The sequence below is a fragment of the Oncorhynchus masou genome, chromosome 12, assembly GCF_036934945.1.
Source record: "Oncorhynchus masou masou isolate Uvic2021 chromosome 12, UVic_Omas_1.1, whole genome shotgun sequence".
NCBI classification, from domain to species: domain Eukaryota; kingdom Metazoa; phylum Chordata; class Actinopteri; order Salmoniformes; family Salmonidae; genus Oncorhynchus; species Oncorhynchus masou.
Window position 1 is genome coordinate 85,026,349 of NC_088223.1, and position 144,179 is coordinate 85,170,527.

General features: G+C 42.7%; 1 protein-coding gene across 3 annotated transcripts; it reads left to right on the forward strand.

The window, feature by feature from the left end:
- Nucleotides 1–21,342: 21,342 nt before the first annotated feature.
- LOC135550970 (gamma-aminobutyric acid receptor subunit gamma-2) lies at nt 21,343–96,886 on the forward strand. Of its 3 annotated transcripts, none has more exons than XM_064982285.1 (10): nt 21,343–21,768; nt 30,155–30,294; nt 32,256–32,323; nt 45,388–45,608; nt 46,239–46,321; nt 51,111–51,248; nt 74,694–74,846; nt 80,076–80,281; nt 89,318–89,341; nt 95,970–96,886. In XM_064982285.1, the coding sequence occupies exons 1-10, from the start codon at nt 21,653–21,655 to the stop codon at nt 96,249–96,251; spliced, it is 1,431 nt and encodes a 476-aa protein (XP_064838357.1). In that variant the 5' UTR covers nt 21,343–21,652; the 3' UTR covers nt 96,252–96,886. The 3 variants fall into 3 exon arrangements, with proteins under 3 accessions (XP_064838357.1, XP_064838358.1, XP_064838359.1); XM_064982286.1 differs by having other exon boundaries at nt 95,973–96,886; XM_064982287.1 differs by lacking the exon at nt 89,318–89,341 and having other exon boundaries at nt 95,973–96,886.
- The last annotated feature ends 47,293 nt before the right edge of the window (nt 96,887–144,179 follow it).

The following is a 144,179-nucleotide window of genomic DNA, read 5'->3' on the forward strand; positions in this document are numbered from 1 at the left end:
GACAGGAGTGGGAGGAGGGGGACAGGAGTGGGAGAGTGTGACAGGAGGGGGACAGGAGTGGGACAGGAGTGGGACAGGAGTGGGACAGGAGGGGGACAGGAGTGGGACAGGAGTGGGACAGGAGTGGGACAGGAGGGGGACAGGAGTGGGACAGGAGTGGGACAGGAGGGGGAGGAGGGGGGACAGGAGTGGGACAGGAGTGGGCAAATAACAGGAGTAGGAAGGAAAAAAGGAGTGCAAGTGAACAGGAGGGGGAAATGGGAAGGAGAGGAGGAGAGTGGGAAGAGTGGGAGAATGGGAAAGACAGGAGGGGGACAGGAGTTAAAAGTGTGAATGCGAAAAGTAACAAATAAATAGGAAGAAAAAAATGCAAGTGAATGTAGCAAAATGAAGAGAGAGGAGAAAGAGAGAATGAAAGAGAGCGAGTTAAAAGTGTGAATGCGAGCGAGTGAGAAAAAGAGAGGAAAGAGAGAGAGAGAGCGAGAGAGAGGGGAGAGAAAGAGAGAGAGAGAGAGAGAGAGAGAGAGAGAGAGAGAGTGAGAGAGAGAGAGAGAGAGAGTGAGAGAGAGAGAGAATATCAGCATACTCTCCATAATTCATCAGCTCATCTCACTGCAGCATTTCCAGCAGGGGGAGTTGTTGCAGTATTTGGTGGTGTGAGCAGCGCGGCGTCAGGCAGGCAGATATCTATAACCAGAGACAGCATAACTCTATCACTCCAGTTAATCTCACCAAGTGCAGTGAGGGACAGCCAACTCAGAAGAGTCCCGTGACAATAACTGAAACAGGCCTCTGTCACCGACTGTCAAAGATCACTGTAGGTGTGCAGCCCGACCAGCACAGACAGTCCCTGCACTTAGGAGGCACTGACATTTTGCCTGCTATAGTTCTCTGGTCTCACGCGGACCGGCTGAGACAGTCTGAGCTGAACTGTCTTTTATTCAGAGCTGTGGTATGCGATAGCATGGGTAGTATGGATATCTGTTTGTTTGGGTTGCAGGGACAAGTTTGCCTCTGAGCGCTTAGGATGTGTAATTTCTTTCTGTGTACTATACCTGAATTTAGAAAACACGAAAAGGAAGTCTCCCATGGTTTTAGAGGAAATTGATGACATATTAATAATGCATAACGTAATGAATAACAGATTTTTTTGTTGAGTCTTAAAAATAGATTTTGCCCTGTGGTGGTGACTGTGAGGTGATATGAAGTCTTATTTTGTCGCAACGCTTCCAGGGACTCCGCTGCTACAGTACTACTCAATGTTTCCACTAGATTCTATATCCACAAAGTCCGATTCCACAGCAAGTCCAAATTGGCTACAAAAATGAGTTTCTTGATCTTAATTTAAGGTTAGGACTAAGCATAATATTATCAGTGTGGTTAGGGTTAATGTTAGGGTATAGAAGTTAGTGATGACCATTACTCACTGAGACTGCAGTGGGAGAAGTTGATTTTTCAGCACTAAATAAATCATGCCATGTCCCAAAGCCATGGTGAGCACTGACGTTACTGCTTTCAGCTGGACTCCAGCTAAATTCAAATTCTTCTTCATTTGTATATTTTATATAACTTTCTTTTCTTAATTGAGAACCATCCTTCTTGCACAGCACATCCAGACTAATTAGACTAATTAGTGCCAGGTCATAGGGTTTATATTGGTAACATTTTAGCTATAAATATTTCATTATCACTATTAAACTTGCGAGCAGGAGACACATACTGTATATCAGTATGGTGTGACGGTGAGATAACGATTTGTAAAATGCATGCGTCAGAGCTGAAGTGGAGCACCAGGCAAAGCCTTCCCAACACAGGCTAGGCAGCAGAGTATATGCTCGGACTATGGGTCTGCTGGGGCCGGGCTGTGGGTCTGCTGGGGCCGGGCTGTGGGTCTGCTGGGGCCGGGCTGTGGGTCTGCTGGGGCCGGGCTGTGGGTCTGCTGGGGCCGGGCTGTGGGTCTGCTGGGGCCGGGCTGTGGGTCTGCTGGGGCCGGGCTGTGGGTCTGGGGCCGGGCTGGCTCTGGGTCTGCTGGGGCCGGGCTGTGGGTCTGCTGGGGCCGGGCTGTGGGTCTGAAGGGGCCGGGCTGTGGGTCTGCTGGGGCCGGGCTGTGGGTCTGGGGCCGGGCTGTGGGTCTGCTGGGGCCGGGCTGTGGGTCTGCTGGGGCCGGGCTGTGGGTCTGCTGGGGCGGGCTGGGCTGTGGGTCTGCTGGGCTGTGGCCTGGCTGTGGGTCTGCTGGGGCCGGGCTCTGGGTCTGCTGGGGCCGGGCTCTGGGTTTGCTGGGGCCGGGCTGTGGCTCTGAAGGGGCCGGGCTGTGGGTCTGTGGGTCTGCTGGGGCCGGGCTGTGGGTCCGCTGGGGCCGGGCTGTGGGTCCGCTGGGGCCGGGCTGTGGGTCCGCTGGGGCCGGGCTGTGGGTCCGCTGGGGCCGGGCTGTGGGTCCGCTGGGGCCGGGCTGTGGGTCCGCTGGGGCCGGGCTGTGGGTCTGCTGGGGCCGGGCTGTGGCGCTGTAGACGTTCCACACTGCACTCATTGTGTGAGGAAGAGGTGGAGGTAAAGGAGGGCAGGCACAAAAAAATTGAAATCCAGATTTGAACGCTCCACAGAAAATACATTAAAAGTTCTAACCTAAATCTATTATACTCAAGTAAGAGGGTTAGCCGACTTAGCCTTCCACTTAATTGAATCATAGGGCCGAGTAATTGTTATCATGTTAGAAAAACAGGCCCCTGACCTAGACAGTAGACGGCTGAGAGGTAGGATAAGGTGTGGATCAATTCACAGAAGTGGATCTAATGCAGAGGGAAAAGCTGCATTTCTCAGCCAGAGCACTTCTCAGCCCGACAGAGATATTGTAAATTAGACTTAATGCATATTTGATCAACTCATAAATAACCCAATAAGGCACAAATCAGAAGTTAATACACATTGCAGCCAGGGTGCATTATTTTTCATTTGTTCTGGCCAAGTATGAAAAATGAGTGTGTATCTCCAGATGTGTAGCTCAAACCTTCACCATGTGAAGCTGAAATTGGCCTTTACATGTGGGTGTAAAAGGGGTTGTGCGTAAATGAAAATCTTTCAAATATAAATATAGGCCTTCACAAATTGTTATCTGTAAGCATCGTGCAAATTTCAGAAAAGACGCTGACAAATGGAGTCTGCCATTTATTTCTGATAAAGGGGCACTTATTCTGTATAATGAATTGAAGATTATTAATAGAACAGTGTTCCGTCACATTGTAAAACATTAAACACATGTAACACCAATGTCCTATGCCTCTAAATCCTTAACATGGGCTATGCTGTTACTCTGGCATCCTCACCTGTTAGGTGGATACAGTCTAAATCCTTAACATGGACTATGCTGTTACTCTGGCATCCTCACCTGTTAGGTGGATAGAGTCTAAATCCTATGGGCTATGCTGTTAACACTATGCTGTTACTCTGGCATCCTCACCTGTTAGGTGGATACAGTCTAAATCCTTAACATGGGCTATGCTGTTACTCTGGCATCCTCACCTGTTAGGTGGATACAGTCTAAATCCTTAACATGGGCTATGCTGTTACTCTGGCATCCTCACCTGTTAGGTGGATACAGTCTAAATCCTTAACATGGGCTATGCTGTTACTCTGGCATCCTCACCTGTTAGGTGGATACAGTCTAAATCCTTAACATGGGCTATGCTGTTACTCTGGCATCCTCACCTGTTAGGTGGATACAGTCTAAATCCGAACAGATACATCATATGCCGCCCAAGGCACTTCTCCCAAATTAGATCCAAAATTTGCTCGGCTTGCCAGGCGATACATGATGGCCTGAGGTAAGGCGGCAGGCCTAAAGACACTTCTAGTAACAAAAATATATATACAGTGCCTTCGGAAAGTATTCAAACCCCTTGCCTTTTTCCACATTTTGTTACATTACAGCCTTATTCTAAAATTGATCAAATATGTACAGTTGAGGTCGGAAGTTAACATACTGTACACTTAAGTTGGAGTCATTAAAACTCATTTTTCAACCACTCCACACATTTCTTGTTAACAAACTGTAGTTTTGGCAAGTCGGTTAGGATATCTACTTTGTGCATGACACAAGTCATTTTTTCAACAATTGTTTACAGACAGATTATTTCACTTATAATTCAATGTATCACAATTCCAGTGGGTCAGAAGTTAGCATACACTAAGTTGACTGCCTTTAAACAGCTTTGAAAATTCCAGAAAATTATGTCATGGCTTTAGAAGCTTCTGATAGGCTAATTGACATAATTTGAGTCAATTGGAGGTGTACCTGTGGATGTATTTCAAGGCCCACCTTCACACTCAGTGCCTCTTTGCTTGACATCATGGGAAAATCAAAAGAAATCAGCCAAAACTTCAGAAAAATAATTGTAGACCTCCACGAGTCTGAAATTGCTCATCCTTGGGAGCAATTTCCAAACACCTGAACGTACCACATTTATCTGTACAAACAATAGTATGCAAGTATAAACACCATGGGACCACGCAGCTGTCATACCGCTCAGGAAGGAGAAGCACTCTGTCTCCTAGAAATGAACGTACTTTGGTATGAAAAGTGCAAATCAATCCCAGAACAACAGCAAAGGACCTTGTGAAGATGCTGGAGGAAACAGGTACAAAAGTATCTATATCCACAGTAAAACGAGTCCTATATCGACATAACCTGAAAGGCAGCTCAACAAGGAAGAAGCCACTGCTCCAAAATCGCCTTAAAAAAGCCAGACTATGGTTTGCAACTGCCCATGGGGACAAAGATAGTACTTTTTGGAGACATGTACTCTGGTCTGATGAAACAACAATAGAACTGTTTGGCCATAATGACTATCTTTATGTTTGGAGGAAAAAGGGGGATGCTTGCAAGCCGAAGAACACCATCCCAACCTTTGAAGCACGGGGGTGGCAGCATCATGTTGTGGGGTTGCTTTGCTGCAGGAGGGACTGGTGCACTTCACAAAATAGATGGCATCATGGGGTCGGGAAATTATGTGGATATATTGAAGCAACATCTCTAGACATCAGTCAGGAAGTTAAAGCTTGATTTCAAATGGGTCTTCCAAATGGACAATGACTCCAAGCATACTTCCAAAGTTATGGTAAAATGGCTTAAGGACAACCCAGTCAAGGTATTGGAGTGGCCATCACAAAGCCCTGACCTCAATCCCATAGAACATTTGTGGGCAGAACTGAAAAAGCGTATGCGAGCAAGGAGGCCAACAAACCTGACTCAGTTACACCAGCTCTGTCAGGAGGAATGGGCCGAAATCTATCCAACTTATTGTGGGAAGCTTGTGGAAGGCTACCCGAAACGTTTGACCCAAATTAAACAATTTAAAGGTAATGCAACCAAATACTAATTGAGTATATGTAAACTTCCAACTTCAGCTGTATGTTTTCTCAGCAATCTAGACACAATACCCCATAATGACAAAGACAAAAAAGTTTTGTAGAAATGATTGCAAAGTCAGACCCTTTGCTATGAGATTCAAAATTGAGCTCAGGTGCATCCTGGTTCCATTTATCATTCTTGAGATGTTTCAACAACTTGATTGGAGTCCACCTGTGGTAAATTCAATTGATTGGATATTATTTGGGGAGGCACATACCTGTCTATATAAGGTCCCACAGTTGACAGTGCATGTCAGAGCAAAATCCAGGCCATGAGGTCAAAGGAATTGTCCCTTGAGCTCTGAGACAGGATTGTGTCGAGGCACAGATCTGGAGAAGTGTACCAACAAATGTCTGCAGCATTGAAGGTCCCCAAGAAAACAGTGGCCTCCATCATCAAGTTTTGATCCACCAACTGAGCAATCGTTGGGAGAAGGGCCTTGGTCAGGGAGGTGACCAAGAACCCAATGGTCACAATGACAGAGCTCTAGAGTTCTGCGGAGATGGGAGAACCTTCCAGAAGGTCAATCATCTCTGCAGCACTCCACCAATCAGGCCAGACAGAAGCCAAATGGCACCTAAAGACTCTCAGACCATGAGAAACAAGATTGTCTGGTCTAATGTAACCAAGATTGAACTCTTTGGCTTGAATGCCAAGCGTCACGTCTGGAGGAAACCTGGCACCATCCCTGCATTGAAGCATGGTGGTGGCAGTATCATGCTGTGGGAATGTTTTTCAGTGGCAAGGACTGGGAGACTAGTCAGGATCGAGGCAAAGGTAAACGGAGCAAGGTACAGAGAGATCCTTAATGAAAACCTGATCCAGAGCGCTCAGGACCTCAGACTTGGGCAAAGGTTCACCTTCGAAACAGGACAACAACACTAAGCACACAGCAAAGACAACACAGGAGTGGCTTCGGGACAAGTCTCTGAATGTCCTTGAGTGGCCCAGCCAGAGTGCGGACGTGAACCCGATTTAACATCTCTGGAGAGACCTGAAAATAGCTGTGCAGCAATGCTCCCCATCTAACTTGACAGAGCTTGAGAGGATCTGGATCCCCAAATACACGTGTGCCAAGCTAAAAACCTGTTTTCGCTTCGTCATTATGGGGTATTGTGTAGGTTGATGAGGGGAAAAAAACTATTTAATCAATTTTAGAATAAGGCTGTAACGTAACAAAATGTTGAAAAAGTCAAGGGGTCTGTATACTTTCCGAAGGGACTGTACCTTCAACAAAGTCAAGTACATATCTTCTCCAAAGTCAAGTTTGAGATGTATCACAGAATTAAAGGACAAACCAGTTTGTGACGCCTGGCCTTGTTCTCAAGAGCAGAACACAAGAGTACAAGGCTTAACCTTTTCCTACCTCCTGCCGCTGCACCCTCAGGGATAAGGAGCCCTGATTAAACACAGCAGGCAGAGAGAGAAACACTTACTGTATATTGACATAAGATGACACAGGGCCATACTTTCACTGGATTTAGCACTAACCCTTTCCATAATTGTTCACCCTGTCTGTTTTGTAAAAAAAAATGTTATCTGTGATATTCTGATGTTAGTGTTCATTGTCATGGTGATGAGTAAGTTAAAAAAAATCTCAACAACTGATAATTACCTCAACTCAAAACCCAAATCACTCCAATATGTTGTAAAAATGTGCTAATATAAATCCTCCTTAAAATACATTCATTGTCCTCAAGGATGTCTATGTTGCACTGATGAAAAATTCACAAGTCTTATTAGGAAACAAGTCTGAGCAACATTCTGTATTATTAAATTGTGCCATTTCTGACCATCAGATTCTGATCCATATACATCCATTTCATATTTTGACTTGACACACTTTTCAGTAAATGCTTTGTCAAGCGATTTTCTGCCATAACAGCTAAACGTAAGTTTGCAGCTCTGTATGCAACAGTATAAACAGTCATAAAGGTTATTTATTGTCTGTTTCCCCTGGTAATGCCAAGTGCACTTACCTTCATATCCGTAGTCAAGGAGAAAATGTTGAACACGCTCAAAAAACCTGGATGAATGAACAATTGTCGGCTGGGTAACTATTGCTGTCTGTATTCACAGTGAGAGAAATCTATGGCCTTGGGTTGAACAACAGTTATATAACTGCCTGATGAAAATGCAAAAAAGGCTGTGCTTTTCAATACAGCTCTTGGGCAATGCATTTGATTTTCATCAAAATTCTGCAGCATTCAGACCTACTGAACACAGCACAGCAGTGTGTGATATGTGACATTCTAAAGTGGCTTGCGAAAGTATTCACCCCTTTGGCATTTTTCATATTTTGTTGCCTTACATCCTGGAATTAAAATTGATTTTGGGGGGGTTTGTATCATTTAATGTACACAACAAGCCTACCACTTTGAAGATGCAAAATATTTTCTTGTGATACAAACAAGAAATAAGACAAAAAAAAAAACAGAAAAATTGTGTCACACCCTGACCATAGTTTGCTTTGTATATTCTATGTTTTGTTTGGTCAGTGTGTGATCTGAGTGGGCATTCTATGTTTGATGTCTTGTTTGTCTGTTTCTGTGTTTGGGCCTGAAATGGTTCTCATAGTCATTGTCTCTGATTGGGAGCCATATTTAGGTAGCATGTTTTGTGTTGGGTTTTGTGAGTGATTGCTCCTGTCTTTGTTACACCAGATAGGGCTGGTTTCGGTTTTTCACGGTTCTTGTTTTTGTATATTGTTCTATTTTCATCTTTATTAAAGATGTATCTAAATAACCACGCTGCGTTTTGGTCCGCCTCTCCTACCCAGGAAGAATCCCGTGACAACTTGAGCATGCATAACTATTCACCCCCCCTCCCCCCAAAGTCAATACTTTGTAGAGCCACCTTTTGCAGCAATTACAGCTGCAAGTCTCTTGGGGTATGTCTCTATAACCTCGGCACATCTAGCAAAACTTCTCCAGCTCCTTCAAGTTGGATGGGTTCCGCTGGTGTACAGCAATCTTTAATTCATACCACAGAGTCTCAATTGGATTGAGGTCTGGGCTTTGACTAGGCCATTACAAGATATTTAAATGTTTCCCCTTAAACCACTCGAGTGTTGCTTTAGCAGTATGTTGGAAGGTGAACCGCTGTCCCAGTCTCAAATCTCTGGAAGACTGAAACAGGTTTCCCTCAAGAAGTTCCCTGTATTTAGCGCCATCCATCATTCCTTCAATTCTGACCAGTTTCCCAGTCCCTGCCAATGAAAATCGTCTCCACAGCATGATGCTGCCACCACCATGCTTCACTGTGGGGGTGGTATTCGCGGGGTGATGAGGGGTGTTGGATTTGCGCCAGGCATAGCATTTTCCTTGATGTCCAAAAGCTCAATGTTAGTCTCATCTGAGCATAGTACCTTCTTCCATATGTTTGGGGAGTCTCCCACATGCCTTTTGGCAAACACCAAACGTGTTTACTTATTTTTTTCTTTAAGCAATGCCTTTTTTTCTGTGCACTCTTCCGTAAAACCCAGGTCTGGAGTGTACGGCTTAAAGTGGTCTTATGGACAGATACTCCAATCTCCGCTGTGGAGCTTTGCAGCTCCTTCAGGGTTATCTTTGGTCTCTGTTACCTCTCTGATTAATGCCCTCCTTGCCTGGTCCGTGAGTTTTGATGGGCAGCCTTCTCTTGGCAGGTTTGTTGTGGTGCCATATTCCTTCCATTTTTTAATAATGGATTTAATGGTGCTCCTTGGGATGTTCAAAGTTTCTGATATTTTTTTATAACCCAACCCTGATCTGTACTTCTCCACAACTTTGTCCCTGACCTGTTTGGGGAGCTCCTCAGGCTTCATTGTGCCGCTTGCTTGGTGGTGCTCCTTGCTTAGTGGTGCTGCAGACTCTGGGGCCTTTCAGAACAGGTGTGTATATATATATATATATATATACTGAGATCATGTGACAGATCGTGTGATACTTAGAGTGCACACAGGTGGGCTTTATTTAACTAATTATGTGACTTCTGAAGGTAATTGGTTGCACCAGATCTTATTTAGGGACTTCATAGCAATGGGGGTGAATACATATGCACGCACCACTTTTCCGTTTTTTATTTTTCTCAAATTTTTGGAAACAAGGCTTTTTTTCAATTTCCCTTGGACTATCTTAGACTATTTTGTGAATGTCCATTACATGAAATCCAAATAAATGTCCATTTTGAAATACAGGTTGTAATCCAACAAAATAGGAAAAACACCAAGGGGGATGAATAGTTTGCAAGGCACTGTATTATTTCCACAATAACATGAATGAGTCCTAAATATAACATACTGTAGTGGAGACTGGGGCTAGTTGTCACTCAGGTTACATTTACAGTACCAGTCAAAAGTTTGGACACACCCCTCTGCTGCATCAGCTGACCTGGCATCCACAATCATCCAACCTCAACCCAATTGAGAAGGTTTGGGATGAGTTGGACCGCAGAGTGAAGGAAAAGCAGTCAACAAGTGCTCAGTATATGTGGGAACTCCTTCAAGACTGTTGGAAAAACATTCCAGGTGAAGCTGGGTGAGAGAATTCCAAGAGTGTGCAAAGCTGTCATCAATGCAAAGGGTGTCTAAATTGAAGAATATAACATATATTTTGAACACTTTTTTGGTTACTACGTGATTCCATCTGTATTATTTCATATTTTTGATGTCTTCACTATTATTCTACAATGTAGAAAATAGTAAAAATAAAGAAAAACCCTTAAATGAGTACATGTGTCCAAACTTCTGACTGGCACTGTATATATATATATAGGCTGAGCTGGCTAATAATTAATATTTTTTATGACATTATGTCCACACCGTTCCATCACAGAAAAGCAGATTTTTAACATACTTATTAAAAACAAATAGAAAAGAAAACTATTTCACTCACATTGTAAGTAATAAAGTAATAGGTCATCTTTCATAGAAATCTGGAAACACTTGACACTTACTTAAAAATATGGAAGGTGCTGTGAATTGTGTGTCTACAGATCAGCCATGTGATTCGTACATGTCAATGTTGATAAATATTAATATTGAACAACGCCCTATCGTTCAGAAAGTTGTGAGTACAGTGACCTCTGTCTTCCCTATGTTATAAATCCTACCTATCTTGTATACAGCATGAACTCTGTTGAGAGGGTCAGCTTTATAGACAACTCTTCCTTAGATACAGGCTATGCTGTGCTGATGCCCTGTTGTATTAGCTTAACCCAGGGACAGTAGTAATCTGTTGACCGTTCTGCACAGTTCTGACTGATACGAAGGACAAGATTTGGACAAGTTTTATTGTTATTAAATGAGACGCAAACAACTTCATGCTCTGCCATTTGAATTCCCCACTGTTATCTTAATGGCTTTGATTGCGCATTCTGTCTTTGTACTGAATGTGGTAACATTTCAGGGCTAAAGGCCTTTATGATAGTCCCTCATACATGCTTCTCCGGGTATTGTGTTTCATTTGTCATTAAAATCCAAAGCAGTTGATGGTAGATGTGGCTAAATGTCCCCTGGCTATAAGAACCCAGTTACTGGTCTGGGAACTATTCATCCTCACTATGACACAAACATTACGAAAGACCAGGGTGTCATTATTTCAAATAGAAATGTCCTTCATTTTGAGGATTTTTGATGACAGAATGCAATGCGACACAAACCTCAGACTTGCTTGAGAAAGAAAAACTGTAATCCCCCCCAAAAAAAGGTTATTGCTAAGAGTGTTCAATAACAATCATATCCCACTGTCAGAGGGAGCCAAGAGGTTAGTGGAGGCATGGGAGAAGAGTGGCAAAACAAAATAATTCACCACAACTTGGCGGAGCATTACCATCTCTGAGTTTGCTGCTCCAAGAAACCTGGGATAAGTCATGTTACTCCCAAGCACCACAACTTAACCATACATATATGGGTAACTCATGTTCACCTCAAGTCACTCATGAAACCGAATGATTTGGATTTAGTTTGATTGAGTTAGTTGATTGGAGACATGGAGGGAGAAAGAACCCTAGATATCCCTAGAGCATGGCAAATGTTCTTCAATAGTCAACAGAAGCTGCATGTAGAATTGGGCTAAATTAATTATTTTGGGCTCTAACATCTAAAATGAAAAATTGCATTGTACTGCCAATCTAAAAAGTCACTGTTTTGTTTTGGTCTGCTTGGGGAGAACTCCAGTGAATTGGGATCTGTTGAGGGCAGGGTCTCTATTTACCTCTTTTTGTTTTCTCTATTAGGTCTAATTGGCCCAGTCTCAGTACTTCAGTACTTCAGAAATGAAGTTATACTTGTATTTGCTTCATTGCTAATGGAATGTTGATCTTAGCAATAATTCCTTATTATTGGCAGGAGAAGTCGTTTGTCAAAGATCAACATATTATGGGTGAGTTAGTAACTCTATTTTTTACTTTTTGATTTGTAACTCTTCTCATTTATGCATTTACCCACAACAAACATGTCTAGTTGCATGACATGATAGGGTATTTAGTCCAGAGGATCACCTAGTTATATTTATGGAGGAGGATATATATTTGGAAGACAGTTTAAATAAAAAATAAATACATACTGGCATCTTACAAGAACATTTGATTTGAGTTTAATCAAGCAAACCTGTTGGAATCAAATTATGAAAATTAAAGTTTCATAACTTGAGAGATTGTGGTAAAAACAAGTACATGAGGAGTTGAGGATTTAAACTTGTAATCAGATAAATCCACAGGGTGTCGAATATTTTGCCTGAGGACATGTTCATCTGATTAATGATTGTGCTTTGACAACATCTTAAACCAGCTTAATATTTTGTCAACAGAATGACATACTGTATGTGTCTATGCGTTACATTTACATTTTGAGTCATTTAGCAGACACTTATGAAATGATGTATTTGATTAAGGGTTAGTTTAGGAATGAAGAGACAGGTTTTTTGCACAGATGGAATCAGAACAGTCATTTCTTTGTTTACAATACTCTACACTCTTAGAAAAAGTGTTCCAAAATAATTATTCCACTGTCCTCCTAGAACCATTTTTGGTTCTCCTAGATCACTTTTTGGTTCCATGTGAATCCCTCTTTGGAAAGTGTTTTACATTGAACCAAAAAGGGTTCTAACTGAAACCAAAAAGGTTTCTTCAAAGGGTTCTCCTATGGGGACAGCTGAAAAATATTTTTAGGTTTTAGATAGCACCTTTTTTTCTAAGAATGTAGTCTACAATACTTTATTCCTTCCTTGTAATACGGTAATGTGGCTAATCACCTCTTCACCATCTATAATCTCCTTTTGGATATAGCTAAAAAGTATCACTGCATACCAATTGATTGTTCTGATGTCAATTGGAATGGCAACCTCCCTACAGAGAGCATCAAGGCCCTGCAAACAATGTCTAAGCCGAAAGGAATAACCCGGTATGATCTACCTTAGGGAGGGGAGATTATACCTGCTTAACGGAAGCAGACCAAATACTGTATCAGAGCAGGGTTTAAATCAGCCTGTTGACGTCTTCCATAATCACAGCAGAGAGAGAGAGAGAGAGAGAGAGAGAGGTTAGGTGTAGCTAGGCACCCCACTGCTCACAGACCTGGAGGAAGGAGTTGCCAGCCTTGCAGAATCATACATAAAGTAGCTTTCATGTGCTTACAAAGTGCAGGGGTGTATTTTTCCATTCAACTCCAGTTTCAAACTTGTTGGATTGTCAACCTCTCATGGCATGATTATGTTCTGATGACTACAGTACCATCCTTGTTGTGATAGGCTGCTAAAGCGTTAAATGTATCTGCACTGGCCTCCATCCCATGTGTGGAATATCAGGACACACCAGAGGTGGAAGAGGGGTTTGAGGTGCACTAAATTGATTTCATTTGGATAGGTTTAGAATACGGTGCCTTCAGAGAGTATCATACCCCTTGCATTAATCCACATCTTGTTTTGTTACAGCCTGAATTCAAAATGGATTAAAATATCTTTTTGTATCACCCATCTAAACACACCACCCCATAAAGACAAAGTGAAACATGAAATGTATTGAAAATGAAATACCTAAATAAACATTCACCCCCCTTTACTCTGTCACTCCAAATTCAGCTCAGATGCATCAAATTTCGAAAAGCACATTTTCAATTTGTCATTGTGATGTATTGTTTGTAGATGGGTGAGATTTTTTAAAATCAATTTTGAATTCAGGCTGTTAAACAACAAAATGTGGAATAAGTCAAGAGGTGTGAATACTTTCTAAAGGTATTGTAAATAGTTAACAGACCAGACAATACATGAGCCATAGACACACTGTATACATAGACTTTCTGGGTACCGTGATATGGCTTAACAGTCTTGGAGGCATGTTTGTTGGTGTTGTCATTGCCAAACCTTTAATGAAAGTCATCAACTGGGAGCTGTCTGTGTCCTAGATCTATATAGGCAGAGGAATATGTCAGAGGAATATGTAGAGGAATATGTCAGAGGAATATGTAGAGGAATATGTCAGAGGAATATGTAGAGGAATATGTAGAGGAATATGTCAGAGGAATATGTAGAGGAATATGTAGAGGAATAGGCAGAGGAATATGTAGAGGAATATGTAGAGGAATATGTCAGAGGAATATGTCCCCTGAGGGATTAGGAGACGTATAAATATTATTTCTGATTTTATCTTGATTTTGATCTGTGTGTTCAGATACAGTTTTTCAGAAAGCGAATGATAATTGATGTATCTAGTTGGTATGCACAGTGATTTGAGTTTTAGTTATCCGGAGGTTTTGATGGGAACTCTGTCTGACAGACAATACATTGTCTAGTATCTGTAAAGGCCCAATAAGCCCATGTCCATACTGGAAGGAAGCACTCGCTGGAGACAAACATGTCTGCTCCTCTCTCCACGTAGCCTATGTTTGTCCAACGGTAATGCGGGGCTTAACCTACTTCTAAAACAATGCTCTGACTGGATTTATACTCATGGGGTCCACATTTTCTTTGTGTCTACAATGCTTTATTTGGTGTTCGTTTGCTGAACAAATGCTGAACAGTAATCCATTAAAACAATAGCCATTCATAATGCATACTATCAACTTGCTATTGACGCTATTAAACATCACATATAGCCAATCAGCATACTGATGACATGTCTGTAGTGGAGTGATGGTGTGACAGCATATGTGGCAGTTGTAAATGCACAATGACTCCCGTTGGCTAGGCATCTGGAGTAAAATGATGATGCCATTGTGGAAGGGCAAACCAAGCCAGTCCTCCCTCCTGTTGCTGAAGAGGACCCCACTTACTATCCAACCCCATTATCTACCAGCAACCCAGCCTCTATGTTGTGTTCCCTTATTATGTCAACAGAGTAAATGATTCAGAACCGATTGCGCTCATTACAACGTAATAAGAATATCTACCTGAAAGGCTAGTGTATGGCATCTTCATCATGTATTCAAAGTGCCCCGTCTCCAAAATTTCAGCCTATCAATGATGCATAAGATTCTCTTTAAAAGGATGCCCTTAAAAATACATGATGCAAAATAATTTCAAAATATTGGTGATGCAATCAATGCTATGACGGAGTTCAAGGATTCAAATTGAACAGGAACAACACTATAAAACACAACAACTTACCAATTACTTCAGTTTGTCTAGTCAAGTGAGTATGAAGGGCTGGTGTAGCTAAGAGGAGGCTTAAATGTAAAGTGGTTGTCGCTGAGGTGCATATTGCAGGTGAGTATGAGTGTGTAGAGGCACTCCCTGGACATAGTCTAGGGACAGAGTCCAGGGAGAGAGTCCAGAGAGAGAGTCCAGGGAGAGAGTCCAGGGAGAGAGTCCAGAGAGAGAGTCCAGGGAGAGAGTCCAGGAAGAGAGTCCAGAGAGAGAGTCCAGGGACAGAGTCCAGGAGAGAGTCCAGGAGAGAGTCCAGAGAGAGAGTCCAGGAGAGAGTCCAGGGAGAGAGTCCAGGGAGAGAGTCCAGAGAGAGAGTCCAGAGAGAGAGTCCAGGGAGAGAGTCCAGAGAGAGAGTCCAGAGAGAGAGTCCAGAGAGAGAGTCCAGGGAGAGAGTCCAGGGAGAGAGTCAGAGAGAGAGTCCAGGAGAGAGTCCAGGAGAGAGAGAGAGAGTCCAGGAGAGAGTCCAGGGAGAGAGTCAGAGAGAGAGTCCAGGGAGAGAGTCCAGGAGAGAGTCCAGTGAGCTAGTCCAGAGAGAGAGTCCAGGGAGAGAGTCCAGAGAGAGAGTCCAGGGAGAGAGTCCAGGGAGAGAGGGACAGAGTCCAGGGAGAGAGTCAGGGAGAGGAGAGAGTCCAGAGAGAGTCCAGAGAGAGAGTCCAGGGAGAGAGTCCAGGGAGAGAGTCCAGGGAGAGAGTCCAGGGAGAGAGTCCAGGAGAGAGTCCAGGGAGAGAGTCCAGGGAGAGAGTCCAGGGAGAGAGTCCAGGGAGAGAGTCCAGGGAGAGAGTCCAGGAGAGAGGGAGAGAGTCCAGGGAGAGAGTCCAGGAGAGAGTCCAGGAGAGAGTCCAGGAGAGAGTCAGGGAGAGAGTCCAGTCCAGAGAGAGAGTCCAGGGAGAGAGTCCAGGAGAGAGTCCAGGGAGAGAGTCCAGAGAGAGAGTCCAGGGAGAGAGTCCAGGAGAGAGTCCAGAGAGAGAGTCCAGAGAGAGTCCAGGAGAGAGTCCAGGAGAGAGTCAGGGAGAGAGTCCAGGGAGAGAGTCCAGAGAGAGAGTCCAGGGAGAGAGTCCAGGAGAGAGTCCAGGAGAGAGTCCAGAGAGAGAGTCCAGGGAGAGAGTCCAGGGAGAGAGTCCAGGGAGAGAGTCCAGAGAGAGAGTCCAGGGAGAGAGTCCAGGAGAGAGTCCAGAGAGAGAGTCCAGGGAGAGAGTCCAGGGAGAGAGTCCAGGAGAGAGTCCAGGGAGAGAGTCCAGGGAGAGAGTCCAGGAGAGAGTCCAGGGAGAGAGTCCAGGAGAGAGTCCAGGGAGAGAGTCCAGGGAGAGAGTCCAGGGAGAGAGTCCAGGAGAGAGTCCAGGGAGAGAGTCCAGAGAGAGAGTCCAGGGAGAGAGTCCAGGGAGAGAGTCCAGGAGAGAGTCCAGGAGAGAGTCCAGGGAGAGAGTCCAGAGAGAGAGTCCAGGGAGATAGTCCAGAGAGAGTCCAGGGAGAGAGTCCAGAGAGAGAGTCCAGAGAGAGAGTCCAGGGAGAGAGTCCAGGGAGAGAGTCCAGTGAGAAAGTCCAGTGAGAGAGTCCAGAGAGAGAGTCCAGAGAGAGAGTCCAGAGAGAGAGTCCAGAGAGAGAGTCCAGGGAGAGAGTCCAGAGAGAGAGTCCAGAGAGAGAGTCCAAAGAGAGAGTCCAGAGAGAGAGTCCAGAGAGAGAGTCCAGGAGAGAGTTTAGTCCAGAGAGAGTCCAGAGAGAGAGTCCAGAGAGAGAGTCCAGAGAGAGAGTCCAGGGAGAGAGTCCAGAGAGAGAGTCCAAAGAGAGAGTCCAGAGAGAGAATCCAGAGAGAGAGTCCAGGGAGAGAGTTTAGAGAGAGAGTCCAGAGAGAGAGTCCAGGGAGAGAGTCCATAGAGAGAGTCCAGGGAGAGAGTCCAGAGAGAGAGTCCAGGGAGGCAGTACAACACAGGTGCCTGCGTGCTAAGGGAGTGTTCCCCGACCCAGCCTTGTGCTGTGACCGCTAAACCAACCTTCCTCTCTCAAAATCCCCTATAACCTGCTTGCCTTGACTGAATGCCAGGTAGCGCCATGAGTAAATTCCTATAATTGTCCATCTCGAATGGTTATTGTGTATTGTGTAGCAACAGTAGTTTGATTGTATAAAGTAATTACAAGCATGTTCATTAGAAGGATGTAGTTATACTTTTATTCATTGACTATCATACACAAATACACAAGTGCAGTGCTGCATCAAAGGTAGCATTGGAATTACGTCAGAGGTTGTTTTGCCTGAAACATTGAATGAATTAAACTGAGCAGCAATGACCGCTGGAAAATCAGCATCTAACCAACATCCAACCAAATCAATACGAAATCTCTGTACCATTTCTAGGGGATTAGTAGTGACCTGAGAGGTGTCCATGACAGTACCAATGACATGGAGGCCTGCCTGGGAGTGTGATGCTCATGCATCAGTACCTGGGGTAAGAGTTATTATGGATGTTATCAGCTGAACAACAGGAAATAGAGTCTCGGTCCATGTGAGTAGTCAGACAGAATCACATCAGCACACTGGTGCCTGTTTATCCTGTGGGTAATGACGGCGCACAGAGAGGAATCTGACGACTGCAGAACATGGAGGCTGGGTATGGGGAGAAGTGGGTAACTGGCAAAATACAGATGTTGGATCTTAATTTGATGACGCTGTTGCAGGAGAACTTTCCTGCAATGTAGGAAATGTAAAACCTGTAGTGTATTTGTGGTTTAAAAAGGTTTCTGAAGTTTTTAATTTCCACTTTGAAATGTCAGACTTGATTTTCCCTTATGAAAAATGCATCAACCCTTACAAAAACATCCATAAATTATAATCCACATAATAGTTCACATTTCCTGTTGCTGCAGGATTATTTTCCTACTGTAGCAAACTGGCACAGTATAAGTGAGTTATGCTGTGGCTGATTCTAATGAAGCTGATCAAGAATTAAGTCTATCGGTGATCTATAAACAAAGGATGTTTCCCTCCACCATGCTAATGAAACATTTTGTCTTTTTTTATGTTTGTTGTCTTCATATCAGCATATAGGGCCCATGTAGATAAGTAATTAAACCCTACGATAACTGATAATTCAGCAATGTATGTGAGCAATTATTGGAATTAATCTGTATGATACAGAGATTAGCTGAAAGAAAAGGCCTTGGAATGTGTATATAAAATCTCCAGTCAAACACTTCCAACAATCATGCCATGCTGTTTTAAAGTCCTTTGTTTATCGTGTTAATCTGTCTGAGGTGACCTGGAGAGCTGGGTCACTTATATAACACTGAATTAAACAAGAAGAATCTCATTAATCTGCAGACAACGATTGATAAAACCCACAACCTGGGTTGTGTACTAAGGCAGTGTAATCTTCCTCCTCTCAACTTGTTATAGTAATACACAGGCTCAGATCTGTAGTATGTGGTTCATCCTGACATTTAATACTTAAGTATAGATGTTATACCCACTGGATGTAAAGGTATCATTATCTGAAATCAGCATCCAACTACACAGGCTCAAAGCTCAGTGTAGACTTCTTCACTACCCAGTGGATGTCAAGGTACCATGCGGTGGCTAAGTGTTAAACTGGTCACTGTGAGAATATAAAGTAACAACGACAGTAGGAGATGAATAATAATGCCATCCTCTGTCTTCTTTGCCCTTGTGTATCAGACCCCAACACACCCCCTGCTCAACACATCTCCAAGCTGTTTCACTGTAGCACACATGATCTAAAAATGACCTTTTTTTGTTGTTGATGTATTTTGTCCTTAAACAATGGAACAATGAACCATGGTTTTACGCTGGTACCCGACAACTGTATTTATTTGGGGTTATGATGAGGAAATGATTCAGAATCCCTTTATGCGAGTCACTGATGGGAAATACATTTTTGATTTGATTTATTAGGATCCCCATTAGCCGACGGCTATGGACACATCTAGTCTTACTGGGGTCCAACACATAACGAAAAAGACATTATAGACAAAATGTACATTAAAAAAAGCATTTACATTAACAATATAATGTTAATGAACAAAGCAGATACTTTAGTGAGTGTACTGTAGGTGGCAAGGCTGGAGAACACCAGGCTTGCCTGTGTCTAGTTTCTGTATTTGATTATACTCAAATTCCAATAATTTCCCAGGTCAGTGCAAAAAGCACAAGTTGCTGGGTTTTGTAAACATGGCAGTATGGTGATTTGTTGTGATTGCTCTAAATGTAGTTCATCATTAGTGGCTGGTGATGAAAAATGACCTAAAAATGTTAGCATTTCCACATGTTGCGTGCAGTACATTGTGAATCTGACATTTGAAGAAAAGCTTCAGGCGAGGCGGAGGAATTGTGTTTTAAACTGTTGCTAGGATAATGCAAGATATTTCAACCAACTCTCTTCCTTTTTATTCAAGGTGGTTGTTGAATACAACATTTTTCAAGGAGTTCTATTGTAAATTTGGTGAACCAGCATTAGATTTTCTTGAGATAATTGTAGCACTCCAAGCTTAAATTGGTACAAATGAGTACATGGTTTTGTTGATTAAACCAAGGAACCTCCCCATCCATACATGGCAGAGGCAGCTGGTAAGGCTAGCCATTCAATTGGATTCAGTCAAAACAAATAGTAAAACTTAACTGAACTGTCATTGCTGATTTGCAGAGGGGTCGATGCAAGGACACTGGATCCTCGTGTGTATCTGAATGAAGCAGTTTTTACCATGCAACATTGAATTGATACAGGCAAAGTGTTCATGTGCACTCTCCTCATAGGACCCTCATTTTTATAGACTGGTGTGTGTGTTGTTGTGTATGGATGTGGGCTAAGTGTTCAGAGGGATTGTGGCAGGCAACCCATTAAACTATGTAGAATACTGGATACATCTGGTGCCATTTACTTCTGGTGAGTGAGGTTTTCTGACACTGTTTGTTTTGAGCATATTTTTTTTGTTTGAAAAAGCAAGAACACGTTTAGTTTTCATACATCACAGAGCATCTTAAATTTGAATGGCTGGTTTGTGAAGGGGAAAACCCTACAGGACAGTACAGGACAGCACATACAGCAGGTTCAAATGTCATGTGTCCCATGGTGTTTCAATACATATCATATCTTGTTGTACTTGAATTGAAGCAATTTCCTGTGGAATGCATTACAGAAATATAAGGTACTGTACGAAATATAGGCTACTGTACTGTCACTTTGATGCTTAGATGTGCCAGTGTTCAACAAATGAATGCATGTGGACAGTGTACTGTACATAGGCTTCCAGGGAGCATCATGCTTCTCTATATCAGAGACTAAGTGGCAAACTTTAAGTGACTGCTGCTTATATACCCCTACTACAGTTTATTCAGGAGAGAAGCAAAGCTTAGCACACGTGAAGCCTTTGACGTCACAAACATCATAATTATGTGCATGAATTATATTTCAACATTTTTTTTTGGGGGGGGGGGGGGTTCCTCCCTCAGGCAAAAGTAAACTGGGACTGACCATTTGGGGTTTACTGTCTCCTATGTTTGAAATGACCCAGACTGAATCAGATAATTTGTCAAACAAAGGATAGCCTATTATCTGATGTTATGTTATTGTTGTAAATTAACCAACTGAGACCTCAGAATGAATTACAGCAAATAGGAACATAAATATAGACATTAATCCATGTGCTGAACAAATTTGGAGACTCTCCAAAAGAGAGTAAATTACAATTAACAACAAGACAGGGTGGGTTGTTAAAATAGCCCTGAACTACAAACCTCCAAGACCAAGACAAAATAGCCAGTATCACGCACTTTGACAACTAAAAAGTATTAAACACGTTATTTACTACGGAAATATATATATTTGTTAAAGATAGTAAATTATTGATTATTCTGTTATAATCAATCAATAAATCAATGAATCAATCAACTCAATAATTTGCTTACAGGGAAAGCCAGACGGTCAAGTTTGCATTTTCCCGGGGGTGCTGAAAGCAGAACGATCTGTCCGTGGTGGTGACGAGTCGCTTATAGAATACGCTAGATCACATCTTTCAGCTCAATGAATTACATAGTGTTCACATAATTGTTTAAAATGGACAAGATTTACCTATAGCCTAATTATCACCGCTGGCTTTATTTAATCGCACACAATTCAAAACCGTATCAAACCAACAACTCCCTCTAAACATATAATGCGGCATTTCTATTTCATGGAAATAACACACACAAAAAAAACGATTTAGGGTACATTTTTAAGTAAAGTAGCAAGCTAAGGTTTATTTTTTTTCTCTACAGCTCTGCATCCGCGCAATGAAACCACGCATGTGTTCATCTGTGCTGCGGCAACGTGCATCAATTCCTCTTTGACCCCAGAGTTAATCTGCATTCAGATTTAGATTGACGCTCCAATATATTTCTCAGTTGCTGGATTTGAGGCTATTCCGTTGCCGCTGTATTTATGTAGTTGTTACAGTTATTTCTTAAATTCGGGGAAGCTTGATTAGATTCAATCGGTTTTGTGGCCGTTTTGCTCAACACCGCAGAGGGTCTACATTTTCCGAACCGAACGCTAACACAAGTTGTTTAGCCTATGCTATGTGCGTGATGTACCACAGTGAGGATAGACAGTAGTCCATCTGCAATAAAGACGAAAAGAAGATGGTGATCATTGCTCCTCCAAATGTAGCATCTAAATGCTCGAAAGCGATGGCGAAGCCTTCCTTCTCTCTAAAGCTATTTCTTTGGGTGTTTTTACTCGCTAATCTTCCTACAAGGTAAGGAGAAAATATACCAGGCTTTTATTAAAATGCCGTCGACACATACATGTGTGACCGGGCAAATATTTAGTTTTTGGATACTAGAATGAGAGTCCGGCCCAGTTATTTCAATCTTATGTTTTCCTCTGATGCTTTCTATCGGACAGGATAACACCCTGCCGTTTATTAGGGTGGCTTGTTACAGAACCAGGGCTCGTTTAGTTACTTGTCAAGGAATGTATTTCGCACATTGTTGGCACTTTGGATGAGTGGTATTGGATCCGTAACTGTAATGCTTAATGTGACTCCAATAGATATAGTCGTGTTTTTGGGAGGTTAGAAAAAAAACAGTGGTCAGGGAAGGATGTCCATTATTTCCACGGGTTTATTCGCTGTATAATGAATATTATAATGGTGATGTAGGCTACTGGGCAAAGCAATTCAGATGTGAACAATATGTAAAGCTAATGTCTTGAAAATAGATGCATAGCATACCATATCATTCTAAATGATTATGCTTATGTACTGTATAAATGGCACGTGAAGACGTAGCCTATTGATGCATGAACCTTATATATTACAAGATCCAAAACGTCCTCATTCCCAGAATGTTTTTAAGGTGATGGATGTAGAACTTCAATGAAACCCATTGGTCTCATATGTACCGCCCCCTTAGCCATTAAAATCATGATTCAAAAGTAATTGTTGATTCCTGTATCTAAATCACGACTTTTCAAAATGGTAGACGTTTATATTTACATAGAAGCAGTGTGATAAAGGCAACAATAGAGAGACACATATGGACTATCTCTGATCACTGCTAACTCCACTGTAGAAAGAAATGCTCAATTGACTTGTCACGAAAAGGCACCCATTGCACCAATAAAATATGAACACTTGAGAAGGAAGCGGATGGTTTAAGGGCTCACATCGCTTCTGTCTTGTGTGCTGCCTGAGGGTGAAAAATGGAGGGTGATAGATCAGTCTTCATTCAATCACCACCGTAGAAAACGCGGCCATGGAGTCTCTGGCCTAGATCAAGATGTCTGCACTGTGTGTTTCTATTGTGTTCACACATATGCCCGCCTTTAACATGATTCAAACCTAATTTAAAAGGATTCTGTTCTCAAGAATTCAGTAGGCAAGGCTTTTCATATGCATCTGGGAACACTTAAATAAGTCGCATGAAATGTAATGAGCTCACCTTGACTGCAGCTCATGGTTATCAGAGAAAGGCAACATAAGGGTGCATCCTAGGTAGTCATAACACATAAGCCCCTGTGAAAGAGCAACACTGCATATATAGGCTGGCATGGCTAGGTACAACATAAGGTTTGAACTGTCCTAACAACTGGCTAAGGGATTTTATGTTGACACATTTTGAGGGATATATTTGTTATTACAATTGTATTACTATCTATTTGAATTTTATATATATATAAAATATATATATATATATATTACATGAGGATGAACTCTATAACCACTGTTAGTGACTTCGTGAGCACCTCAGGATCTCTGGTATTAATTGTATAGTAATAACATACTCATCCAACTTTCACTCCAACTACTTGGTTTACAGTACACTGGGCCATGCTCCACGGCCACTGATAGGGCACCCAGGGGAAACACATGCCTTCTGATGTAGCTAATCCCCAAGGAGTATCTGTAAACCCAGAAAGTGCCAAAGCCTTGCCAGCAGGAAGTAGTCCAACAATGAGAGATTACCTGTAGTCTGGTGGACCTCCCTTCGACCCCAACCCACCCGGGCAGCTTGTGTTGTGATGTCTCTGCTTCCAAAAGACCAATAGAGCATCACAGGTTAGGTGATCTGCGTTGAGTGGATTATCACAATATGAATAGCTAATAATCTATGTGCAGACAGTGCTGGATTAAGGTGGGCCCTAGGTCGGGGCCATACAAAACAATGGGCATAGGTGTATTAAGCCTTATCACATTGGTGTGCCTTATCAAAGGGTATGTGTAGTGCTTGATCCATATTGCAACCATTTCTGGCAATCATACTTACAACTTGTAGTGGATGGTCAAGTCAGCGCTTTGCAAGTCAGAGCTCAAATATCATTTCTGACAACATTGCATGCATTTCGGTATAGGTGGATGACACTACTGTCAAACAGTTTACCTATTGCAGACCCACCATACTCAACATACGTGTATTGTTCATTTGTCTCTCTCAGTGTGTCCTCTCTTTCTTATCATTTGATATACTCACCAACTGTTGTCAAAGAAGCAAACATACACAACTACAGTATAGCATATGGAGGACAATCATCAATGGCCGATGCTTATTATAGGAGCCAAGGGATTAAATCAAGTAAGTCACTGTTTAGCATGCTGTTTAGCATGCCAGAAGCACGGCCCATGTTGCCCATTGGGTTAAACTGTCCATGACTGTAGACTATGTTGTGATTACACAAGCAATACACTACATGGACAAAAACCCACAAGCAATACACTACATGGACAAAAACCCACAAGCAATACACTACATGGGCAAAAACACACAAGCAATACACTACATGGACAAAAACACACAAGCAATACACTACATGGACAAAAACACACAAGCAATACACTACATGGACAAAAACCCACAAGCAATACACTACATGGACAAAAACACACAAGCAATACACTACATGGACAAAAACACACAAGCAATACACTACATGGAAAAAAAAGTATGTGGAAACCCCTTCAAGTTAGTGGAATGAGATGTTCGACAAGCAGGTGTCCACATACTTTTTGGCATGTAATGTATGTCAGACAAACTGCATCTACAGTATAACCCCTCAGGATGTCTATTACTGTGATCTACAGGTGTCTTGTGTGACTACCAGCCTTCATTGAAGTGACTGTTATGGAAAGCACTTTGGATACAGGCCGCTGGGCCTATTCTTAATCCTAAACAGCACGTTTCTTTCCAACAGGCACAGGGAATAAGCCTACTGTAGTGGGTGACCTGGGGATAATACAACTTTTTCAAAAGCATTTATATCACCTGCTTCCTTCAATTCCTACCTGCACGCAGCTCAGTGTGTCTAGAATTTCAGTAGGCCTCTGTAGTCCCATTTTACAATTGAACTGCTCTGTTTTAATAATGGATTTTGGATTTTGACTGGTATCATTTGCCATCCCATGCGAGTTGTAAAGAAACAGGACACCCTCTTTCCCTCTGTGTACTGTAGACCAACTGGTCCTTTTTCTTATCTGAACTAATGTCTGGAACGGCGGGATTGGAATGGCAGCAGACACATAGAAACCATGTGTTTGATTATTTGATACTATTCCACGGATTCCGCTCCAGGCATTACCATGAGCCCGTCCTCCCCAATTCAGGTGCCACCAACCTCCTGGGGTTAATACAAATGGAATCAACAGTCTTGTGCCTCTCAAATTAGCCTTATCTGTCCTAAGCTGTATTTAATAATTGATGGAAAACAATACTTAAAATACTTAGGGAATTTGACAATGAGGCGCTTTATCTACTTCCCCAGATTCAGATGAAGTTGTGGATACCATTTTTATGTCTGCTTGCAGTTTGAAAGGAGGTTGCTAACTTGCGCTAGCACCATTACTAACTAGCATGCTAGCAGATACCCATAGACTTCCAGTCATTGCACTAATGCTAGTTACCATTGGCTTGCAAAACTTCCTTCGTACTGGACATAAAAGAGACATAAAAAGTGACATAAAAATGGTATCTACGAGTTCATCTGACTCCAGGAAAGTAGATAAATGGCCCAAATCCCAAAATATCCCATTAAACAATCATAATGTTTCTAATCTGTCTGATCCCATTTAGTTAGGCTTAGCTGGGTACACAAATAGAGCTGATGCCAGAGGTGAGCTAATTAGGGAGTACCAGGTCACCACAGGTCAGGTGATCTGTCACTAATAGCTCTGTGTCCTCAGGACAGAGCACCGTGAGGCCATTTTATAAAATGTCAGCTAAACTGCAATCTTACCCTCCAAGAAATGAACAAACAGAGGCATTTTCATCTTATTCCACAGGGATAGATCCTAGTACCTTCTCTATGGCGATAACAAGCAAAATGGTGCGAGGACTACGTTAAGGCTGTCAGTGTTAGCTACCGTAATGAGTCTTCATTTGTTGTAGTGATTGTAAGAATGGTGCTCAGTGATGTGTCTTGTGTGTGGCTGGATAGGAGGAGAGTTGGGACGGGCTGTGCCTCATTAGCCCCAGACACAAACCCAGGAAATGATAGCTTACGGAAACGTGACATAATTACTATCAACAGACAAGCAGTGATTTTCCCACCTGATAACATTATGCTCAAATATATACTTTTAAAGTTAACATCAAATCATCACAGAATTGTTTGTAGTATTTGAACTGATGTTGAAGTAACTGATTTGGGGGTCTGTAGATTATACTGGTATTTGGATATCGATGCTCCCGAGTGCCGCAGCAGTTGAAGGCACTGCATCACTATAGTACCTGGTTTAAATCCAGGCTGTGTCACATCTTGCCGTGATCGGGAGTCCCATAGGGCGGCGCACAATTGGCCCAGCGTCGTCCAGGTTTGGTCAGAGTAGGCCGTCATTGTAAATAACAATTTGTTCTTAACTGACTCTTTTTTTTTTTTTTTACCTTTATTTAACCAGGCAATTCAGTTAAGAACAAATTCTTATTTTCAATGACGGCCTGGGAACAGTGGGTTAACTGCCTGTTCAGGAGCAGAACGACAGATTTGTACCTTGTCAGCTCGGGGGTTTGAACTCGCAACCTTCCGGTTACTAGTCCAACGCTCTAACCACTAGGCTACACTGCCTAGTTAAATAAAGGTAAAATAAAAAAAATGTTTTATGAATCATTGGTGTTGACGATAAGAATTCAATTAGAGATCATATTTAACAGAACTACTTTAAGGAGTGTTTTCAAATACATCCTAATTGTTTTTCTGAAGACAATGGAATTGTCTTTCATCTGGTACGTGAGGAAAATGTGAATAAAAAAATACATCTGATAGCAGTTTTCACATGATGCAACTGCGATAAAGGCCAATTTAAACCTTTCAGTATAGGAAACAGTCCTCTTGTGGTTAGCTAGGCCCTGCAGCTGTAGCATGTTCTCAATGGGGGTAGCTACAATGACATTACTGTACTCCAGTGTCACATTCTAAGTTGTACATTATTATGGGCCTCCCATTACCAAATTAGCCACGGATACTTTAGATCTGTCTGGGGGACATACACAGATTTCTCTTTCATCCAGCCGTCTCTGGGGGATTTCCGTTGACAACTGGGTTCTGCAGAAAAGTAGGAACAGCACCTGAATGCTATTGGTTCAATTGACTCTGCAGTAGAGTAGAACCACAGAACAAGTATGTTTAACTATTTCAATCTTCATTCTAGTTCTATTATTAGAACAGAGGGGACTGCTGAACAATTCATCAAATGGCCACCCAGACTTTACACTGCTGCTACTCGCTGTTTATTATCTATGCATAGTCACTTTTGTTTTTTTAAACTTTAGTTTATTTAGTAAATATTTTCTTAATTGCATTGTTGGTTAAGGGCTTGTAAGTAAGCATTTCACGGTATGGTCTACACCTGTTGTATTTGGTGCATGTGACAAATAAAATTTGATTTGATTCGACATCAGGTCCATTTACAATGTCCAAGATAGGCCAAAAGATCCAAGCTGTCCTGAATCCCTCTATAAAGTCTTACTGTGTTGGTGGTGTCACCATACAGTGGGGCAAAAAAGTATTTAGTCAGCCACCAATTGTGCAAGTTCTCCCACTTAAAAATATGTGAGAGGACTGTAATTTTAATCATAGGTACACTTCAACTATGACAAACAAAATTAGAAAAAAAAATCCAGAAAATCCCATTATAGGATTTTTAATTAATTTATTTGCAAATTATGGTGGAAAATAAGTATTTGGTCAATAACAAAAGTTTATCTCAATACTTTGTTATATACCATTTGTTGGCAATGACAGAGGTCAAACATTTTCTGTAAGTCTTCACAAGATTTTCACACACTGTTGCTGGTATTTTGGCCCATTCCTCAATGCAGATCTCCTCTAGAGCAGTGATGTTTTGGGGCTGTTGCTGTGCAACTAGGACTTTCAACTCCCTCCAAAGATTTTCTATGGGTTGAGATCTGGAGACAGGCTAGGCCACTCCAGGACCTTGAAATGCTTCTTACGAAGCCACTCCTTCATTGCCCGGGCGGTGTGTTTGGGATCATTGTCATGCTGAAAGACCCAGCCATGTTTCATCTTCAATGCACTTGCTGATGGAAGGAGGTTTTCACTCAAAATCTCACGATACATGGCCCCATTCATTCTTTCCTTTACACGGATCAGTCATCCTGGTCCCTTTGCAGAAAAACAGCCCCAAAGCATGATGTTTCCACCCCCATGCTTCATAGTAGGTATGGTGTTCTTTGGATGCAACTCAGCATTCTTTGTCCTCCAAACACGACGAGTTGAGTTTTACCAAAAAGTTATATTTTGGTTTTATCTGACCATATGACATTCTCCCAATCTTCTGCTGGATCATCCAAATGCTCTCTAGCAAACTTCAGACGGGCCTGGACATGTACTGGCTTAAGCAAGGGGACACGTCTGGCACTGCAGGATTTGAGTCCCTGGCGGCGTAGTGTGTTACTGATGGAGCCCCAGATCGAGGGAGATTATCAGTGGTCTTGTATGTCTTCCATTTCCTAATAATTGCTCCCACAGTTGGTTCTTCAAACCAAGCTACTTACCTATTGCAGATTCAGTCTTCCCAGCCTGGTGCAGGTCTAGAATTTTCTTTCTGGTGTCCTTTGACAGCTCTTTGGTCTTGGCCATAGTGGAGTTTGGAGTGTGACTGTTTGAGGTTGTGGACAGGTGTCTTTTATACTGATAACAAGTTCAAACAGGTGCCAATAATACAGGTAACGAGTGGAGGACAGAGGAGCCTCTTAAAGAATAAGTTACAGGTCTGTGAGAGCCAGAAATCTTGCTTGTTTGTAGGTGACCAAATACTTATTTTCCACCATAATTTGCAAATAAATTAATTCAAAATCCTACAATGTGATTTTCTAGATTTTTTTTCTTCTCATTTTGTCTGTCATAGTTGAAGTGTACCTATGATGAAAATTACAGGCCTCTTTCATATTTTTAAGTGGGAGAACTTGCACAATTGGTGGCTGACAAAATATTTTTTGCCCCACTGTATACAGTATCCCTCGGATTCCATGGTTACTGAGTTGGGTAAAGCTCTTGGTACAGTACGTACTGACACAATGGAAATCCTTCATATTCCATCTATCATGCCATTGGCGGTAACAACTTCCCAGAGCCCTGAATCTGTGCTTGTTAGTTTAATCACACACTTCATGACAGTGTGTTGTCATTAGCACTTCTAGATAAGACTCATCTGTGCTGCACTCCAATGTACCATCATAGGTGTATTCACACCTCCAGCCTCAGTATCCCAGCCCCATTGCAAAACACTTTTATTCAATGTGTAATTCAGTTAACTGGCTCTTGGCTGAGTGAAGAACATTTCCATTAGGATTTTTGAGACATTGTAATGCATTGAGATGTTTTACAGAGGTGAGCCAACTCCCAAGACTAACTCTTCTGCTTGAGTACAGAAAAGAGAGCAGAGAACCAAGGAATGTCAAAGAAGAAATCTCACAAATGGAACAACAGATCCACTGTTTGTACCTTGCATTTCTTCATTGTGTTATGAAAGGGCCTGAGTAACCAGAACATTCTCTCCCCATGTTTCTCTCCTGACTGTGTTTTTGGTGAATATGGCACTCTTGGTTAAGACATGTTACAGAGGTGAGCCGACTCACAAGACGGACCCTTCTGTTCAAGCACTGACAAGAGAGCAGAGAACAATCATTCTATTACAAAATCTCACTCAAAGGAACAATGTCAGGTCCACTATTCGCACCGTGCATTTCTTCAGCGTTCTGAAAGGGCCTGGGTAACAGTCTTTCTCTCCTAACTGGGTTTTTGTTTTTGAACACTATGCTACTATTCATTGCCGTTATTCTCAGTTCCAGCTGCACTGTGGGGCTGGTGTCACTTTGTGAGGATTTTCATGTAGGGAATCACATAGAGATCAGTGGCAACCAGCAGGAGTTCTGCCCTTTTATCCCGTTTCAGCCTTGTCCTTTGATTTCAACCAGCGGGCAGTGCACATTTGAAAGAATGGAGCCTAAACGCATAGCAAGCTTAGCCTAGTATGATTTAGTGGTCTTTTCTGTGCTGTTGTTGTGGATTGTTGCTTTACATATTGACAGCATAACAAGATTCTCTCTCTTTTCATTTTACCTTGCTGTTTATAGTGCTGATGGGAAAAATCCTTGCTTCATATTTCCTCTGTTCCCCTTTTCTCTTCCCAGATCCCTCCAGACTGAAAATGACGATGATGTGACAAACAAAACGTGGGTGTTGACTCCCAAAGTGTATGAGAGCGATGTCACCAACATCCTAAACAGCCTACTAGATGGCTACGATAACAAACTGCGACCAGATATAGGAGGTAGGAGTCATACCACTGCACACTGATTGGCTGCTGCTGCTATGGCCGCCCTCCCCAAAGACCAAATCTCCATTGGCATCAACGCCTTCGTCACAATCTATCTACATCAGTATTACAGGCCATGAATGATGAGCAGACACCATCATCAGACAGGCAGAAAATGCATACAGCTACAATAGACTTACAGAGGCAGCCGCCACCATCTTACCATCAAACATGATATGATGTTGCACCCTGTCATCTCCCAGACTACACACTGGGTATAATTAGCTAACAACTACCAAGAGTGGTACGTTGCACTGAAAACTGGGATTGCTACCATGCACTGAAAACTGGGATTTGGATTCATTGCAGATTGTGGACAGTTCTTTTCAAGTCCATTGTGCAGCTCATTCAATTGTAATGCTGCTGCAGTCTATGTATAGCAAACTAGCTAACAAGAGAGATGTGTGGGGAATGACATCGTATTATGATATCACAAGGACGCAGGCTGCAATGTTATCTGCTAAAAAGGAAATGGTGTGCGTCATGGCATGCAGGTATAGACAAGGTATAATATGAAGCCATCCTGGAGCCAAAGGAAATGGTGTGTGTCATGGCATGCAGGTATAGACAAGGTATAATATGAAGCCATCCTGGAGCCAAAGGAAATGGTGTGCGTCATGGCATGCAGGTATAGACAAGGTATAATATGAAGCCATCCTGGAGCCAAAGGAAATCATGGCATGCAGGTATAGACAAGGTATAATATGAAGCCAACCTGGAGCCAAAGGAAATGGTGTGTCATGGCATGCAGGTATAGACAAGGTATAATATGAAGCCATCCTGGAGCCAAAGGAAATGGTGTGTGTCATGGCATGCAGGTATAGACAAGGTATAATATGGCATGGAGCAGGTATAGACAAGGTATAATATGAAGCCAACCTGGAGCCAAAGGAAATGGTGTGCGTCATGGCATGCAGGTATAGACAAGGTATAATATCAAGCCATCCTGGAGCCAAAGGAAATGGTGTGTGTCATGGCATGCAGGTATAGACAAGGTATAATATGAAGCCATCCTGGAGCCAAAGGAAATGAGGACGTCCAAACGGTAGCTTGCTGCATTTGTTGTTTGGCTATGGGTTTTACACACCATTGCACCTTTGATGAGTATTCCCATGATGAATGTAGCAGTTTGTTTATACGACTGCATTAATGTTATCATCCTCAAAAGTGGTCTGGGAATTCAGAAAGCCAAGCTATGTTTTTATTTAATTTGTATTCGGTCATATTTATTGTGTTTTTCAAATAAATAAATTTACCAGCTGGCAATTGGAACTAAATATGGCTTTAAGTTTGAGTTTTATCATGCTATGTTTTTGACACCAATTATGCAGTCGGAAACTCACTAAATGGGGCCAGTTTATGTTCACTCACTATATAATCTCTAGTAACATTCCTTTTATGGTGAAAGAGTTTGTGATTGGAGATAAACTAGAAGCCGTGTTTGTGGTGTGTCAAAGCCTTTACCACATCCATATCTTGGAAAAGCAGAGATCGTCTCAGGCTCAGGACAGATGTAGGATCCTAAAAATATTTTCTCTTACAAACAATATATCAAACCCTACAAAAATGTCCACATAATAATTAACATTTCCTGTTATTTTCCTGCTGTAGCAAACTTGCTCGCTATTAAGAGGCTATATCTGTACAGTATCATGCAGTAAGCTCCAGTACCATGGTGGAGAGAGAGAGGGAGAGAGAGAGAGAGAGAGAGAGAGAGAGAGTGTGTATTTAGTGCAGGGTACGTAAAGTCTGTTTTCAGCACCATGGACAGCTCCATGGTGTCATCATTTTACACTCGCACACACTAACTGCTATAGTAGTACAAGCTATTTAGCCCTGAAATAAGATAGACATGAATAATACCTAAACACAGAATATTGAATGTGCATCATAACACTTGTTTTTTCTTCTTTCAGTAAAACCAACCGTGATCCACACTGACATGTTTGTCAACAGTATTGGCCCAGTGAATGCTATCAATATGGTGAGTATATAAAATCTGCTGCTACTGCTTATTATTCATCCTGTTGCCGAGTCACTTTATCCCTACCTATATTTACATAGCCACCCCAATTACCTCGTAACCCTGAACATCGACTCGGTACATGTACCCTGTGTATATAGCCAAGTTATCGCTATCGTACTTTATATAGACAAGTTATCGTTACTCACTGGGAAACTACAGGGCTTTTGCTGTGAAGACCTATAGGGTGGATGAGTTAGGGCTGTTTGTGCAGTACTTTATATAGACAAGTTATCGTTACTCACTGGGAAACTACAGGGCTTTTGCTGTGAAGACCTATAGGGTGGATGAGTTAGGGCTGTTTATGCAGTACTTTATATAGACAAGTTATCGTTACTCACTGGGAAACTACAGGGCTTTTGCTGTGAAGACCTATAGGGTGGATGAGTTAGGGCTGTTTGTGCAGTACTTTATATAGACAAGTTATCGTTACTCACTGGGAAACTACAGGGCTTTTGCTGTGAAGACCTATAGGGTGGATGAGTTAGGGCTGTTTGTGCAGTACTTTAGTTATCGTTACTCATTGTGTGTTTATTCCTTCTGTTATTATTGTTCTATTATTTCTCCATTTATTTTTTGATTTGAAATGTTTTTCATTGTTGGGAAGGGCCCGTAAGTACGCTGTTAGTCTACACCTGTTGTTTACCAAGCATGTCACAAATACATGCCAAGTTTGTTTTCAAAATAGATAGATACATTGAAAGCTGTAATGTTGATGAATTGCATTATGTAATGAATGGCATAATTGTGTTCTGATTGTGTTGCTTTCATGTCATGTCATGGACTGTTGCATAAATCAAACTTAAGATGCCTTGCGCAAGGTAATATCATAGCTTTTGTTTCATTGCCTTGGCTATGGTTGTCGGAAAGACATCCAGAATTCTATGGAGTAGGCCTATACAAACTTGATGGAATAAGCTACTCCAAGATGGTTGTTGATATTTGTAGACAGTACAGGAGTTACTGTAAGCTGGGCTGTAAAAATAGGGCAGGGTGTGTAGGGTGAGATAAGTGGACTGCATTGCTTAGAGAGACTGCAACAACATTTGTCCCATTGTACTCCAGTTAAAATCCATGCCAAGGTTACAATTCCATTGTAATTCAACACAACAATCTCATCTCCATCATGGGCAAGCGCCAAGCCACAGAGAAAATTTTAACACAAGCATGGCTCTGTTACTGTCATCATGGGGGTTTAAAGACAGTCACTTGTTTGATCTTCTTGTTCTTAAGTACATTTACATTTACATTTAAGTCATTTAGCAGACGCTCTTATCCAGAGCGACTTACAAATTGGTGAATTCACCTTCTGACATCAGTGGAACAGCCACTTTACAATAGTGCATCTAAATCATTTAAGGGGGGGGTGAGAAGGATTACTTTATCCAATCCTAGGTATTCCTTGAAGAGGTGGGGTTTCAGGTGTCTCCGGAAGGTGGTGATTGACTTAATCACCTTGATCCTCCATAGCAACCAGCTCACATTTCTTAGTGTTTATGTGGGTGTGTTTGCATGTGTGCGTTGTGTGTCTGTTTGTGTTTGAGTATACCTTTGTGTGTACGCGCATGTCAAGACCATATTGATTGCCGTACATTCAGATGTAATCAGTGCTGGGTACGTTCACATGAAATCACATCATGGCTGTTGTTGAGGATTCTTTCCTAAAGAGAGGATGATTATGGGTCGACTGATGATGCTGGAGTGTGTATCAAAGCAGAAACAGTATAGAATGCAGGATGACTCACTTAGCCACAGCTTTTAGCAGCATCCATTTGGTGAAAGGCCTGCTTGTGTCGTAAGTTGAAATGTCCTGAAGAGAATAGCAAGATCCTGCCTTCTGGTCAGTTGTCATGGCGTTGGCGTTTAACCGGAAGCCGTTGCTATAACAATGTTTACAAATGCTTACCTGTGCATGCACAATTCCTATTCTGAACAGGAAGCAATTTAGCTACATTTATAATGGGAATCTGACTGGTAGCAGGAGGCTTACAGTATATTATCCTCCAAACTGGTTTCAGTAGACTATGGAGGAAAAAGAGATACTAGATAAGTAGAAGTCTATAGGATGTTTGCAAATTTGGCCAAAACTGAGTTAAAACTTCAGTTTTGGTCTTGATGTGTCAATGTACAGTATAGTTCATGTACACAAATAAAAGATTAATTGAATGATTGTTTTACCTTATTTAACCATGGAATCCCCAGTTTGACATAGGTTTTAGACCACCGGAGTTGTAAAGTTTTAGGCAGCCTTTTACTAAAATTACACCTTATTCTAAAATTGATTAAATACTTTTTCCCCTCATCAATCTACACACAATACCCCAAAAACAGGTTATTAATTATTTCTGCAAATGTATAAAAAAAAACATATACAATACCAGTCAAAAGTTTGGACACCTACTCATTCAAGTGTTTTTTATTTTATTTGTACCATTTTCTACATTGTAGAATAATAGTGACGACATCAAAACGATGAAATAACACATGGAATCATGTAGTAACCAAAAAAGTGTTAAACAAATCAAAATAGATTTTAATTTTAGATTCTTCAAAGTAGCCACCCTTTGCCTTGATGACAGCTTTGCACACTTGACATTCTCTCAACCAGCTTTACATGGAATGTTTTTTCAAAAGTCTTGAAGGAGTTCCCACATATGCTGAGCACTTGTTGGCTGCTTTTCCTTCACTCTGCAGTCCAACTCATCCCAAACATTCACAGTAGGGTACAGGTTGGGTGATTGTGGAGGCTAGGTTATCTTATGCAGCACTCCATCACTCTCCTTCTTGGTCAAATAGCTCTTACACAGCCTGGAGGTGTGTTGGGTCATTGTCCTGTTGATAAACAAATGATAGTCCCACTCAGCGCAAACCAAATGGGATGGCATATTGATGCAGAATGCTATGATAGCCATGCTGGTTAAGTGTGCCTTGAATTCTAAATAAATTACAGACAGTGTCACCTGCAAGCATCCCCACACCATCACACCACCTCCTCCATGCTTCACGGTGGTAACCACACTTGCAGAGATAATCCGTTCACCTACTCTGCGTCTCACAAAGACACGGTAGTTGGAACCCCAAAAGATGTGGAGTCATCAGACCAAAGGACAGATTTCTACTGCTCTAATGTCCGATGCTCGTGTTTTTAGCCCAAGCAAGTCTCATCTTCTTATTATGTTGTCATGTGTTGCTGCCTTGCTATGTTGTTGTCTTAGGTCTCTCTTTATGTAATGTTGTGTTGTCTCTCTTGTTGTGATGTGTGTTTTGTCCTATATTTATATTGTATTTATTTTTTGGTAGGCCGTCATTGTAAATAAGAATTAGTTCTAAACTGACTTGCCTAGTTAAATAAGGGTTACATTTTTTAAAAATGGTGTCCTTTAGTAGTGGTTTCTTTGCAGCAATTGGACCATGAAAGCCTGATTCAAACAGTCTCCTCCGAACCGTTGATGTTGAGTTGTGTCTGTTACTTGAACTCTGGGAATCATTTACAGTGGGGAAAAAAGTATTTAGTCAGCCACCAATTGTGCAAGTTCTCCCACTTAAAAAGATGAGAGAGGCCTGTAATTTTCATCATAGGTAGACTTCAACTATGACAGACAAAATGAGAGAAAAACAAATCCAGAAAATCACATTGTAGGATTTTAATGAATTTACTTGCAAATTATGGTGAAAAATAAGTATTTGGTCAATAGCAAAAGTTTATCTCAATACTTTGTTATATACCCTTTGTTGGCAATGACAGAGGTCAAACATTTTCTGTAAGTCTTCACAAAGTTTTCACACACTGTTGCTGGTATTTTGGCCCATTCCTCCATGCAGATCTCCTCTAGAGCAGTGATGTTTTGGGGCTGTTGCTGGGCGACACGGACTTTCAACTCCCTCCAATGATTTTCAAAGCTGTCATCAGCTCTGGAGCAGGTTTTCATCAATGATCTCTCTGTACTTTGCTCTGTTCATCTTTCCCTTTATCCTGACTAGTTTCCCAGTCCCTGCTGCTGAAAAACATCCCCAGAGCATGATGCTGCCACCACCATGCTTCACCATAGGGATGGTGCCAGGTTTCCTCCAGACGTGAGGCTTGGCATTCAGGCCAAAGAGTTCCATCTTGGTTTCATCAGACCAGAGAATCTTGTTTCTCAGGGTCTGAGAGACTTTAGATGCCTTTTGGCGAACTCCATGTGGGCTGTCAAGTGCCTTTTACTGAGGAGTAGCTTCCGTCTGACCACTTTACAATAAAGGCCTGATTGGTGGAGTGCTGCCGAGATGGTTGTCCTTCTGGAAGGATCTCCCATCTCCACAGAGGAACTTTGGAGCTCTGTCAGTGTGACCATCGGTTTCTTGGTCACCTTGTTGAACAAGACCCTTAGCCCCCGATTGCTCAGTTTAGCTGTGCGGCCAGGTCTAGGAATAGTCTTGGTGGTTCCAAACTTCTTCCATTTAAGAATGATGGAGGCCACTGTGTTTTTGGGGAACTGCAATGCTGCGAAAATGTTTTGGTACCCTTCCCCAAATCTCTGCCTCTACACAATTCTGTCTCGGAACTCTAAGGACAGTTCCTTCGACCTCATGGCTTGATTTCTGCCTTGACCTGCACTGTCAACTGTGGGACATTATATAGACAGGTGTGTGCCTTTCCAAATCATGTCCAATCAATTGAATTTACCACAGGTGTACTCCAATCAAGTTGTAGAAACATCTCAAGGATGATCAATGGAAACAGGATGCACCTGAGCTAAATGTTGAGTCTTGTAGCAAAGCGTCTGAATACTTATGTAAATAAGTTATTCCATTTATTTATTTTGTTATATAAATTTGCAACAATTTAAAAAAAATCAGTTTTCACCTTGTCATTACAGGTTATTGTGTGTAGATTGATGAGGAAAAAGTATTATTTAATTCATTTTAGAATAAGACTTTAACGTAAACATTTGTTGGACAAAGTCAAGGGGTCTGAATACTTTCCGAATTACCTGTATATAGTCTATGCATAATATATCTTTAATAATTGGTGGTTCAAATCCTGAGCCGACTAGGTTACAAATCTGTCATTGTGCCCTTGAGCAAGACACTCAACCTTATTTGCTCCTGTATGTCGCTCTGGATAAGCGTGTCTACTAAATGACTTAAATGTTAAATGTAAATTATTATACTTTTTATTTTTTACTGTGAAAGCCCATTATCTCAGAGACTCTCTCTCTGTATCTCGGTCTCTCTCTCTCTCTGTATCTCGGTATCTCTCTCTCTCTCTCTCTCTCGGTATATATCTCTCTCCCTCTCGGTATCTCTCTCTCTGTATCTCGGTAACTCTCTCTCTCTCTCTCTCTGTATCTCGGTATATATCTCTCTCTGTATCTCGTATCTCAGTATATATCTCTCTCTCGGTATCTCGGTATATCTCTCTCTCTCTTTCTCTCTCTCTCTCTCTCTCTCTCTGTATATCTCTCTCTCTCTCTCTCTCTGTATATATCTCTCTCTGTCTCTCTCTCTTTCTCTCTCTCTCTCTCTCTCTCTCGGTATCTCTCTCTCTCGGTATATCTCTCTCTTTCTCCCTCTCTCTCTCTCGGTATATCTCTCTCTCTCAATTCAATTCAAGGGCTTTATTGGCATGGGAAACATGTGTTAACATTGCCAAAGCAAGTGAGGTAGATAATATATGAAGTGAATATATAAAGTGAAATAAACAATAAAAATTAACAGTAAACATTACACATACAGAAGTTTCAAAACAATAAAGACATAACAAATGTCATATTATATATATACAGTGTTTTAACAATGTACAAATTGTAAAGGACACTCTCTCTCTCTCTCTCTCTCTCTGTATATCTCTCTCTCCCTCTCTCTCTCCCTCTCTCTCTCCCTCTCTCTCTCCCTCCCTCTCTCTCTCTCTCTCTCTCTGTATATCTCTCTCTCGCTCTCTCTCTCCCTCTGTCTCTCTCTCTCTCTCTGTATATCTCTCTCTCACTCTCTCTCCCTCTCTCTCTCTCTCTCTGTATATCTCTCTCTCCCTCTCTCTCGCTCTCTCTCTCCCTCTCTCTCTCTCTCTCAAACACACATCTGACCACACACACATACACTCCCCTCTCCTTTCTCCAGTGCTCTATTGAATAGCCTTCATATATATTTCCTAGGCCTGTTGAATGGGAGACAGAGAGCACTGCAGGAAGGGTTTTGTCAGAGTGAGAGCAAAGTGCTTCTCAGGATATGAGGTTAGATAATGCTTCTGCTAAACAAGGGAAGCCATTAATTGCCCCGTTAAACATTTCATTTTCAGGTTGAGGGGCTCAAGGTGGCCCAGTGTAGCTGCATTCTTTAATAGGAACAAAGGATTCATGGTCTGAAAGGAAGCTGTTTTGCTTTAAGAAAGTGCTCTGCCAATGTATCCCAGACAGCAGTTTTACCATGTAGTTGTAAAACTGCCCTCAGTCTAAACGGGTTCGGTGGAACATGGAGAGTGATTTGTATTCAACGTTTTGGAGGACACTCGTTCCTGTTTAGGGTCTCAGGGTGTTCTACAGTAGTTTTTATTCATTGTTAAATTTCAACACAGAATTTAACATGTACAGTATGTACACTACCGTTCAAAAGTCCTTGTTTTTGAAAGAAAAGTACATTTTTGTCCATTAAAATAACATCAAATTAATCAGAAATACAGTGTAGACGTTGTTAATTTTGTAAATGACTATTGTAGCTGGAAACAGCTGATTTTGAATGGAATATCTATATAGGCGTACACAGGCCCATTATCAGCAAACATAACTCATGTGTTCCAATGGCACATTGTGTTTTATCATTTTAAAAGTCTAATTGATCTTTAGAAAACCCTTTTGCAATTATGTTAGCACACCTGAAAACTTTTGTGCTTATTAAAGAAGCAATAAAACTGTCCTTCTTTAGACTATTTGAGTTTCTGGACCATCAGCATTTGTGGGTTCGATTACAGGCTCAAAATGGCCAGAAACAAAGACATTTCTTCTGAAACTCATACGTCTCTAAGTGGGAGGCCCCGGTGCACAACTGAGCAAGATAACAAGTACATTAGAGTGTCTAGTTTGAGAATCCAACACTCTAATGTACTTGTTCTCTTGCTCAGTTGTGCACCGGGGCCTCCCACCCTTTCTATTCTGGTTAGAGCCAGTTTAAAAGCCTACGTTGTTCTGTAAAGGGAGTAGTACACAGCGCTGTACAAGATCTTCAGTGGCAATTTCTCTCAGGGAATAGCTTTCATTTCTTAGAACAAGAATAGGCTGATGAGTTTCAGAAGAAAGGTCGTTGTTTCTGGCCACGTTTTCAGGTGCGCTAACATAATTGCAAAAGAGTTTTCTAATGATCAATTAGCCTTTTAATGGACAAAAATGTGCGTTTCTTTCAAAATCAAGGAAATGTCTAAGTGACCCCAAACTTTTGAATTGTAGTTTAAATTAAAAGTTTAGTTCCAAAACTCTAAATCCACAAATTTTTCACATTCGTGTTTTTTCATCAGGAATTATTGCCTAGGGGTGTGTAAAATATTACTGATCTCTGATTTTTAGTTCAGCGATTTTAAATGTGTATTATATTTATATAGTGTTGCAAAATGCTATATATCCATTATTTAGCTGGAATGAATTGTTCATATCCTGTATATTTGACTGTTATATGGAGTTGTCTCACCTAGCTATCTTAAGATGAATGCACTTACTGCAAGGCGCTCTGGATAAGAGCATCTGCTAAAATTACTAAAATGTCAAATGTAAATGTTTTACATACAGATCTCATATGTAGCATTTGTACAGTTGTTTATGAAAATATAGTTATGTGTTACATTTGATTGTGTAAAACCTAGCAGTACTACTTATTTCTCTGAGGGTGAGTATTTTTTACCCGGTATTATTCATTTCTCTGAAATTAAACCATCAAGTGATTTTAAACAAATACATTGCTGTCATTGAACAACCTCATGCCATGATTAGATAGTGGAAATAACACATCTCTTTCATAACTGATTTAATAAAAGCTAATTTACCAACATTTCTGAAAACAGATGCAGTCAGGTCCATTAGTATTTGGACAGTGACACAATTTGCATAATTTTGTCTCTGTACGCAACCACAATGGATTTGAAAGGAAACAATCAACATGTGCTTTAAGTGTATACTATCATCTTTAGTTTAAGAGTTTTGTCAAAATGATGGTATGAACCGTGTAGGAATTACAACCTTTTTTATACATAGCCCCCCAATTTTAGGGTCTCAAAAGTAATTGGACAAACTAACATAATCAAAAATAAAATTGTGAGTTGTAATACTTGGTTGCAAATCATTTACAGTCAATGACTGCCTGAAGTCTGGAACCCATAGACATCACCAGATGCTGAGTTTCTTCCCTGGTGATGCTCTGCCAGGCCTTGTCTGCAGCTGTCTTCAGTTCTTGCTTGTTCTAGGGGCGTTTTGCCTTCAGTTTTGCCTTCAGCAAGGGAAGTGCATGCTCAATTGGATTCAGATCAGGTGATTGACTTGGTCATTGCAGAACATTCCACTTCTTTGCCTTAAAGTCTTGGATTGCTTTTGCAGTATGCTTCGGGTCATTGTCCATCTGCACTGTGAAGCGCCGTCCAATGAGTTTTGAAGCATTTGGCTGAATCTGAACAAGTAATATAGCCCTGAACACGTCAGAATTCATTCTGCTGATTTTGTCAGCAGTCACATCACAATAAATACAAGGGAACCAGTTCCATTGGCAGCCATACTGTACATTCCCACGCCATAACACTACCTCCACCAGGCTTCACAGATGAGGTGGTATGCTTCCGATCATAAGCAGTTCCTTCCTTTCTCCATAACTCTTCTCTTGCCATCATTCTGGTACAAGTTGATCTTTGTCTCATCTGTTTTTGAAGATTATCAATAGTTGGTGAAGTCTTCTCTTGATGGTTGACTTTTGACACAGATACACCGGGGTTTTTCTTCACCAGCGAAATAATCTTCTGTCGTCCACCACAGTTTTTTCCCATGCTCTTCCGGGCCTATGGGTGTTCCTGAGCTCACCAGTGCGTTCTTTCTTTTTAAGAATGTACCAAATAGTTGATTTGGCCACCCCTAATGTTTTTGCTATTTCTCTGATGGGTTTGTTTTGATTTTTCAGCCTATTAATGTCTTGCTTCACAGGCAGTGACAGCTCTTTGGACTTCATATTGAGGGTTAACAGTAACAGATTCCAAATGTAAATGCAACACTTGAAATCAACTCTAGACCTTTTATCTGCTTACATGTAAATTAACTAATGAGTGAATAACACACACCTGACCATGGAACAGCTGAGCAGCCAATTGTCCAATTACTTTTGGTCCCTTAAAGTGAGGTACATTAAAGGGGGTACCACATATAAATCGTGCTGCAATTCCTACACCGTTCACCTGATTTGGATGTTAATACCCTCAAATTAAAGTGGAACGTCTGAACGTTCAGCTCATACTCATTAATTATTTAATTTAACTCCAATATGCTGTGGTAGACAGCTAAAATAATAATAACTCGGTCAATGTCCAAATATTTATGGACCTGACTAGGGTTGCAAAGGGTTGGAAACTTTCTGGTAAGTTTCTTGAAATTTTCCATGGGAAGTTAAGCCCTGGACTTTGGGGAATTTTGCTTAAATTCATGTAAAAAGTTAGCTTATAACTGTGAACCTTTTTTCGTGCGATATACATCAGGCAATTCTAGGTCTTGTGGCATGTTTTGGTTAAAATATCCCCAATTCAATGGAATTGCAATCCTCTGCATGCACAGTGCATTCTTCCATCACATGTGCAGTGCACTCTTCCATGTACAGCTGATTCTCAAGATCTTGCACACTGAGATGCTATTGAGCCCACACTACTACACTGTCTGGGTCAAGGACTACATGCTTTCTGGTAAGTTTTGATTACAATACTGGGTGGGGTGAATATATTTTATATGACATACATGATTGTTTTGTTAACTAGTAAATAGGAAAAGTGTGTTTAAATTATTTGTGTGTTTAAATTAAAAGTGTGTTTAAATTATTTGCTAACTTGTTAGCAATTTCTGCTAGTCAGTTTTTGCTACCATGTGGGTTTTCGGTTGCTTGAGCCTGCTAACTGAGGAGTGTTAATTCACCCGTTTCCATACATGTTTAATTTTAAGAAATTTATTTTACAAAGGAGTTGTTTAATCTAACTGCTTAACTATTTATCTGTACATTGATTATATTTGTTTGTTTTTTACTATTTTTTTCTAATCTTTACAGGAAAATACCAAGGGCACTATCTGATGTGTAGAGACATTTCACTGCAGCTAATGTAGAAGGAAAAGCTGTGTACATTTGCAAATACTGTGCCAAATCATATGTGAAGAATGCAACAAAGATGCAGAATCATCTGGCCAAAGTTCCCTCAGCGCTCACAACAAGCAACCTCTGACAGAAGTCTCTCTACTTCTATTCGAGGTGAAAATTATGAATCTGACACCTTATCGATAGCAACAGCTCATGGTCCTCCTGGAATCAGAAGGTTTTTTAAAACTTTTTACTCAATAGAGGAACGTAGTCAGAGAAATTCTGATGAATGTCTTGCTCAAGCTGTGTATGCAAATGGTCCAACTCTGATACTCACAGGCAATGTGTATTGGAAGAGATTTCTGAATGTTCTTTGCCCAGCATACATCCCTCCAACCAGACAGGCTTTATCTACTCATTTGCTGGATGCAGAGTTTTCCAGAGTTCAGGTGAAGGTCAAGAAAATCATAGAGAAAGCAGACTGTATTGCAATCATCTCTGATGGGTGGTCGAATGTTCGTGGGCAAGGAATAATTAACTACATTATCTCCACCCCTCAACCCGTATTCTACAAGAGCACAGACACAAGGGACAACAGACACACCGGTCCCTACATTGCAGATGAGCTGAAGGCAGTCATAAATGACCTTGGACAGAAGGTATTTGCACTGGTGACAGACAATGCTGCGAACATGAAGGCTGCTTGGTCTAAAGTGGAGGAGTCCTACCATCACAACACACCCATTGGCTGTGCTGTTCATGCATTGAATCTGCTCATCAAGGACATCATGGCACTGAAATCAATGGATACACTACAAGAGAGCCAAGGAAATGGTTAGGTATGTGAAGGGTCATCAAGTTATAGCAGCAATCTACCTCACAAAGCAAAGTGAGAAGAATAAGAGCACCACATTGAAGCTGCCCAGCAACACCCGTTGGGGTGGTGTTGTCATCATGTTTGACAGTCTGCTGGAGGGGAGGAGTCTCTCCATGAAATGGCCATATCACAGTCTGCCGATATGGACAGCCCCATCAAGAGGATCCTCCTGGATGATGTATTTTGGGAGAGAGTGGTAAGCAGCCTGAAACTCCTGAAACCTATAGCAGTAGTCATTGCACGGATTGAGGGAGACAATACCATCCTGTCTGATATTCAGACTGCTTGCAGATGTAAGATAAGAAATCCATACTGCCCTGCCCACTTCACTGTTGCTCTAAGCAGAGGAAACTGCAGTTCTGAAATACATAAAAAAGCATGAAGACTTCTGCCTGAAGCCCATACACGCCGCAGCGTACATGTTGGACCCCAAATATGCTGACAAGAACATCCTGTCTGGTGAAACGCATCAACAAGGCCTATGGTGTCATCACTACTGTGTTTCACCACCTTGGCCTGGATGAGGGCAAGGTTCTTGGAAGTCTGGTGAAGTATATTTCCAAGCAAGGGCTTTGGGATGGAGATGCAATATGGCAGTCGTGACAACATATCTCATCAGCCACCTGGTGGAAGGGACTTTGTGGATCTGAGGCTCTTTCCCCTGTTGCATCATCATCCTCCAAATCCCACTAACATCTGCCGCCTCAGAGCACAACTGGTCCTTGTTTGGGAACACACACACCAAAGCACGCAACAGGCTGACCAATGTGAGGGTTGAAAGATTGGTGGCCATCAGGGCAAATTTGAGGCTTCTTGAGCCTGACAACCAGCCATCCTCAACAAGGTTGGAAAGTGACAGTGAAGATGAGGCCTCAGTTTAATGTTCAAGAGGTGGACATTGAGGATGTCCAGGGAGAAGACATGGAAGCCTGAGAAGAAGACAACCAAAGCTTTAGTTTCTAGACTATCATTTTACAGATGTATGTAGACAATGTTTTTAGGAGATGCGATGGATCATTGGAGATCATTAAATATTCTATTTTTTTTGTTGTTCAGTGAAATCATCCCATGTGAAGAGTCAACTCATTTAATTAAAGTTTTATTTGTAACTAAATAGATTTTTTTAAATTTCTATTGGACGGATTTAATATGTTGCAATTATGTCTTCTTATGATAAAGTAAAAAGTTCATGTTTCTGTCTCCATATGATATGTTAAATATATCCAATGCAAAAAAACATCTACATTTAAATGGTAATAATATTAATTTGCATATATTTCTGTTAATTCCCATATGTCACCGTTAATTCCCATATATTCCCGTTAATTCCCACGGAAAGTTTCCACCTCTGAATATTCCCCGAAATGTGTAATCCTAGACCTGACTAAATATAGCATCTTGGAATGAAACTCTTCCAAAGATGACTATGGATGGAATCAACTCAACTGCCATAGTGATAGGCAATTAGGCATTGGTGATTTACTACTGCCTGTGTACACACTTCTTATTCTGAAAACATGATGCATATACCTGTGAGTGGAGTCTAGCTAGTAATATTAGGTTCCTGCAGTAGTAAAAAACATTCTCTGATCCCCGCACATTGACTCTGTACCGGTACCCCCTGAATATAGCCTCGTTACTGTTATTTTATTGTTGCTATTTAATTATTTGTTTATTTCTTTTAAACTTTTTTATTTCTTAACACTTATTTTTCTTAACTGTATTGTTGGTTAAGGGCTTGTCAGTAAGCATTTCACAGTAAGGTCTGCACCTGTTTTATTCAGCACACGTGACATAACATTAGATTTGACCTTGTATAATACCGCACCGCGGGTTTAATAGAATCAAGCCTGTTTTTTTCCCTCCGCAGGAGTACACCATCGACATCTTTTTTGCCCAGACGTGGTATGACCGGAGGTTAAAGTTCAACAGTACCATGAAGGTCTTGCGTCTCAACAGCAACATGGTGGGCAAGATCTGGATCCCTGACACCTTCTTCCGCAACTCCAAGAAGGCCGACGCCCACTGGATCACCACACCCAATCGTATGCTCCGGATCTGGAACGATGGACGGATACTCTACACACTGCGGTGAGATGTTGTCCAGTGAAGAAGTCCTACTGGGAGACTCTGACACAAATGAGGAAACAGACGGTTTCCAGTTGACTGTATTTGACAGGCGGTAGTTGATTGAGCTTGACTGATTGCGCTTCAGACCACATTAATCATCCTAATTTGGTGCCTCTGGTTAAGAGGTAAAAGTAGATTCAGCCTGGCTAGCTAGCTAACTCCCTCACACTGTCTAATGAGAAGATGAACTTTGGTGGACTGGACTCCTCAACCCAGCAGTGATTGATGTTCTCCCAGAATGCAACCAGAGTTCATTAATTCATTAGGGAACTCCAACCTCACCAATGACTAATTATAATTAAAAAAAATGTTTTTTTTATTTTTATTTAACCTTTATTTAAGAACAAATTCTTATTTACAATGACGGCCTAGGAACAGTGGGTTAATTGCCTTGTTCAGGGTCAGAAAGACAGATTTGTACCTTGTCAGCTCAGGGATTCAATCTAGCAACCTTTTGGTTACTGGCCCAACACACTTAAGTCCAATGAACAATAGAAATCAGACAGGATAGTTTCAGAACAGAATATGTTAGATGCTTTGTTGACAACCCGACCAGCACAGCAGATGCAAACTGTGTTTTTCTGTTTGTAGGTTGACTATTGATGCCGAGTGCCAGCTTAAACTGAACAACTTCCCAATGGATGAGCACTCCTGTCCGCTGGAGTTTTCCAGCTGTAAGTCTTGCCATGTGCTCTTTACTTCCCCACCACCACTCTCTCTTGTCTCTCTCGCTCACACTCTCTCTCTCTCTCCATGGCCTCCACATGCCACTTTCTCTCTCTCTCCATGGCCTCCACATGCCACTTTCTCTCTCTCTCCATGGCCTCCACATGCCTACTTCCAACAGCAGTGGCAGCCAAGAACAAGCACTATACCATGAAGACATCAGCACAGTGCACAACATGCTGCTGTGTTTTTAGCGCTTTTCTATTGTGAGAGAAAGCAGTAATAGAGGGGAGAAGCAGTACAATGAAATAGGGAGTATAACATTAACCTCCAAACCTACAGTAACCAGGCAGGGTTGGTGAGAGAAACCAGTACAGTAACCAGACAGGGTTGGTGAGAGAGACCAGTACAGTAACCAGACAGGGTTGGTGAGAGAGACCAGTACAGTAACCAGACAGGGTTGGTGAGAGAAACCAGTACAGTAACCAGACAGGGTTGGTGAGAGAGACCAGTACAGTAACCAGACAGGGTTGGTGAGAGAGACCAGTACAGTAACCAGACAGGGTTGGTGAGAGAGACCAGTACAGTAACCAGACAGACAGGGTTGGTGAGAGAGACCAGTACAGTAACCAGACAGACAGGGTTGGTGAGAGAGACCAGTACAGTAACCAGACAGACAGGTTTGGTGAGAGAGACCAGTACAGTAACCAGACAGGTTTGGCGAGAGAGACCAGTACAGTAACCAGACAGGGTTGGCGAGAGAGACCAGTACAGTAACCAGACAGGGTTGGTGAGAGAGACCAGTACAGTAACCAGACAGGGTTGGTGAGAGAGACCAGTACAGTAACCAGACAGACAGGGTTGGTGAGAGAGACCAGTACAGTAACCAGACAGACAGGGTTGGTGAGAGAGACCAGTACAGTAACCAGACAGACAGGTTTGGTGAGAGAGACCAGTACAGTAACCAGACAGACAGGGTTGGTGAGAGAGACCAGTACAGTAACCAGACAGGGTTTGGTGAGAGAGACCAGTACAGTAACCAGACAGACAGGGTTGGTGAGAGAGACCAGTACAGTAACCAGACAGGGTTGGTGAGAGAGACCAGTACAGTAACCAGACAGGGTTGGTGAGAGAGACCAGTACAGTAACCAGACAGACAGGGTTGGTGAGAGAGACCAGTACAGTAACCAGACAGGGTTGGTGAGAGAGACCAGTACAGTAACCAGACAGACAGGGTTGGTGAGAGAGACCAGTACAGTAACCAGACAGACAGGGTTGGTGAGAGAGACCAGTACAGTAACCAGACAGACAGGGTTGGTGAGAGAGACCAGTACAGTAACCAGACAGACAGGGTTGGTGAGAGAGACCAGTACAGTAACCAGACAGGGTTGGTGAGAGAGACCAGTACAGTAACCAGACAGACAGGGTTGGTGAGAGAGACCAGTACAGTAACCAGACAGACAGGGTTGGTGAGAGAGACCAGTACAGTAACCAGACAGACAGGGTTGGTGAGAGAGACCAGTACAGTAACCAGACAGGGTTGGTGAGAGAGACCAGTACAGTAACCAGACAGGGTTGGTGAGAGAGACCAGTACAGTAACCAGACAGGGTTGGTGAGAGAGACCAGTACAGTAACCAGACAGACAGGGTTGGTGAGAGAGACCAGTACAGTAACCAGACAGGGTTGGTGAGAGAGACCAGTACAGTAACCAGACAGGGTTGGTGAGAGAGACCAGTACAGTAACCAGACAGACAGGGTTGGTGAGAGAGACCAGTACAGTAACCAGACAGGGTTGGTGAGAGAGACCAGTACAGTAACCAGACAGGGTTGGTGAGAGAGACCAGTACAGTAACCAGACAGGGTTGGTGAGAGAGACCAGTACAGTAACCAGACAGGGTTGGTGAGAGAGACCAGTACAGTAACCAGACAGGGTTGGGGTTGGTACAGTAACCAGACAGACAGGGTTGGTGAGAGAGACCAGTACAGTAACCAGACAGGGTTGGTGAGAGAGACCAGTACAGTAACCAGACAGACAGGGTTGGTGAGAGAGACCAGTACAGTAACCAGACAGGGTTGGTGAGAGAGACCAGTACAGTAACCAGACAGACAGGGTTGGTGAGAGAGACCAGTACAGTAACCAGACAGACAGGGTTGGTGAGAGAGAACAGTACAGTAACCAGACAGGGTTGGTGAGAGAGACCAGTACAGTAACCAGGCAGGGTTGGCGAGAGAGACCAGTACAGTAAACAGGCAGGGTTGGCGAGAGAGACCAGTACAGTAACCAGGCAGGGTTGGCGAGAGAGACCAGTACAGTAACCAGGCAGGGTTGGCGAGAGAGACCAGTACAGTAACCAGACAGACAGGGTCTGTTACAGGATTGCTGCTGCAGGATATCTGTTACAGGATATCTGTTATAGGATATCTGTTACCGGATATAGGTTACAGGATATCTGTTGCAGGATATCTGTTATAGGATATCTGTTACAGGATATATGTTGCAGGATATCTGTTATGGAATATCTGTTATAGGATATCTGTTACCGGATATCTGTGGCAGGATATCTGTTATGGGATATCTGTTATAGGATATCTGTTACAGGATATCTGTTACTGGATATCTGTGGCAGGATATCTGTTATGGGATATCTGTTATGGGATATCTGTTACATGATATCTGTTATGGGATATCTGTTATAGGATATCTGTTACAGGATATCTGTTATGGGATATCTGTTATAGGATATCTGTTACCTGATATCTGTTATAGGATATCTGTTATGGGATATCTGTTATAGGATATCTGTTACCGGATATCTGTTATAGGATATCTGTTACAGGATATCTGTTATAGGATATCTGTTACTGGATATCTGTTATAGGATATATGCTATAGGATATCTGTTATAGGATATCTGTTATGGGATATCTGTTATAGGATATCTGTTACTGGATATCTGTTATAGAATATATGCTATAGGATATCTGTTACAGGATATCTGTTATGGGATATCTGTTACCGGATATCTGTTATAGGATATATGCTATAGGATATCTGTTACAGGATATCTGTTGCCTGATATCTGTTATGGGATATCTGTTACCGGATATCTGTTATAGGATATATGCTATAGGATATCTGTTACAGGATATATGCTATAGGATATCAGTTACTGGATATCTGTTATAGGATATCTGTTATAGGATATATGCTATAGGATATCTGTTACAGGATATATGCTATAGGATATCTGTTACCGGATATCTGTTATAGGATATATGCTATAGGATATCTGTTATGGGATATCTGTTACCGGATATCTGTTATAGGATATATGCTATAGGATATCTGTTACAGGATATCTGTTATAGGATATATGCTATAGGATATCTGTTACAGGATATATGCTATAGGATATCTGTTACCGGATATCTGTTATAGGATATATGCTATAGGATATCTGTTACAGGATATCTGTTATAGGATATCTGTTATAGGATATCTGTTATGGGATATCTGTTACCGGATATCTGTTATAGGATATATGCTATAGGATATCTGTTACCGGATATCTGTTATAGGATATATGCTATAGGATATCTGTTACAGGATATCTGTTATGGGATATATGCTATAGGACATCTGTTACAGGATATCTGTTACCTGATATCTGTTATGGGATATCTGTTACCGGATATCTGTTATAGGATATATGCTATAGCATATCTGTTACAGGATATCTGTTACCTGATATCTGTTATGGGATATCTGTTACCGGATATCTGTTATAGGATATATGCTATAGGATATCTGTTACAGGATATCTGTTACCTGATATCTGTTATGGGATATCTGTTACCGGATATCTGTTATAGGATATATGCTATAGGATATCTGTTACAGGATATATGCTATAGGATATCTGTTACCGGATATCTGTTATAGGATATCTGTTACTGGATATCTGTTATAGGATATATGCTATAGGATATCTGTTACAGGATATATGCTATAGGATATCTGTTACCGGATATCTGTTATAGGATATATGCTATAGGATATCTGTTACAGGATATATGCTATAGGATATCTGTTACCGGATATCTGTTATAGGATATCTGTTACTGGATATCTGTTATAGGATATATGTTATGGGATATCTGTTACCGGATATCTGTTATGGGATATCTGTTACCGGATATCTGTTATAGGATATATGCTATAGGATATCTGTTACAGGATATATGCTATAGGATATCTGTTACTGGATATCTGTTATAGGATATATGCTATAGGATATCTGTTACAGGATATATGCTATAGGATATCTGTTACCGGATATCTGTTATGGGATATCTGTTGTAGGATATCTGTTATAGGATATCTATTACAGGATATCTGTGGCAGGATATCTGTGAGCTATTAAACTAAAAAGCCCATTACAGCTTGCACTTGGGAAAGCTAATGTGATTAAACCACCCCATTTAGTATGATGTAGGCCTGTACATGGTAGTGTTCTTCTCTGGACAAAAATCAACAGAGACTTGACTGAAGGTCAGTCGTTATCAGACTATTTGTGTCCAGTCACTATTTAGGATTGCTCCTTACAATGTTCCTGAATATTGGTTATGTCTACATTAAAGTCATCCTAAACCTAATTACCATTGGAGTGGAAAATATGTACATAGCATTACACATCACCTGTTTAACATGTTTTATTATTGGATGGATTCAGTCATAGACCACCACAGGTAGTAATTTCCCGAGCTAACTGTCTATCCACCCTCCCTCTGTCCAGATGGCTACCCCAGAGAGGAGATAGTGTACAAGTGGAAGAGAAGCTCCGTGGAGGTGGGAGACATCCGCTCCTGGAGGCTCTACCAGTTCTCCTTCGTTGGCCTGAGGAATACCAGCGAGATTGTCAGGACTGTGTCAGGTAAGTCTTTCTCTTTCTCTTTCTTTTGCTTTCCCTCACTCTTTCTCTGTTTCTCTGTCTTTGTCTCTCTCTCTCTCTCTCTTTCTCTCTCTCTCTCTCTCTCTCTCTCTCTGTCTCTCTCTCTCTCTCTCTCTCTCTGAGCTTCCCTATTCTGAATGTGGTATACTCAAGGAGGCCCCTCCCTCTTTTCCATAACCCCCCTTCTGCTTTCTGGCACTTGCAGCATGCACACACCCTGGTGAATTAAAAGACTATGTGCCTAATACATAACAGAGGAAAACATATGCATTATGCATGCACACATTTTTGGTTGGATTCCAAAGCAGGAAATGAATTTGTCTCCTGAGGAAATGGCTCTGCAGTGGAGCTAGTACTAGAGGCTGGTTAGAGGCTGTTTGGAGTTGAATCTTTATAATGTGTGGTGGTGTGTCAGGAGCCTTGTATGGAAATGCATGAATTCACTGGGAAGTCACTGTGATATTCTCTGGCCTACAGCCTGACAGAGAGCTTTATCTTTGGCCTGTACACACTATATGGTCATTAAAACATCTGGGTTTGCAAGGGACATGGCTGAAGTCTTCTCTAGGGGAAAATAATGTATGTAAAACTAAAGGCCAACCTATAAATCACAGTGTTTAATCAGTCAAGAAGATACACCGCCATTAAAGCAGTTATTTCCCCTAACTGGCGGTTACAGAAGTGCTAACCAGAGGGAACATTATCCGTTCCCATTGTCATAAATGTGGCAAGAGTCTTTTGGCTTCTGGAGGGAAATTAAGAAAGATCTTAAAAAGATACTACATTTATTTAGGCTATTCGCTTAAATGGATATTGATCGAACGGAATGGATCTTTGTTGGCTACATTCCATCAGTGTAAGACAATCACCCTGGCCTAAAGAAACAGAAATGATTCTAGCAGATATGCTTTAGTAGAGCAATTATGTCTGGTATTTTCTTCATTTTCTTCTCACTATATTTTGAAGGCGATGTTGTCCTAAAAGGTACATCCATTTAGTAATCCATTTAACTGAGAAGGGAACATAATGTACCATGCATGTATTATTATAAATCCTTTTGATCATTGCTTTGATGACAAGGTTACAGATGGCAGACATTATGGTTACAGTTAGCATTACCGGTATGATGACTAGGTTACAGATGGCAGACATGATGGTTACAGTTAGCATTACCGGTATGATGACTGGGTTACAGATGGCAGACATGATGGTTACAGTTAGCATTACAGGTATGATGACTAGGTTACAGATGGCATACATGATGGTTACAGTTAGCATTACAGGTATGATGACTAGGTTACAGATGGCAGACATGATGGTTACAGAGAGCATTAAACGTATGATGACTAGGTTACAGATGGCAGACATGATGGTTACAGTTAGCATTACAGGTATGATGACCAGGTTACAGATGGCAGACATGATGGTTACAGTTAGCATTGCAGGTATGATGACTAGGTTACAGATGGCAGACATGATGGTTACAGTTAGCATTACATGTATGATGACTAGGTTACAGATGGCAGACATGATGGTTACAGTTAGCATTACAGGTATGATGACTAGGTTACAGATGGCAGACATGATGGTTACAGTTAGCATTACAGGTATGATGACTAGGTTACAGATGGCAGACATGATGGTTACAGTTAGCATTACAGGTATGATGACTAGGTTACAGATGGCAGACATGATGGTTACAGAGAGCATTAAACGTATGATGACTAGGTTACAGATGGCAGACATGATGGTTACAGAGAGCATTAAACGTATGATGACTAGGTTACAGATGGCAGACATGATGGTTACAGAGAGCATTAAACATGTGATGACTAGGTTACAGATGGCAGACATGATGGTTACAGAGAGCATTAAACATATGATGACTAGGTTACAGATGGCAGACATGATGGTTACAGTTAGCATTACAGGTATGATGACTAGGTTACAGATGGCAGACATGATGGTTACAGTTAGCATTACAGGTATGATGACTAGGTTACAGATGGCAGACATGATGGTTACAGTTAGCATTACAGGTGTGATGACTAGGTTACAGATGGCAGACATGATGGTTACAGAGAGCATTAAACATGTGGTGACTAGGTTACAGATGGCAGACATGATGGTTACAGAGAGCATTAAACATATGATGACTAGGTTACAGATGGCAGACATGATGGTTACAGAGCAGCATTGAAGGTTACAGATGGCAGACATGATGACATATGATGACTAGGTTACAGATGGCAGACATGATGGTTACAGAGAGCATTAAACATATGATGACTAGGTTACAGATGGCAGACATGATGGTTACAGAGAGCATTAAACATATGATGACTAGGTTACAGATGGCAGACATGATGGTTACAGAGATCATTAAACATATGATGACTAGGTTACAGATGGCAGACATGATGGTTACAGATATGATGCATTAAACGCATTAAACATATGATGACTAGGTTACAGATGGCAGACATGATGGTTACAGAGATCATTAAACATATGATGACTAGGTTACAGATGGCAGACATGATGGTTACAGAGAGCATTAAACGTATGATGACTAGGTTACAGATGGCAGACATGATGGTTACAGAGAGCATTAAACATATGATGACTAGGTTACAGATGGCAGACATGATGGTTACAGAGAGCATTAAACATGTGATGACTAGGTTACAGATGGCAGACATGATGGTTACAGAGAGCATTAAACGCATTAAACATATGATGACTAGGTTACAGATGGCAGACATGATGGTTACAGAGAGCATTAAACATGTGATGACTAGGTTACAGATGGCAGACATGATGGTTACAGAGAGCATTAAACATATGATGACTAGGTTACAGATGGCAGACATGATGGTTACAGAGAGCATTAAACATATGATGACTAGGTTACAGATGGCAGACATGATGGTTACAGAGAGCATTAAACATGTGATGACTAGGTTACAGATGGCAGACATGATGGTTACAGAGAGCATTAAACATGTGATGACTAGGTTACAGATGGCAGACATGATGGTTACAGAGAGCATTAAACATGTGATGACTAGGTTACAGATGGCAGATATGATGGTTACAGAGAGCATTAAACATGTGATGACTGGGTTACAGATGGCAGACATGATGGTTACAGTTAGCATTACAGGTATGATGACTAGGTTACAGATGGCAGACATGATGGTTACAGAGAGCATTAAACATGTGATGACTGGGTTACAGATGGCAGACATGATGGTTACAGAGAGCATTACAGGTATGATGACTAGGTTACAGATGGCAGACATGATGGTTACAGAGAGCATATTCTTTAAAAACCTCCAGGTAATGATCTGAACTAATAATGTGGAAGATGTACATACATTCTGGGATGACAACGGAACCAACTCCTTTCAGCATATAACCCTGATCAAGGGGTTATGTTTGAGTTACTATTTTAAGTAGTCTATATATCATGTAAACTATTGTATTTGTAGATAGTGAAATGTAAGCTGACCCTCTGAAAGTGTAAAGCTGTGTATGGAGAAGATAAACTGAATGGAGCCACACAATCTGTGTCTTTCTGACCTGATGAAACCTGGCACACTTCATCTTCATAGCTATTTCATCAAACTTGAACTTCTCCTCCTGGAATCCAATCAGAGACAGAATTAAATGGTCTGTTTATTTTAGGAGGCAGTTTACAAAGCAGCACTCTATCTGTCTGCCGTGAGCGGCTGCTCCGACAGCTGTTGTCTTTCATAGTCACACAGTAGCTTCTGATCCCAGGGATAACACCAGCTCTGAAGTCAGTCAGTGAAACAGGGAACTCAAGGTCTTGGAATAACACTCACTGTTTATACAACTTAGAGGGAATTACATTGATTGGAGATAGTAGACTACAGTTAGATTCCTTTACCTTGCAATAGATGCATGACTAAATGGCTTCTTTCTGTTCTTTTGACTCAAAGGTTAGATAAACAAACAGCTGTTCTGTTACAGGACAAGGGAAAGTGGAGCCGCGATTGTAATGCTGCAGTCCATTGTGGGGCTTGTCTCGGTTTAACATTCTGAAACACCATCTGGTGAAAATGTATTCCGAGGGGGCGGAGGAGGGATCATGCCATTGCCCTCTGTATTTTAACTACAGTTTCATCCGTGCTGATATGGAAAATGTTGACTACTTGCCCTCAGAGCACATAGCTTGAGTTATATTTCAAATTTGGCCAAAAGCACAAAAAGAGAGAATTAAAGACAACACCACCTGCTCCTCCGCTATGGTTATTTGCCTTATAAGGAGGCTGTGTCTGCTTTGATTTGGTGTTTCTCCTCTGGCAACGTCAACGAGCTTAGTCCTTCATTGTGTCGCACCACATCAATGCCCCTCAGGGCCACAAATCTACCTGCCGAGCCCTATGTCCTCCTCAGTGTCTTGATCCAGCTCCCTGCTGCTGTCCGCTGCGGCTGACAAACCAAGATACTAGCTTCTCAGTTTCTTAAGGACAAGCAGTCTGAGAGTGAGAATCACATCAGAGAGTGAGAACATGAGGGAGGGAGAAGGAGAGTGGGAGAGAGAGACAGAGAGAGTGAGAGAGACAGATACTAAGACAGCGAAAGTAAATTACTTGAGGGTGTTGTGGATGTTCTACACAGGGACACTCAAAGTCAATCTTAAATTAATAATGGTTTATTATCAGTTAAGTGGGGAGGTTCTAACATACTTGATTCCCCATAGTGAACGTCTGTCAGGAGTTCTCTCGGGGCAGTCCCGTTACTTCCCTTAAAGACTGGTGATAGACACTTTTATCAGGCACAAGCAGGGACCAAGGATTGTTTATGACACCAAATACTTTTTCTTCTCAAAGTAACATTTCCTTCACAAGGGTCTGATAGTTAGTTGTGAGTCGGACAATGTTTTTTTATTCCATGTGATTTGTTCCCGCTAAACACAGACCTTAGTTTGTGGGCATTTGAGTTAATCATCAGCATTATTGCAAAAGGACCTCCCCACATTCATTAGTTTCCTTCTGAGCGCACTAACAGAATAAATTAATTGTAAAAGCATCGTTTAAACAGAGCACGGTTTAGGGCTATCGTCTCAAGTGTAAAAAGAGTCAATTGTTTCATTCTCCATGTTTCATTCTCCATGTTTCATTCTCCATGTTTCAATTTCCATTTTCCACATTTCCACTCTCTCTTTAAGATGAGTCATAGTATTGATTTTAAGCAGAGTAACTGATGGTTAATTTGTTATTTATTTGTGTTTTGTTGTGTTTTCGGGGCGAGTGCTATTCTTAGAAGGACCTTCTAGCTGCTGTGGCGTGCAGCTCTCTTGTCTGTGTGCTTTAGCTGCAGTGGAGAAAGCCTTGGGACACATCAGCAGCCTCCCCACAGATGAGCCATTGACAGGGGAAATCTGTAGGCATTGTGGATGACAGGAAGTGGCCGGGGTGAGGGACGAGCACTCAGGACACGCGCCGCCAGCCCGCCCACCCCCCGACCCGCCAGCCCACCATCCTCACACAGCGGTGTGTCATTGTGCTCTCTGTAGCCCTTCAGTCCTGCACATGGGGGCCAGCAAAGGAACAAAGAAAACCCACCACAGCTTCTCCGAGGTGACCCGTCCTAGGGGGACAGTAGTGACATTACACTGAGCGCTGACCAATTTATCTCCAGCAAATTCCCTTTTATATGGTCTACATTCATTCAACTCTAATGAGTTGAGTATTATAGGGGTGTATTATGTGGTTATCCAAAATTCCTGGATGTTTTGTTGTTGCTGCTGGACATCCTCTATACAAGCTCCTGATAGAAGGATGGACGGAAGGCTTTGGTTCCATCAGCGTGCGTTAGTTGTACTGTACTCTAATATCAACACAGGATATTTTACAGTGAGCTGGGTGACACCTATTGATGTTACAGTGAGCTGGGTGACACCTATCGATGTTACATTGAGCAGGGTGACACCTGTCGATGTTACATTGAGCTGTGTGACACCTATCGATGTTACAGTGAGCTGGGTGACACCTATCGATGTTACAGTGAGCTGGGTGACACCTATCGATGTTACAGTGAGCTGGGTGACACCTATCAATGTTAAATTGAGCTGGTTGACACCTATCAATGTTAAATTGAGCTGGGTGACACCTATCAATGTTAATTTGAGCTGGGTGACACCTATCGATGTTACATTGAGCTGGGTAACACCTATCGATGTTACAGTGAGCTGGGTGACACCTATCGATGTTACAGTGAGCTGGGTGACACCTATCGATGTTACAGTGAGCTGGGTGACACCTATCGATGTTACAGTGAGCTGGGTGACACCTATCGATGTTACAGTGAGCTGGGTGACACCTATCGATACAGTGAGCTGGGTGACACCTATCGATGTTACAGTGAGCTGGGTGACACCTATCGATGTTACAGTGAGCTGGGTGACACCTATCGATACAGTGAGCTGGGTGAATGGAATATGAATGACAGTCATCCAATATGCTGTAATAGAAAGTGGATTGAACGAAGTAGAAAGAAAAACTGAACAATGTTCATACAGTCTTTTATTGCTGCTTACAGATATTCAATGTGTAACAAAAGTGAGTAGACTTTTGGATTCTACACTATTTGGTGTTCGCCTGTCCAGAAAAAAAAAATCAGTAATAATGTGTTTATCACATTTATCAAGTGCTTTTTATCTGATCTCCACTTACCTCTCAGTTTGTGTGAAAAGGGTTAGAAATGCTACACACGGTATATAATCAATTTACCACGGTGGTGCGGCTGTGTTCCCACAGTAGGAACTGGTCTCCGAACCCCTTACTTCCTCCTGGGTCATGCCAGTGATGAGCAGAGCAGAGAGGTGGGAATGGAGGATGTGAGTCAGGCACAATCCCCTGTGCTGAGTCGAAATACCAATCCCCTGTGCTGAGTGAAAATACCAATCCCCTGTGCTGAGTTAAAATACCAATCCCCTGTGCTGAGTTAAAATACCAATCCCATGTGCTGAGTTGAAATACCAATCCCCTGTGCTGAGTCGAAATACCAATCCCCTGTGTTGAGTTAAAATACCAATCCCCTGTGCTGAGTTAAAATACCAATCCCCTGTGCTGAGTTAAAATACCAATCCCCTGTGCTGAGTTAAAATACCAATCCCCTGTGCTGAGTTAAAATACCAATCCCCTGTGCTGAGTTAAACTACCAATCCCCTGTGCTGAGTTAAAATACCAATCCCCTGTGCTGAGTTAAAATACCAATCCCCTGTGCTGAGTTAAAATACCAATCCCCTGTGCTGAGTTAAAATACCAATCCCCTGTGCTGAGTTAAAATACCAATCCCCTGTGCTGAGTTAAAATACCAACACCTTGTGCTGAGTTGAAATACCAATCCCCTGTGCTCAGTTAAAATACCAATCCCCTGTGCTGAGTTAAAATACCAATCCCCTGTGCTGAGTTAAAATACCAACACCTTGTGCTGAGTTAAAATACCAATCCCCTGTGCTGAGTTAAAATACCAATCCCATGTGCTCAGTTAAAATACCAATCCCCTGTGCTGAGTTAAAATACCAATCCCCTGTGCTGAGTGAAAATACCAATCCCATGTGCTGAGTTGAAATACCAACACCTTGTGCTGAGTTAAAATACCAATCCTCTGTGCTGAGTTAAAATACCAATCCCATGTGCTGAGTTAAAATACCAATCCCCTGTGCTGAGTTAAAATACCAATCCCCTGTGCTGAGTTAAAATACCAATCCCATGTGCTCAGTTAAAATACCAATCCCATGTGCTGAGTTAAAATACCAATCCCATGTGCTGAGTTAAAATACCAATCCCCTGTGCTGAGTGAAAATACCAATCCCATGTGCTGAGTTAAAATAAAACACCTTGTGCTGAGTTGAAATACCAATCCCATGTGCTGAGTTGAAATACCAATCCCCTGTGCTGAGTTAAAATACCAATCCCATGTGCTGAGTTAAAATACCAATCCCCTGTGCTGAGTTAAAATACCAATCCCATGTGCTGAGTTAAAATACCAATCCCATGTGTTGAGTTAAAATACCAATCCTCTGTGCTGAGTTAAAATACCAACACCTTGTGCTGAGTTAAAATACCAATCCACTGTGCTGAGTTAAAATACCAATCCCCTGTGCTGAGTTAAAGTACCAATCCCCTGTGCTGAGTTAAAATACCAATCCCCTGTGCTGAGTTAAAATACCAATCCCCTGTGCTGAGTTAAAATACCAATCCCATGTTGTCAGGATTTGGCCAGGGTTGTTCCGGGTTTTGGTCACTAGATGCCCCCATTGTGCTTTTTGACCTCATGTTTTTTCCCTTGTTCCCCATTATTATTTGCACCTGTGCCTCGTTTCCCCTGATTGTATTTAAACCCTTAGTTTCCCTCAGTTCTGTGCTCTGTGTTTGTATGTTAGCACCCAGCCCTAGTGTTCTGTGTATTCTTGTCGATTCCGGTGGATGCTCTTGTGGAATTCTGTTTTGTTTTTGAGTATCTCTTGAGGCTTTTTGTGCTATTCCTACCACCTTTTGGATTTGCCATTTTTTGTATTGAAGGACTTCTCCTTTTTACTTTATTAAATACACCGTCTTAAGTACTGCTGTGTCTGCCTCATCTTCTGGGTTCTGCTGACTATTCGTGGCTCAGTTGGTTAAGTGACTGTTTCTCACTCCGGAGACCCAGGTTCGTAACCGGGTCCTGACACATGTGCTGAGTTAAAATACCAATCCCATGTGCTGAGTTAAAATACCAATCCCCTGTGCTGAGTTGAAATACCAACACCTTGTGCTGAGTTAAAATACCAACAACCTGTTTTTTTCATCCAGCCTGAGACAGACTAGTAAGTCCGTAATTATCACCTGGACACAGACGCTGCTGATGAACCAAAGGAAATATGTTGCTTTGGGAAAATAACTGCTTGTTTTCCTCCCCATTGACTACCACCTGCATATTAAGAGCTCTTGTGGGCACCAGATAGGGGGACAGAGAGAAACTGGGGGAGAGGGGAATAGAGAGAAACTGGGGGAGAGGGGGATAGAGAGAAACCGGGGGATAGGGGGATAGAGAGAAACTGGGGGAGAGGGGAATTGAGAGAAACCGGGGGAGAGGGAATAGAGAGAAACCGGGGGAGAGGGGGATAGAGAGAAACTGGGGGAGAGGGGAATAGAGAGAAACCGGGGGAGAAGGGGATAGAGAGAAACCCGGGGAGAGGGGGATAGAGAGAAACTGGGGAGAGGGGGATAGAGAGAAACTGGGGAGAGGGGAATAGAGAGAAACCGGGGGAGAAGGGGATAGAGAGAAACCCGGGGAGAGGGGGATAGAGAGAAACTGGGGGAGAGGGGAATAGAGAGAAACCGGGGAGAGGGGATAGAGAGAAACCGGGGATAGGGGGATAGAGAGAAACCGGGGAGAGGGGAATAGAGAGAAACCTTGGGGGAGAGGGGAATAGAGAGAAACCGGGGAGAGGGGGATAGAGAGAAACTGGGGGAGAGGGGGTAGAGAGAAACCGGGGGATAGGGGGATAGAGAGAAACCGGGGGATAGGGGGATAGAGAGAAACTGGGGGAGAGGGGATTGAGAGAAACCGGGGAGAGGGGAATAGAGAGAAACCGGGGGAGAGGGGGATAGAGAGAAACTGGGGGAGAGGGGAATAGAGAGAAACTGGGGGAGAAGGGGATAGAGAGAAACCCGGGGAGAGGGGGATAGAGAGAAACTGGGGGAGGGGGAATAGAGAGAAACCGGGGGAGAGGGGGATAGAGAGAAACCGGGGATAGGGGGATAGAGAGAAACCGGGGGGACAGGGGAATAGAGAGAAACCGGGGGAGAGGGTGATAGAGAGAAACCGGGGAGAGGGGGATAGAGAGAAACTGGGGGAGAGGGGGATAGAGAGAAACCGGGGGATAGGGGGATAGAGAGAAACCGGGGATAGGGGGATAGAGAGAAACTGGGGGAGAGGGGGGGGAATAGAGAGAAACCGGGGAGAGGGGGATAGAGAGAAACCGGGGGAGAGGGGGATAGAGAGAAAGCGGGGGAGAGGGGGATAGAGAGAAACCGGGGGATAGGGGGATAGAGATAAACCGGGGGATAGGGGATAGAGAGAAACTGGGGGAGAGGGGAATAGAGAGAAACCGGGGGAGAGGGGGATAGAGAGAAACCGGGGGAGAGGGGGATAGAGAGAAACCGGGGGATAGGGGGATAGAGTGAAACTGGGGGAGAGGGAATAGAGAGAAACCAGGGGAGAGTGGGATAGAGAGAAACTGGGGGAGAGGGGGATAGAGAGAAACCGGGGAGAGGGGGGGAGAAACCGGGGGAGAGGGGAATAGAGAGAAACAGGGGAGAGGGGGATAGAGAGAAACCGGGGAGAGGGGGATAGAGAGAAACCGGGGGAGAGGGGATAGAGAGAAACCGGGGGAGAGGGGAATAGAGAGAAACAGGGAGAAGGGGATAGAGAGAAACTGGGGGAGAAGGGAATAGAGAGAAACAGGGAGAAGGGGATAGAGAGAAACCGGGGGAGAGGGAATAGAGAGAAACAGGGAGAGGGGGATAGAGAGAAGCTGGGGGAGAGGGGAGAGGGGAATAGAGAGAAACAGGGGGAGAGGGGGATAGAGAGAAACCGGGGGAGAGGGGGATAGAGAGAAACTGGGGGAGAGGGAGATAGAGAGAAACCGGGGGAGAGGGGAATAGAGAGAAACAGGGAGAAGGGGATAGAGAGAAACCGGGGGAGAGAGGGATAGAGAGAAACCGGGGGAGAGGGAGATAGAGAGAAACCGGGGGAGAGGGGGATAGAGAGAAACAGGTAGTGAAACAGGGAGATGTGTGATAGAAAGAAACCGGGGGAGAGGGGAATAGAGAGAAACAGAGGGAGAGGGGGTAGAGAGAAACCGGGGGAGAGGGGGTAGAGAGAAACAGGGAGTGAAACAGGGAGATGTGTGATAGAGAAAAACCAGGGGAGAGAGGGATAGAGAGAAACGGGGAGAGGGGGGTAGAGAGAAACAGGGAGAGGGGGATAGAGAGAAACAGGTAGTGAAACAGGGAGAGGGGGGATAGAGAGAAACAGGTAGTGAAACAGGGAGATGTGGGATAGAGAGAAAGCAGGGGAGAGGGGGATAGAGAGAAACCGAGGGACAGGGGGGAGAGAGAAACGGAGTGAAACAGGGAGATGTGGGATAGAGAGAAACCGGGGGGGAGAGGGATAGAGAGAAACAGGGAGAGGGGGGTAGAGAGAAACAGGGAGAGGGGGGTAGAGAGAAACAGGGAGAGAGGGGTAGAGAGAAACAGGGATAGGGGGTAGAGAGAAACAGGGAGAGAGGGGTGGAGAGAAACAGGGAGAGGGGGGTAGAGAGAAATAGGGAGTAAAACAGGGAGATGTGGGATATAGAGAAACAGGCAAATAGATGGCAAGATAAACAGAAAAGGAGACATGAAAATAGACCACAACATCCCAGCATCCCAAAGTCTCACAACAGCTCCTAAACCAGAGCCAGAGAACATGAAGCCCTACTGTACAATCACAGTAACGGTTGAAATTCTAAACAGGGATTTGAATTTGCTAATACTTTCCACTTATTCTCTCCCTCATTTGATGGAGTGTAACCACAGCATCCTGCCTTGGTGCGAGTCAGATGAATAAACTAGGACACAGGAATACATTGAGCAGAAATGAAATCAACCCATTTGTGAGTGTGGGACATTGTAAGGCTGCGTGACAGTTGTTATTTCTTGGCACAGGATGGAGGCAGCGAAGTGAGATATAGTGTATAAACAGGCTGGGCTGTCAGGGACCTGCCGGTTGGCAGGTCCCCAGTGTCTGCTGGTGCACCCTGCAAGGGAAGGCCGTCACGCTGACACATCCTGGCATGTCATTATCTGAGCTGAGAGGGCTGGGAGGGCTGCACTGGGGGCCGTCAGGGGGCTAGACCAGCTCAGCCAGCACACACTTTAATATCACTTAATAGCCTTCCATCCACTCCCACCACACTGTTGAGACAGCACAGCAGCTAGCCCAGTATCGGGCATTGAGTTTTGAGCTGCAGGAAACAGTGCAGACTCAACGCTCTCTGAGGAGCAGTAGCTGGGAGGAGAGTCGTGGAGATCATGATCAAATTATCCAGCCATGTAGTCTTCCCTGAGAGCACAGTGAATAGTAAATGGGTATCGTGTTCCCGAGTCCATGGCTCACTTCTCCAGCCATTACTGCTCTCAGCCACAATTGGACTGACTGTACTGGACCGTCTCCAAGCTAATAACCAAGGAAACGAGGAGGAGAGAGGAGACTTGTTGCTGCTGGTTACAGTAGTTTCTGACAATTGTTTATTGTTTACTACAACAGAAAGTGTTATAGTGTGTAATCTCTTCATGGAAACCTGAGCTAGTCATCATATTTCTGTGACTTTACATTAGATGTCAGATCACTGCAGGCGATAAGACGATCACCTTGCTTTCACACATGGTAAATTGGGCACTATCCATGAATCTCTGTGATATAAGGCCGCTGCTACATCTTTGCTGTCGTGGAAGCAATTTTGCACCTTTCTCATGTCCACATTAAATGTGAAATATTCTCAGTTTGTAGTAACCCCTCACAGTTTATTACTTTGCAAGTAAAATGGATCCCTGCCTAGAGAAAAGATTGCTATGACAACCCGACCATTCTCGCTAGCACACACATTGCTCTGTCTGTCTGTCTGTCTGTCTGTCTGTCTGTCTGTCTGTCTGTCTGTCTGTCTGTCTGTCTGCCTGCCTGCCTGTCTGCCTGTCTGTCTGTTTGCCTATGCATGTCCAGTACAGTATGAGTATGACTGAACTGACCCCTGCCTTGTGTTTTAATTGAAAGCCTACCCTAATGCCCTGTGTGCTGCATACCCCTGAGCTACGATAATGGTGCATCTCCTTGCTGCCGCCAACCACAGCATTGGCTTGCGTTCACTAATTAGATCTTGTCTTTTTGAAGTTTAGATGATCATATTTTTCCCAGCACATCCAGGATTAGAGATTGCTCATCAGCACTCTTTTTGTTCTGTGAGGAGTATTAGTCTCCCCCTAAACCAGTTCAAATGGATAGCAAGCAGAGGAAGATAAGAAAATAAATATATTAGGTATGGGGACTGACTGGACTAGGAGTAAAACAATTCTGGTCTGGGTGATTACGTTAGAGGTGTGAACTTCATCTCTCAGGATATGAATCAGAAATACTTTAATAACCTCATAAAGGGTTCTTCAGCTGTTCAAATAAGAGAACCCTTTTTGGTTCCAGTTAAAATGTGTTTCTGTTCCAGGTAGAACCCTTTGGGTTCAACATGGATCCCAAAAGGGTTCTACCCAGAACCAAAAGGCTTCTTCAAAGGATTCTCCTATGGGACAGCCAAAGAACCCTTTTAGGTTCTAGATAGAACCTTCTTATTCTAAGAGTGTGGCCACATTTTTTGAGTAACCTGGAATGTAACTGTAGAGGGAGACTGAATGTGTCTGAATTCAAATGACCTTGCTGTGTTCATGTGAACATCAAAACTACAATATAACAAAAAATTGTTTTAAATACATGAGCATGGAGATATCCTTTACTCAGGTCTACAGTAAACTGTGTGTAAACATGATGTAATCCCAACCTGCCGTATTCTAAAATAATCTACTGTGCCAATTTGCTTTTTAATATTTTGCACTGTCGAAATATCACCCACTGGCTGTCTTCCACAAATAGCTGAATTCAATTTTTTTAAATAACAAATCTGTTGTTCTGGTAATATTTTCTGTTACAGCAGAGTTCCCCAACTGGCGGCCCGGGCGCCAAATTTGCCCCACGGGTAGTTCTATTTGGCCCCCCCAAGTTTTCGGGGGGGGGGTATATAAACTCAGCAAAAAAAGAAATGTCTTCTCTCTTTATTTTGGCAGTTATTAAAACTTAGGACACAAAAGAGGCCTTTCTACTGACACCACAAGAAAGATGCCAGTAGAAAGGCCTCTTTAGTGCCCTAAGTTTTAATAACTGTGACCTTAATTGCCTACCATCTGTAAGCTGTTAGTGTCTTAACGACCGTTCCACAGGTGCATGTTCATTAATTGTTAATGGTTCATTGAACAAGCATGGGAAACAGTGTTTAAACCCTTTACAATGAAGATCTGTGAAGTTATTTGGATATTTATGAATTATCTTTGAAAGACAGGGTCCTGAAAAAGGGATGTTTCTTTTTTTGCTGAGTTTATATACAGTTGAAGTCAGAAGTTTACATTCACCTTAGCCAAATACTTTTAAACTTTTTCACAATTCCTGACATGTAGTCCTAGTAAAAATTCCCTGTCTTAGGTCAGTTAGGATCATCACTTTATTTTAAGAATGTGAAATGTCAGAATAATAGTAGAGAGAATGATTTATTTCAGTTTTTATTTGTTTCATTACATTCCCAGTGGGTCAGAGGTTTACATACACTCAATTAGTATTTGGTAGTATTGCCTTTAAACTTGGGTCAAAAGTTTCAGGTAGCCTTCCACAAGCTTCCCACAATAAGTTGTGTGAATTTTGGCTCCAAGTGATTTTTAATTGAAGAAATCTGTTCCCAAGTATTCCCACGGATATTAGAGAGACATGTGATAGTATATAAATGTAAGCAAGGTTTGAAATGATTCAGTTTTAGTCAAACATTACATCTGTTTAGGTTTAGGCTTCTTGCGGTCAATTTGCTGTCTATAAATTATTTGTAATTATGTTCCGGCCCCCGACCAACCGCTCAAGAACAAATCGGCCCTCACCACCCCCTCTTCTAGCTGTCCACACAGTAACACTGCTCACCACCCCCTCTTATAGCTGGCCCCACAGTGATAGTGCTCACCACCCCCTCTTCTAGCTGGCCACACAGTAACAGTGCTCACCACCCCCTCTTCTAGCTGGCCACACAGTAACAGTGCTGCCCACCACCCCCTCTTCTAGCTGGCCACACAGTGATAGTGCTCACCACCCCCTCTTCTAGCTGGCCACACAGTAACAGTGCTCACCAGCTGGCCACCCCTCTTCTAGCTGGCCACACAGTAACAGTGCTCACCACCCCCTCTTCTAGCTGGCCACACAGTGATAGTGCTCACCACCCCCTTTTCTAGCTGGCCACACAGTAACACTGCTCACCACCCCCTTTTATAGCTGGCCACACAGTGACACTGCTCACCACCCCCTCTTATAGCTGGCCCCACAGTGATAGTGCTCACCACCCCCTCTTCTAGCTGGCCACACAGTAACAGTGCTCACCACCCCCCTTTTCTAGCTGGCCACACAGTAACACTGCTCACCACCCCCTCTTATAGCTGGCCCCACAGTGATAGTGCTCACCACCCCCTCTTCTAGCTGGCCACACAGTAACAGTGCCCACCACCCCCTCTTCTAGCTGGCCACACAGTGATTGTGCTCACCACCCCCTTTTGATAGTGCTCACCACCCCCTTTTGGCCACACTAGCTGGCCACACAGTAACACTGCTCACCACCCCCTTTTCTAGCTGGCCACACAGTAACACTGCTCACCACCCCCTCTTATAGCTGGCCCCACAGTGATAGTGCTCACCACCCCCTCTTCTAGCTGGCCACACAGTAACAGTGCCCACCACCCCCTCTTCTAGCTGGCCACACAGTGATTGTGCTCACCACCCCCTTTTCTAGCTGGCCACACAGTAACACTGCTCACCACCCCCTCTTCTAGCTGGCCACACAGTAACACTGCTCACCTGGCCCCCAGTGATTGTGCTTATAGCTGGCCCCACAGTGATAGTGCTCACCACCCCCTCTTCTAGCTGGCCACACAGTAACAGTGCTCACCACCCCCTCTTCTAGCTGGCCACACAGTAACAGTGCCCACCACCCCCTCTTCTAGCTGGCCCCACAGTGATAGTGCTCACCACCCCCTCTTATAGCTGGCCCCACAGTGATAATGCTTACCACCCCCTCTTATAGCTGGCCCCACAGTGATTGTGCTCACCACCCCCTCGTATAGCTGGCCCCACAGTGATAGTGCTCACCACCCCCTCTTATAGACTGCTCTGTGGTTGTGCATAAAATCTTCTCTGCCATCCTGTCAGCAGATGCCTATGACCATAGGACGGCCAGCATGATTACCATATCTCTTCTCCTGCCTGGGCAGCTCTTCTCCTGATCTCCAACCCAAGCCTGCTTGTCTCCATCTCATGGGCCATAGTGGGATTACAGATGTCTGTCTCATTCTTCTCCTGATCTCCCAACCTGGGGATCTCCAACCCAACCTGAGATTACCATATCTCTTCTCCTGATCTCCAACCCAAGATTCTCCAAGTGGATTACCATCTCTTCTCCTGATCTCCAACCCAACCTGGGAGCTCTTCTCCTGATCTTCAACCCAACCTGGGATTACCATATCTCTTCTCCTGATCTCCAACCCAACCTGGGATTACCATATCTCTTCTCCTGATCTCCAACCCAGCCTGGGATTACCATATCTCTTCTCCTGATCTCCAACCCAACCTGGGATTACCATATCTCTTCTCCTGATCTCCAACCCAACCTGGGATTACCATATCTCTTCTCCTGATCTCCAACCCAACCTGGGATTACCATATCTCTTCTGCTGATCTCCAACCCAACCTGGGATTACCATATCTCTTCTCCTGATCTCCAACCCAACCTGGGATTACCATATCTCTTCTGCTGATCTCCAACCCAACCTGGGATTACCATATCTCTTCTCCTGATCTCCAACCCAACCTGGGATTACCATATCTCTTCTCCTGATCTCCAACCCAACCTGGGATTCCAACCCAACCTGGGATTATCTCTTCTCCTGATCTCCAACCCAACCTGGGATTACCATATCTCTTCTCCTGATCTCCAACCCAACCTGGGATTACCATATCTCTTCTGCTGATCTCCAACCCAACCTGGGATTACCATATCTCTTCTCCTGATCTCCAACCCAACCTGGGATTACCATATCTCTTCTCCTGATCTCCAACCCAACCTGGGATTACCATATCTCTTCTCCTGATCTCCAACCCAACCTGGGATTACCATATCTCTTCTCCTGATCTCCAACCCAACCTGGGATTACCATATCTCTTCTCCTGATCTCCAACCCAACCTGGGATTACCATATCTCTTCTCTGGGATTACCATATCTCTTCTCCTGATCTCCAACCCAACCTGGGATTACCATATCTCTTCTGCTGATCTCCAACCCAACCTGGGATTACCATATCTCTTCTCCTGATCTCCAACCCAACCTGGGATTACCATATCTCTTCTCCTGATCTCCAACCCAACCTGGGATTACCATATCTCTTCTCATGAAAGCAGTCTCCTCCGGCAATATGTAGCCAGCAACATTACTGGGAGTGATGTTTCAGCATTTCCTCCGTCCATCCAAAGAAAACAAAAATCATCTAAAAATGGAAAATGGAACAGCTTATTTACCACTGTAGTCTTGTTGCAGTGGGATCTGGAATGGTAGGAGCACATGGGCAGAGTGAGGCCTGTGTTATGTGCATCATACTATCCAGCAGTCCCAGAGGTTTTAACAGTGTGCTCTGATGAATGATCTTCCCTGCCAAGTTATTATTGGGTTCCATAACTCTTTATAGGAGAATATTACATTTGTGAGGTTTCTTACTAAATTTCCTGCTTCGGGAAAATATGCAGCTATACTAATAAAAATACACAAAACAATACCTCAATATAAACAATGAGTTCGATTTTGAGTCGCTGTTTAGTCTAAGTGGTGAATTTGTCACAGAATTCTATATTTTTCAGCTTTTCAGAAAACATCAGAGCACAGCAGAACATCTCACACCAATAGCCCACCAGTTGAAATTATTATGTTTTAGTCAAGCATCATATCTGTTTAGATAGAGGGAGAAATATTTCAACCCAGATAGACTAATTGAATCCAAGATCTGTCTCAACCTGATTAGAGAAAAGGGTCCATATTCATTGGTATGACCCAACCAAACCCATTGAGCCAATTTCCAACCATCTTCAATGTTCCTGGATAAGAGCTTTGTATTTCCTCATGTCAAAGAGAAGTAAAGTAAATGTATAAATATTTTAGGTTTAGGCCCCACTAAGGAGTTGCCTGGTTGTGAGAAGGAAGTGTTGTTTCATGCATTCACACGGTGTGATGATTAAAGCAGAACTTCTACACCTACGTCATGTGTTCCACTATCTTGTGGGTTGACAGATGAGATCTCCTGGAAGAGAGAGGAGCTTTGAGGTGTGTGTGTGTGTGTGTGTGTGTGTGTGTGTGTGTGTGTGTGTGTGTGTGTGTGTGTGTGTGTGTGTGTGTGTGTGTGTGTGTGTGTGTGTGTGTGTGTGTGCGCGCACATGCGCTGGCCTCTCATTAGGGAGAAGCAAGCAGGGCCCTTTGATGTCCTGAAGCGCACAGAGAAATCCATTGGGACAAGCCAACTACTTCACCCACTGAAGCGCTGTAGATTCTGGGGAAGGAGAGAGAGACAGGGGGACATATGCAGTACATGCCAAGGACCCGATATTACATTTCACTAAATCATTTGGGAGGGATTTTCTTTGTTTGTATTTCTTTGAATACACAAAATAGAAAAGAGCAGAACCAGGAATGGTTGGCCATGATAATGTGATAATAGTAGAGCCAGGAATGGTGGGCCATGATAATGTGATAATAGCAGAGCAAGGAATGGTGACTCGTGGGCCATGATAATGTGATAATAGCAGAGCCAGGAATGGTGGCTCGTGGGCCATGATAATGTGATAATAGCAGAGCCAGGAATGGTGACTCGTGGGTCATGATAATGTGATAATAGCAGAGCCAGGAATGGTGGCTCGTGGGCCATGATAATGTGATAATAGCAGAGCCAGGAATAGTGACTCGTGGGCCATGATAATGTGATAATAGCAGAGCCAGGAATGGTGACTCGTGGGCCATGATAATGTGGTAATAGCAGAGCCAGGAATGGTGGCTCGTGGGCCATGATAATGTGATAATAGCAGAGCCAGGAATGGTAACTGGTGGGTCATGATAATGTGATAATAGCAGAGCCAGGAATAGTGACTCGTGGGCCATGATAATGTGATAATAGCAGAGCCAGGAATGGTGACTCGTGGGCCATGATAATGTGATAATAGCAGAGCCAGGAATGGTGACTCGTGGGTCATGATAATGTGATAATAGCAGAGCCAGGAATGGTGACTGGTGGGCCATGATAATGTGATAATAGCAGAGCCAGGAATGGTGACTCGTGGGCCATGATAATGTGATAATAGCAGAGCCAGGAATGGTGACTTGTGGGCCATGATAATGTGATAATAGCAGAGCCAGGAATGGTGACTGGTGGGCCATGATAATGTGATAATAGCAGAGCCAGGAATGGTGACTGGTGGGCCATGATAATGTGATAATAGCAGAGCCAGGAATGGTGACTCATGGGTCATGATAATGTGATAATAGCAGAGCCAGGAATGGTGACTCGTGGGTCATGATAATGTGATAATAGCAGAGCCAGGAATGGTAACTGGTGGGCCATGATAATGTGATAATAGCAGAGCCAGGAATGGTGACTGGTGGGCCATGATAATGTGATAATAGCAGAGCCAGGAATGGTGACTGGTGGGCCATGATAATGTGTGATGTGTCACTGCTGCCATGCTGTGCGTAGCCCCAGCAGAAAATGATTGAGTTGTGTCTATCAAAGCTACAGCCTATGCTCTTTGTTTATCATACTGTACTCTCAATGTGGGGATAAGCAGCTATACCGTGCCCTTAGGAAAGTATTCAGACCCCTTGACTTTTTCCACATTTTGTTATGCTTAAGCGTTATTCCAAAATTGATTCTTTTTTTTATACATCTCAGCAATCTACACACAATGCCCTATAATGACAAAGTGAATGTATTAAAAATAAAGTATTCAGACCCTTTGCTATGAGACTCAAAATTGATCTCAGGTGCATCCTGTTTCCATTGATCATCCTTGAGATGTTTCTACAACTTGATTGGAGTCCACCTGTGGTAAATTCAATTGATTGAACATGATTTGGAAAGGCACACAGCTGTCTATATAAGATCCCACAGTTGACAGTGCATGTCAGAGAAAAAACCAAGCCATGAGGTTGAAGGAATTGTCTTTATAGCTCCGAGACAGGATTGTGTTGAGGCACAGATCTGGGGAAGGGTAGCAAAACATTTTCTGCAGCATTGAAGGACTCCAAGAACACAGTGGTCCCCATGATCCTTAAATGGAAGAAGTTTGGAACCCCCAAGAATCTTCCTAGAGCTGGCCGATTGGCCAAACTGAGCAATCGGGCGCTAAGGGCCTTGATCAGGGAGGTGACCAAGAACCCGATGGTCACTCTGACAGAGCTCTAGAGTTCCTCTGTGGAAATGGGAGAAACTTCCAGAAGGACAACCATCTCTGCAGCACTCCACCAATCAGGCCACTATGGTAGAGTGGCCAAATGGAAGCCACTCCTCAGTAAAAGGCACATGACAGCCTGCTGGGAGTTCTCCCAAAGGCGCCTACAGACTTTCAGACCATGAGAAACAAGATGCTCTGGTCTGATGAAACCAAGGTTTAACTCTTTGGCCTGAATGCCAAGTGTCACGTCTGGAGGAAACCTGGCACCATCCCTACAGTGAAGCATCGTGGTGGCAGCATCATGCTGTGGGGATGTTTTTCAGCGGCAGGGACTGGGAGACTAGTCAGGATCGAGGCAAGGATGAACAGAGTAAAGTATGTAGAGATCCTTGATGAAAACCTGCTCCAGAGCACTCAAGACTTCAGACTGGGGTGAAGGTTCTCCTACCAACATGACAATGACCCTAAGCACACAGCCAAGATGACGCAGGAGTGGCTTGGGGACGAGTCTCTGAATGTCCTTGAGTGGCCCAGCCAGAGCCCAAACTTGAACCCGATCCCCATCCATCCTGACAGAGTTTGAGAGGATCTGCAAAGAATTGGGAAACTCCCCAATTACAGGTGTGCCAAGCTTGTAGCGTCATATCCAAGAAGACTCAAGGCTGTAATTGGTTCCAGAGGTGATTCAACAAAGTAATGAGTAAAGGGTCTGAAGGTGATATTTATTTGTTAATTTTTTATAAATTAGCAAAAATTCAATAAAACCTGTTTTTGCTTTGTCATTATGGGGTATTGTGTGTAGATTGATCAGGGGGAAAAAATAATTCTATACATTTTTAATTAAGGCTGATACCTAACAAAATGTGGAAGAAGTCAAGCCATCTGAATACTTCCCGAAAGCACTGTAGCTATCGTGTCTCCATCCAATTGACCTCATATTCATGTGCTTCATCTCTTGTGTTGTCGAACGAAGGAATAATACAGTTTGCCTTGGTGAGAGATAATGGGGTTAAACATTGAACAAGAGAGTCGAGTGTGGCACTGTACTGCAGCGCCAGCTGTGCCATCAGAGACTCTGGGTTCACGCCCAAACTCTGTCGTAACTGGCCGCGACCGGGAGGTCCGTGGGGCGACGCACAATTGGCCTAGCGTCATACGGCTTAGGGAGGGCTTGGTCGGTAGGGATGTCCTTGTCTCATCGCGCACCAGCGACTCCAGTGGCGGGCCGGGCACAGTGCGCGCTAACCAAGGTTGCCAGGTGCACGGTGTTTACTCCGGCACATTGGTGCGGCTGGCTTCCGGGTTGGATGTGCACTGTGTTAAGAAGCAGTGCGGCTGGTTGGGTTGTGTATCGGAGGATGCATGACTTTCAACCTTCGTCTCTCCCGAGCCGTACGGGGGTTGTAGCGATGAGACAAGATAGTAGCTACTACAACAATTGGATACCATGAAATTGGGGAGAAAAAGGGGTAAAAAGTCACACACAAAAAAAAGAGAGTCGAGTGTTTCATGATAACAGGAAGGCATTGATACTGATACATTAGTCTTGATGGAGTAAGTTGTCGGTATCCTCACCCCAGGTCTACCCCAAGTAGACCCCAGATCTACCCCAATGTCATGACAGTAGGAAGCACTCTGCCAGAACTGTGCTGTTGTACAGCTGGGGTGTCTTACATTAAGACAGTATTTGCCGGCCTCCCGGGTGGCGCTGTACTGCAGCACCAGCTGTGCCACCAGAGACTCTGGGTTCGCGCCCAGGCTCTGTCGTAACCGGCCGCAACCGGGAGGTCCGTGGGGCGTCGCACAATTGGCCTACCGTCGTCTGGGTTAGGCCGGCAGGGATATCCTTGTCTCATCGCGCACCAGCGACTCCTGTGGCGGGCCGGGCGCAGTGCGCGCTAACCAAGGTTGCCAGGTGCACGGTGTTTCCTCCGACACATTGGTGCAGCTGACTTCCGGGTTGGAATGCGCGCTGTGTTAAGAAGCAGTGCAGCTTGGTTGGGTTGTGTTTTGGAGGACGCATGACTTTCGACCTTCGTCTCTCCCGAGTCCATACGGGAGTTGTAGCAATGAGACAAGATAGTAGCTACTAACAATTGGATACCACGAAATTGGGGAGAAAAGGGGGGTAAAATTAAACACAAAAAATTATATTATTTGCTTAATAAGCCCATCATTATTATTGTGGAGGGTAATGCAATGTGTGCTGAAAACCTCAATAGCTATATTAATGTAATGTTAATTTAAAAAAATAGTGGACCACAGACCTGTGAGAATATTCTTCACATATCTCTCTCCTACCAACTGCCTCATCAGCAGAAAACTCACATGGAGATGTCAGCGGCATTGTCTCTCTCTGTCTCTCTCTCTCTCTCTCTCTCTCTCTCTCTCTCTCTCTCTCTCTCTCTCTCTCTCTCTCTTCTCTCTCTCTCTCTCAGTGTGGAGGTGAGGAGAGGTGTAACCTGGGATTGATCACGTAACCCTGCTGTGTGCGTTTCTTTTTTTGTAAGGGAAGTCAATTATCGGGTTGCCAAATTGCTTGGTGCGGCCCCACTCGCAAAGCAGAAAAGGGCTAGGAGAATAATCGCGCTGCCCCCCAGGCTTACAAGCACGATAACTATAGTAGGGGGCAGGAGAGTTTCTGACACAGCTTACATTGTGGTGTTAATCAATTAGTGTACAGGTTAGCGTTGAGCTCTCTATAAACCTACACAGGTAGGGTGAGCTGCTCGCACTGTTTCCAACTTAGTAACTTCATAGCAGAAGTTGGCGGAAGCAGGGATGACCACCCTGTATAACAGTCTAACATCTGGATAGGTCAGGGGTCAAGAGGGTATTCTACACCTAGTTTGTAGAATCTCTATTTAACCCTGTGATGTTATATGCAAATCAGATTTCCAAATCAGATTTCCAGTATATCTTTACCTAACTCTGTCTGTTTATTCATTGTCTGTATGGCATGTATGCTTATTGTAGTTCTCTATGGGGATTAAATTGTGTTGACTGCATTGCATTCCTGCATATTATATACAGTAATTTCCATAATATGGTGATCCAGTGTTTTTCTTTTTCTCATCTTCCCTCTCTCGTAGGAGATTACGTTGTGCTGACAGTCTTCTTCGACTTGAGCAGAAGGATGGGTTACTTCACCATTCAGACCTACATCCCCTGCACTCTCATCGTTGTTCTCTCCTGGGTCTCCTTCTGGATCAACAAGGATGCTGTGCCTGCTAGAACATCCTTAGGTAACAACAAGCAAGGAAAATCGGGATAGGGTATTTAAAAACCTCTTCAGGTTCACACCAACCTAGCCTCGACACAAACACACGGTGCAGCATTATCAGTGAAGTTTATTATCAGTGCTTCTCATAACACAGGACGTGTGGTGGTCAGGACCAACCCTCGGTGACCCAGAGAGACTTCAGTAACTAGTCCTCCTCGATGATATGAGCCCAGATGAGCACATCTGTTTTCATACATATCTTAATTAGACATTCATTATGCAACACAGCAGGGGAGATGCAGCCTCAGTGTGAAAATACAGGTGGCCAGCTTTGCTTAAGACAAAAAGGGGAACTTTTTTGCAGAATGTGTGAACCTTTGAACCCGCTCTTGTCTCCGAAGGGCGGACGACTTCACAGTATATCCTCTTATCGTTACATATTCTTTAGTCAGTTCCTTGCTTCTCCAAGCTTCTCAAACCTGAACACAAGCACTCACCAGGACCATTAGAAGCATTGCTGATTGTAAATCAATCCAGAACACGGACAGAACACGGACATCCACTTCCAATCAGAGAAGAGACTTTTCACCTTTAGTGAATGTCCCTATTGCTGTGAGAGGTTAACTTGTTATTTTATTTATTGCATGTGTCCATATCTTATTGTTATCTTATAATCTTCATGTAATATTAAATATTAGGACAAAATTAATTGCCTTGCAACATGAAAATGTCAAATAGCTTAATTTTCTTCCCAAAGATGAAGATGAAGATGACAGGGTGGTGAATGTTGGTTAGCTAGCTGTCACATTATTCTTAATCCTTCAATGCCATCCAACCAAATATGACAATCACTCCAGGCACCTCCATAGATATTGCAACATTAATCTTGAGACATGATGATGTCTCTCGTTTTGCATGAAAAATAGACACAAATAAAACCATATTAGCCGCAAAGCCCTCGTGATCTATTAGAGTGGTTTGTTAAAGAGCTGCGGTGTGTGTTTGAGGCAGGGATGCTGGTAGCTGTACTCACTAAACACGCATCTGTAGTATCTGTGTGCTATGTTAAAGGGTTTCCCCTGGTGTGGTATCGCCCTCCATATCATCAAGTCTCGATGACAAAGATCCCATGCAGTGTTAATTTTGTGAACAATAACTATGACAAAAAATATTACTCAACAACCTATTTTTCCTGACGACAACGCGAATGATGATAATGAAACGAGTTGCCGTGGAAAAAACTAAACACAGCAAAAAAAAGAAACATCCTCTCACTGTCAACTGCGTTTATTTTCAGCAAACATAACATGTGTAGATATTTGTATGAACATAACAAGATTCAACAACTGAGACATAAACTGAATAAGTTCCACAGACATGAGACTAACAGAAATGGAATAATGTGTCCCTGAAGAAATGGGGGGTCAAAATCAAAAGTAACAGTTACTATCTGGTGTGGCCACCAGCTGCATTTAGTACTACAGTGCATCTCCTCCTAATGGACTGCACCAGATTTGCCAGTTCTTGCTGCAAGTTCCCAGTCATTTCTGGGGGGAATGGCCCTAGTTCTCACCCTCCGCTCCAACAGGTCCCAGACGTGGGAATTGCGATGCTGGCTCTTCGCTGGCCATGGCAGAACACTGATATTCATGTCTTGCAGGAAATCACAAACACAAACACAATGAGCAGCATGGCTGGTGGCATTGTCATGCTGGAGGGTCATGTCAGGATGAGCCTGCAGGAAGGGTACCACATGAGCACAGCGTTGAGATTGCCTGCAATGACAACAAGCTCAGTCCGATGATGCTTTGATACACCGCCCCAGACCATGAGTCCAGAGTACAGGCCTCGGTGTGACGCTCATTCCTTCGATGATAAACCCGAATCCGACCATCAACCCTGGTGAGACAAAACCGCGACTCGTCAGTGAAGAGCACTTTTTGCCCTGTCTGGTCCAGCAATGGTGGGTTTGTGCCCATAGGCGACGTTGTTGCCGGGGGTTGTCTGGTGAGGACCTGCCTACAACAGGCCTACAAGCCCCCAGTCCAGCCTCTCTCAGCCTATTGCAGACAGTCTGAGCACTGACGGAAGGATTGTGCGTTCCTGGTGTAACTCGGGCAGTTGTTGTTGCCATCCTGTACCTGTCTTGCAGGTGTGATGTTCGGATGTGCCAATCCTATGCAGGTGTTGTTACACGTGGTCTGCCACTGCGAGGACAATCAGCTGTCCGTCCTGTCTACCTGTAGTGCTGTCATAGGTGTCTCACAGTACGGACATTGCAATTTATTGCCCTGGTTACATCTGCAGTCCTCATGCCTCCTTGCAGCATGCCTAAGGCACGTTCACGCAAATGAGCAGGGACCCTGGGCATCTTTCTTTTGGTGTTTTTCACAGAGTCAGTAGAAAGGCCTCTTTAGTGTCCTAACTTTTCATAACTGTGACCTTAATTGCCTACCGTCTATAAGCTGTTAGTGTCTTAATGACCGTTCCACAGGTGCATGTTCATTAACTGTTTATGGTTCATTGAACATTTACAATAAAGTCTGAAGTTATTTGCATTTTTACAAATTATCTTTGAAAGACAGGGTCCTGAATTTATAACTGTAAAAAATCAGTTTTCATTTTTAGTTGACGAAAAGAGTCATGGACATTCAATTTGACATGAAGCTGCTTTTCATCTGTATTGTCCAATCATATGCATGCATGCCTTTGCAGAATACGGAATGCGATTCTCTCATTGGTTATGATTGGGAGAAAAGAGCTGTAGGCCTATACATAAATTGTTTAACCTGTATCCAAGGCTTTGTAGCCTATATAGTAAATCTTGGCTGGCATTGGTTACAATCTTCCACAATAGCAATGTGCCAGTTGTATACAGGGATGTAAGTCGCTCTGGATAAGAGCGTCTGCTAAATGACTTAAATGTAATGTAAATGTAATAGGCCTAGTTGGACACGGCTGTCTGAATATGCACATGATGGAAGTTAGAGGTAAATATTAATTATTTAATGGGGGAAAAATGCATGGACTAAAATTGTCCGGAGTTTTAGTCAATTGATAATAACTGAAACTAATGATGGATAAAATGACTAAAGTGTGACTAAGGCTCAAATATATTTTAAGAATAAAACTAAATATAAAATAGCTGCCAAAATGAACACTGATTCCTTTGCCCCAGATGGCTGGTGGTAAGGCTGAACTTGAAAGAAGAGATACACTACATGACCAAAAGTATGTGGACACCTGCTTGTTGAACATTTCATTCTAAAATCTCGGGCATTAATATGGAGTTGGTCCCCCCTTTGCTGCTTTAACAGCCTCCACTCTCCTGGGAAGGCTTTCTACTAGATGTTGGAACATTGCTGCGGGGACTTGCTTCCATTCAGCCACAAGAACACTACTGAGGTACCATGTAGAACCATGAAAAACAACCCCAGACCATTATTCCTCCTCCGCCAAACTTTACAGTTGTCACTATGCATTGAGGCAGGTAGCGTTCTCCCGGCATCCGCCACATCCAGATATGTCCGTCGGACTGCGTGATTCATCACTCCAGAGAATGCATTTCCACGCTTGGTATTGTGCATTGTGATGTTAGGCTTGTATGCGGCTGCTTGGCCATGGAAACCCATTTCATGAAGCTCCCGACAAACAGTTCTTGTGATGACATTGCTTCCTGAAGCAGTTTGGAACTCGGTAGTGAGTGTTGCAACTGAGGACAAACGATTTTTACGCTCTTCAGCCCTCTACGGTCCTGTTCGGTGAACTTGTGTGGCCTAGCACTTCACTTCACGTTGTTGCTCCTAGACATTTCCACTTTACAAGAACAGCACTTACAGTTGACCGGGGTAGCTCTAGCAGAGCAGAAATTTTATGAATTGACTTGTTGGAAAGGTGGCATCCTATGACGGTGCCACGTTGAAAGTCACTGACCTCTAGTAACAACATTATACTGCCAATGTTTGTCTATGGAAATTGCATGGCTGTGTGTTCAACTTGTCAACAACGGGTGTGGCTGAAACAGCCGAATTCACTAATTTGAAGGGGTGTCCACATAATGTTGTATATATTGTGATATATTGTGTATGTTGTGGATCAAGGGACCACAACAGTTGGTTGCTACGCCGTCCATTATGGGGAAACTGTACGTCATAATGTGTTAAGTGTTTGCAATTTAACAGCATTTCATAATCCTTTAGTTTTGTGTAATCCAGTACTCGAATACTCTGCCTTGATTTCTAATCACTATACTTAATGATTTTTAATGTTTCCTCGGATTCCTTTAATTTGTTGGAGTAGTATTATGGGAAATATACTGTATCTGTTAGATATGTTCCATTACCAGAGAAAGCACTTAGGCATAACCCAGCTCACAGACGTTTTTGCCTGCGTAAAGTATGTGTAAGGGTTTTCTTGAGGTGAAGGAGAGGCGGACCAAAACGCAGCGTGGTTATATTGATTCATGTTTAATAAAAAAAAGATAAACACGAACACTACAAAACAATAAACGTGGAAAACCAAAAACAGCCTTATCTGGTGCAAACACAGGGACAGGAACAATCACCCACAAACACACAGTGAAACCCAGGCTACCTAAGTATGATTCTCAGTCAGAGACAACTAATGACACCTGCCTCTGATTGAGAACCATACTAGGCCGAAACATAAAAATACCCAAATCATAGAAAAACAAACATAGACTGCCCACCCCAACTCACGCCCTGACCATACTAAATAACGACAAAACAAAGGAAATAAAGGTCAGAACGTGACAGTATGTAATTTATTTAAGACCCATAAGGATCAAATAGGAAGCTCTCTTCAAAATAGATGTGTGCAGCATGCTAAACTAGTTCAAACATCCCCACTGTGTATCATACATATTGTATTTTGTTCAACCAGTCTGAGATTGCTCCATTCCAATAATCTCTGTGAATATATTTTTGTACAGAAAGTTTCTTTGAATTTTTGGTCAGTTTTTTTCTCACGTCTCTGAGTCTAGGGAGGTCAATAAAATAATTATATATATATATTAAATATATATATATATATATATATATATACTCTGAACCACTCTTACAACTCTATTTTGTTAGTCTCCGACATATCCTACATTTTTTATTGCCTCCACTGCACCAACTCCCCAAGTCCTAAAATCAAAACCCTCTAAGAATGGCATACTGTTATCTTTTGTTGCTATACCCTTTCTATACCCTCGTCTGACCCTCTTGGCCATCTGGTCTATTGACAGGCATCACCACTGTGCTGACCATGACTACGCTGAGTACCATAGCCAGGAAGTCGCTGCCTAAGGTGTCCTACGTGACGGCCATGGACCTCTTTGTGTCCGTATGCTTCATCTTCGTCTTTGCCGCGCTGATAGAATACGGAACACTGCACTACTTTGTAAGCAACAGGAAGCCAAGCACAAAAAAGGACAAGAAGAAGAAAAACCCGGTGAGTCATTTATCCAAAACAAAGTGGGCACACAATGACTCTTCTCAAGTAGTGAAGATAAAATGGTCAGAATAGCTGAGATAAATGTCAGACACATTTTGAGCTTAATGTGTTTGCAAAGAATGTTGACTTTACCTGTGAGAATGTGTTTATATTAGGAATAGGCCAGGTCAAGGGGTGGGGATTACAACACTCTCCAAACACAGAGTTATTTCTGTCTCTGAAAGCCTCGCCAATCACTGTATTACTGTGTCACTGTAATGCAAAGCCTACTACTACTAGGTTCTCTGAAGGGAGCAGTCATTGTGAGGCCACCTCGTGCCATGCAGTCTACGAGAGACATAGAACCTGTCCTTAATCCATTCCACAGCTGTGCAGTACTATTTTAAAACCTGGTCTAATGACCAGAAGGTGTCGGGGCTTTAAATTCCCACAACATCATGGCGGCTATAGTAAAATCACCAGAGTTAGCGAGCGAGGTACTCAACAGGCTGTGGAGTTCTCCAGTTTCAGCTTCTCTGTCAGTAAGATTTGCTTTTGGATATAAATCTGTGCTGGGTGAATGAGTTTTGACGATCTGAGGTGTAATGCCAGTTTGCTTTCTCTAAGGGGTTGTTCTAAATGAGTTTCTTCACATGGTCTGCCAAGTTGTGATGCAGAAGCCTTTGACTCAGATCCTTTTGATCTTTATGAATAAAAAAGGAAATCGAGGAAATAACATATTTTAAATTCTCATAGGTTTTGGGTGTAAGGGTCTAACCATTTTCATTTCTCATGGGTTTTTGTGGTGTAAGGGTCTAACCATTTTCATTTCTCATTGGTTTTTGTGGTGTAAGGGTCTAACCGTTTTCATTTCTCATGGCTTTTGGGTGTAAGGGTCTAACCATTTTCATTTCTCATGGCTTTTGGGTGTAAGGGTCTAACCATTTTCATTTCTCATAGGTTTTGGGTGTAAGGGTCTAACCATTTTCATTTCTCATAGGTTTTGGGTGTAAGGGTCTAACCATTTTCATTTCTCATAGGTTTTGGGTGTAAGGGTCTAACCATTTTCATTTCTCATGGCTTTTGGGTGTAAGGGTCTAACCATTTTCATTTCTCATGGCTTTTGGGTGTAAGGATCTAACCATTTTCATTTCTCATGGCCTTTGGGTGTAAGGGTCTAACCATACTAATTTCTCATTGGATTTGGGTGTAATGATCTATCCGTTTTATTTTCTCATAGGTTTTGGGTCTAAGTGTCTAACCTGTTTTCATGTCTCATAGATTTTGGTTGTTAGGGTCTGACCGTTTTCATTTCTTATAGGTATTGTCTGTAAGGCTCTAACCCTTTTTATTTCTCATGGCTTTTAGGTATAAGGGTCTATCCATTTTAATTTCTCATAGGTTTTTGGTCTATGGGTCTGACCATTTTAATGTATTATAGGTTTAAGTGTCTAACATTTTTTAATTCTCATGGGTTTTGGGTATAAGGGTCTAACCGTTTTAATTTCTCATAGGTTTTGGGTGTTAGGGACTATCCGTTTTTTTTCTCATAGGTTTTGGGTATAAGGGTCTAACCATTTTCATTTCTCATTGTGACGTTCGTCTGAAGAAGTAGACCAAGGTGCAGCCTGGTAAGTGTTCATGATCTTTAATACTCAGAACACCAAACAAAAACAACAAAAGGAATAATGAAGGTCACGTTCTGCCGGCTTCACAGAGCTAACAAAAAACAAGATCCCACAACATAGGTGGGAAAACATGCTACCTAAGTATGATTCCCAATCAGAGACAACGATAGACAGCTGCGTCTGATTGGGAACCACACTCGGCCAAAACCAAAGTAATACAACACATAGAATACCCACCCCACCTCACACCCTGACCTCACCAAATAGAGAAATAAAACAGCTCTCTAAGGTCATGGCGTGACAGTACCCCCCCCCCCCAAAGGTGCGGATTCCCGGCCGCAAACCTGAACCTATAGGGGAGAGTCCGGGTGGGCATCTACCCTTGGCGGCTGCTCCGGTTCAGGACATAGCCCCCGCTCCGCCTCTGGCTCCCCCCACTTTGGTGGCACCTCTGGTGCGGGGACCATTGTCGCCGGCCCCGGACTGGGGACCCTTGCCGCAGGCCCCGGACTAGGGACCCTCGCCGCAGGCCTCGGACTGGGGACCCTCGCCGCAGGCCCCGGACTGGGGACCCTCGCTGCAGGCCCCGGACTGGGGACCCTCGCCGCAGGCCCCGGACTGGGGACCCTCGCCGCAGGCCCCGGAATGGGGACCCTCGCCGCAGGCCCCGGACTGGGGACCCTCACTGCAGGCCCCGGACTGGGGACCGTCACCGGAGGCGCCAGGCTGGGGACTGTCGCCGGAGGTTCCGGACTGGAGACCCATGGAGCAGGCACAGGATGAACCGGGCTGTGGGGGAGCACTGTAGATCTGGTGCCTATCCTTGGCACCACTCTTCCAGGCTGAATGCCCACTTTAGCCCGGCAAGTGCGGAGCGCAGGCACAGGACACACTGAGCTGTCACAGCACACCGGAGACACAGTGCGCAGAGCTGGCGCAGGATACCCTGGGCCGAAACGGCGCACCGGAGACCAAGAGCGCTGAGCTGGCACACTCTGCCCTGACTGGATGCCCACTCTAGTGTGGCACTTGCTGAGAGCTGGCTCCGAGCGCACCGGGCTGTGCACGCGCCCTGGCGACACCATGCGCATTACTGCATAACACGGTGCCTGCCCGGTCACTCGCTCCCCGCGGTAAGCACGGGGAGTTAGCTCAGGTCTATAAGCTGACTCCGCCAATCTCCCCGTGTGTCAGTCATGCCAACTCATGCCAGCTCCTCCTTAGGACGGCGATATTCTCCAGCCTGTGCCCACGGTCCCTTGCCTTCCAGTATCTCCTCCCATGTCCACTCCTCCAGAAAACGCTGCTTGGTCCTTTTGTGGTGGGATCTTCTGCGACGTTCGTCTGAAGAAGTAGACCAAGGTGCAGCGTGGTAAGTGTTCATGATCTTTAATACTCAGAACACCAAACAAAAACAAGAAAAGGAAAAATGAAGGTCACGTTCTGCCGGCTTCACAGAGCTAACAAAAAACAAGATCCCACAACATAGGTGGGAAAACAGGCAACCTACGTATGATTCCCAATCAGAGACAACGATAGACAGCTGCGTCTGATTGGGAACCACACTCGGCCAAAACCAAAGTAATACAAAACATAGAATACCCACCCCACCTCACACCCTGACCTCACCAAATAGAGAAATACAACAGCTCTCTAAGGTCAGAGCGTGACACTCATAGGTTTTGTGAGTTGTAAGGGTCTAACCAGATTCATTTCTCGTAGGTTTTATGTATAATGGTCCTTCCATTTTAATTTCTCATAGGTTTTTGTGATGTAAGGATCTAACCAGTTTCATTTATTGTAGGTTTTGGGTGTAATGGTATATCCATTTTCATTTCTCATAGGTTTTTTATAGTGTAAGGGTCTAACCATTTTCATTTCTCATAGGTTTTGAGTGGAAGGGTCTAACTATTTTCATTTCTCATAGGTTTTGAGTGGAAGGGTCTAACTATTTTCATTTCTCATAGGTTTTGAGTGGAAGGGTCTAACTATTTTCATTTCTCATAGGTTTTGAGTGGAAGGGTCTAACTATTTTCATTTCTCATAGGTTTTGAGTGGAAGGGCCTAACCATTTTAATTTATTATGGCTTTTGGCTGTAAGGGCCTAACCATTTTAATTTATTATGGCTTTTGGGTGTAAGGGCCTAACCATTTTAATTTATTATGGCTTTTGGGTGTAAGGGCCTAACCATTTTAATTTATTATGGCTTTTGGGTGTAAGGGCCTAACCATTTTAATTTATTATGGCTTTTGGGTGTAAGGGCCTAACCATTTTAATTTATTATGGCTTTTGGGTGTAAGGGCCTAACCATTTTAATTTATTATGGCTTTTGGCTGTAAGGGCCTAACCATTTTCATTTATTATGGCTTTTGGGTATAAGGTTCTAACCATTTTCATTTATTATGGCTTTTGGGTGTAAGGGCCTAACCATTTTAATTTATTATGGCTTTTGGGTGTAAGGGCCTAACCATTTTCATTTACTATGGCTTTTGGGTGTAAGGGCCTAACCATTTTCATTTATTATGGCTTTTGGGTGTAAGGGCCTAACCATTTTAATTTATTATGGCTTTTGGGTGTAAGGGCCTAACCATTTTCATTTATTATGGCTTTTGGGTGTAAGGGCCTAACCATTTTCATTTATTATGGCTTTTGGGTGTAAGGGCCTAACCATTTTCATTTATTATGGCTTTTGGGTGTAAGGGCCTAACCATTTTCATTTATTATGGCTTTTGGGTGTAAGGGCCTAACCAGTTTCATTTATTATGGCTTTTACATTTACATTTAAGTCATTGGTGTAAGGGCCGAACCAGTTTAATTTATTATGGCTTTTGGGTGTAAGGGCCTAACCATTTTCATTTATTATGGCTTTTGGGTGTAAGGGCCTAACCATTTTCATTTATTATGGCTTTTGGGTGTAAGGGCCGAACCAGTTTCATTTATTATGGCTTTTGGGTGTAAGGGCCTAACCATTTTCATTTATTATGGCTTTTGGGTGTAAGGGCCGAACCAGTTTCATTTATTATGGCTTTTGGGTGTAAGGGCCGAACCATTTTAATTTATTATGGCTTTTGGGTGTAAGGGCCGAACCAGTTTCATTTATTATGGCTTTTGGGTGTAAGGGCCGAACCAGTTTAATTTATTATGGCTTTTGGGTGTAAGGAAGGGCCGAACCAGTTTCATTTATTATGGCTTTTGGGTGTAAGGGCCGAACCAGTTTCATTTATTATGGCTTTTGGGTGTAAGGAAGGGCCGAACCAGTTTCATTTATTATGGCTTTTGGGTGTAAGGGCCGAACCAGTTTAATTTATTATGGCTTTTGGGTGTAAGGAAGGGCCTAACCAGTTTAATTTATTATGGCTTTTGGGTGTAAGGGCCTAACCATTTTAATTTATTATGGCTTTTGGGTGTAAGGGGCCTAACCATTTTAATTTATTATGGCTTTTGGGTGTAAGGGCCTAACCATTTTAATTTATTATGGCTTTTGGGTGTAAGGGCCTAACCATTTTCATTTATTATGGCTTTTGGGTTTATTAGGAAGGGCCTAACCATTTTCATTTATTATGGCTTTTGGGTGTAAGGGCCTAACCATTTTCATTTATTATGGCTTTTGGGTGTAAGGGCCTAACCATTTTCATTTATTATGGCTTTTGGGTGTAAGGGCCTAACCATTTTCATTTATTATGGCTTTTGGGTGTAAGGGCCTAACCATTTTCATTTATTATGGCTTTTGGGTGTAAGGGCCTAACCATTTTCATTTATTATGGTTTTTTGGGTGTAAGGGCCTAACCATTTTCATTTATTATGGCTTTTGGGTGTAATGGCCTAACCATTTTCATTTATTATGGTTTTACCATTTTCATTTATTATGGCTTTTACATTTACATTTAAGTCATTGGTGTAAGAACAGTTTAATTTATTATGGCTTTTGGGTGTAAGGGCCTAACCATTTTCATTTATTATGGCTTTTGGGTGTAAGGGCCTAACCATTTTCATTTATTATGGCTTTTTGTTTAACCAGTTTCATTTATTATGGCTTTTGGGTGTAAGGGCCTAACCATTTTCATTTATTATGGTTTTGGGTGTAAGGGCCGAACCAGTTTCATTTATTATGGCTTTTGTGTTAAGGGTCGAACCATTTTAATTTATTATGGCTTTTGGGTCTCGAACCAGTTTCATTTATTATGGCTTTTGGGTGTAAGGGTCTAACCATTTTAATTTATTATGGCTTTTGGGTGTAAGGGCCGAACCAGTTTCATTTATTATGGCTTTTGGGTGTAAGGGCCGAACCATTTTAATTTATTATGGCTTTTATGTTGTAAGGGTCAAACCAGTTTAATTTATTATGGCTTTTGGGTGTATGAACCAGTTTCATTTATTATGTTTTGGGTTAAGGGTCTAACCAGTTTCATTTATTATGGTTTTGGGTGTAAGGGTCTAACCAGTTTCATTTATTATGGCTTTTGGGTGTAAGGGCCTAACCATTTTCATTTATTATGGCTTTTGGGTGTAAGGGCCTAACCATTTTCATTTATTATGGCTTTTGGGTGTAAGGGCCTAACCATTTTCATTTATTATGGCTTTTGGGTGTAAGGGCCTAACCATTTTCATTTATTATGGCTTTTGGGTGTAAGGGCCTAACCATTTTCATTTATTATGGCTTTTGGGTGTAAGGGCCTAACCATTTTCATTTATTATGGCTTTTGGGTATAAGGTTCTAACCATTTTCATTTATTATGGCTTTTGGGTGTAAGGGCCTAACCATTTTAATTTATTATGGCTTTTGGGTGTAAGGGCCTAACCATTTTCATTTATTTTATGGCTTTTGGGTGTAAGGGCCTAACCATTTTCATTTATTATGGCTTTTGGGTGTAAGGGCCTAACCATTTTAATTTATTATGGCTTTTGGGTGTAAGGGCCTAACCATTTTCATTTATTATGGCTTTTGGGTGTAAGGGCCTAACCATTTTCATTTATTATGGCTTTTGGGTGTAAGGGCCTAACCATTTTCATTTATTATGGCTTTTGGGTGTAAGGGCCTAACCAGTTTCATTTATTATGGCTTACATTTTTTGGGTGTAAGGGCCTAACCAGTTTCATTTATTATGGCTTTTGGGTGTAAGGGCCTAACCATTTTCATTTATTATGGCTTTTGGGTGGAGGAAGGGCCTAACCAGTTTCATTTATTATGGCTTTTGGGTGTAAGGGCCTAACCAGTTTCATTTATTATGGCTTTTGGGTGTAAGGGCCTAACCAGTTTCATTTATTATGGCTTTTGGGTGTAAGGGCCGAACCAGTTTCATTTATTATGGCTTTTGGGTGTAAGGGCCGAACCAGTTTCATTTATTATGGCTTTTGGGTGTAAGGGCCGAACCAGTTTCATTTATTATGGCTTTTGGGTGTAAGGGCCGAACCAGTTTCATTTATTATGGCTTTTGGGTGTAAGGGCCGAACCAGTTTTAATTTATTATGGCTTTTGGGTGTAAGGGCCTAACCAGTTTCATTTATTATGGCTTTTGGGTGTAAGGAAGGGCCGAACCAGTTTAATTTATTATGGCTTTTGGGTGTAAGGGCCTAACCATTTTCATTTATTATGGCTTTTGGGTGTAAGGGCCTAACCATTTTTATTTATTATGGCTTTTGGGTGTAAGGGCCGAACCAGTTTCATTTATTATGGCTTTTGGGTGTAAGGGCCGAACCAGTTTAATTTATTATGGCTTTTGGGTGTAAGGGCCTAACCATTTTCATTTATTATGGCTTTTGGGTGTAAGGAAGGGCCGAACCAGTTTAATTTATTATGGCTTTTGGGTGTAAGGGCCTAACCATTTTCATTTATTATGGCTTTTGGGTGTAAGGGCCTAACCATTTTTATTTATTATGGCTTTTGGGTGTAAGGGCCGAACCAGTTTCATTTATTATGGCTTTTGGGTGTAAGGGCCGAACCATTTTCATTTCTCGTAGGTTTTGGGTGTAATGGTATATCCATTTTCATTTCTCATAGGTTTTTTATAGTGTAAGGGTCTAACCATTTTCATTTCTCATAGGTTTTGGGTGTAATGGTCTATCTGTTTTAATTTCTCATAGAACAAAAACAGAAGGCTCTAACCATTTTCATTTATCATAGGTTTTGAGTGGAAGGGTCTAACCATTTTTGTTTCTCATAGGTTTTGGATCTTTGGGTCTACCCATTTTCATTTCTCATAGGTTTTGGGTGTAAAGGCCTAACCATTTTCATTTCTTGTGGATTTTGTGTTAAGGGTCTAACGATTTTCATTTCTCACAGGTTTTGGGGGTAATTGTCTAACCATTTTTATTTCTCGTAGGTTTTGAGTGTTATGGTTTATCCATTTTAAGTTATCATAGGTTTTATGTTGTAAGGGTCAAACCATTTTCATTTCTCATGGGTTTTTGTGGTGTAATGGTCTAACCATTTTCATTTCTCATAGGTTTTGGGTGTAAGGGTCAAACCATTTTCATTTCTCATGGGTTTTTGTTCTAAGGGTCTAACCATTTTCATTTCTCATAGGTTTTGGGTGTAAGGGTCTAACCATTTTCATTTCTCATGGGGTTTTGTTCTAAAGGTCTAATCATTTTCATTTCTCATAGGTTTTGGTTCCAAGGGTCTGACCGTTTTAATGTGTTATGGGTTTTGGGTTTAATAAGGGTCTAACAATTTTCATAGGTTTTGGGTGTAAGGGTCTAACCATTTTAATTTCTCATGGGTTTTGGATGTAAGGGTCTGACCATTTTCATTTCTCAAGTGTTTTTTGTAAGGGTCTACCCGTTTTCATTTTTGATGGGTTTTAGGTTTAAGGATTTAACCATTTTCTGAAAATTAAAAAATGAATACGTAAATAATGATGTCCTATTTCAATGTTATGAAATGTTATGATGGTACAGTAATTGTTCCAATAATTGTATGTAGACAACGACAGTGTATTTATAATCAATCTGTTAAATGTAAGCATACTGGAACTGATGAGTTATTCCATTAGGACTAAAAATCCTTTTTGAAGATACAGTAGTTTGAGAGTTTAATGTACTACAAATCCATGTTCAATGTGTTTTTCAGATAAAAATGCCTTTAACTGAGCTTAAAAATGCCATTGTCTTGTCTTGGTGTAACGGGTCAGCTCTGAGCCCAACTAGGATCAATATCATCCCTAAATCATGGATGTCAAGTATGTTTCATGGATATAGCACATCTCTAAATGTAAAATTGACTGGGGATCAACCTGGTCCACAATTTGATGTATCCAGTCCTGCATCTTCCTCCTGTATGTGTGTCTCGACAGTATGTTGTTCCCTTCCTACTTCTACGGTGTTATTTACTTTAGACATTCTCTCTGTTTGTCTTTTTACATTTGTTCTTTTTTGTGTTGTTCTCTTTTAATTCTACATATTCTTTGTTTCCTGTTGGGACAAAAGCTCCTGCGGCTATTTTCCTCAAAGGTATATTGCCTGTGTCTGAGTGTCATCTATTGACTGCATGTGTCTGCTGCATGTGTCTCTGTCCCCAGCTAGTGTACCTCACTGCTACATGTCTGTTTTAGAGACCATTTCTTTACCTTTACCTCAGAATGCCACCACACAAAGGCTCACTGTGCAGAGGCAGCCAGACATACTTGTGTAATGACAACATTCTGCTCTCTCACCACCACACAAACGCTCACTGTGCAGAGGCAGCCAGACATACTTGTGTAATGACAACATTCTGCTCTCTCACCACCAGACAAACGCTCACTGTGCAGAGGCAGCCAGACATACTTGTGTAATGACAACATTCTGCTCTCTCACCACCACACAAACGCTCACTGTGCAGAGGCAGCCAGACATACTTGTGTAATGACAACATTCTGCTCTCTCACCACCAGACAAACGCTCACTGTGCAGAGGCAGCCAGACATACTTGTGTAATGACAACATTCTGCTCTCTCACCACCAGACAAACGCTCACTGTGCAGAGGCAGCCAGACATACTTGTGTAATGACAACATTCTGCTCTCTCACCACCACACAAACGCTCACTGTGCAGAGGCAGCCAGACATACTTGTGTAATGACAACATTCTGCTCTCTCACCACCACACAAACGCTCACTGTGCAGAGGCAGCCAGACATACTTGTGTAATGACAACATTCTGCTCTCTCACCACCACACACACACGCTCACTGTGCAGAGGCAGCCAGACATACTTGTGTAATGACAACATTCTGCTCTCTCACCACCACACAAACGCTCACTGTGCAGAGGCAGCCAGACATACTTGTGTAATGACAACATTCTGCTCTCTCACCACCACACACACGCTCACTGTGCAGAGGCAGCCAGACATACTTGTGTAATGACAACATTCTGCTCTCTCACCACCACACACACGCTCACTGTGCAGAGGCAGCCAGACATACTTGTGTAATGACAACATTCTGCTCTCTCACCAGCACACAAACGCTCACTGTGCAGAGGCAGCCAGACATACTTGTGTAATGACAACATTCTGCTCTCTCACCACCACACAAACGCTCACTGTGCAGAGGCAGCCAGACATACTTGTGTAATGACAACATTCTGCTCTCTCACCACCACACAAACGCTCACTGTGCAGAGGCAGCCAGACATACTTGTGTAATGACAACATTCTGCTCTCTCACCACCACACAAACGCTCACTGTGCAGAGGCAGCCAGACATACTTGTGTAATGACAACATTCTGCTCTCTCACCACCACACAAACGCTCACTGTGCAGAGGCAGCCAGACATACTTGTGTAATGACAACATTCTGCTCTCTCACCACCACACAAACGCTCACTGTGCAGAGGCAGCCAGACATACTTGTGTAATGACAACATTCTGCTCTCTCACCACCACACAAACGCTCACTGTGCAGAGGCAGCCAGACATACTTGTGTAATGACAACATTCTGCTCTCTCACCACCACACAAACGCTCACTGTGCAGAGGCAGCCAGACATACTTGTGTAATGACAACATTCTGCTCTCTCACCACCACACAAACGCTCACTGTGCAGAGGCAGCCAGACATACTTGTGTAATGACAACATTCTGCTCTCTCTCTCACCACCACACAAACGCTCACTGTGCAGAGGCAGCCAGACATACTTGTGTAATGACAACATTCTGCTCTCTCACCACCACACAAACGCTCACTGTGCAGAGGCAGCCAGACATACTTGTGTAATGACAACATTCTGCTCTCTCACCAGCACACAAACGCTCACTGTGCAGAGGCAGCCAGACATACTTGTGTAATGACAACATTCTGCTCTCTCACCAGCACACAAACGCTCACTGTGCAGAGGCAGCCAGACATACTTGTGTAATGACAACATTCTGCACACACACGTCCACAGCTAGTAAAAAGATGGTACAAAATGGTTTCATTCTGACTTATTTTATTTTTTACACTGTGCAATTTTAACAGTAAAGCAGTGGCAGCTCTATTTCCCCTGTCAAGCTAAGCTTCCCGTGTGTTTGTGGGGCTTTTAACCTGATGCTTCCTATAGAATCAGCAGAGCCTTAACAGACTGAAATAGACAACCCCTACACTGTGTTAAGCCTAATTAGTAGTGATCATTTTAATGGCTCCACATGCAGCAGAGTAGATTTAGCCTCAGTAATCTCTAAAACACTCACAGTGCACAGGGTGCTACTGAAGAGCTACAGGTAACTGCCAAAATAATGGAAACACTTAATGAGGCATACAAAGTATATTGAAAGCAGGTGCTTCCACACAGGTGTGGTTTCTGAGTTAATTAAGCAATTAGCATCCCATCATGTTTAGGGTCATGTATAAAATGCGGGGCAATGCTGCTACTATGGCCATGCCCCCATAGGATGACAATGCCCCATCCACAGGGCACGAGAGGTCACTGAATGGTTTGATGAGCATGAAAACGATGTAAAGCATATGCCATGACCGTCTCAGTCACCAGATCTCAACCCATTTGGAACTCATGGGAGATTCAGGAGCGGCGCCTGAGACAGCGTTTTCCACCACCATCAACAAAACACCAAATAATGGAATTTTTCGTGGAAGAATGTTGTGAATCCCTCCAATAGAGTTCCAGACACTTGTAAAATCTATGCCAAGGTCAATTGAAGCTGTTCCTGCTTGTGGTGGCCCAGTGCCCTCTTAAGACGCTTTATGTTGGTGTTTCCTTTATTTTGGCAGTTACCTGTATATTTAACACTCAAGTAAAGAAGATGGTGTGCTTTAAAAAACAGAATCACCCTGAATCTATTATATGGAAGTGTAACATTTCTTAATGGGGTAATTTGACTGAATTTAAATACCATTAGTCAGAGGATACTGTCAGTATGGTAAACATTTGAACCAGCCGTTTAAAGTGAGGCCATTTTTATAGCTATTTTAAATAATGGACAAAAAATGAACTACAGCTGACACTAAGCTTTGATTATAGTGGTAGTTATCCAGAGTAGGAGACTAAGGCCTATATTCAACCTGTAAAGCTGAACTTCCACGGTGCGGATTGAATAAAGCCCTTAGTGTTTCCGTCAATTATTCATTTTGAGAGGTTGTCTACTTCATCCGGTTAAAGCTGGTTATGCCACTTTTGTTTGCAAACCCAGGCCACACTGCAGGATCTGGGTTTGCTCTTCTGCTTGAGCTAGCTTCCACTACACGCTTTCTTCTCCCGTGCAACCCCCCCTTTGAGAACCGATTCACATGACCCGATGCTGCTTCCTGGTGCAAATCTAGGTTGATGATAAAAGGTTAAAACAATGTAATAATTCCACACGGAAGCGTTGGAAAATTAACAAATTCATTGGACCAGCGCCATTACTGATTCTACAGAATTAACGAGTGAAAGTGACTGGAAGCAAATGTTAGCAGTACAAAAAGTTTCCCATTTTAGCTAACTATTCACCAAACACAGCATAACTGTTTTACTGTCATTATATTCTTTAAAAAAGTATCAAAAATGATCTGCAGCCACTTTATTACTTGATTTCTCGACCATTGGTGACATTTTCAATCCTATTCCTGTAGAATCAGCCACAGAGCTGGTCCATTGAATGTGTTTATTTTCAAACGCTGCACATGGAATTATTAGGTTGTATTAACCTGTATATTTTCGACCTAGCTGCAAATCCCCTGGTCAATCAATCAGAGTATAATGTGGAACCAACCAATCGTTACATGTGGTTATGCATCGTTTTCAAAGGAACGACAAGCATCCTTGTATTCTAGTGCTGGGCAAATTTGAGCTGCAGAGAAGGAGCTACAGTCAAATCAGTGTTTTGATATTTTATAATGACACATGCCTTTAAACAATTTAACCCCAAAGCTTATGGCGTTTGATGGTGCTTGACACACATATGGTTCATTTTATGAGGACATTAGGAAAGCAGTATGATTACCTATACATAGCACTGGCATGACATCCATTAGCTACAATAAAGAACTCCAAGAGGCTAAAGGATATGGGATAGGGCCTAGAGGTTAGGGGTTGGTGCCTATGGGTTAGGGGTTAGAGGCTAGGGGTTAGGGAGTAGGGGTTAGGGGTTGGTGCCTATGGGTTAGAGGCTAGGGGTTAGAGGCTATGGGATAGGGCCTAGAGGTCAGGGGTTGGTGCCTATGGGTTAGGGGCTAGGGTTTAGAGGCTATGGGATAGGGCCTAGAGGTCAGGGGTTAGAGGCTAGGGGTTAGGGAGTAGGGGTTAGAGGCTATGGGATAGGGCCTAGAGGTCAGGGGCTAGGGGTTAGGGAGTAGGGGTTAGAGGCTATGGGATAGGGCCTAGAGGTCAGGGGCTAGGGGTTAGAGGCTAGGGGTTAGGGAGTAGGGGTTAGAGGATATGGGATAGGGCCTAGAGGTTAGGGGTTGGTGCCTATGGGTTAGGGGCTAGGGGTTAGAGGCTAGGGGTTAGGGAGTAGGGGTTAGAGGATATGGGATAGGGCCTAGAGGTTAGGGGTTCATTGGTTCATTTTATGAGGACATTAGGAAAGCAGTATGATTACCTATACATAGCACTGGCATGACATCCATTAGCTACAATAAAGAACTCCAAGAGGCTAAAGGATATGGGATAGGGCCTAGAGGTTAGGGGTTGGTGCCTATGGGTTAGGGGCTAGGGGTTAGAGGCTAGGGGTTAGGGAGTAGGGGTTAGGGGTTGGTGCCTATGGGTTAGAGGCTAGGGGTTAGAGGCTATGGGATAGGGCCTAGAGGTCAGGGGTTGGTGCCTATGGGTTAGGGGCTAGGGTTTAGAGGCTATGGGATAGGGCCTAGAGGTCAGGGGTTAGAGGCTAGGGGTTAGGGAGTAGGGGTTAGAGGCTATGGGATAGGGCCTAGAGGTCAGGGGCTAGGGGTTAGAGGCTAGGGGTTAGGGAGTAGGGGTTAGAGGATATGGGATAGGGCCTAGAGGTTAGGGGTTGGTGCCTATGGGTTAGGGGCTAAGGGTTAGAGGCTAGGGGTTAGGGAGTAGGGGTTAGAGGATATGGGATAGGGCCTAGAGGTTAGGGGTTGGTGCCTATGGGTTAGAGGCTAGGGAGTAGGGGTTAGAGCCTATGGGATAGGGCCTAGAGGTTAGGGGTTGGTGCCTATGGGTTAGGGGCTAGGGGTTAGGGAGTAGGGGTTAGAGGCTATGGGATAGGGCCTAGAGGTTAGGGGTTGGTGCCTATGGGTTAGGGACTAGGGGTTAGAGGCTAGGGGTTAGGGGTTGGTGCCTATGGGTTAGGGGCTAGGGATTAGAGGCTAGGGGTTAGGGAGTAGGGGTTAGAGGATATGGGATAGGGCCTAGAGGTCAGGGGTTGGTCCCGATGGGTTAGGGGCTAGGGGTTTGAGGATAGGGGTTAGGGAGTAGGGGTTAGGGAATATGGGATAGGGCCTAGAGGTCAGGGGTTGGTGCCTATGGTTAGGGGCTAGGGGTTAGAGGCTAGGGGTTAGGGAGTAGGGGTTAGAGGCTATGGGATAGGGCCTAGAGGTTAGGGGTTGGTGCCTATGGGTTAGGGGCTAGGGGTTAGAGGCTAGGGGTTAGGGAGTAGGGGTTAGAGGCTATGGGATAGGGCCAAAATGTTAGGGGCTTGGGGTTAGAGGCTAGGGACTAGAGATTAGAGGCTAGGGGTTAGAGGCTAGGGCTAGAGGTTAGGGACTAGAGGTTAGGGGTAAGAGGTTAAAGGCTTTGGGCTCTGTTCAATTAGTAGCGATTCCATTCAGTTTATTTGAAGTGGAACAATACAATACTGTATGTAACTGCGTCATTATATTTCTAAATGAATCATGCACAAAATATTATGCTGGGTCAGCAGAAACTCAGTCTTATAGTTCATCACGAGAGAAGACATATGTGCAAAGGTGGCTTGCCATTTTGAGATAAAAGCCCATGAAAATGCTAATTGTGCCTCCTTTGACTGATGGAGCAAAGGACTATTTTAGGAATTGTCAGAAATGAAAGGCTGTGCTCTCAAGTGGTGAGCAGGCTTTAAAGGAGGTTGATTTAACCCATTTAGGGATAGGAAATGGAGGAACAGTGAGTCCCTGCTCAACAGTCTTTCTTATCGTACAGCTTACATCATTATCCATTTAGAATAAATTCAAATGTTCCCCCTCTGAAATCCATGCAATCGCATCCACATACAGAACAATAATTATGTCATTTGATTGAATCATTATGCAAAAAGGGACTGTGTTTAGGTTTGGGACTAATGATAACCATGATACTCCTCGTGTTTTCCCATGACGTGCAAAACAGAGCTTAAAATAGGTTGCCCAGCACTAGCATCATATTTCGACTAAATAAAGCCCAATACACAATGTTTCCTACAGAAGCCAGATACTTTGTACTTTTGGCTTCACCCATAGGTGTAAGTTGCATTGTGTGTTCCTAAGGGAATAGTCCATTGTCAGCTTTAAGCCACTCTAATCAAATACAGGTACCACTGATGGCTTATTTGTGTGTTACTGAAATGAAACTTAAAAATATTCAATTTCCAAGTGAAGTTAAAAATTATATTTTGTGTACTAAGATAGAGACTACATTAGGTCCCCCATGTTTAACCTCTAAGACTCCAGTTGCTAACTGTGCTCTCTCTGTTAAAAGCAGACCCCTACGGTGGACATACGCCCTCGCTCAGCCACCGCCATCCAGATGAACAACGCCACCCACATGCAGGAGCGGGATGAGGAGTATGGCTACGAGTGCCTGGACGGCAAGGACTGCACCAGCTTCTTCTGCTGTTTCGAGGACTGCCGCTCCGGGGCCTGGCGGCACGGGCGGTTGCACATCCGTGTCGCCAAGATAGACTCGTACGCTCGCATCGGTTTCCCCACCGCTTTCGGTCTCTTTAACCTGGTTTACTGGATCTCCTATCTCTATCTCTAGATCCAGCGTGTAGCCAGACGTAGAATATACGTTCTGCTCCAACAAGACCATTTTTAAGAAGGGGACCCACTGAAATGTTTTCCTTTTATTTTTGTTTCTCTTTTATTTCGTTATTTGATCATTCATATATTTTAAAGCAAAAGTTGTAGCAAACTCAATAGGCATGCAGGGATCTGGAGTCTGATAGTGGAACTACGACTGTGCTTTGTGTAAGCAAGAACCTAAGCTCACCATAGTGATTCTGCATGACTACGTTTCCCAGATTCCCCTTGGTCAGGTATTGGTTTATGTAGAAGTTATTCAATATCAGGGCCGCTTCAATGTTTTATTTGTATCTGCCCTTAGTCAGCATATTAGATCACAGTTTTTTTGTATTAACAAGTTACGCATGCGCTACAGAAGACAAATGTCAGATATGACATCAGCTTATTTTCACATGTTTTTATTTATCGCTATATTCATCCATCCAAAATACAAAAAGCACTTTAATAGTTATATAGGTTGAACAGTAAGTATGATTTTACATTTTACTTTAATATGTTTCTTTTAGCTAACTGTTAAACATGACTTTAGCAGTGTTAAACATGACTTTAGCAGTGTTAAACATGACTTTAGCAGTGTTAAACGTGACTTTAGCAGTGACTTTAGCAGTGTTAAACATGACTTTAGCAGTGTAGAACGTGACTTTAGCAGTGTTGAACGTGATTTTAGCAGTGTTAAACATGACTTTAGCAGTGTTGAACGTGACTTTAGCAGTGTTAAACATGACTTTAGCAGTGTTGAACGTGACTTTAGCAGTGTTAAACATTACTTTAGCAGTGTTAAACATGACTTTAGCAGTGTTAAACATGACTTTAGCAGTGTTAAACATGACTTTAGCAGTGTAGAAAGTGACTTTAGCAGTGTTAAACATGACTTTAGCAGTGTTAAACATTACTTTAGCAGTATAGAACGTGACTTTAGCAGTGTTAAACATGACTTTAGCAGTGTTAAACATGACTTTAGCAGTGTTAAACATTAATTTAGCAGTGTTAAACATGACTTTAGCAGTGTTAAACATTACTTTTGCAGTGTCAAACATGACTTTAGCAGTGTTACACATGACTTTAGCAGTGTTAAACATGACTTTAGCAGTGTTAAACATTACTTTTGCAGTGTCAAACATGACTTCAGCAGTGTTAAACATGACTTTAGCAGTGTTAAACATGACTAGCAGTGTCAAACATGACTTTAGCAGTGTTAAACATTAATTTAGCAGTGTTAAAGATGACTTTAGCAGTGTTAAACATTACTTTTGCAGTGTCAAACATGACTTTAGCAGTGTTAAACATGACTTTAGCAGTGTTAAACATGACTTTAGCAGTGTTAAACATGACTAGCAGTGTTAAACATGACTTTAGCAGGGTTAAACATGATTTTAGCAGTGTTAAACATGACTTTAGCAGTGTTAAACATGACTTTAGCAGTGTTAAACATGACTAGCAGTGTTGAACGTGACTTTTTTTCATGTGTGGTCAGAGCGCTAGAGAAGACTGTTTATGGTCGACTGTACAGACACTGTGTATATATGTTATTATGTAGTGGTTTACATTTATTGCATGCACCTTTCTGGCCAAAATTCAACACGTTTTAAGGTATTCTGTTGTTGGCTATGGATGCAAAAAAAGAACATGGCTGATTATTCATCTTTTTTTGAGGAAAAGTAGAAAATGAGACAAAAATACTTTCAGATGTTGACTTCTAAGTTCATGTTCATCTCCACCAATATGTATTAAGACAGCATCAATACAGACCTCACAGGCAAAAAAACGTTATATCAACTTTTATGAACTTATAGTGTTCTGAGAACCTAATCTTCCTTTTCAAACACTTCAATTGACACAGGTGTGGCTGTGCTGGCTCCTATGGGAAGTGTGTGGATAAGAAATAGGCATCAAAATCATCCAAAAAATATTCTGCTCCTTTTTCTCCCCGACAACCACTTGGTAGACGTGAGTATTACACAAACACAGCAAGCAGTGTTTTACTTCATTCGGCTGGCACGTTGAGTGTCTACACTGGAAGCGGCTGTAGTTCTGAATGCCTACACCCATCAAAATGCCCAAACTCTCAGTGACAGAAAACACACCCCCATTTGCCATAAGACTGAACAGCATTGCTTAGTCACTGCATTAAAACAGATCCATCTGTCTCAATGGGTGGTTTAGGGGGACTTAAGGCAAAAAACAAACTATTTAACTGGAGGAATATTGCTGAACTTGACAGCTCCGTGGAGAAGAAAGCATCTGCTTGAGACCAGACCAGATGCATAAGCCTTACTCTCTTTGAAGAGACACACTGTGGAAATTACAATGATCTGACGCTGAAAACATATTTAAAGATCTGGGAGAAGTTCAGGAATTAATTTTGGTTTGTTTTGTTGTTGTTTTTTCCAGTGTTTATGATGCATCATTAAATCATTAATGTGTCAGTACGACATTACTCATGTACTGTATAGTGTAGCATATTGTGAACGTCAAAATAAGTAGTCAAACTGCTTTGAGTACTAATGTGCTTCACATCATACGGTACAGAGGTCTTACAATGCAACTTGAGGGATATTTATATACCCAAATCATAGCCAACCGTTTCCAAATGAGTACCTTAGGTAAAGGCAGCCCGAGGATGTTAAAGAGCAGTGCTTGAATCAAAATAAATAAGTCATTATGCATATTGTAAGTCACATGGTATTATGTACATAGTCGATCACAAAAGGAAACCAACACTTAACAAACCCTTACATTTTTGAATGGGGAACTTATTGGTTTGTTGTCTTTCCTTCATTTAACCCTTTTCATTTATATCATTACATTATGCTTGAACCTGTGGGATATTGTGGGGTATTTTTCAAGGAAATTGTATTTTCCCTATTTAGATGGCCCTTAACAAAACAGAGATGGAGAATGTCATTTGTCAACAACGAGACACACTTTCGTTCTATGTAGAAATTAACTTATCGTGTTGTAGTTGTATTATTTTCCATGTTGTGGTCTATTAAAGACCAGTTATAGTCTGTTCATTGAATGTTATGGCTAAAAAGGTAGGTGGCAAAGTTACTTATTAACCAGCCTCAATTAAAAATATATTTTCAGACATTTTACTGTGATGTTAGCTACTTCCTGAGGTACTGAACAGATGTGCTACTCGAGAGTGATCTTCAGAGTTTCTGTATTAACTGTACTACTAATGTTAGTTGAATGAAGTGGAAACTGAAGCGCTTTCATTCACTAGTGGTCCTATATATTGTACCTGTTGCGAAGCTATCACTCAGTAACAGGGTGTGTCTTAAGCATGTATGTTGTTTTTTGCACTTCTTGAGAAGAAAGGAATTTATTTTTTGGGCCACTTGATAGTTTACTTAAGGTCCAATGCAGCCTATTTCTGGGTAACAATTAAGAACCTTACTGTGATAGTTTTTTCAAAAATGAACAAAAATAGCTTCTTAGCGAAGAGCAATTTCTCAAGCAAGAATTTTGCTAGGACCTTCTGGGAGTGGTCTCAAAACTATCTGTGTATGGCAGAGAGGTTTGGAACTCTCTTATTTACATTTTATTAACTTAGGAGACGCTCTTATCCAGAACAACTTACAGGAGCAATTAGGGTTAATTGCCTTGCTCAAGGGAACATCGACAGATTTTTCACTTAGTCAGCTCAGGGATTTGAATCAGCAAGCTTTTGGTTGCTGGCACAACGCTCGTAACTGCTCGGCTACCTGATGTCACCAGGCAGGCCAAAACTGAAATTACAGGTGGTCTTTTCAAACAGCTCTTACACTAAAAGGGCATTATCATAATTTTCTCAATTTTACAGTATTATTCCAACCTCCTAGTCTGAAAATGTATTTTTTTTTTAACAAAACATTTTAGACTGCACTGGGCCTTTAATGTGTAGTGTTTACTTATTTTAAAATGTAAAGGAATGAAAGGTTATGGAAGAACAACTAAGTGCCAAACTTTGACACAAATGTGATATATCCTTTCAGAAACCCATAGTATCCAATCATCTCTAAATCGAAATGAACTGTTTTGCTGCACTGGAGTTTTTGGAAATAATGTGTGAACGAGAGAAACCCGTTTTGTGTTCTTAGAGAAAATATATTTATCACCATTTTTATATAATTTAATATTGACACATACAGCATGAAAATATGACAAAAATGTGACTTTAATTTGCATATCTTTAACATTTTCTCATGGTCTCTTGCTTATGAACAAATATCCAGGCACAAGGACTAAACCATGAGTTAGCTTTATCTAAATGTCTCCTTCTTTCAGCACACTTTCATACAGTCAAGTTTCACCAATGAAACGAGGATGAGTTAGCAGAAGGCATCATGTTTTGTTTGTTTATATGAAGGACTGAGTGCAGTCATAAAGTAGAGATGTTTTAAACTGAGGAAGCTGTTACTGAGGTATCAAGCCAGAGTGGAACAACTCTATTTGGTTTACAAATACCTAGCGACCAACCAGTCATTAGAGCTTGAGAGGTCATGTTATTGAACGGGGATGGCATACAAAATCTGATTATTATTATTAAATCTGATTAGCTATTTAAATATTACTTTACTATAACCACAAAAAAAACATTATATTGTATTTTTGTGATTTCTTGATTTTCTTGTGCTAATTTACAGTATGGTACATACAGTTGTATAAACTGTTGAAGGTTTTGGAAGTCTGCTGGTACTTGCAAAGATTTCATAAAATATACAGTATTTGCACAAAATATATAGGTCAATCACAAAGATTAATATATTTGACATTTAAGTCATGTGGTATTAATCAGCTTAATTTGGCCTCATGCCTTGCCTCCGTCTATTCGACCATCACATTTATGTTAGATGAAGACTCAACAATCACGGAAGACAGAGTTATTTTATTTTGGGCAAACTATAAATAAGACCCATGTGAAGATCACATGTAGATAATTTATATTGTTATATATTTTGTCAGACTGGGAAAAACAATAAAATATACCACACCATCATTGCTGTATTGGGTACCTGGGTTCCAAAAAACTAAATAAATATATTATAAATTCCATTGATATGTTAGTTGTTTGCCATCTCTGTATATTTCTTGAGGATATTGATGAATTATTCTTGGGGTCTGTATAATACACTAAATGTACTGAAAATATCCTTTTCATAAGGGATTTGCACACAGCTGTGTGAATTTTATAATAAAATGATTGCATTTATCAATGTGTCTTGTTTGTCAAATCAACACGTTATGTACATAGCATTACAATACATCTATTTAATAAACATTGCTGTTATTCTAGCAATGGCATGGTATAACACAAAGAAATGTGACTATGCATCAAAACATGACACTCTGGAACATTTGATGCCGGTTTCTCACGCTGTATAAACCAGGGGTATTCAAACTATGAGGTCGGGAGCCTGCTGGTTTTCTGTTCTACATGATAATTAATTGCACACACCTGGTGTCCCAGGTCTAAATCAGTCCCTGATTGGAGGGGAACAATGACCAAAAATCCAGTGAAACTGGTTTTGAGGTCCAGAGTTGAGTTTGAGGGTTATAGACCATATAATACCTGAAGTCCATCATGATAATCACCATGGAGAACAGATGACAATCTGGATTGAGCTACGATAAAGCACTTGGTGCCCTGACAAAAAACAGGTAAAACAACAGATGACAACATACTTGGAGGCTTGTGAATCAGTTTTTGATTGGCGAGTTGAGGTGTGGTCGACTGTGCAGTGATGTGATGGGAACATCGGCAGTAGCCCAGTGTTTGATGTGTTTCAGGGCAGCAGCGTGCTGGGCTGGCTGGCTCAGGCAGATTTTGACTTGGCATCTCCTCATCCCCTGGGTTGGGTGGCAGCTGCTGGGGCAGAGATGGCAGCGAATCACCATGGTTATTACACAACCCATGATCAAAAGTAGCCTTTTTTCCACAGAGGTGCAAGCTCTTCTGAGGAAAAACTGGAACTACAAGGAGACCCCCCCCCCCTTCATGAAATGAATGCCTGAGAACTTGTCTGTTTGTAAACCCCATCTCCACAACATTTCAAATTGTCTTAACTAACTGACAACTGGATTATCGGATGTGCATATCCCTGGAATGTTGGCATGAACAGGTCATTCTATAGGACTTGCTTTTTTTGCAAAGATTTTACTAACCCACATAGGCTATGTGGTTGGAGGGCAAAGTCATTCCAGGGACATAAAAAAAAGAGGGATTTGTGACACATTCCAAGACATGGTGAAATTTAAAGGGATAGTTCATCCAAATAACAAAATGTCTCATCATAAAGTCATACAGGCTACCTAAAACATATTCTATGGACCTGGAGATTCAATAACCTCAACATTTGGATTTATGGATCAAGTGTGGTTGGGCGATCAATTTAGCATGTTTTTTAGTCCAAGAGTTTTGCAATCAGCAATGTAAAAGTACCACTAAAAAGTATCACTATGGAAATAAGCTTCTGAGCTTTATTGTGTTATCCTTGATGTTTTTAATGTATGTGGTGGCGTCTCCGGCTGGAGCGCTGTTGTGTTTTTTTAAATTGTCTTTTACATTTTATAAAGTCAAAGCTTAGCTGTGGCTACGTAAACAAATACAACTCTTTACTGACTCTTTTGGTCCATTAAAGACCCGTTAATAATGTGAAGTGGTTACTATCCCTTTAAGGGGATACTTTATGCTAATTTAATAAGATATCTTTAGTGTCTCACTGACATGTTTATGCTGTTTGAAAAGCTATTTAGATATTAAAGATATCACCTTACTGCATCAAAAGGCACCAAACATAATTAGTAGTGACATTAAATAACTTTTGAACTACTCAAACAGCGATTGACATTTCAAAATGTCAGCCATGAAATACAAGCTTTAACCAATGTCTAAACTTAAACCAAAACCACAAATAAATATTTTTGAGATTTGCACCCTGTGTGTGATCATACAGTGCCTGCAGAAAGTATTTATATCCCTGGACTTATTTTACATTTTGTTGTGTTACAGCCGGAATTCAAAATGGATCATATAGATGTTTTTCTTAGCCATCTACACACAATACCCCATAATGACAAAGTGAACATATGTTTTTAGAAATTTTTGCAGATTTATTGAAAATGAAATACATAAATATCTAATTGACATAAGTATTCACACCCCTGAGGCAATACATGCGATTACAGCTATGAGTCTAAGAGCTTTGCACACTTGGATTGTAACAAATTTGCACATTCTATATTTTTTTAATTCTTCAAGCTCTGTCAAATTGATTGTTGATTTGTATTTGTTTTTTTTACTAAGGATCCACATTAGCCAAGGCAGCAGCTACTCTTCCTGGGGTTGATTAATGATCCCCATTAGCCAAGGCAGCAGCTACTCTTCCTGGGGTTTATTAAGGATTCCCATTAGGCAGCAGCTACTCTTCCTGGGGTTTATTAATGATCCCCATTAGCCAAGGCAGCAGCTACTATTCCTGGAGTTTATTACGGATACCCATTCGCCAAGGCAGCAACTACTCTTCCTGGGGTTTATTAATGATCCCCATTAGCCAAGGCAGCAGCTACTCTTCCTGGGGTTTATTAAGGATCCCCATTAGGCAGCAGCTACTCTTCCTGGGGTTTATTAATGATCCCCATTAGCCAAGGCAGCAGCTACTCTTCCTGGGGTTTATTAAGGATCCCCATTAGGCAGTAGCTACTCTTCCTGGGGTTTATTAAGGATCCCCATTAGGCAGCAGCTACTCTTCCTGGGGTTTATTAAGGATCCCCATTAGGCAGTAGCTACTCTTCCTGGGGTTTATTAAGGATCCCCATTAGGCAGCAGCTACTCTTCCTGGGGTTTATTAAGGATCCCCATTCGCCAAGGCAGCAGCTACTCTTCCTGGGGTTTATTAATGATCCCCATTAGCCAAGGCATCAGCTACTCTTCCTGAGGTTTATTAAGGATCCCCATTAGGCAGCAGCTACTCTTCCTGGGGTTTATTAAGGATCCCCATTAGGCAGCAGCTACTCTTCCTGGGGTTTATTAAGGATCCCCATTAGCCAAGGCAGCAGCTACTCTTCCTGGGGTTTGTTAATGATCCCCATTAGCCAAGGCAGCAGCTACTCTTCCTGGGGTTTATTAATGATCCCCATTAGCCAAGGCAGCAGCTACTCTTCCTAGGGTTTATTAAGGATCCCCATTAGGCAGCAGCTACTCTTTCTGGGGTTTATTAAGGATCCCCATTAGGCAGCAGCTACTCTTCCTGGGGTTTATTAATGATCCTCTTCCTGGGGTTTATTAGGATCCCCAGGCAGCTACTCTTCCTGGGGTTTATTAAGGATCCCCATTAGGCAGCAGCTACTCTTCCTGGGGTTTATTAAGGATCCCCATTAGGCAGTAGCTACTCTTCCTGGGGTTTATTAAGGATCCCCATTAGGCAGTAGCTACTCTTCCTGGGGTTTATTAAGGATCCCCATTAGGCAGCAGCTACTCTTCCTGGGGTTTATTAAGGATCCCCATTAGGCAGTAGCTACTCTTCCTGGGGTTTTTATTAAGGATCCCCATTAGGCAGCAGCTACTCTTCCTGGGGTTTATTAAGGATCCCCATTTGCCAAGGCAGCAGCTACTCTTCCTGGGGTTTATTAAGGATCCCCATTAGCCAAGGCAGCAGCTACTCTTCCTGGGGTTTATTAAGGATCCCCATTAGGCAGCAGCTACTCTTCCTGGGGTTTATTAAGGATCCCCATTAGGCAGCAGCTACTCTTCCTGGGGTTTATTAAGGATCCCCATTAGCCAAGGCAGCAGCTACTCTTCCTGGGGTTTATTAATGATCCCCATTAGCCAAAGCAGCAGCTACTCTTCCTGGGGTTTATTAATGATCCCCATTAGGCAGCAGCTACTCTTCCTGGGGTTTATTAAGGATCCCCATTAGCCAAGGCAGCAGCTACTCTTCCTGGGGTTTATTAAGGATCCCCATTAGGCAGCAGCTACTCATCCTGGGGTTTATTAATGATCCCCATTAGGCAGCAGCTACTCTTTCCTGGGGTTTATTAAGGATCCCCATTAGCCAAAGCAGCAGCTTTTTCTGGGGTCCAGCAACATTAAGGCAGTTACTTGATCATTGCTAGACAGCCATTTTCAAGTCTTACCATAGATTTTTATTTTAATTTAAGTCAAACCCGTAACTAGGTCACTCAGGAACATTCAAAGTCAGTTTATATTTGGCCTTGTGCTTTAGGTCACTATCCTGCTGAAAGGAGAATTTCTCTCTGAGTGTCTGTTGGAAAGCTGACTGAACTAGGTTTCCTCTAGGATTTTGCCTATGCTTAGCTCTGTTTAATATATTTTTATCCTAAACACTCCCTAGTCCTTGCAGATGACAAGCATACCCATACCATGATGCAGTCACTACCACTCCAAACATAAGGCTTTGTCTTCAGGACATGGAGTTCCTTTCTGTGCCATATTTTTTGCAGTTTTACTTTAGTGCCTTATTGCAAACAGAATGCATGTTTTGGAATATGTTATTTTCTTTACAGGCTTTCTTCTTTTCACTCCATCATTTAGGTTAGTATTGTAGAGTAACTACAATGTTGTTGCTCCATCCTCAGTTTTCTCCTATTACAGCCAGTAAACTCTGTAACTGTCTTAAAGTCACCATTGGCCTCATGGTGAAATCCCTGAGCGGTTTCCTTCCTCTCCGGAAGGACTCCTGTATGTAAGGACTCCTGTATCTAAGGATTTTATTTATTTATTTAGCTCATTTCCACCCCAGTATCTCTACTTGCACACTCATCTTCTGCACATCTATCACTCCAGTGTTTAATTGCTATATTGTCATTATTATTATTTATTGCCTTACCTCCCTTCTCCTATCTCATTTTGCACACACTGTATATAGACTTTTTCTATTGTATTATTGACTGTATGTTTGCTTATTCCATGTGTAACTCTGTGTTGTTGTTTTTGTCGCACTGCTTTGCTTTATCTTGGCCAGGTCGGAGTTGTAAATGAGAACTTGTTCTCAACTAGCCTACCTGTGTTATGAACTTGAGTGAAGACCCAAAAGCGGTTTTAACAGAAAACAGAGTTCTTTAATGAAAATACAGGAATGGCATAAATCCTCTTCCAACGTTGTCAGCGGAACAAAAAGAACGTTAGTATAGTGCAGGATGCTCCTGCCAGGCAGACTCCGACAGGACAGGACAAGGTGGAAGCAAACGAGACGACAGCTTGCTTCTGGCATCAAAAAACACAAACAAGAATCAGACACTGAAAGTAGCAGGAACAGAGAAAGAAATAGAGACCTAATCAGAGGGGGAAGAGAGAACAGGTGGGGAAAGAGAGAATGAGCTAGTTAGGGGAAATGTAGAACAGCTGAAGGATGAGAGACAGAGAAGGTAACCTAAAAAGACCAGCAGAGAGAGAGAATGAAGAGAAAGGACAGGAACAGACATAACAAGACATGACAGTACCCCCCCCACTCACCGAGCGCCTCCTGGCGCACTCGAGGAGGAAACCTGGCGGCAACGGAGGAAATCATCGATCAGCGAACGGTCCAGCACGTCCCGAGAGGGAACCCAACTCCTCTCCTCAGGACCGTACCCCTCCCAATCCACTAGGTACTGATGACCACGGCCCCGAGGGCGCATGTCCAAAATCTTACGAACCCTGTAGATGGGTGCGCCCTCGACAAGGATGGGGGGAGGGACGAGCGGGGGCGCGAAGAACGGGCTTAACACAGGAGACATGGAAGACCGGGTGAACGCGACGAAGATAGCGGGAGAAGAAGTCGCACTGCGACAGGATTAATGACCTGGGAAATACGGAACGGACCAATGAACCGCGGGGCCAACTTGCGAGAAGCTGTCTTAAGGGGAAGGTTCTGAGTGGAGAGCCATACTCTCTGACCGCAACAATATCTAGGACTCTTGGTCCTACGCTTATTAGCGGCCCTCACAGTCTGCGCCCTATTACGGCAAAGTGCCGACCTGACCCCCTTCCAGGTGCGCTCGCAACGCTGGACAAAAGCCTGAGCGGAGGGGACGCAGGACTCGGCGAGCTGAGATGAGAACAACGGAGGCTGGTACCCGAGGCTACACTGAAAAGGGGATAGACCGGTAGCAGACGAGGGAAGCGAGTTGTGGGCGTACTCTGCCCAGGGAGCTGTTCTGACCAAGACGCAGGGTTACGAAAAGAAAGACTGCGTAAAATGCGACCAACAGTCTGATTGGCCCGTTCGGCTTGACCGTTAGACTGGGGATGAAAGCCGAACGAGAGACTGACGGAAGCCCCAATCAAACGGCAAAACTCCCTCCAAAATTGAGACGTGAACTGCGGACCTCTGTCGGAAACGACGTCAGACGGAAGGCCATGAATTCGGAAAACATTCTCGATAATGATCTGAGCCGTCTCCTTAGCAGAAGGAGCTTATCGAGAGGAATGAAATGAGCCGCCTTAGAGAATCTATCGACAACCGTAAGAATAACTGTCTTCCCCGCTGATGAAGGCAGTCCGGTGATAAAATCTAAAGCGATGTGAGACCACGGTCGAGAGGGAATGGGAAGCGGTCTGAGACGGCCGACAGGAGGAGAGTTCCCAGATTTAGTCTGCGCGCAGACCGAACAAGCGGCGACAAATCGACGCGCGTCACGTTCCCGAGTGGGCCACCAGAAACGCTGGCGAATGGAAGCGAGCGTACCCGAACGCCGGGGTGGCCGGCTAACTTGGCAGAGTGGGCCCACTGAAGAACGGCCGGACGAGTAGGAACGGGAACGAACAGAAGGTTCCTAGGACAAGCTCGCGGCGACGGAGTGTGAGCGAGTGCTTGCTTTACCTGCCTCTCAATTCCCCAGACAGTCAACCCGACAACACGCCCCTCAGGGAGAATCCCATCGGGGTCGGTGGAGACCTCAGAAGAACTGAAGAGACGAGATAAAGCATCAGGTTTGGTGTTTTTTGAGCCCGGACGATAAGAAATAACAAACTCGAAACGAGCGAAAAACAGTGCCCAACGAGCCTGACGCGCATTAAGTCGTTTGGCTGAACGGATGTACTCAAGGTTCCTATGGTCAGTCCAAACGACAAAAGGAACGGTCGCCCCTCCAACCACTGTCGCCATTCGCCTAGGGCTAAGCGGATGGCGAGCAGTTCGCGATTACCAACATCATAGTTACGTTCTGACGGCGATAAGCGATGAGAGAAAAACGCGCAAGGATGGACCTTGCCGTCAGAGAGAGAGCGCTGAGAAAGAATGGCTCCCACGCCCACCTCTGACGCGTCAACCTCAACAACAAACTGTCTAGAGATGTCAGGTGTAACAAGAATAGGTGCGGATGTAAAACGATTCTTAAGAAGATCAAAAGCTCCCTGGGCGGAAACGGACCACTTAAAGCACGTCTTAACAGAAGTAAGGGCTGTGAGAGGAGCTGCCACCTGACCGAAATTACGGATGAAACGACGGTAGAAATTAGCGAAGCCCAGAAAGCGCTGCAGCTCGACGCGTGACTTAGGAACGGGCCAATCAATGACAGCCTGGACCTTAGCGGGATCCATCTTAATGCCCTCAGCGGAAATAACGGAACCGAGAAAAGGGACAGAGGCGGCATGAAAAGTGCACTTCTCAGCCTTCACATAAAGACAGTTCTCCAAAAGGTGCTGGAGGACGCGTCGCACGTGCTGAACATGAATCGAGAGAGACGGTGAAAAAATCAGGATATCGTCCATGTAAACGAAAACAAAAATGTTCAGCATGTCTCTCAGGACGTCGTTAACTAGTGCCTGAAAGACAGCTGGAGCGTTAACGAGGCCGAAAGGAAGAACCCGGTATTCAAAGTGCCCTAACGGAGTGTTAAACGCCGTCTTCCACTCGTCCCCCTCCCTGATGCGCACGAGATGGTAGGCGTTACGAAGGTCCAATTTGGTGAAAAACCTGGCTCCCTGCAGGATCTCGAAGGCTGAAGACATAAGAGGAAGCGGATAACGATTCTTAACTGTTATGTCATTCAGCCCTCGATAATCCACGCATGGGCGCAGGGACCCGTCCTTCTTCTGAACAAAAAAAAACCCCGCTCCGGCGGGGGAGGAGGAGGAGACTATGGTACCGGCGTCGAGCGAAACCGACAAATAATCCTCGAGAGCCTTACGTTCGGGAGCCGACAGAGAGTATAATCTACCCCGGGGGAGTAGTTCCCGGAAGGAGATCAATACTACAGTCATACGACCGGTGTGGAGGGAGAGAAGTGGCCTTGGAACGACTGAACACCGTGCACAGATCGTGATACTCCTCCGGCACCCCTGTCAAATCGCCAGGCTCCTCCTGTGAAGAAGAGACAGAGGAAACAGGAGGGATAGCAGACATTAAACAGGTTACATGACAAGAAACATTCCAGGATAGGATAGTATTACTAGACCAATTAATAGAAGGGTTATGGCGCACTAGCCAGGGATGACCCAAAACAACAGGTGTAAAAGGTGAACGAAAAATTAAAAAAGAAATGGTTTCGCTATGATTACCAGAGACAGTGAGGGTTAAAGGCAGCGTCTCACGCTGAATCTTGGGGAGAGAACTACCATCTAAAGCGAACAAGGCCCTGGGCTCCCTAACTGTCTGAGAGGAATGTCATGTTCCCGAGCCCAGGTCTCGTCCATGAAACAGCCCTCCGCCCCAGAGTCTATCAAGGCACTGCAGGAAGCAGATGAACCGGGCCAGCGGAGATGGACCGGAAAGGTAGTGCGTGATCCAGAAGGAGAGGCCTGAGTAGTTGCGCTCACCAGTAGCCCTCCTTTTACTGATGAGCTCTGGCTTTTACTGGACATGAGGTGACAAAATGACCAGCGGAGCCGCAGTAGAGACAGAGGCGATTGGTGATTCTCCGTTCCCTCTCCTTGGCCGAGATGCGAATACCCCCAGCTGCATAGGCTCAGCATCCGAGCCGGCGGAGGAGGGTGGCAGTGATGCGGCAGGTGGCAGTGATGTGGAGAGGGGAGCAACGGAGAACGTGAGCTCTTTTCCACGAGCTCGGCGACGAAGATCAAACCGTCGCTCTATGCGAATAGCGAGAGCTATTAAGGAGTCCAGACTGGAAGGAACCTCCCGGGAGAGGATCTCATCCTTAACCTCGACGTGGAGACCCTCCAGAAAACGAGCGAGCAAAGCCGGCTCGTTCCAGTCACTAGAGGCAGCGAGAGTGCGAAACTCAATAGAATAATCCGTTATGGATCTATTCCCCTGACATAGGGAAGACAGGGCCCTGGAAGCCTCCTCGCCAAAAACAGAACGGTCAAAAACCCGTATCATCTCCTCCTTAAAGTCCTGATACTGGTTAATACACTCAGCCCTCGCCTCCCAGACTGCCGTGCCCCACTCACGCGCCCGTCCGGTAAGGAGAGAAATGACGTAGGCGATGCGGGCTGCGCTCCTGGAGTAAGTGTTGGGCTGGAGAGAGAACACCACATCACACTGAGTGAGGAATGAGCGGCACTCAGTGGGCTCCCCAGAGTAACACGGCGGGTTGTTGATCCTGGGCTCCGGAGACTCGGAAACCCTGGAAGTGGGCGGTGGATCGAGGTGGAGTTGGTGAACCTGTCTTGTGAGGTCGGAGACTTGGACGGCCAGGGTCTCAACGGCATGTTGAGCAGCAGACAATTCCTCCTCGTGTCTGCCTAGCATCGCTCCCTGGATCTCGACGGCGGAGTGAAAAGGGTCCGGAGCCGCTGGGTCCATTCATGGTCTGATTCTTCTGTTATGAACTTGAGTGAAGACCCAAAAGCGGTTTTAACAGAAAACAGAGTTCTTTAATGAAAATACAGGAATGGCATAAATCCTCTTCCAACGTTGTCAGCGGAACAAAAGAACGTTAGTATAGTGCAGGATGCTCCTGCCAGGCAGACTCCGACAGGACAGGACAAGGTGGAAGCAAACGAGACGACAGCTTGCTTCTGGCATCAAAAAACACAAACAAGAATCAGACACTGAAAGTAGCAGGAACAGAGAAAGAAATAGAGACCTAATCAGAGGGGAAGAGAGAACAGGTGGGGAAAGAGAGAATGAGCTAGTTAGGGGAAATGTAGAACAGCTGAAGGATGAGAGACAGAGAAGGTAACCTAAAAAGACCAGCAGAGAGAGAGAATGAAGAGAAAGGACAGGAACAGACATAACAAGACATGACAACCTGGTTTAATAAAGGTGGGAAAAAAATCTTTGGAGTGACTGGGTGTATTGATACACCATCCAAAGTGTAATTAATAGCTTCACCATGCTCAAATGGATATTTGATGTTTGTTATTTCATTTTTTACCCATCTACCAATAGGTGCCCTTCTTTGCGAGGCATTGGAAAACTTCCTTTGTGTTTGAAATTCACTGCTCAGCTGAGGAACCTTACAGATAATTGTACGTGTGGGGTACGGCGATGAGGTAGTCATTCAAAAATCATGTTAAACACTATTATTGCACACAGACTGAGTTCATGCAACTTATTATGTGACTGGTTAAGCACATTGAATACTTATTGACTAAAGACATTTCAGAATTAAATTTTTGTCCAAATGTCTAAAACATAATTTCACTGTGACATTATGTGGTATTGTGTGTAGACCAGTGACAATCTAATTTGAATCCATTTTAAATTCAGGCTGTAACACAACACAATGTGGAAGTGAATACTGTCAGAAAGCAGCATACCTACATAAGTGAACCCACCATGTCCTCATTTCTCGCCAGACTATTATGCGTGCAGCGCGTGCTTATCTACTCTCTGTGGTTATGGAGGGCTATCTTGACAATAAGCTTGGGTAATTAATCCCTGTTTACACAGATTGGATTGGCTAAAGGAAGAGGTTAAGCACCAAGAGCCACTCTCACTGTAACTGAACGCAAGCAGATTACAGTACATTTGAGCTGGGAACGAGGGGTATAAAACTGAGCACAAAATGCCTAAAGAATGCAAACTAGACACGTCCTCAATCCTAAAATAAGTAAAGAAGTAATTTGGTGTGGAGGTCAAAAATGCATTTTACATTGGAGGCAGACAACGGCACATGCTTAGAATGAACAGAAAGAGCCCTTCCACAGGGCATCTCCCCTTCTCGATAGGGTGGACACAGGCTGTTCAAATGGTAACTTACATGAGAAATAAGGCCTAAGTGTCTTGCTCAAGGGCACATCGGCAGATTTTCACCTAGTCGACTCGGCAATTTGATCCAGCGACCTTTTGGTTACTGGCCCAACGCTCTTAACGGCTAAGCTATCTGCCACCCGAATTTATGCTTTGCAGGTAACACATAGGCTATATAATTTCTGTTAGGTTTCCAAAATGTAGCCCTACTTCTGCGTTATCTTTCCCCCAACACAACCACCCTGATCATGAAGTTAAATATCACAGACTTCAAAAGGCAGACTGAAGCAAATAGAGGGTGTGAAAAGAAGTACAACTGAGGAGAGATTTGAGCTTGAGACTCTAGTCATGTGTGGAGATTGAAAGCCAATGGAGAAGGCTTTATCTAAAGTCTAGCAGCTTGGGTCATTGTACATAATGAGTTCAACTTGATCATTCAGTAGTAATTACTATTGATTTGACTATCCTGACTCTGAGCGGAGGTGGAAGGTGTGCTGTATCTAGGCATGGCAAATTAAAGAACTGAAGACCAGCCTCTCGGAGTCGCCTCGTCACTGTTGACGTTGAGACTGGTGTTTCGCGGGTACTATTTAATGAAGCTGCCAGTTGAGGACTTGTGAGGTGTCTGTTTCTCAAACTAGACACTCTAATGTACTTATCCTCTTGCTCAGTTGTGCACCGGGGCCTCCCACTCCTCTTTCTATTCTGGTTAGAGCCAGTTAGCGCTGTTCCTTGAAGGGAGTAGTACACAGCGTTGTATGAGATCTTCAGTTTCTTGGAAATTTCTCGCATGGACTTTCCTTAATTTCTCTGAACAAGAATAGACTGACGAGTTTCAGAAGAAAGTTCTTTGTTTCTGGACATTTTGAGCCTGTAATCAAACCCACAAATGCTGATGCTCCAGATACGCATCTGGTCTAAAGAAGGTCAGTTTTATTGCTTCTTTAATCAGGACAACAGTTTTCAGCTGTGCTAACATAATTGCAAAAGTGTTTTCTAATGATCAATTAGCCATTTAAAATGATAAACTTCGATTAGCTTACACAACGTGCAATTGGAACACAGGGTGAAGAGTGATGGTTGCTGATAATGGGCCTCTGTACACCTATGTAGATATGCAATTAAAAATCTTCCGTTTCCAGCTACAATAATCATTAACAACATTAACAATGTCTACATTGTATTTCTGATCAATTTGATGTTGTTTTAATGGACAAAAAAATTGCTTTTCTTTCAAAAACATGTCTATGTGACCCCAAACTTTTGAACGACAGTGTATATATACACAAATTGAACATGTGGCAACTTGGGTTGAAGAAAACAACATCAGGTAGGAGACGGGATGCATCAGACACTCTAAAACAACATCAGGTAGGAGATGGGATGCATCAGACACTCTAAAACAACATCAGTTTAATAGTAGGAGATGGGATGCATCAGACACTCTAAAACAACATCATTTTAATAGTAGGAGATGGGATGCATCAGACACTCTAAAACAACATCAGTTTAATAGTAGGAGATGGGATGCACCAGCCACTCTCATAATCAATATACCACCATAACATAAGCAGAGATCGTACAGTATGATAAACACATGAATAATAGATCGCTCATTTCCCCCAGAAGACATGGTACACAGTAGGTGAGGACTCTGGAGCACCAGAGATATCATATGTTATTCAGTGTCACAGCAGTGAGCATTGGTAGTGCTTTTCTTGTTGATGTATTTATGGACCCCCCTGACCAAAATCCAGATGGTAGTCTTCTGCTCATCCACCGTGAGAGCCAGGCATGATGCTTTCACCTGTGAACAGAAGTTTCCCACTCTCCTAAAGCACTCAATGGGCCACAACAGTTAAATGAACCTTAACTGAACCTAAACTAACTTTGAGATCCATGATATCTTAAACTATTCCACATTTATTGTGATTTCCAAATGTTTTCCAAAAGTGTTTGCTGCCTGCACTGACTACTCACTAGACTATAAACACACTATATACGCACGCTGCACTCACACAAAACCCACACAAACAAAGTGCATTCGGGAAAGTATTCAGACCCCTGGACTTTTTCCACATTTTGTTATGTTATGGATTTTTCAGAAGGAAAACCATCTCTGCAGCACTGCACCAATCAGGTATTTATGGTAACGTGGCCAGATGGAAGCCACTCCTCAGTAAATGGCACATGACAGCCCGCTTGGAGTTTGCCAAAAGGCACCTAAATACTCTCAGACCTTGAGAAACAGATTCTCTGGTCTGATGAAACCAAGATTGAACTCTTTGGCCAGGAATGCCAAACATCACGTGTGAAGGAAACCTGGCACCATCCATACGGTGAAGCATGGTGGTGGCAGCATCATGCTGTGAGGATGTTTTTCAGCAGCAGAGACTGGGAGACTAGTCAGGATCGAGGTAAAGATGAACGGAACAAAGTACAGAGAGATCCTTGATTAAAACCTGCTCCAGAGAGATCAGGACCTCAGACTGGGTTGAATGTTCACCTTCCAACAGGACAACAACCCTAAGCACACAACCAAGACAACACAGGAGTTGCTTCGGGACAAGTCCCTGAATGTCATTGAGTGGCCCAGCCTGAGCCCAACCTGACAGAGCTTGAGAGGATCTGTAGAATGGGTGAAACTCCCCAAATTCAGGTGTGCCAAGCTTGTGGCATCATACCCAAGAAGATTCAAGGCTGTAATCACTGCCAAAGTTGCTTCAACAAAGTACTGAGTAAAGGGTCTGAATACTTATGTAAATGTGATACATGTATAGTGCCTTGCAAAAGTATTCATGCCCCTTGGCATTTCTTCTATTTTGTTGCAGTACAAACTGTAATTTAAATGGATTTTTATTTGAAATTCTTGTAATGGACATACACAAAATAGTCCAAATTGGTGAGAAAAAAAATGTAAACGTAAAAGTGGTGCGTGCATATATATTCACCCTCCGTTGCTATGAAGCACCTAAATACGATCTGGTGCAACCAATTACCTTCAGAAGTCATATAATTGGATAAATAAAGTCCACCTGTGTGCAATCGAAGTGTCACACGATCTCAGTATATATACACCTGTTCTGAAAAGCCCCAGAGTCTGCAACACCACTAAGCAAGGAGCACCACCAAGCAAGCGGCAACATGAAGACCAAGGAACTCTCCAAACACCTCAGGGACAAAGTTGTGGAGTAGTACAGATCAGGGTTGGGTTATAAAAAATATCTGAAACTTTGAACATCCCACAGAGCACCATTATTTATCCATTATTAAAACATGGAAAGAATATGGCACCACAACAAACCTGCGAAGAGAGGGCCGCCCATCAAAACTCACGGACAAGGCAAGGGGGGAATTATCAGAGAGGCAAGAAAGGGACCAAAGATAACCCTGAAGGAGCTGCAAAGCTCCACAGCAGAAATTGGAGTATTTGTCCATTGCCAAAAGGCATGTGGGAGACTGCCCAAACATATGGAAGAAGGTACTCTGGTCTGATGAGACTAAAATTGAGTTTTTGGCCATCAAGGAAAATGCTATGTCTGGCGCAAACCCAACACCTCTCATCACCCCAAGACTACCATCCTGTGGGGATGTTTTTCCATCAGCAGAGACTTGGAAACTGGTCAGAATTGAAGGAATGACGAATTAGGATTTTTCCAGTTTTTCCATAAAGAATGGGGGAAAAAATCAGAGTGGCTAGATGTGTCAAGCTTATAGAGACATACCCCTAGAGACTTGCAGCTATAATTGCTGCAAAAGGTGGCTCTACAAAGTATTGACTTTGGTGGGGTGAAAAGTTATGAACGCTCAGGTTTTCTGTTCTTTTATCTTGTTTGTTTCAGAGGAAAAAATATTTTGCATCTTCAAAGTGGTAGGCATGTTGTGTAAATCAAAGTAAACAAACCCACAATAAACCTTTTGCAATTATGTTAGCACACCTGAAAACTGTTGTCCTGATTAAAGAAGCAATAAAACTGGCCTTCTTTAGACTGGTTGAGTATCTGGAGCATCAGCATTTGTGGGTTTGATTACAAGCTCAAAATGGCCAGAAACAAAGAACTTTCTTCTGAAACTCGTCAGTCTATTCTTTTTTTTTAAATTTTACCTTTATTTTACTAGGCAAATCAGTTAAGAACAAAAGTTTTTTTTTCAATGACGGCCTAGTAACAATGTGGTAACTGCCAGTTCAGGGGCAGAATGGCAGATTTGTGCCTTGTCAGCTCGGGATTCGAACTTGCAACCTTTCGGTTACTAGTCCAACGCTCTAACCACTAGGCTACCCTGCCTTTCTGAGAAATGAAGGCTATTCCATGTGAGAAATTGCCATGAAACTGAAGATCTCGTACAACTCTGTGTACTACTCCCTTCACAGAACAACGCAAACTGTCTCTAACCAGAATAGAAAGAGTGGGAGGCCCCGGTGTACAACTGAGCAAGAGGACAAGTACATTAGAGTGTCTAGTTTGAGAAACAGAAACCTCACAAGTCCTCAAATGGCAGCTTCATTAAATAGTACCCACAAAACACCAGTCTCAACGTCAACAGTGAAGAGGCGACTCTGGGATGCTGGCCTGATAATGGGCCTCTGTATGCCTGTGTAGATATTGCATTAAAAAATCTGCCGTTTCCAGCTACAATAGTCATTTACAACATTAACAATGTCTACACTGTATTGCTGATCAATTTGATGCTATTTTAATGGCCTTTTTTTTCCTTTTCTTTAAAAAAAAAGGACGTTTTTAAGTGACCCCAAACTTTTTTCACTACATACGCATGCACACACACACACACACACACACACACACACACACACACACACACACACACACACACACACACACACACACACACACACACACACACACACACACACACACACAACACACACACACACACAACATACACACACACATAACGACAACACAAAGACATATTGATCCATTTAATAATGATGACCAGCTGGTGTTTTTGAATGTTTATGCTTAGGGTGATAGTCAGAAAACAGTTGATGCTGCTCTTCCATGCTGAATGACTTGCTGAATGACTTGGACGATCCATAGTTTGTCATGATGAGCTAAAGAAGAAAAATAAGATCCCAATACACAGTTAGCACTTCAGAGTAAAAATGTGAAAAAATGCTGTACAGCATCTACAACACATCTATTTATATGCAACCATCTCAAACGTATGTAATTCCATCTTATTTTCGGGGAATTTCAGAATTTTTCCCAGTTGAACATTTCATGAAAAATGTGTCCTCAAAAAGAGCAGGATGGAAAGTAAGCATCAGCTGCTGCTTATTATGGACAGACACTGGGGAGAGGCAGCATTGACACCTTTTGGGCTGTTTGGATGCCAAACATGCACATTTTAATTATTATATAATTAGCCATGATAAACTTTGAATATGATTTCACAGTGGCTTGGTCTTGTGTATATTTATATATTGGCGCCATGGCGACAGCTGATTGACAAGTACACTACCCGTCCAAATACCTGACGTCCACGTCTCATCATGTACAGATTCAAACTACAGGCCAGAGTCCGTCAAAGCATCGATAGCAAGATTTATGCAATATTGTTCTGACACCCTAGACCCACTCCAATTTGCTTACCGCTCAAATAGGTCCACAGACGATGCAATCTCAACCACACTGCACACTGCCCTAACCCATCTGGACAAGAGGAATACCTATGTGAGAATGCTGTTCATCGATTCAACACCATAGTACCCTCCAAGCTCGTCATCAAGCTCGAGACCCTGGGTCTCGACCCCGCCCTGTGCAACTGGGTACTGGACTTCCTGACGGGCCGCCCCCAGGTGGTGAGGGTAGGTAACAACATCTCCTCCCCGCTGATCCTCAACACTGGGGCCCCACAAGGGTGCGTTCTGAGCCCTCTCCTGTACTCCCTGTTCACCCACGACTGCGTGGCCACGCACGCCTCCAACTCAATCATCAAGTTTGCGGACGACACAACAGTGGTAGGCTTGATTACCAACAACGACGAGACGGCCTACAGGGAGGAGGTGAGGGCCCTCGGAGTGTGGTGTCAGGAAAATAACCTCACACTCAACGTCAACAAAACTAAGGAGATGATTGTGGACTTCAGGAAACAGCAGAGGGAACACCCCCCTATCCACATCGATGGAACAGTAGTGGAGAGAGTAGCAAGTTTTAAGTTCCTCGGCATACACATCACAGACAAACTGAATTGGTCCACTCACACAGACAGCATCGTGAAGAAGGTGCAGCAGCGCCTCTTCAACCTCAGGAGGCTGAAGAAATTCGACTTGTCACCAAAAGCACTCACAAACTTCTACAGATGCACAATCGAGAGCATCCTGGCGGGCTGTATCACCGCCTGGTACGGCAACTGCTCCGCCCTCAACCGCAAGGCTCTCCAGAGGGTAGTGAGGTCTGCACAACGCATCACCGGGGGCAAACTACCTGCCCTCCAGGACACCTACACCACCCGATGTTACAGGAAGGCCATAAAGATCATCAAGGACATCAACCACCCGAGCCACTGCCTGTTCACCCCGCTATCATCCAGAAGGCGAGGTCAGTACAGGTGCATCAAAGCTGGGACCGAGAGACTGAAAAACAGCTTCTATCTCAAGGCCATCAGACTGTTAAACAGCCACCACTAACATTGAGTGGCTGCTGCCAACACACTGACACTGACTCAACTCCAGCCACTTTAATAATGGGAATTGATGGGAAATGATGTAAATATATCACTAGCCACTTTAAACAATGCTACCTTATATAATGTTACTTACCCTACATTATTCATCTCATATGCATACGTATATACTGTACTCTATATCATCGACTGCATCCTTATGTAATACATGTATCACTAGCCACTTTAACTATGCCACTTTGTTTACATACTCATCTCATATGTATATACTGTACTCGATACCATCTACTGTATCTTGCCTATGCTGCTCTGTACCATCACTCATTCATATATCCTTATGTACATATTCTTTATCCCCTTACACTGTGTATAAGACAGTAGTTTAGGAATTGTTAGTTAGATTACTTGTTGGTTATTACTGCATTGTCGGAACTAGAAGCACAAGCATTTCACTACACTCGCATTAACATCTGCTAACCATGTGTATGTGACAAATAAAATTTGATTTGAGTTACAGTTGTAGTAAATACGAGCCAGGTGGGAATATTCCTGCACTGTTTCGATCTTCCTTCCTGTGGGCAAAAGTACTTTAGTGTTGTCTGTCTTATTGTTGTTTATGACTAATGAAATAAGACTCCCAAACCTGCTCTGTGCCCCACATCATTTCATGCTCAGCGTAGGGCGACTACTAAAGATAATCAAAGTCTGATAAGGCAGCATTACCAACCGTTTCACAGTTTGGGCTCCAGATGAACTATGGCAATGAGCTATGGCAGGATTGATGGGGTGTGAGGCCAGGAGTGACAGAGCGCTTAACACCTCTGTAGCGCCCGTCCACGCCCGGGCTCCACGGCAAGGGGGAAATCAAATCTGCAGCGTGGTGAGACGGCAAAGGCCTGCGCTTATTGCCCGCGCACCCAGGGGTCGAGAGTAGACCTAGTTACTGGCACCACGGTGATGTCAGACAGGCTGGCCTTGTTTACCTACTGTATGTTCTAATCTACGCTGACTGGATCCTCTAAGCAGCCATATCACTGGCTGTGTATTTCTACACACATCACGTTTCGTAACGCTTCTCCTGAGGTTAAAAGGATGCACAGTAGTTGATGCAATTGACGAGCATACCAACAAAAGGCTTAAGACTTCATATAGGCCCAACTGAGGCTTTGTGACCTCAGCATGTTGTTAGCATGTAGTTTCTTTGGCATTCAACAGACAGAGTAAAGGGTACAGATTATTCTAGAGACTATGGGCTCCAGGACAAATCCACTGTCATATCATTATTCTGATGTACACACATAATGTGCTGTATCTTTGATTTCCAAGCTTGGTGAAGATATACTGTATCTGCTCAGACCTTACCAATACATGTCTAATTGAGGAGTATAATCAGCTAGTACAATGATTCTCAAACCTGGTCCGGGGGACCCAAAGGGGGACACGTTGTAGTTTTTGCACTAGCACTACACAGCTGATTCAAATGATCAACTCATCATCAAGCTTTGATGATTTGAATGTGTGTAGTGCTAGTGCAAAAACTGAAATGTGTCCCCCTTTGGGTCCCCAGGACCAGGACTGAGAACCACTAAGCTAGTAGTTTGAAAAGCCTTATTACTTCGCTAAAACCACAACTGATAGGTGAAATTCATGAAAGTTGTAAACAACTTCATCGTCCAAAAACTTCAAACAATTTATCACTTCAAGTGTTAAAACCTGCATGAAATGGGAGTGTAGATGTTTATTTTATTCAATGTGAAAAAGAGATGAAAGCTGTGTCATCCCGTTCTTTGATCACATATCTGAAAGTGTGACAGCAAGTGTCTTGCATTGGTTTTGGACTGATAGGCATGCATTAAAGGCTATGACTCACAACCTAACACATTGCAGAGAAATAGTCCTTGATTAGCTAAGCCAATAACGTGAACTATACATGAATTCAGTTAACAGTGTGCCAATGAAATATGTCCTTATAAACCTTGGCCAAGTTTAAAGGGGTATTTGAGGTGAATTCATTTTCCCCAATGTGTTCACAATGCATATCCCCTTCAAGTTATCCTACAATATCAATATTGCAATAGTTCTAAGTATAAATTAAGCATAGTTGTTAGTAAATGTTTAGCTTGGGAGAAGTGTGTCTGCGTTATATTCTAGTCAAAGAAAAAGGATCGATATCATGATGTTCAGCCTCCAGGTTCACGTCAGGTTTTCGACTACTGTCACCTTAAGTTGAGGAGAAACATGACTCTAAAGCCTAAAGGGGTTCCCTCTCTGATCATAACCCCCCCCCCACCTCCTCCAACGTCATCCCTGCCAGCTGCCCCTCACTATCTGTCAGCAGCAGAAATGACAGACAGCACTGATAGGTCCAGGCCTGATGATGGTGGTGCTTTCTGGTCTACAGACAACATGCTCACACCCAGTTCAATACAGGATCATGCTGCGTCTGGACAACACTGAGTCTTGGCATGGCATTTCTTATTACAAGCCCTTAAACTGCAGAGACAGAGGAAAGCACCAAAAGACATAATATATCCACACCCACTGTCCACTTGAGTATGATCCACTACTTTGAAATTGCACTATTAGTCAGTATTGGTTGGTATAGCTCTTGTCCTTGCTGCTACCTCGTACCACGTGTAGTGTGTGTGAAGCTTGTGAATGTCTTCTTTTAACCTTGTCTAAATAACCAGGGTCTACATGTTGTTATGAACCCAAGCCATATTCCAAAAGTAGCCAAGATTTTCTAAGATCGTTGACAGGCCAGTAGCATACCACACTGCATCCCACTGCTGGATTGCCTCTGAAGATTGCCTCTGGGTTGGTCCCTGGTTGGGAGACTAGATGCTGCTGGAAGTGGTGTTGGAGGGCCAGTGGGAGGCACTCTTTTCTCAGGTCAAAAAAAAAAATCCCAATGCCCCAGGGCAGTGACTGGGGTCATTGCCCTATGTAGGATGCCGTCTTTCTGATGGGACGTTAAACGGGTGTCTTGGCTCTCTGTGGTCACAAAAGATCCTATGGCACTTATCGTAAGATTAGGGGTATTACGCCTGGTGTCCTGGCTTAACAGTCAGGCCCTCATACCATCATGGCCACCTAATCATCCCCCCAGCTTCCAATTGGCTCATTCGTCCCCTCTCCTCTTCCCTGTAACTATCCCCCAGGTTGTTGATGTAAATGACAATGTGTTCTCAGTCAACTAACCTGATAAAATAAGGGTTCAATAAAAACTAGAATGTGATCTAAGAGAAGAAACATAGGGATGCAGATGTTATTGTCAGTGTGAATGGGTTGGGTCACTCTGTCCCAGAGGAATGGAAGTGACTGCAGCTGTTATGGAGACAACTCTATATTTATCAGGTACTGAAATATCATTCCATGTGACCATGTGCCCATGTAGCTGTACATCTACAGTAACTAAGTAGTTATTCTCATTCAAGCTATTCCAATGAACATGTGACTTTGCTGATAACTACTTTATTGAGGGAATATGTACTTGCTACAATTGAGATATGTTGTTGTCTCACCGAGCTATCTTAAGATGAATGCACTTCATTGGGTTCATTGGGTTCATTGGGTTCACTATGCAGGATCAGTCTGTCAAGGGGAATGGAAGTGACTGGGCCGTCAGGCAGTGTCTCGTACAACAGGCAGGGGATGAATGACCTGCCTGTCCTTCATCTTTCCCTCCCTGACTCTGACTGTTACAATGACTTTGGAAAGTATTCAGACCCCTTGGCTTTTTCCACATTTTGTTATGTTACATTCTAAAATATATTACATGAAAAAGAATCCTCATCAATCTTCACACAATTCCCCATAGTGACAAATCAAAAACTGTTTTTTTGAATTGTTTGTAAATATATTACAAGTAAAAAACAGATATACCTAACTTACATAAGTATTCAGCCCCTTTGTTATGAGACTCGAAATTCAGCTCAAGTGCATCCTGGGAGAACTTTCCAGAAGGACAACCATCTCTGCAGCACTCCACCAATCAGCCAGACGGAAGCCACTCCTCAGTAAAAGGCACATGACAGCCCGCATGGAGTTCGCCAAAAGGCACCTAAAGACTCTCAGACCATGAGAAACAAGATTCTCTGGTCTGATGACACCAAGATTGAACCCTTTGGCCTGAATGCCAAGTGTCACATCTGGAGGAAACCTGGCACCACCCCTACAGTGAAACATGGCGGCTGCAGCATCATGCTGTGGAGATGTTTTTCAGCGGCAGAGACAGGGAGACTAGTCAGGATCGAGGTAAAGATGAACGGAGCCAAGTACAGAGAAATATTTGATGAAAACCTGCTCCAGAGCGCTCAGGACCTCAGACTGGGGCAATAGTTCACCTACCAACAGGACAACAACCCTAACCACAAATCCAAGACAACGCAGGAGTGGCTTCGGGACATGTCTCTTGAGTTGCCCATCCAGAGCCCGGACTTGGTCATCTCTGGAGCAATCTGAAAATAGCTGTGCTGCATTGCTTCCCATTCAACCTGACAGAGCTTGAGAGGATCTGCAGAAAAGAATGGGAGAAACTCCCCAAATACAGGTGTGCCAAGCTTGTAGCGTCATATCCAAGAAGACTTGAGGCTGTAATCGCTGCCAAAGGTGCTTTAACAAAGTACTGATTAAAGGTTCTGAGTACTTATGTAAGTATGATATTTCAGTTCTAATAATCTGTTTTTCTTTGTCATTATGGGGTATTGTGTGTAGTTTGATGAGGAAAATAAACAATTTAATACATTTTAGAATGAGGCTGTAACGTAACAAAATGTGGAAAAAATCAAGGGGTCTGAATACTTTCCGAATGCACTGTATATAAGCCTTTCTCTCCAATCAAGGGCAAATTACAGGACGGCTAATTCCTGGAAGATGCAAATAAACTCAGTGTGCTCCTGGGTGTTTCGTGCATCACTCTTTGTCTGGGCTGTGTGCGTGTGCATGTGTGTTGGTTCTTCTATCCTTATGAGGACCTAAAATCCCCAAAAGTCCCCCCAATGATAGTAAATGAGAACAAAGGTTTTTTAAATACTTGTTTTCCACCATAATTTGCAAATAAATTCATAAAAAATCCTACAATGTGATTTTCTGGAATTTTTTTCTCATTTTGTCTGTCATAGTTGAAGTGTACCTATGATGAAAATTACAGGCCTCTCTCATCTTTTTAAGAGGGAGAACTTGCACAATTGGTGGCTGACTAAATACTTTTTTTCCCACACTGTATATGTAAACAACATTCTAAAGATTGATTCAGTATGTAACAGTATAACTTTAGACCGTCCCATCGCCCATACCCAGGTGCGAACCAGGGACCCTCTGCATACATCAACAACAGTCACCCACGAAGCATCGTTACCCATCGCTCCACAAAAGCTGCGACCCTTGCAGAGCAAGGGGAAACACTACTTCAAGGTCTCAGAGCAAGTGACGTCAACAATTGAAACGCTACCGCTAACTAGCTAGCTGTTTCACATCCGTTACAAGTACATCGTTTGACATGTTTCTACGGACTGTTACGGAACTTTTGGACATTTCGTCACATTATAGTGGACGCGCTTTGTGACTTTGGAATTGTTTACCAAACGCGCTAACAAAAGATGCTAATTGGACATAAATAACGGACATTTTCGAATAAATCAAGCATTTATTGTGGAGCTGGTATTCCTAGGACTGCATTCTGATGAAGTTCATCAAAGTTAAGGAAACATTTATCATGTATTTTCTGGTTTCTGTTGACTCCAACATGGCGGCTAATTTGGCTTCTGTTCTTAGCGCCATCTCAGATTATTGCACGTGTTGCTTTTTTCGTAAACATGTTTTTAAATCTGACACAGCGGTTGCATTAAGGAGAGGTATATCTATAATTCCATGTGTATAACTTGTATTATAATCTACATTTATGATGAGTATTTCTGTTGAAACGATGTGGCTATGCAAAATCCCTTGATGTTTTTTGGAACTAGTGAATCTAAATAGCCAATGTAAACTCAGATTTTTTATATAAATTTGAACTTTATCAAACAAAACATGTATGTATTGTGTAACATGAAGTCCTATGAGTGTCATCGGATGAAGATCATTCAAGGTTAGTGATTCATTTTATCTTTATTTCTGCTTTTTGTGAATGCTATATTTCGCTGGAAAATGGCTGTGCTTATTGTGGTTTGGTGGAGACCTAACATAATCGTTTGTTGTGCTTTGATATAAAACACATGTATGTTTTAGGAATTGTAATTAGGAGATTTCTGTGGTTTGAATTTGGCGCCCTCTATTTTCACTGGTAGTTGTCATATCGATCCCGGTATTGAGATTGCAGCCATAACAAGTTTGGTTAAAGTTATGGTAATGATTAGGGTTCGGGTAAGTGTTAGGGTTAAGGTAAGTGTTAAGGTTAGGAGTTAGGGAAAATAGGGTTTTGAATGGACATACATTTTTGGTTCCCACGAGGATAGAAGAACATAACGTGTGGGTGTGAGCATGTGTGTGCGTGTGTGTGTGCGTACATGTATCTATGCATCTGTGTGTAGAGTGTTGCTATATTTTTGGTGATGAATGAGAATGAGGAAATAGATCCTGTCCTCTCTCAGGTCACATTTGACTTGAAGCTATTGTCATAAAAACAGTTGATGGTTATCATAAGCTGTCATAACTACTTACGAGGCCATAAATGTCAATGGCAATCACTTGTGCACAACATTTTACTTTTTTAAATTGACATTTATGTAATGTAGCAGATGTTCTTATCCAGAACGACTTACAATTAGTGCATTCATCTTAAGATAGCTACAGTAGGTGAGACAACAACACAATCGTAGCAAGGACATATTCCCTCAATAAAGTAATTATCAGAAAAATCACACATTCCTTGGAATAGCTTGAGTGAGTCAGTGTGTCATATCAGAGTGGGGACTAATGCTGTTATTCTCATGTCACTCCACATTCCACAGTCGGCTAGTGACGTTTTGGACATTATTTAGGTATTAATCATTGAGTGATGAGATTCCATTAGATAAAGATTTTGTCCGGTATTACAGCTCATAGGTTCCTCACAAGGACCATGAAATAAACTCAAGATGTATAACTGGTTAAGTACTGTAGATGTATGGATACATGGTCACATGGTCACATTGATGAGTAGATCTATGCAGAGTAGATGGATAAAAACCATTTCAGTTGCTGCAATACGACTTAAAAACAGCCGCAGACATGATTCAGTTGATTGCACTTTTAGTTTGTTTTCAGAGTGAAATGGAGTGCATTGACGTCACAGGGGCAAGATTAAGCAGTAACCGTTCACAACCCTGACCTTTCAGCACAGATGTTGCTTTCACATAACATGTCTGTCTCCTTTGGACCAATAGGCACTGCAGCTGCTCTACGTTCTATGACATCTTCATGAAATGCCTGGATGTAGAATCCCAGGAGGCTGTACTGTAATGTTCTGTCAGAACGCACAACAACAGGTCTGTCTGTTGCTTGGTGAGCTACATGTGGCCATGACAAACCCCTTTTGCATTATTTGTTAGTTGTGTTCCAGCCAGGGAGATGGTTTGCATGATGTTGTTTTGGATCCGTGAGTGTAGCTGTGAACCACAGAAGTGACATGCTGGAGAAACAAATAAAGCAAATGCATCAACTGAATGGAAGTTAGGATGAAAGTAAGGGATTATTTTTACAAACTCAGTAATAATTCTCTCGCTACTGTCTCCTGAACAAGACAACTGTCGTTTAGAAATCTTTTGCCACACAGAGAAATGTCAAGTTTATTTTCATCTTTGTAACCTTGTTATTATGTTTGAGATTTCATCTTGTCTGCGCGCATGTCTGAGGTGAAGGAGCATTAAGGCCAGTCAGTGTATATGATTTTATTTGGGAGCTGTGAGAGAAGCTCTGCAATGACACCACTATGATGTAAAGATTATTGGAGCTTCACAGTACACTTCTCGGTTTCTCCAATGAGCCTCGGCAAGGCAGACACTGTGCCCTGGCCCCTTGGGGACTGACTGACTGACAGAGAGGGAGCCAGGAGCACAGTTTAATCCAACCTGCATTGTCTTCCCCTATCGTCTGGTCCACCTAACCTTTCTCTGTGACTCTAAAAGGAATGGATTTTCCGGGATTATGTTTTATTTAGTCTGCAAGGTCGTTTCAACAAGGTTCTCTCTCAGACTTGTACGGAAAAAGTACAGTGGTTCAAAAAGAGAATTGATGTACTTATTTAGCTTAGCTGACTGTTAAGAAGTTTGACGGCTTGTGCTTTACCAGTAGGTGTTGGTTGCTTCATTTGGAAATGTAATTTGGGTTGACAAACACTTCAAATAAAAACAACAAATGTCAACCTTAAGGCAGAATTGTTTTACAGAGCACCCAAAAGCGACAGACCAACACAATTAGCACAACACCTCTTTTTAAAATAAACTTTCGCAAAGTTACACTTCATTCATTTCAATCTCCCCTTGTTGTTGTTTAAGTGACCTAACGTTGTAAGCGTTAAAAAACCCCGCCTGAAACTAAATGCCTCACATTGTCATGATGTGAGAGAAAAAACTGTCGTGGAGGATTTCTTCTGAACTGTGATTTTTGCCAATGGCGCTGAGGGTGTTAAGCCTCACTTACTCTCCTCTATTGCTCCAATCACTGCCTTGGTGTTAGAGCTATGGTTTGTTTCGCAAGACAAATCCCAGCCTTCTCAGATGGTAGGTAGAGTGAGTGTGATTGATGTCAGGGAAAGCCAGACGGTGATTAAGCGACTATGGGAGCCTTTTATCCCCTCGCTCTTCGCAAACTTTACTCTGCTTCACATTCACTTACACAAAGGGATGGAGACGAATCCTACAAGCATTTTCACGTTAGGTTTGTGTGTAAGTGACTGTGAAGGTCTCTCCGTATGGTGAATAATAAGAGGACTCTGTCTAATTGATTAGAGAATGCCCCGTCTCTGCTGTTCAACCATTCAGATAGCTATTTAACCTAGGCTGTTTTCAATAAGGCATCTGCCATATCTGCAATACAAATTAATAAATGACGTCAATCCTATATTTCAAACATACCTTTAATTCATGTTAATAACGTATAACTTTTTTATTTTTACTATTGACCATGACTAATAGGTGGTTGTTATGTCAGAGATGTTTACAAAAAGATTTTCTGCCTAAACTGCTGGAACTGATAAATGTCTCAAGTTGGTCTTAAATCTCGTGAACTCCAAGGATTGCTAATTTATTTTCCTGTCACATACTGTATCTTCCTCAGTGGCATTTCATTTAACTCTCGGTGGAATGCCAAGGAACACCCTTCAAAAAAGATTCCTTCCTGATAGAGATGTTTTTCTGTTGAAAATCCAACAACCCATCAAATGTTGTGGTGTCATGGCTTCACACCAGCCGTTGCTGGAAATGTGTTGTAAGGGTAAGGTGTATTCAACTTAAGCCCTGGCGATCCTGTGACACTGTCGGACTAATCCTGTCTGTGGTTTTCTATCTAAATACCAATACCCTCCTGTCTGTGGTTGCCTATCTAAATACCAATACCCTCCTGTCTGTGGTTGCCTATCTAAATACCAATACCCTCCTGTCTGTGGTTGCCTATCTAAATACCAATACCCTCCTGTCTGTGGTTGCCTATCTAAATACCAATACCCTCCTGTCTGTGGTTGCCTATCTAAATACCAATACCCTCCTGTCTGTGGTTGCCTATCTAAATACCAATACCCTCCTGTCTGTGGTTGCCTATCTAAATACCAATACCCTCCTGTCTGTGGTTGCCTATCTAAATACCAATACCCTCCTGTCTGTGGTTGCCTATCTAAATACCAATACCCTCCTGTCTGTGGTTGCCTATCTAAATACCAATACCCTCCTGTCTGTGGTTGCCTATCTAAATACCAATACCCTCCTGTTTGTCATTGCTTATCTAAATACCAATACCCTCCTGTCTGTGGTTGCCTATCTAAATACCAATACCCTCCTGTCTGTGGTTGCCCATCTAAATACCAATACCCTCCTGTTTGTCGTTGCTTATCTAAATACCAATACCCTCCTGTTTGTCGTTGCCTATCTAAATACCAATACCCTCCTGTCTGTGGTTGCCTATCTAAATACCAATATATCCCAATACCCTCCTGTCTGTGGTTGCCTATCTAAATACCAATACCCTCCTGTTTGTCGTTGCTATCTAAATACCAATACCCTCCTGTCTGTGGTTGCCTATCTAAATACCAATACCCTCCTGTTTGTCGTTGCCTATCTAAATACCAATACCCTCCTGTCTGTGGTTGCCTATCTAAATACCAATACCCTCCTGTCTGTGGTTGCCTATCTAAATACCAATACCCTCCTGTCTGTGGTTGCCTATCTAAATACCAATACCCTCCTGTCTGTGGTTGCCTATCTAAATAAACCCTCCTGTTTGTGGTTGCCTATCTAAATACCAATACCCTCTGTGGTTGCCTATCTAAATACCAATACCCTCCTGTCTGTGGTTGCCTATCTAAATACCAATACCCTCCTGTGGTTGCCTATCTAAATACCAATACCCTCCTGTCTGTGGTTGCCTATCTAAATACCAATACCCTCCTGTCTGTGGTTGCCTATCTAAATACCAATACCCTCCTGTCTGTGGTTGCCTATCTAAATACCAATACCCTCCTGTCTGTGGTTGCCTATCTAAATACCAATACCCTCCTGTCTGTGGTTGCCTATCTAAATACCAATACCCTCCTGTCTGTGGTTGCCTATCTAAATACCAATACCCTCCTGTTTGTCGTTGCTTATCTAAATACCAATACCCTCCTGTTTGTCGTTGCCTATCTAAATACCAATACCCTCCTGTCTGTGGTTGCCTATCTAAATACCAATACCCTCCTGTCTGTGGTTGCCTATCTAAATACCAATACCCTTCCTAGGCAGCCAGACCTGCTCATGTGCTGCTGGGGTAGCGGTGTTATTCTAAATGATGCTGGTGTCGAGCCCAGGGGCAAGATGGGTTTTCAAAAGAATGATAATTAGCCAAGGCTTTTTGGATGATCTGTCAGGACGTGTGGTGATCTTAATATGGGAAGGAACAAAACAAAACATCTTATTGGCTTGTTCATGGATTCTTTCAGTGGTGATTTCATGTTGAATAATAACACTTGCAAAAACTTCAGTGAGTCATCCATCACAAGGGAGTTGGGAGAATAATTTGAATTAGCTCTGCAAGAATAGTCATGTCTGTTAATAGTTAATAGGATGGTTACCACATTGAGAGTAAAATGTGGATCAGTTTAGTCACTGGACTATGTGTTAGATCATGTCACAAGGCTCCACTTCTCAAAAACAATGGAATTTATTGTCGACTTCAGCATTAACATTGTTTTTTGCAGAAATATTTGCAATTCCAAAGTCAACAGGTGAACTTCTAACTTTTGCTTTCTGTATGTGTATGTCGATGTTCCATTAGGGGCTTTTAACTTCTCAGAGCAACTCTTTAATCTTGCTGTAGGACCTTGGGAGGGTGTTAGTGAGGGTAGAGGGGAGGGGAGACATCTGAGGGAGATCTGAGGAGAATGGCCGTGGGACTGATGGCGCACCTGGCTTGGACTGCTGCCAGATAAGAGCGAGACTGTAGCTTCAGCTTCAGAAGGAGGGAAGGGAGGCCTACTCGGCCTGCTCCACCCTGCAGATGGTTATTTCCGTTGGATGAGAGGCGGGGGAAAGATCAATTCCGTCCTGGAGATCAAAGTTGGGGCCGTTAACGATGTGAGCTGTGGGCCACTGCGGCTGCTGACCGAGCTAAAGGTTTTACTTGGGGAAGATGGAGGGCCTTATTTACACATCCTCGGGGCAGAGACGTGTTAGCAAACAGTACATCAATGAAGGGTCCAATGGTGCAGTCAGCTATGGCATCTCAATATCACAAGAAATTGACTCTTCGCATTGGCAAAGTACAACAGACACTGATAATGTGGTTGAGTTTTCAAGTTCAGAGCAGTTGTTTGCAGAGCCCAATAACTTATACAAAGACACAACAATTCAGTCATATGTAGATGACAATAAAACTCAAACAAATATAATACCATAACACATTCTATTGAAAAGTCCTTTATGATGGAGTCATAATACACCCTCTGTCTTTTACATTCAGGCTGCTTGGTCTGTTTTGATCACTGTCAAGATTATACCTTTAGTACATGTTTTCAATGGCAGTTTTATGATGTATACTGTAGAGTAAGGCGTTTAATTATGTCTATGCCGTCCTCTGCAGACTATTTCTGGATATGGGGACACAGATATGAAGATGAGCAGATCGGGCCATACGGAGGATGAGAGAGAGATCTTATTTCTCTTCTGCCTCACTAGTAAAAAACAACACGCTTTTGTCCCACATAGCACAACCATTCTTACGATTATCACTGCATGAACAGATGGAGGAGCAGGAAGAGAAACCTGCATAGAGCAGAAAGAAAAATGTATCTCATTCACAGTAACAATTGGTCCTTACATTAATACCAATGCCTGAATGTTCCCGCTTCCTCAAACACACAGTCCTCAATACAATGCAATTCTTCCCCATCATAAGTGCACTGCTACAAATCACCCAATTTTGTCCGGTGATTTTTTGCAGTGGGATGACTCCCATTGTAAGAAGGCTTTTGTATAAGATAAAGACACTTGTCCCTACCTGCTGCGTGTCTCACAGTTAAGGCCTCTACTCCTAATGGCAATTGTCAGGGATTTAAAAAGGCCTCCAACAGGGACAGAATCATGTACCCAGCAATTCTGCTGCCTACCAGGCCGGGAGCTGTTTCCACACTTCCTCAGCAGCTGTGAACGTGTTCAGTTAGATCATCCCATGGTTCATAGGGTGGCTCTGACTTTGGGTCGGTGGGCATAGGTAACCATTCACTGGAAGGATTTAAAATCCAGGGAGCATTACCCAAAACATTTACTTCAGCTTTCTTTCAAGGTCATGCTGTTCAGTACCGAAGGGTATAGGCATCTTTAGAACAGGAAAAAAAAATCCCATTTCTTGCCTTAGACCCATGGAGCTTTGCCAATATATAGAGTTTTCCTTCATGTAGTGTTAGTGGGAAAGGCCTTGTATTCTTTTCATAGCCCCGGGAAATAGGGGTGCTGGAAGTGCCATTTTCAGTTGCATTTATTATATAAATGATCATGGGATTGCGGTAGGGGACAGAAACAAACAGGATATGGGCCCCATTCTGCATGGAGAGCTCTCAGCTCTGTTTTGTAAGCGATGACCTCATGATATGCTCTTATCTATTCAGATGTGGGGATTTGGAGTTGGACATGGGTCCTGCTGTACGATAGTCCGTTTAGTGTGAGATAAGTACAATCTCTCTCTCAAACACCCCCATTTTTATTATACAGTACGAAGAAATGTGAGCTCTGTTTACAACAGTCAATTCCTAGACGGCAGAGTTTAAAGTTTGGGGAAGCTTACCATTTATCCTGCCATTTCTACCGATCTGCGTGCCAATGATGATTTTCATATGCACATTTTCATGGAACAGTTTCATTTCAATAATAACGTTTTAGTTTCTCCAAATGATTGTCATGTGGTTAATAATACAAATCTGAATTAAGATAATAAAAATACCAGCATTTTAATCCCACTAATTCGAGAGCACCAGCCTCTGCCATATGGACACATTGATTCACTGTGAGTCATTGGCGGCTAAAGAAATTAAACTATTTTTATTTATTTTATTTAACCAGGCAAGTCAGTTAAGAACAAATTCTTATGTTCAATGACGGCCTAGGAACAGTATGGCGGCCTAGGAACAGTGTGGTAACTGCAGAACGACAGATTTGTACCTTTTCAGTTTGGGGGATTGAACTTGCAACCTTCCAGTTACTGGTCCAACACTCTAACCACTAGGCTACCCTGATAGCCTATAGGCTAATGTCACAGTAGGCCTATAACTTCCATTGTCAACTAAGTAAAAATACGTAAAGCCAACAAATAAAAACAGAAAATATCCTGATGAAAATGGAGATACTTTCAATCGCATTCATCCCGCTACCCTGCCTGTCTGCCTCCCTTTCAATCTGTCTTGACATGAGATATCCTTAGTGAAGTGCAACATCACATCAAATCAATCAACTGGGTCTGGCCCAATGACTACATACAGTGCATTCAGAAAGTACCCCTTGACTTTTTCCAAATTTTATTACGATATAGCCGTATTCTAAAATGGATTAAAATGGTAAAGTGGCCAGACGGAAGCCACTGCTCAGTAAAAGGAATATGACAGCCCACTTGGAGCTTGCCAAAAGGCCCCTAAAGACTCTCAGACCATGAGAAACAAGACTCTCAGGGGTACACATCCAACAGGACACCAAGATTGAACTCTTTAGCCTGAATGCCAAGTGTCACATCTGGCAGAAACCTGGCACCATCTCTGCAGTGAAGCATGGTGGTGGCTGCATCATGCTGTGGGGATGTTTTTCAGCGGCAAGGACCAGGAGACTAGTCAGGATCAAGGCAAAGACGAACGAAGCAAGGTACAGAGAGATCCTTGATGAAAACCTGCCCAGAGGACTCGGGACCTCAGACTGGGGCTAAGGTTCACCTTCCAACAGGACAACGACCCTAAGCACACAGCCAAGACAACGCAGGAATAGTTTTGGGACAAGTCTCTGAATGTCCTTGAGTGGTCCAGCCAGAGCCCGGACTTGAACCCAATCAGACATCTGGAGAAACTTGAAAATAAAAAACACCGTACATCTGGCGACAGAAACCAGCATGCATGTGCCTGGTTGCTACAAGGAGTCACTATAGAGTGATGGGACGAGGACATCTCAGCTGGCCAAACTCTTCCCTAACCCGGATGATGCTGGGCCAATTGTGCGCCACCTCATGGGTCTCCCAATTGCGGCAGGTGCGACACAGATCTGTAATGACGTTTCTAGCATTGATCAGTGCCTTAGACCGCTGCGCCACTTGGGAGGCCTCTGGTGAAGTATTTCAAATTATTTTATTTATTTATGTATAGACAGGAGTAATTATATAATTTTACATTTTATTTTCGCTGCAGTGACTACTGTTACCCAATCTTATTCTATGCTTAGGCTACTCATCACATTAGGAAATGGATTTTGTTAGCCTACAAATATTTTAATATGAAGAAAAGTATTTTCCTCAAGAAATGTGCAATCGAAATGGGTTGAGGATTGAATGCTTTTTCACATAACACAAATGTCCATTCATTAAAAAAAAAAAATACTGTCCAAACATTGAATAATTAATTACATACAAGGAGAGAACACATCAGGGGACGTTCGGTGGCATCAAAGGAGGTAGTATCAAATAGTGCATCGGCCTATAGAGCAGTGGTTCGCAACTCTGGTCCTCCAGGTCCCCCAACAGTACACATTTATGTTGTGGCCCCAGACAAGCACACCTGATTCTACACACCTGATTCTAAGTTAAATTAGGTGTGTTTGACTGGGGCTTGAACAAAAATGTGTACTGTTAGGGGTACTTGAGGACCTGGGATACTTGGTAACCACTGCTATAGGGCAATCTGTTCATAGTGGGGGCTGAGAAATCAGGCAACATGGTCACACCAAAGGGGAGAACCAGGGGTGAATTCATGGTAAACACATGGCTCATATGCCATTTAAAACTACACCCTTTCACTCTCTGTAAACTAGGTTTATGTTCTGTCAATGGATACTTCAGTAGCACAGACATACATAGCAGTCCCCGGCAGTCCAAGTGTGCATGTGAATTTGGATGTGTGCAGACACAAAAATCCACCATGATCCTAGGAAAGTAAAATGCAATTAATGGATAGTCTAGATAATTGCAATTAAAGTAAATTTAAGTAGAAGTGAGTGCATGGATATGTAGAATTATCTTGACTAGCACCCTTTGTGATAACATAATTGGCTTTCGTCGCTAGGCCTCAATTAGGAGCCACTTGGTTTGGCACAGACACAGGCAGGGGTAGAACAGATAAATACATGACTGACTCTTACTCGTGGCTTCAATCATTCACACTGATTTTTATGTAACTCATTTATTTATACAATATTGCCTTGATTTACGTTTAAAAAGTTGCAGCCATTAGTGAAGGGAATCATTACTTGCTCGAACACCCACATTTCAAATACATCAGAATAGATGGCTGTCTCACCTCAAATCTGAGCATTGCGTACAGTTAAAGGGGATTTTCTCGTGCTTGTTATCATCCTATTCGGCTCAGAGGACCATTGGATGAGCTGAAATATGCAGGTGCACTGGACAGGTTAAAAGAGTGACAGGTGAACAGGCTTAACACTAGAACCATTGGGCCTCGAGTGACCCAGTCATGCTAATGATCAGTCATTCTAACAGTGTAATTAATACATTTCATATATGCTATAGCAAATAATATAATTTGGTTGTGTTTCTGAAAGCCTTGGGTAACATTAGAATACCATGTTCATTTTATAATAATAACACATTGTAATTAGTTTATGTTACTGTAAGCTATAAGGTATAAAACTAAATCAAGTGTTCAATAAATGTATTTGTGGAGATCCTTTGTTACAACTAGGAAACAGAAAGTATGTGTTGGAACACAGTAACAGCTCATTTTTATAATGACAAAATGAAATACATACCCAAACCACCAAGAAGCACTGTCAACAGACACGTGGTCAAATTATGAAAACATCAGTTGACTCAACATCATTATAAGCCCCCAAGTGGCCTTGATAAATAGTGAAACTGGGCACAAATTCATAAATTACATTACAATGAAGTGTCAATAAGACAGCAGTGTCAATATATAAGTGTCAATATGACAGCAGTCAAAATGGTCAATTGGTCAAAATGGTCAATTATTGCATCAGTTGGATTTCATTTAGCTGTTATCACATGTCCTAACAGTTGCCACAAATCTTTGAAACTTTCACTTGCTTGACACACTCTGACATACCTTTGTTTGGTTGTAGTGCATACTAGTCTCCGGTTTTCTCTTTATTGTGTCCGTTGTCTTGTCATTCTTCAGCACCATTGTGGAATACATCCGCTGCATTGGTGCCTTTTTTTGCGCAGATGGAGGTAGCTCCCGTATGGTATCAATATCATGCCAAATGTATTCGCAAATGTCAATCGCTATCCACAAATGTAAATTCCAATCCACAAACAAACACCTTTTGATTTGTATTTGTAAATCGAGGGCTTTAAGTAAAATGAATGCCATAAAGATTTGCACAAACATGACAGATATGGCAAACCTGCAACTCCATATTTGGAAGCGCTTAGGTCACCTGACTTTTAGCGTTTGATGACAAGAAAAATACAAGTTCTCACATACAGAAAAAAGTTCTCACGGTAGAAAGCGATTTATAGTCTATAAAAAAATTGATCCGGATCACTGGTTGCTGCAGAAGAAGGGGGTGAGTGTAAACAGTGTGAAATGGCTAGCTAGTTAGCTGTGCGCGCTAATAGTGTTACAATCGGTGATGTCACTCGTTCTTTGACCTTGAAGTATGGTGTTCCATATTGAAGTAGGTGTTCCCCTTGCTCTGCAAGGGCCATGGTTTTTGTGGAGCGATGGGTAACTATGCTTCGAGGCTATGCTTTTACTTGTAGATGTGTGCAGAGGGTCCTTGGTTCAATCCCAGGAGGAGGGATGGAAGTAATTCTGCTACAAAGTCTGATCCCATATCCTACACCTCCCCTCTACCCTTTTCATGCCTCTTCTGGGGAAACGGTTAGAGGCCTCAGGAATACTTATGTCTCCTTAATGCTCATCGTCTGTGCAACATGAGACAGAGGATGTATTATAATCACTTACAATGTATGACATATCCTTCACATTTAGTGGTGCTACACACTGGCCAGCTAATTCAACTATTTGGTTGATGAAAGGGTGTACACCACAATATTTCCAACCACAGTGTTGAAATATAGAGTCATCTATGGCTAGGGTTTTGATTATTTACATTGGACATACTATAGTTACACAAATGGTTCACATGTTATGGTTACCATACTAGAATTTCTGCAGCCTTGAAAAGGAGGCATCAACATGGCCAAAGGAGAGGCTGCCAGTGATTTATAGAAATTGCTTTCTATGGGTACAAACCTTTTTTCTATGACTACAAATCGCTTTTTACCATGAAAACTTTTTTTCTGTATGAGAACTTCTTGTCTACGCTTGATAACTTCTTGTCTGTTTCTTGTCATCAAATCCTTGCCAAAAGTCAGGTGACCAAAGCGCTTCCAAATGTAACAGTATAACTTTAGACCGTCCCCTCGCCCAAACCAGGGACCCTCTGCACACATCAACAACAGTCACCCACAAAGCATCGGTACCCATTGCTCCACAAAAGCCGTTGCCCTTGCAGAGCAGGGGGAACTACTACTTTAAGGTCTCAGAGCAAGTGATGTCACCGATTGAACCGCTATTTAGCGCGCACCACCGCGAACTAAGCTAGCCATTTCACATCCGTTACACAAATATGGAGTTGCAGGTTTGCCATATCTGTCATGTTTGCTCATATCTCTCCTTTGTGCCAATCTTTATGGCATTCATTTTACTTAAGGCCCTCGATTTACAAATACATATCAAAAGGTGTTTGTTTGTGGATTGTGAATTGCACTGGACAGCGATTTCCATTTGTGAAAAGTGATTTCCATTTGTGGAAAGTGATTTCCATTTGTGGAAAGTGATTTCCATTCGTGGATTGGTGATTTACATTCGTGGATTGGTGATTTACATTTGTGGATTGGTGATTTACATTTGTGGATTGGTGATTTACATTTGTGGATTGGTGATTTACATTTGTGGATTGGTGATTTACATTTGTGGATTGGTGATTTACATTTGTGGATTGGTGATTTACATTTGCACATTTGGCATTATATTGATCCCATACTCCCGACTCACTGTTCATGGCAACGGCCAATGACCGTGAAGTGAAGAAATTGTCCATGGTGACATTGCTCCCATTGCCAATGTAAGGTTTCACAAGCCTCATCACCATATTCTCTGACATTTGCTCACCTGCTGCACGATGTAGACCTTTTCCCAGATATTGAAATCCATTTAGCATGTTCAATTATGCACGCTCTCACTTTGTAGCGTATTCCAAGTAGGCCAGAGTAGACTAATAAGACTGCTTGGATTCAGTGAACTGATATAGGGTACAAACCATTTTGAGATTAGGCCTATAATTAGAATGGAACAATACAATAGAATGGCCCGCCCTGTTTTTCATTCACAGTTATGCATCGCTTCCCCTCGCTCATCAACTCCATTCTCCCCCTTTCTCCACATCAAACTTTACTGCATTTATTTCATCTGTTGTTATATGTGTGAAATTAGTGTTGATATTGTTTAGGTTCAGTTGAGGCAATTATCGAGATGATTATCAGCTGGGCACTGCACTTTCAACTGTCGGAAGAAGGAGAGGCAATGGGGGAAACCATTAAAAACATGGCATTCCCCCCTAAAACAGTTATGTTTGTGATATTAAGATTCTGACACCGACAAATTGTTTATATAGACTTATTTAGGAAAAGTCAAGACTTGAGGGGGTCATGACTTTAAAAATGGCAGAGTGATATATTTTTTCACGAGCAGTTAAAATGACTGCTTTAGAGATTCTAATGTTAAATCATGATCAAAGCACTTTTTGAATTGAGGACATTGAGAGGTGTCTCTGTACCTCTCCCCTACATCTTACCCCAATGGCTTCTAGTCTAAGCTTGCATCCGTTTCAAGACTCTGGTGCTTGCCTACGGCGCAGCAAGGGGTACTGCTCCTCCCTACCTTCAGGCTATGCTCAAACCCTACACCCCAACTCGAGCGCTCCATTCTGCCACCTCTTGGCCCTCCCACCCATACAGTTGTCAGCTCCCAGTCAGCCCAGTCACAGCGCTTCTCAGTCCAGGCACCTCAATGGTGGAACAAGCTTCTGACTAATGTCAGGACATAGGTGTCCCTGCCCATCTTCGGAAACTGTCTGAAGGAGTATCTTAAATAAATCCCATGGCACCCCCTGTGAATGTCACAAAAAGAAGCACCAGAATGATAATGCTAATCCAACTCAAAAATGTTTTAGCTAATACTTTTTTATTTACCTTTATTTTATTTAACTAGGCAAGTCAGTTAAAAACAAATTCTTATTTTCAAAGACGGCCTAGGAGCAGTGGGTTACCTGCATGTTCAGGGGCAGAATGACAGATTTGTACCTTGTCAGCTTGGGGGTTTGAACTTGCAACCTTCCAGTTACTAGTCCAATGCTCTAACCACTAGGCTACCATGCCGCCCCTGAGTGGGGGTACTTTAATGAGAACTGTAAGAACATCTATTCAGAAACCATTTTGAAAACCATCAAAACCAACTAATATTTATATTTTAATTGCTTTACCTGTACAAAGGAGTAAAATTATATTTGAGAATTAAGGCCAAAAACTGATCAAGTCAGGGATTTTTGAATGTGCTGACTATGTTTTGAACACTTTCACTTTTGACACCTATTTCAACTGTAGGTTGTGGTTCACTTAGCCCACTTAGCCTACATTGACTCAAACCATGCTGAATGGCACAGCATAGTACTTTAACATGACTGCAAATATGCCCAATATCCATTATAAATGGCTGTATAATCATAGGAATCTCATCCCTCTCAAAGAGAGTGCACTCTGACTCCCATCCAGACACATCCCATCTGATTAACATGCAACAGTGGAGGAAGGCTTCCTCTCCATCGGACTGGCTAATGGGAAGCTGTCCATCACCAGCCTCTCTGTGCTCACAGAGGACTAAGCACTAGTCTGTGAGGGGGCTTAATAGCTATCAGAGCCCGTCAGTGAGTGCAAGGTAACGGCCCTGGGCCCAGACCGCCAGCTTGGCCCACAGTCAGAGATCGCTGCTTGTTGATAAACACAGGGAGTTTAGGAGTGTCTGTGATAAACACAGAGAGTTTAGGAGGGTCTGTGATAAACACAGGGAGTTTAGGAGGGTCTGTGATAAACACAGAGAGTTTAGGAGTGTTTGTGATAAACACAGGGAGTTAAGGAGTGTCTGTGATAAACACAGGGAGTTAAGGAGTGTTTGTGATAAACACAGGGAGTTTAGGAGATAAACACAGGGAGTTAAGGAGTGTCTGTGATAAACACAGGGAGTTAAGGAGTGTCTGTGATAAACACAGGGAGTTAAGGAGTGTGATAAACACAGGGAGTTAAGGAGTGTCTGTGATAAACTGTGATAAACAGGGAGTTAAGGAGTGTCTGTGATAAACACAGGGAGTTAAGGAGTGTCTGTGATAAACACAGGGAGTTAAGGAGTTAAGGAGTGTCTGTGATAAACACAGGGAGTTAAGGAGTGTCTGTGATAAACACAGGGAGTTAAGGAGTGTCTGTGATAAACACAGGGAGTTAAGGAGTGTCTGTGATAAACACAGGGAGTTAAGGAGTGTCTGTGATAAACACAAGGAGTTAAGGAGTGTTTGTGATAAACACAGGGAGTTAAGGAGTGTCTGTGATAAACACAGGGAGTTAAGGAGTGTCTGTGATAAACACAGGGAGTTAAGGAGTGTCTGTGATAAACACAGGGAGTTAAGGAGTGTCTGTGATAAACACAGGGAGTTAAGGAGTGTCTGTGATAAACAAGGGAGAGTGTCTGTGATAAACACAAGGAGTTAAGGAGTGTTTGTGATAAACACAGGGAGTTAAGGAGTGTCTGTGATAAACACAGGGAGTTAAGGAGTGTCTGTGATAAACACAGTGTCTGTGATAAACACAGGGAGTTAAGGAGTTTCTGTGATAAACACAGAGAGTTTAGGAGTGTCTGTGATAAACACAGGGAGTTAAGGAGTGTCTGTGATAAACACAGGGAGTTAAGGAGTGTCTGTGATAAACACAGGGAGTTAAGGAGTGTCTGTGATAAACACAGGGAGTTAAGGAGTGTCTGTGATAAACACAGGGAGTTAAGGAGTGTCTGTGATAAACACAGGGAGTTAAGGAGTGTCTGTGATAAACACAGGGAGTTAAGGAGTGTCTGTGATAAACACAGGGAGTTAAGGAGTGTCTGTGATAAACACAGGGAGTTAAGGAGTGTCTGTGATAAACACAGGGGAGGGAGTGTCTGTGATAAACACAGGGAGTTAGGAGTGTCTGTGATAAACACAGGGAGTTAAGGAGTGTCTGTGATAAACACAGGGAGTTAAGGAGTGTCTGTGATAAACACAGGGAGTTAAGGAGTGTCTGTGATAAACACAGGGAGGAGTGTCTGTGTTAAGGGAGTTAAGGAGTGTCTGTGATAAACACAAGGAGTTAAGGAGTGTTTGTGATAAACACAGGGAGTTAAGGAGTGTCTGTGATAAACACAGGGAGTTAAGGAGTGTCTGTGATAAACACAGGGAGTTAAGGAGTGTCTGTGATAAACACAGGGAGTTAAGGAGTGTCTGTGATAAACACAGGGAGTTAAGGAGTGTCTGTGATAAACACAGGGAGTTAAGGAGTGTTTGTGATAAACACAGGGAGTTAAGGAGTGTTTGTGATAAACACAGGGAGTTAAGGAGTGTCTGTGATAAACACAGGGAGTTAAGGAGTGTTTGTGATAAACACAGGGAGGGAGTGTCTGTGATAAACACAGGGAGTTAAGGAGTGTCTGTGATAAACACAGGGAGTTAAGGAGTGTTTGTGATAAACACAGGGAGGGAGTGTCTGTTAAGGAGTGTCTGTGTTAAACACAGTGTTTGTGATAAACACGATAGTGTCACGTCAAGGCCAGAAGGCTAAACTGGATAACCTAACCTCTATCAAAATAAAAAAGATGGCGGAACCGCAAAAGTTCTTCTGTGCAAAGGTGTTTATTTACAAGTGATTCCGGAACAAAAAACAACAGTACTGCCATCAACGTCTACCTTATGGGACAGCTTAAAAAACAATGCTGCCCCATCCACAGCTCAATCCAAAACTGCCTTTCCATGACTGAAAGAGAGGCTCCTTTTGTAGGGCTAGCCCCTCCCCTCAGAACAATTAACCCTAATTAATTAATCAATTAACAATAGAAACCTACATTTTCCATGAACTAAACATACTAAAGGATATACATTGCAACACAGTTTTAAACAATATCACAACATAACATTTACAACATTACATCACTACTGACAATATCTTTCAATATGCCCATATGCATTAATGAGCCATTTGGGACAGGCACTATAAAGCCAACCCAATTCCCTTAGCTCGGGTCCTTTTCCAGCATACCCGGAAGCTACAAAGATGGAGAGAGAGGAACAGAACAAACAAACAATGCGCTCATCCACAACATTGATAAGTACAATAATTATTGTATCTCTCAAATATGAACATTGACAAGTGTGAAATGCATGCACCAAGACAGAAGTTAATTTGTGTGTCGACCCACATTGTTAACTTATCTTCTAATGGTGCAGGGAGGAGTGATGAATATGTGTGTGCGTTAAAGAACCAAATGCTGCCCGCGGCCAGTGACGGACTTCTACGTCACACACAGGGAGTTAAGGAGTGTCTGTGTTAAACACAGGGAGTTAAGGAGTGTCTGTGATAAACACAGGGAGTTAAGGAGTGTCTGTGATAAACACAGGGAGTTAAGGAGTGTCTGTGATAAACACAGGGAGTTAAGGAGTGTCTGTGATAAACACAGGGAGTTAAGGAGTGTCTGTGATAAACACAGGGAGTTAAGGAGTGTTTGTGATAAACACAGGGAGTTTAGGAGCGTCTGTGATAAACACAGGGAGTTAAGGAGTGTCTGTGATAAACACAGGGAGTTAGGAGTGTCTGTAATAAACACAGGGAGTTAAGGAGTGTCTGTGATAAACACAGGGAGTTAAGGCGTGTCTGTGATAAACACAGGGAGTTAAGGAGTGTCTGTGATAAACACAGGGAGTTAAGGAGTGTTTGTGATAAACACAGGGAGTTAAGGAGTGTCTGTGATAAACACAGGGAGTTAAGGAGTGTCTGTGATAAACACAGGGAGTTAAGGAGTGTCTGTGATAAACACAAGGAGTTAAGGATGTACACTTATTCTAGATATTAGTATGCCTATACCTACATGTAAATGAACATATGCACACAAACATGCCCTATGCTCACATCTACACACACACACACACACACACACACACACACACACACACACACACACACACACACACACACACACACACACACACACACACACACACACAGGTTGAATCGCAGCAAGGTATTTTTTGTGTTAATTAATCCATATATTTGAATGGCAATAGCATTGAATGTTCAAACATGAATACTCAAAGTTCATAGACACATGCCACTTGACGTGGATTCTAAATTCTGTGGAATAGCTTCAGCTGTCCCCTGGAAAAACACGATGATAATAATAATAGATGTGTTTTATATAGCGCATTTCTTTACAAAGAGAATCTCAAAGACGTTGTTAAAACAACCAAATCAAACATAGGGATCTGACAGGTCTTGTGCAGTGGTCTTCCACAGCTTCAGATCCCTGACAAAAAAAGATTGCAGTCCGAATGCAGTATAATTGCAGTATGCAGCAAATACTACATCAACAAAAACATGTTTTTACAGCGTCCAAAATATCACAGTCGACTGCAGTTACTGCACCTTTATTGCAGTTTTAAAGCGGCTATCTTGTTTTGTAAGGTTATGGTGTTGTTCAGTAGGCAGTCAAGGGCTGTCAGTTTCTGAAGGTACTGTAAGGCCTTTTGGAACATTTTACACTAAATCAGAAGTCATATTTCCTGGGGACAGAGTAGGAATGACCTGGCAGGTGGAAAAAAGCTGGATAAAAGCCAGTGCTGTACTGATTATTCAAAAGTTTGCATAGCCAGCTAGCTAGCCTACTACCCGGCCAAGACAAGCAAGCTGACTTGCCATTAGTCCAGCAAATCCATAGGTCAAAACCATCAGATATAGTACCTCAGAAACACTCGAGAAGTCATGAAAAACAAAAAGTTGATTTACAAAACTGCTATAAAAATACTTAAACAACACTGCTTCCTCACGGCACCATGGCAACCATGGAATGTAAGTGTTTATTTTTATCAGCCATGATGGTGGTATGCAGCTGCTGCTACTTCTTTCTCCCATGACAACCATACTCAGAGATTGTCTACCATGAAGGATGACTGTTTGATTAGTGCTCTAGA

Excerpts from the sequence above, each read along its gene's own strand:
- LOC135550970 (XM_064982285.1), top strand. The coding sequence starts at position 21,653 with ATGGTGATCATTGCTCCTCCAAATGTAGCATCTAAATGCTCGAAAGCG. Across the intron at positions 51,249-74,693 it reads GATTGTCAGGACTGTGTCAG|GAGATTACGTTGTGCTGACA; the intron begins GTAAGTCTTTCT and ends CCTCTCTCGTAG. Across the intron at positions 80,282-89,317 it reads ACAAGAAGAAGAAAAACCCG|CTCCTGCGGCTATTTTCCTC; the intron begins GTGAGTCATTTA and ends TTGGGACAAAAG.